The sequence below is a fragment of the Pagrus major genome, chromosome 2 (genome assembly GCF_040436345.1).
Source record: "Pagrus major chromosome 2, Pma_NU_1.0".
NCBI lineage: Eukaryota > Metazoa > Chordata > Actinopteri > Spariformes > Sparidae > Pagrus > Pagrus major.
The window spans coordinates 18,990,576-19,134,754 of record NC_133216.1 but is presented as its reverse complement, the minus strand read 5'-3'; the positions used below and the strand labels follow the sequence as shown (position 1 = coordinate 19,134,754).

The 144,179-nt window shown below is 41.1% G+C and overlaps 1 protein-coding gene across 3 annotated transcripts; it reads left to right on the top strand.

Moving 5' to 3' along the window:
- The first annotated feature begins 32,869 nt into the window (after nt 1-32,869).
- Nucleotides 32,870-143,752, top strand: gria4a (glutamate receptor, ionotropic, AMPA 4a). Of its 3 annotated transcripts, none has more exons than XM_073483684.1 (18): nt 32,870-32,963; nt 35,275-35,433; nt 81,145-81,384; nt 84,381-84,433; nt 84,655-84,786; nt 88,244-88,297; nt 90,107-90,265; nt 95,538-95,705; nt 96,823-96,927; nt 97,843-97,953; nt 106,552-106,758; nt 108,672-108,887; nt 110,076-110,236; nt 124,204-124,402; nt 129,140-129,387; nt 135,533-135,647; nt 137,360-137,497; nt 143,588-143,752. In XM_073483684.1, exons 1-18 carry the CDS (start codon nt 32,870-32,872, stop codon nt 143,750-143,752), a joined length of 2,724 nt encoding a protein of 907 aa, XP_073339785.1. The 3 variants fall into 3 exon arrangements, with proteins under 3 accessions (XP_073339785.1, XP_073339777.1, XP_073339792.1); XM_073483676.1 differs by lacking the exon at nt 135,533-135,647 and adding an exon at nt 132,756-132,870; XM_073483691.1 differs by lacking the exons at nt 106,552-106,758; nt 108,672-108,887; nt 110,076-110,236; ... (3 more) ...; nt 137,360-137,497; nt 143,588-143,752 and adding an exon at nt 99,994-100,029.
- Nucleotides 143,753-144,179: the final 427 nt, after the last annotated feature.

The following is a 144,179-nucleotide window of genomic DNA, read 5'->3' as shown; positions in this document are numbered from 1 at the left end:
TGGACGTATCTGTGGTTTGCATAAACGTTCTTGCAGTATCACAAAGACACCAAATGGTACCTTGCGTGTCTGTATGAGACACTAAGGGCTGTGACAAAACATTGAATTTGACGACCTGAGAACGAGAATGGGTTGGACACACCCAGTTGACATTTGCCTTTTGATTAAACATAGTCTTTTATAACTTTAACCACACTGTAGAGTCCATATGCATATAAAAATGTTGGCACTGGTCGTAAAAAATGATGGTCATTGAACATAATTTGGGGTTTAACAGAATAGTCCAATATCACTTTCTTGTCTGGCAGGTTGCCTTTGTTCATATTGCTTTTTTCCTGCTTCGACTGATGTGCTTCACTTTTCCTTTTTTTCCTCTCACTCTTCTTTCATCTCTCCCTTCCCATTCCTTCCCTCGCCCCTCTCAACTACCATTTCTTACTTTCCATATCCCTGGTCTACTTTCCTCTCCATTATCCTTGCTCCCTCTACTAGCCTGTTTTGTTCTCCTTATTCTGTCATGTTCTCTCCTTTTGTCTTCAACTCTCCTGCTCCCCCTTTTAAGCCATCCTTTCTTTTCATCTTATCTTTCCATATTCCCATTCTCCCATCTTATACTTTCTCTCCTCTGCTCCATTCCAATTTCTCCTCCTCATTTCCACCACTCTTCTCCTCTCTCGCCTATGCATCCTATGCTTCTTGTTTTTCCATTTGCCCCACTCATTGCCCTCCCCATTCTTGGCTTCTTCTTTCATCTTGCCTCCCCTCCTCCCCTGTCATGAACCACTGCTACCACTGCTCCACCCCCAACAAATGTCACCATGGATCAGCTGTACGGTAGCCATACTCTACCCATTCACCCCAATGCCTTTATATTACTGTAAAGCTATGCCACAGTAGCCAACACTGTCTATTTTACACATGGATGACAATGTTTATATAAAACACCTCGGGCCAGGACATTCTTAAACACTAATTCAATGTAGCTGCCAGCTTCTTAAGGCACAGGCCCCGCTGTGTATTAATATGTCGCACCATAACAGCATAAGGGCAGGGTTTCTTCTGCTCATGTTTTTCTTTCACTTGATGTAACAGCTCCAATCTGCAGCCAGATTCTAGTATTCAGATTTATTAACAGCAGGGGGTTACTGAGCTGACCTAAGCAATGCTTATAACATGATAAGATGAAACGACAAGCTGATATAAAAAAAAAACAGGCAGGCGGCAAAACTAAGAAAACAGGCAGAAGGTAAAAACCAAGAACCAAGGAAATACAATACAATACAAGTACAAACTGAATGAAGCCTGGGAAAACACTCAGCCAACACAAATGAACTGACAACTGAAAGGCAGAAAACACAGGAGGCTAATGAGGGACTGGTGAACCTAATCAGGACAATCACAAGGGAGGGAAAGTAAAGGTTCGTGTCCACAGGGGCATCGCCTGACGTGAGGCCATGCAAAGCTTCCCAGCTTTGCACGCTTGACCAAAACATGCTACACCCTCCGACAACCACGCAAACACTCATTGGCTACCCCCAATTGGAAGAACGCCACTCGTGGGCACCTGCTCTGGGATTTCAAACTGGACCAACATGTCGACTCGTTTGTAAACTTTCTCTTATATTTCAAAACCGCTCAGTGACGTGTTTCTGAAGACATTTTTGGCGAGAAATAAGCCATGCAGTTGTAGGATCTGTCTTCATTTCAACTCAGCAATATTTAGTTTTATAGTGTTTCACAAGTTTCCAGAGGCATCGCAGCCAACGTGACATCATATCTTCCCATAACGCAACAATGAATGAGAGGCGTGACAACAACACATCCTGTGGACACACACTTCAAGTCAGCACAGGAAGTAAGACAACAGAACACATGAGCATGAACCTTACAAAATAAAACAGGAAACAATAAAACTGAATCCCAACATCATGACACAGACAGGTGAAAAATTAAAGGAAAAATCAACATAAAGTGTCTCAGTAAGGTGCTGGTCCAACACCTGTCACCAGAACAGCTTCAGTCCACATTGGCATTGACTCTGCCAGTCTGTGGATCTCTACTGGACGGATGGAAACCCATTTTTCCAAAGGATATTCCCTCATTTGGTGTTGTTAGGATGGTGGTTGAGATCTCTGGCAAACATGTAGGTCCAAAATCTCCCATAGAGGTTCAGCTGGGTTGAGATCTGGTAACAGCGTAGGTCACAGCATATGATTCACATCGAACCATTCAGCAAGTCCTCGTTCCCTATGGAAGGGGGCTATTGTCAACCTGGATGAGACCACTCCCATCAGGATAGAAAAGTTTCATCATAGGATACAGGAGATCACTCAGAACAACTTTGTTTCGATTTGAAGTGACCCTCCAGGCCAACAAAACGCCCCCCACCGCATAACACTGGTTTCTTTTAAAGCATGATTCTTAACCATAAGAAGTCATTTCAGCCCAAATCATGATCGTTCCCTAAACTTAACCATGTTATTTTTGTGCCTAAATCTAACCAACCCTTAACCATAGTGTTATCACATCATAAAACACATTTATCTTTTTAATACCAACTCTTAACTGCTTTGGAAGGTACAAAGAAATTATGTCCTCCTGCGGATTAAAGCACCAGATCAGAAAACCCTTCTATCGTTTTATAGCTTCTAGTGTACAGCCAAACTAAGTACCTTGTTGTTTAAATTTGGAGAATTTGTTGAGTGTGGCAGTGCTGTAAACTCAGACATTTTTCTGTCTTTAAGATTTATTATCATTAACAGTTCATGTGTTCCTAAATGTGAAAGGGTAATGATAGACATCGGGACTATATGAGGCAATTCTTGAACCCTCAGTGAACTAAAAGCAGGGAGCCTCCAAGGAACTAAACTCAACACAGCCTGTGGTGTTATGATTGAACACATTCTTTCGATGTAATGACAAAAATATTCAAATTCATTTTCAGTAAAGCCAGTTCAGGTGTAAAACCACTGTATTCCATGCAAGAACATCTTATGCACTCAAATGGCTTCATTTTTCTTTGGCAATATGATGAAATATGACAAAATCCTGCTGTGGTGGTGTTTGCAGGGTGGCACCAGGCAGTGCGAGAAAATAAATGAAAAAGATGAAAAAAAATAAAATGTTGATGCCATAAAAATGATCTGGCGGCAGCTTTGCTTGTTACTGCAAGGTTCATCCTCTGCTCCTCTACTGTATGTGAGCACAATTAATTTACTGTGTCACATGTGAAATCTTAATTCTGTGCTACTGTAGCGAGGCTGCTATATGTGTTAGAGCGGTGTTGACAGCCACACATGCACACACATGCATGTACACCCACACACCACTCCCTGTCACCCGCCATTATCATCATGATCATTTATTAAACGTGGCTTCCGCCAGAACGAGTGAGACTAAGAGTGAGGGAGCTCAGGGGAAGGAGGGATTGCTTTCTTAATTAAACGAGAAGAAAAAAGAGAAGGAGCACGGCGCCACAGGCTGGGCTCCTTTGAATAAAAAACATTTATCTCCTTCACTGCATTCCCCTGCTCCTCGTTTCTCCCTCTCGGAGTTGGCTTAGTTACTCTGTGGCAGACACACACACACACACACGCACAGCTTCTGCAGTGTGCTGTGGCTCATATTCTTTGTAGAGGTGTAACATGAGCATTGTTTCTTTCCAGGTCACAAGAAACCATGCTAAATTATATAATATTAAAGATTTCTGTGCACCTGCCAATTTGGCTACATGCTCTCTCTCTCTCTTTCTCTCGCTCTCTTTCTGTCACACACACACACACACACACACACACACACCTTTGTGATTTTGCCTTGGAGGGCCAGCACATTGTGAACTGAGCACGTACTATTACTGTTGTTTTTTCCTCTATGTGCAGCAGTTACAGTATCAACTGAATGCCAACTTGCATGCACACATGTACTCAAAATCAACCTTTAGATAAACACGTAGTAATGATGTCATGTAAACGTCACCCGTGCACTTCGTCTGTCCCTGGATCCCTTGTTGAAACATGTTGCAAAATGCTAAATAAGACCTTTAGAGGGACAATGGTTGCTGGGATATTTACATTGCACACACGATACCTATGATAATTTATGATAATGATTTAAGTGATTTCTTTGTTCATTGTTCTTTTTACATCTGCTTATTTCCTTGTAGGATGATGAGCTGCCATGATTTAAAGTAATTGCTGATGTTCTCAGGCACAAATGATGAGTTTTGGGTGGACACTGAGCTGTGGTGTGACAAGACATTTGCTATTAGGCAAGTTCCTTCTCAAGACATTGTAGACTCACAGACAGCCTGGGATTTTTTCAAAACAAAGAGGAGTTAAAGGTTTTCAAGTGTGTTCAACCTTATGGAACTTAAAAGTAGGGAAGAATTTCAGGCCAAATACCAACCCAAAGCATTGGTATTTGATGACATGGGAATGACACTCAACAATCAGCTATTTTTCTCCAGAACTGCCTTCCATACATTTAACATGGAGTCAATGTAGTAATGCAGCAACAACCTAACAAAGAAACTGCGATGCAGTCGTGGGCGAGAGTTTTGTGTTTGCCAACTGTGAAAAAATGTCATGGAGGAGATGATCCATATCTGCCGACATTAGGCTGTGAAAAAGAACATTATTTTCTAGGGTTTTGGCAAATATCCTATCCTCAATGCCTCCACCCCCATTATAACCCTACACCACAGATTAACAGAATAAATATGATGACAAAAAAAAAAAACATCCAAAACATCCAAAACGTAATCAAAAGTCAACAGCATTGCCAAGAAGAGGAAGGAATATAAAAGGTATGATAACATGATACAGTCTACAGAGAGGAGGCAAGACAGGCTTGACTGATTGTGTATATGAATATGGGTACAGTGTAACAAGTTGACTATTCTGTCGAGGTCTTGCAGAAAACGGAGTGACATTAGGAAGTTCCTCTTATTGGGACGTGCTTTATCCATTTTCAGAGGCAAACTGACTGGAGGGCTTGAGCGAGCATTGGGAACAAGTGACAAACAACAGGCAGAGTCATTTGCGCACCTTCACGTCTGCCTCTGGGTTGAGTTGCCAGGTAACATTACATATCCCACACTGAAACTAAGAAACACCCATTTGATTTGTGTCACTTAGAAATTGTGAGATCAACAGGAGAAATCACCGGTTAAAAATAGGGAGTGCAGGCAGGTATGATGATCATTTTTTCAGTATCTGTTCACTATCTTTTTTTTGTTGTCCTTTTGCTTCTAGTTGGCTCTATATATTTGGGTGTCATTGTGTGCCAAACGAACAAGCTGGTTTCCACAAACCGACAACTAACTTTGTTGCACTGACGGTGGACTGGTGTGGAAATTACTCACCTTCCTAGCTGAGGTCAAAGCCAGCAGAAAAGCTATCTTGACAGAGAGGACCTTAAATGAAATCTACTCGATTTGCTCAAGGAGGACTCCAGAGAGCTTTGAGCTCCAGCGGAATCTCCCACTGAGGGGATTTAAACACAGTCTGTGTCCTCCACCTCTCTCCCTGCAGGAAGCATATTAAGATAAAGTGACTGAACACAGCCCTCTTGCCCGACTTAAACTGACAAGAGGAAATGAGTGACACATACACCTGATAGTAGGATGAGACAGGCCTTTGTCCATTAGAGGTTGGCTTAAAACAATGTGGAGTTTATTAAGCAGGACAGTAGAGAAATCCTTTATTGACCATAACACTTTTAATAAGTCTACTCATTTATAACTTTAGACAGAAATGATGGACAAAGCAAGTATACTTTACATCATTCAACAAGGAAACAAACCTATATCCACCGTACTCATCCACCACAAATGCCCCCAAGTTTTATTTGGCCTATTGCCAGAGTGACAGCATCATTAGGTGAGTCACCCCTGTCATGCGCTTGGTTATGTGCGGTCACCACACCAACTGTTCCTGCCTGATCCTCACCAACAGGGGGCATATCAGATGTGGCAGGGGCAGCGTATAAAACAGCTTTCTGCAAGCGCAGCCACCTCCAACAATGGACTGTCGTGTTGATTCAAGGAAAACCACAGGGGACAATGGGCTACAGGGCGCCATCCACATGAGCCGAATCTCATGATGCGAGGGTGCTGACAACATAGCATTTATCTTGTGATGGCCTGCATCTAGATATGACGTCAGAACTGAGGATGGGGACGCATCAGGAAAAAGAGGGCAGTCAGGGAGAAAATTTCTCTATGGGCCATTTCCTTACCAACACATGCTTGTAGCAGAGGGGTGGCCTGAAAATGAAGAGGACACAGAGCATCCCATCCATCATATCCATCTGTAGTACGTTGATGTGGCAGGTCCTATCAGCAGGTCCCACACCTCCAACTGATTTTGCCATGTAAGTCTCTGGATGTTTCTAGAAGGACTCTTCTCAAAGAAGTGTCTGGCTGTAGCAGAATCTGCAGGGGGGGTTTCGATGGGGTTGGTGGCAGATTGATTGCAATATTAATAGTCAGGTGTCAGTGTTTGTGCCATTTCCAGCACGTCCTCATACCTAAACAAGTGTAAAAGTCGGTTGCCAATGAGTCATTGAATGGGTCATGAGTCCCAAACAGCATATATGACAGTTGGAGTACAATTGACAGACATACCGTATCTTTGTCTTTGACCCATCCATCCATCCCGACCTCCTGCATGTGCAGACTTTGTACCTCTGCAACTGCCTCCCCCTACCTCCTCCTTTGCTCCTGTCATAATAAAAATGGCCACGAGAGGTTACTGCCTACAAAGAAATGTAAATATGGGTCATAATAAGCTGCTTGCACAGATGACCTCTATGGCTGTTTTTTGAGTGAAGAAGAGCTGGCCATTTCTGGCCCCAGGCCTGGACGTTTACACCAATCACTTAACTATAACCCCAGATCTTATGACGAGAGCTAATGAGACAGACTGTAGGCACATTAAATGTATGCTGACATAGAGGGAGGCACCAAAACAAGGTACATAGGTCGAGTCAAAGTTATTGTTATATCACAGCTGTAATAGGTATTGTACTGTAGGGATGAGCACCATTCTCCTGAAAGATATTCTCTTATAAGATGTTTCAGTTGTTTATGTTGGCAGCCGCAGATCTCCCAAAGATATTTACTGTAATTGGATTAAGATGTAGTGACAGTGAGAGCTATAGTATGTGATTTACATCAAACTACTCACTGACCCCTGATGCCTTGTATGGACACATTTGCTATGCTTCGTCAGTTACTGCAGTATGTGAAAATGGATGCAGCTCGGGGGTCAGAGAATGCCACTTACACTTTACACAATCATACTATGGGAAATGATTATCCCGATTAGGAGACACAGTACATGCCAATTTTGAGTGTTGAAGTGGATAGTGGTAAAGCCTGTGGACCTGACTTTTGTGAAAAATTGTGTGAAATAGAAACTTTCATGCATGAAATGCTAAGGAGGTGAAATGAACAGCAGTCAAGTTATGCACACCATGGTTGGTCTACAGTATATTCTCTAATCTTGCCCTTATTCTTCTTAACTTGTGACATGCTGTGCTTGGATTCTGCACCTCCCAGTTGAATGAGGTTTAAAATGATGGGCTATTTCCTTCTCATACATAATGATTGTTATTATTTATTTATCTATCAGGATAAATACCTGCAGAGAGAGAGAGAGAGAGAAACCTCATTGCACTGCAGATAAAAGGTCAGGAAAGGTTAGCAACTCCTCCCACCGCTCACAGCCAGCACTCAGTCAGAGAGGGGGATGTGGAAGAGGTGAGAGAGGGAGATGGAGAAAGAGGGATGGAGTTACTGTAAGAAAAAAAAATTGCCACGGTGGGAGAGTGAGAGAGAGAAGGTGAATTATACAAACGTGAGGATGGATTAGAGAAAAGGGAGTTCAGAGAGAATAAATGAAGAGCAAGAGAGGAGACCTGAGAGATGAAGCTGAAAGAGAATAAAGATGAGGAGACAGAGATGGGAGGAGGTTGAGAGAGAGGGCGAGAGAAAGAGAGAGAGAGAGAGAGAGAGAGAGAGAGAGAGAGAGAGAGAGGGTTTCACACAGTAGACCACTGACGGATGGTTGGCATTTAGCTCCCCACTACCTCCGGAAATAACTAATTAAGCATGGTCTGGTGTGTGTGTGTGTGTTAGTGGATGTGTTTGTGCGTGGGGACAAAGCTAGGAAGTGTGTTGAGAGGATTTTATTTGAATCATAAATGTGTCGTGTTTCTAATTAAATTCAAACACATTTTATTCATGTGGTAAAAGCACAAGTTCCATTTTTTGCCCTGTGTCAGGTCTTACAGGAGCTTCCGAGATAGATTGGTTCTTTTAAGATGCTATATTGCTTAATTCTGCTATTTAATGTTAATAACCCCCTCAGTTAAATGTCCAAAGTTCACACACAAGATGATCAAAAACTGCACAAATGACAGCAGGCAACTTGTAGAGCCACACCTCTATCAGCGTTCATCCCAAGCCTCAAATGATGATTTAAACTAAACAGGCACAAGAGAGGGTTTAAATTATGCCAAACACCACCATGTCCTGACACACAAGCTTTTGTTTTGATTACCTCTGTCTGTCCAGTCCACCGTCGGACTGTCCTCTCCTGGAATCAATTTCCTTTTTTTTTTTTCGCTCTCTCTGCATGCACACCACATATTTTCTCTAATGCCACTGAGAGCTGTGGGATTGCTTTCGTGGAAGTAGTCCAACACAGTTATATAGCAAGCCAGGAGTATATGACCTCCTGGCAAGTCGCAAGATGATTTTGGAAGGGTATTTTCATATTTTCACCCCTTTCGCTGTCACACCCAAGCCAGAGTGCTACATTTCTGCTCTTCTGACATTAGCTGCAAGGACCAACATATATTGAAAGAACAATGTAAATGAAACTCTTGTAAATCTAATGAATGTATTCTTTTGTTATCATTAATGTGCATCACAATTAAAATCTACTTCTAGATTACCATTTTGTGTTTAAATGTCTGTCAATATATTCCATATTGGCCCTTGTACAACATTTGAATGCTTTGCATGATCTACACTCTGTTACAACACCTCATTGGACAAATGACATTTTAGGTTACGAAATTAGAGAAGGAAAAAAGTGAGTTATTATCAAATTAAAAAATGCAAAATCATTTTTTTTTATCAAGAAGGAGATTGTTCCTCACTAATCTTGGAAGGAAACATGCACAAGCATGTGCTCACATATTGTTTACTGATTTACTATAAGTCAGGATAAATGTCTGTTATTATACTGTACTCATCGTTCTCACTTTTTCCTGCTAGTCAACACACCATGATGCATCCTCTGTCCTCATTCTGTTCAACATCCATGTTTTAGACATTACATATTACATTAGTCAAAAGACTAATGAACACACAGATTGCATATGAAGAAAGCCACTGTTTGCTTAGTGAATACAGCATATTGCTTTTTAAATACACAGCCACATAAATGTGACAGAAATCATTAAGTGTATTTTCACAGACATGAACAGCCCATTGGCTAGATGAACCGCTCATTGTTGCCAATGTTTATGTTGTATATCATGCCTGTCAAGTTCAGAGAGTTTAACCACAGGCTTTCTTCGAAGACTATTTTCTCTCGTCCATCTGGCATCTTCCTCTGTAGCTCATTTATCCTGTTGATTATATGGAGGATGGCCAATGAGCCAACAAAGGGTTGGGTTGACAGATTTTGTTTAAATAAACAGAGGAGGGTCTGTTGCAGGGTTTGGATTCATTAAAAGTACAAAATTCACACAGTGGAGAATTAGCTGCAAGTTCAGCAGTGATGTGTGACTTCAGTTTAACCAACCAGATCATACCACGATCTTCTGCAGCCAATGTTATCGTTGCTCCCAAACTTTAAATCTCTTCTCCTCTCTGCTGCTGTTAGTTGTCATTTCAGTGCGATTGTCGCAACCCTCCTCCAACCCATCCAGATCTCAGCCTCTTCTTCATCCAGTCATGCCCACCAGAGTCTAGACTTCATTTTGGGGGGATCCTACATGCCGGGCCTCAGTACCCCCTAAAAATACGATCACAGTGACCACAGTTCGAGACAGTTTGAGCATTTACACATTTGTAAATGTGACACAGTGTTTGTGGTGACATGAAGTCAAGACATTTCCAGCTGTGTTTAGGCATCCAAAACAGGTATTTTCAGCCAAACCATGATGTCTTCCAGACCCTAACCTTGTGGGTTTTTGGTACCTTAACCTAACCAGACCATAAGAAGAAGGAGAAGGAGAGGATGGTGATGGCATGTCACCAAGCTTGAGACCACCGTTGAAGACTAACTTCAGACAACAAAACTGGTTAATTTTAGCAACCACTGGGACATTTTTAAGCCATCATTGGCGCAACAAAACAGGGCACCCAAACCCTAACTGAGTGGTTTTTGTAAACCAAAGACAAACAAACAAAAGGAAACCTGCAGGTGTCCGGCAATTTGTAAGCCAAGCAACACTTGCACAAATAAGGACGGCTCTGATGCAGGTAGCCAGTTGACTGGTGACTTTTGTGGTCACTCATCTTGACTAAAGAATAAACACAATTTCCCTCAACTAGAATTAAATTGTACAATTGCAGCAAAGAAAGCTCAGTAGGGGCCTAAACAGAACAGTGTTTCTGGCTGGCAATCTACCAGGATGAGGTCTGCAGTGTGAGGTCCATTCCCCACCACTCTTAAGCCTTCACAAAAGGGCGCCGTCGCACCCTGATTGGCTGGGAGGGAAATTGAAATTCAGCCCAAAACAAAAAAAGATCCTCCACAATGGGACCGCTACAAGTGGATGACAACTAATGTTGCAGCTCCTTTTACACCTGGAGCAAAATTGCAAATTTGTGTGCACAGCGGTGTAGAGCTAAGTGGCCAAGTTAATGGACCCCCAGAGTGCAGAGGCTGTGCAGGTGAACCATGAACAAACATGAGCTCAAGTCCTTTTGGACACAGAGCTGCAGTTTTAGTGGTGAAAAGAGAGGCAGAGTAAGAGGGAAGGATGTGGAAACAAGAAGTTAAGGAGAGAGGGAGAGACACCAAGACAATTGACAGAAATGGAGAGATGAAAAGGGACACACAGACAGAAAGCTTTTATACCAAATGGTGAAGTGACAAAGTGATCTTGAGAAAGAGGGAAAAAAGTCCAAGACGCAGAGATGAAAAGAGACAGATACAGCTAAACCCACCCAAGGAGGCAAAGTGCTCTTCAGGTATCTCGAGGAGCTACTGGCAAACACTTACACACACACACACACACACACACATACACACACAAAGAAAAGGAAAGATGTACAGATAGATTTCACACACCTGAAATGCAGTCACACACATACACACCTTAGTTTTCTGAGAGGGGGCTAGACAGACGATGCTCGTGCGTTCACTATATGTGGATCTGCCACACACACACACGCACACACACACACGCACACACACACACACACACCATCAAATGGATTAACTTTAATAAAAACTAATTTAACACTGGTGTGCTCAGTGGAAAAACACTACGATGAGAGCAAAACAATAGAATTTTCAGTGTTAAGGCATCTACACCCCTGGACTATGAGGAATAAACTACATGAATATATGAATATGTGAAATACTCTCCATAGTGTTCTCCAATATGCAATTTCCGGTGTATTATCACATTAAAATGAAACTTACCGCAGACAAGCAGGGTAGGTACTGATAGAAAAACAGCCCCAGCTTGCAGAGCTCCAAGAGGGTCCCGGGGATCTTTGGGGTCGCACTGCAGCACTGACAGGTAGAGAGGTCGGACCTGCCAGGTCATCTCAGCTGACTCTCCCGGGGCTCCAGTCCAGTTCATAATGATGTGTTAATAGGTTAAAACCTCAAAGTTACAAACAAAGTAACCGATCAAGGCAGCAATAGATCAGCTGAGGAGAAGAGTGTCTCGTCTAACTGTGTTGGCTCCTAAATCAAAAGGAGCAGGTGAAACATGCGGACCAACTCCTCCTTGTCCATCTCATATTCCTGTGTTAGCGACTAAATTAAAAGGAGCGGGTGGGTTCCTCTAAATGCCTTTTATTACATATTACAACACCTGAGAGTATATTCAAAATTTAAGTGACATCTATTTTGCTCTCAAAAGACAAGAAGGTCCCCAAAGCATACAGCCTCCAATCGGCTACAAATCAGGTCGAGCCTGTTGAGGAAAGAAAGGAGCACTTCCAGCTGAACTCCATCCCCTCACCTCGACCTCCAGTGGCAGACAAGAAGACCCCTGGGATGGCGCCTTTTGTCCCCACCCCTCCAAAAGTTCCTCAGCCAAACAAAAGAGGATCTCGACGGGGAACAGTCCTGCGGCCCGCAAATGTTGTCAGCGGAGCAGGTTAGTTCACCTATACACATCCTGAATAATAGTCTTGCAAGATGTAAACTTTTACTCATGTAGGTTTTAATAGATTTTGTATCAAGATATAATAGCACACAATAGTCTGAATGAAAAAAAAGATGACTTATGAGTATTTTGTGGTTTAACAGGCAAGAAGACAGCCACTGACTGCAGCGTCCAGAGTCAAAAAGATAACGAGGTGGAGCTGCATCCATGTAACAACCCTGTGGAGAGCCTGTCCCTCAGCTTCAAGCTGCTCTCCACGGACGACTGGTAAGACACTGACGCCAGAGAGCAGTCTGTTGCACCAGCTCAGCGACCACTTGATCTGAAGCCAGGGTTGCCCTGTGACTAGTTAGTTTACTCGACATTAAACCTGTCAGTTTGACATCGGTACACTCTGCCAAGAGCTATTTTACAGACTCTAGTGAGGAACCAGGAATTATTGTGAACTACGTCTAACATGAGTTGGTGCAACATCTTAGTGTGAAATTGCAGTTAATTATACTTTACATCTGAAGTGGCCAACTTTCAAAATAGTAGTTTAAATTACAGAGGTGTTAGAAGTGTGTTGTTCCTGAAGTGATGAACAGTGTGATCAATTAATTATTGTCACCTAAACATACAGGATGAAGAAAATAGAAGGCTTGAAGAACATTCAACGCCTTGCACAGCACCACCCCGAGACTCTGATGACCACACTGCACAAAGTGTGTCTTCCTCTGTACGTTCACCTCCAGAAGGCCATGGACCCTGAGGTAGAAATCACTGGCCGAGCGCTGCTTTTGAAACTGGCGAGTACATCAAATGCCTTCATTCAGCAGAAGGCCAACCTTGCACTTGACAACATGGTGCTAAACTGCAGTCCTGGCTGGATCGTGTGCTCTCTGGGCTGACGTAAGAGGAGAGAAGATCCTGCATTTGTTTTATCAGCAGAAGTGTTGAAATTAATCATTGTCACTTGATTTGTTTTTCTCATATTCCCACCTTCGTCCTTCCTAAGCCACCGTTGTGACGCTGTAAGAGGGAGCACGGCACAACACCTTCATCTGCTGGCTGACAGCCTTGGAGCTTCTTCCATCTTGACAGCAGGAAGGAGGTTCACAGAACACTTCCTGACTGCAGTCTCCAAGATGTGCATGGATAGAGCACCAGAGGCGAGGTGGGTTATAAATTTCTAGGAATTTAATGTACAATTCTGTTATGTTGTCAAAATCTTAACGCTGTTTTTCTGAATGTTAATCTAAATACTAAACATGTTCCTCCACAGGCACCGTGGACAAACGATGCTTCGCAAATTGGCCAAACACAAGGATTTGGAAATGTGGATGTGGAAAAAGATCGTCCCAGATAGAGAGAGACGCGCATTGACCAAGCTTTTGTAAAAAGCCAAAGAATCAAATCAAATCAAATCAAATACATTTTATGTATACAGCCCACAATCACAATCACATTGCCTCAATGGGCTTTACAATCTGTACAGACATCCTCTGTCCTTAGAACCTCGATTCGAGTGAGAAAAAAAACAACCTTTTAACAGGGGGAAAAAAGAAGATGGAAGAAACGAAAGAAAAGAACTGTTTCTGCAGCTATTATTATTATTAGTCAAGTATCTGTTATTATTTATGAATGAATCAATATTTATATGTTGTTTTGCTATATTGTTTTGCTTTTGTTGATTTTGTAAAATAAATATTTTTCTGTATTTGAACTCATGCATCCCCCTTTCCTTCCTCTTTTCCTCCCGGTTTTCAATTGACTATGTTACTCCCCTCATCCCCTGGCTTCACACAATTATATAAGTTTTGTCAGCTGTCCTTCTTACTTTGAGCCTGGTTTATGTGTTTACCTTCTTCTATTTGTCTAATGTTATAGATTGCTCTTGGTTTATGAAATATTCCACTCAGCTACCAAACACACACACACACACACACAACTCATACCAGGAATATCTACAGTGCCATCTTGAAAGCAACCTAACCCCATACTTAATTTTCTTGACATTGTCTCCACTTACACACAGTCATACATCACTTACAAATCTGAAATTAAATAATTAATCACAATTTTATTTGCGCAGTGTCTGCCATGCATAAAGTATTGCCATGCAACACTTAGCACACGTACATACACACACTCTTTTGTGTCTCTGTACATGTCGGAGCGCAGACATGACTTTCTGCAGTTTACAGTGAAAACAAACAAGCGTTCCATTATTCATGTTGATTAAGGAAACAGCTCTGTTTCTGTGTTCAACTAACAAGCTAAACAAGAGGACCGGAAGAGAGGGAAAACGGCACTTGTCTTCCCATCAACACATTCACAAACACACACACACACACACACAGAGAGAGAGAGAGAGCTACATTCAGCTGACTGCTTGCGAATCACTAATGACTCATAGCTCAGATTTTACATGTCGCAGTGAGTGTGTTCGATTGGTCCTTCGTCTCACATTGGGGGTTTCTCCAGAATACTGATGCTCAAAAATGTCGATCTTCCAGACCCAGTGTATTGATACCAGTGTTGTCGACAAAACCCCCTAAACCAAGACCAATCTCAATACTAAGTACTTAAACACTACTTTATACCACGATCAACACACAGATAATATCCATTTAACTCATTATGTGACCTCTAAAATCTGGTTGGACCAGTGATGATTCCACTCCACTGCCAGAATAAATGTTGGCAATGTACATTTATGCAAAAAACAGATGTCTTGTAACATTATTTTTCTTAACGTTGTAAGGAAAACATCATGTTTTGGCTTAAAATACCTGTTTTGGTCACCACAAGCACAGCTAGAGATGTCCCAACTTCCCCTTAAAAATATCTGGTTTTGCTGCCTCAAAAATGGGTTGAAATTGTCCTGAGGTCTCCTCAAGACGATCCAGTGGTGTCACTCTTAATAATTCAGTGGTTTCACACTTCAACAAATGTTGAACAGTCTTAGAACCGCATTCGCAGGCTTGGCAACCTTCCCACCTGTAACTCAACCATCATCCCTTCCTCCTTATGATATGAAAATCAAGTCATAAACATAATGTAAACCTGATATTACACGTTTTGTAGAAATGTCAATATGGTACACAGCCTATGATTGTACACATGTGAACGTATCAGTGATTTGAATTATGTTTGCATTTTTTACTTTAGTTATTAATTTAGATCGCTTTGTAGAGATCTGCTTTCAGTTTGACATAATAGGGTCATTTAGGATTTATCTCATCATTACCATTACAAATCTCTGAATTTCATGCCTGGCCGTCTCGACATAATTCATGTTGTTTCTTGGAGGGAAATAACCTTGTGATATGTGAAAGAGTACAAAGTTGCTGGCACAAAGAAAACTCTAAGATTCCTGCTAAATTGCGTTTCCCACGGTGAACCCGACCGTGCATACTGATGAGGGACAAGCCACTCGCAGAGAAGCGGCTGTTTTGATGCTAAACTGCTGCTGGACCTGCTGTGATATTAATGCAAGAGAAAACATACATATACATTCATATTTTCACATCCCCATATACCCTAAATATCTCCATCACAACCACCCACCCACCTACACACATACATGCCTGCATGCACACGGGTAATGTTGATTGGGTTGAAAAGCAGACATTTGGACCACTTCCCTTCTGCTGAATATTCATGAGCACCTGCTTTCTACCAAAACTCATGAGATCACAAACACAACGCTGCCACAGGCATGTATATGTGCTTCTGTTAGACTTTGTACTGTACTTGTGTGTGAGTCTGTTTGGAGCCTTGTTGAAGTATTGAAGACCATTTGAACCTGGAAAGATGAAACACCTGCATTGTATAAATGACAGTATAATAAATGTGGAGTTTTTTCTTTCATTATATGCATATTCATTAATTTTCTAGATCATTTGATTTGAAGCTCTTTTTGACCTCCAATGGAAGTGGGGGGATGGAAGTAGTGGGCATAACTTTCCATGTACATATTTTTATTCAAGATTAATCACATCAACAGTATAATAATCTTAAAGAAAATGTGCAATTTAGTGTCTTTTTCTTCTGTTATCTACACCTACTCCCCCTTTTTGGTAATGCCAAGCTTAAAGCAGCTTGTGATTGAACAAAATAATTACCTTCTCAGATTTAGAATAACTGTAAATGCTTCATTATTTGCTGGAGGGAAGAACAACCTTGTCACTGTGAAAAGTGGATAGCAAAGCCAGCTGTCCTTGCGCATAATGTCAATATGATGTGGTGTAATAGGCCTCTGCACAATCTACGACAAAAGCCAAGATAATTTAGAAAATTATGGCACAGCTTTATTAGTTTTCTTGGAAATTGCTTAATCTACTTAATGCCAGAAGGCAGAGTTGTCTGAAATCTAAATTGCAACGCTAACAGGCCATTGCCCTTTTTAATCCCTTCCTCCTTTTTTATTGTCGTTAATTTTTATTCTTTTTAAATGTGTTATTGCAAAGGGATGACACTGTTTGTGGTTATATGTAGAAATGAAGATGTGGAGATTCAGGCAATACATATACACTGTCAGGATTAGGTTACAGTAATGGAGGGAGAAGATTAAAGTGTAAAAATGAGGAGTTTATTTTTAATATTATATGATACCTAAGTACCAGGTGCATTTTGTAAGCTATAGGCAGTACAAAACATTCAATACATTAACTTACATCAACAGAATGTGAGGGAACAATAGTGTTGATGTTATGTCAAAGACGTTTATGTTCTGTGTTGCAGATATTTCATCGGAAGTTAGCATGCTAACCAGCTAGCCCTGGCCTGTCCTGTCTCCTGAGACTACTTGAGGTGAGTTCCAGCATGGAGATACAGGCCAGTGTGAGCACACAACGTTTCACAAGCTCTCTTGGCTTTTAGTTCATTCTTTACTTCATTCGAACTCAACATAAACAAAGTAAAACTCACCTTAACAGTTTCGGTTTTGTGTTTCCACAATCACCGCAGCTTCTGTCGAAATAAATCCTCAATTCACTGAGCAAAATGGGAAAATATGTTCACCCACCGCTGTTTAGCCCCACTCTTTCACTCGTGGCTGGCTGCTATGAGCTAATTAGCTAATGGTAGCTACGACCAAGGATAGCTAGCAAAAAGCCGCAGTTGTCTGTCACTCTGGTGATATGCTGCCCCCTGTTTGGAGCTACCTCTGAATTCTGTCCATATTTCCCAATTTATACCTTTAATGCCGATAACACCTACTTTAATCGTCATATAAAACCCAATTATACTGTATAGAAAAGGAAAGAATGAAAAAAGATCATTATTTTAATGCAATATTTACCACTATTTAAACATGGGTAACACACTCAGACATGTGACCAGGCTTCCTCACTACTGACTACTACTTCAAATGCTTTGACTCCTGGTCATATTCACAAAGTTGTGGATGTTTTTGCCCCAGCAGTCAAAAACACTTTTCAAATGTGGTTTATCTGTGTGCAGCAGTATTAGAGGAGGAGGGCGCATGGCTCCGTCTGTGTCGGTTATCAGGACTCAGCTGCCATTTGGCCCCTTTAAAGCAACGGTTTGCTTACAAGGCACGTTTTTTTTTTAAAAATCCTACTACATTATTGGCAACATTGCTTGAAGGGGCCATTACACATTCATTTGTGCAGTGAATTTATTCTCCGAGGGCATCATATAAACATCAAAAAGAAATACTAGACTACATGAGCTCTGTATGAGTGTTTTTGACGACATAATGATTATCATTAAACTGGCTTTGCTTAGGATTTTAGCAATGTTTTCTAATCATTTCGAGGGGCCTGTGTGTTGACCTTTGGGAACAATGAAGATTGATTGTACTGAAAAACAGCTCCAGGAGATGAATTTCAAAGCAGTTCAGGTCAACGATGTCAGTGGTGAGAGTCTGAACGTTACTGCTGATAAGCTTTGTTAAAACATGCAAGCTTGTACAGCGTTCCTTCCCTCACACTCCACACACTGACATTGCTGTTTAAGCAAAAACCATGTGGTGAGGACGTGTCATGTGATGTGCACAAACACGCACACCCACAGACTGCAAGTCATATTCGGGCTGACATTAAAGCCCTGATGTAGACCCCCACCTTCCCCTTCCAATTCAATTCTCTGCAGGCACATTCACATCACAGTAAAATCTTTCCTCTGTCATTCACACACACACACACACACACACACACATAGCTGTATGCCATGATTGGGGTTAAGCCTCTGGTTATTATCGAGGAAGGTTGGGGGGTGAGTGGAACATGGATGGTCAGATATATTGTTTGTGTGTGTGTGTGTGTGTGTGTGTGTGTGTGTGTGTGTGTGTGTGTGTGTGTCTGTGTGTGTGTGTGTGAGTGAGAAAGACAGGAGCTGGAGATTCTGATTTAAAATCTGCTCCTCAAATAAAAAACTGCATATAGATCCATTTAAATGTCTGCTGAGAAGGTCAGAGCCACCATCTCTCACAACAACAAACAGCGGGTAAAGGACACACAAAACTAGATTAAAAAACTTACTTCAGAGAATCTAAATTCAAAACAGAACCTACTTTTAAAAGTGCAAGTTAATGTATTAGCTGGTTAAATATGTTGACAGGAATGCACATGTGTCCCAATGGAAAAAAACATGTTTTTTGAACATGTTTAAATCTTTTCATAAGTGATAGCGGATACCCAGTCATAGCCAGACACATCTCCTGTCATGGTTTTAGTTTTTAGTTTTGTGATGTCCTGATTTATGTTGAAAATAAATCCTAATGTGTCAGTTTCCACATTCCGCTTCCTCTCTTTGTCTGTTTTCCCGCTCTTTCTCTGAGTACACCTGTATCTCATTGGTTAATCACTCCCTGCGTATTCAAGCCTGCATTTCCCCTCACTCTTGGTTGGCTTGTGTGTTATTCTGTGTCTCCCGCATCTGTTCCCTGGTCCCTTTATGTAATAAAGTTGCTTTCTGTTATCTCCACAGCGCTGTTGGTGCTGGAGAATGGTCTGGCTGCACCTATAATCATACTGATATAGGGGAAAGAAATGCTCTGGCTTTTTTGTGTTGTTTTTAACCAATCATAATCTTAAACCCAGGATGCAGGACGTCTACATGCACTGAGCCACAGTAGCTGATACCTAATATTGGTGAATAACATATAGACCTACAGTATATTGGCTTAAAAACATAAGATATCAAATTAATTTAATTATTTTTGTTTGTAATACTCATATATGTATTGGGCTTGTTGCTAGCAAAATTGGACACACATTATTAACCAATGCGGCTTGATGGTTTCAGTCATACTCTCACACATTTAACTCCTGGCATTTTCAAGCCATATCATTAAAGACAACAAGGCGTTGTTACATATCTTCCTCTGAGTTTTGGTTATTAGCTTTTTATAGTAATTGGTGACCATCATTTACCAGTGACTGTTATACATCATAGCCAGTATGCCATTATTAATTTTGCCCTTATATTATTTGACACGATACAAGGAGGTGATAGTAGCTTTCCATATAAATGATAGCTTAAAGTGTGCTTGAGATAGGTTAAGTGTTGCTATAAAGGTGAAACACATACTGAAGGAGCTAATTAGGCACACGGGCAATAATTATAACCTATAAAACATCAAGAGCTACTCAAAGCTTAATTATGTATCTTTCCACACATTGTTGGTGCCAACAGGGAGAGAGGTAAATTAAGTGATGTTCATACAACAAAGAGGCATATTATCCAGAGTGACTGTTCGTCACCTCATTGTTGTTTGCACACATCTGCCTATATGTAAGTGTCCTTGACCAACCAGGGCTTTTATAACACTGTATATGTTCTCCATAACCACTGTAGTGGTTAATACACAATAAGGGTTGGAATTAACGTCATATATCTTATCGTTTCTATGTACGCACTCATAGTTTACAGGCTCATTAGTTGCATTTTTAAACGTCATATACTAGGATATAAGAGTAACACATAACATCGTGAGTCAGAAAGGTAGCCCAAAGGTTGAAAAGTCCCAAACACAGTGAAATACTCGGAAAATAAGAAAAACACAGGCAGAAACAAGGGTCTCTGCGGATACAGACAAGCCACACACTTCTAGTGGGTCATAAGTGATGATGGAGAGGAGTTGCTTTTGCATCAGTTTGTTGTTTGATGTTTTTTGAATCCCACATATCATCCATCAAGTGGCACAAATAGGTACAAAGGAAAGAGGATAGAGTCGGATAAAATTTGGAGAAAGAAGCAAGAGATGGGTAAATCATCAGACTAGTAGGGAGGAAGAGAGATAGGAGGACGGAGGCAGAGGTTTGTGACCGCTACATTAGCCTCTGTGCTTGTCTCCCTCCAGCACCATTAGCATATCATTAGAAAACATCTGAACCCACAGATGTTGGACTCTTAGCCTGGCAGGCTTGCTGAGAAGCCAACACACACTACGCACAAACAGGCTCACTGCAAATCTAGTGCACTCTCACAGTGAACACAAGCACACACACACACACACACACAGTGTGAACTCCCAGATGTTTTATGTTGGCCCGTGGCAGGATCAGAGAAGAGGAGAAAGGAGCTGGCACAGATCTGACTGAGAGATCTGACTGAGAGATACAGAGAGATGTTCCATGTGCATTCATTCAGTAAAAGCATATTAAAGTACAAAATATTCAAAGATGGACCTGCAGACCCAACAACACATGCCAAGTCTGTCCATTTTAATCTTTTTATTTGTGCACAAATGCATCTGTTTAGATCTGTACTTGAATGTATAGGTAAGCATCCATTGGCATCAGTGCACATTTGTGTGTATGTGTGTCTGTGTGTGTGTGTGTGTGTGTGTGTGTGTGTGTGTGTGTGTGTGTGTGTGTGTGTGTGTGTGTGTTCATACGGCCATATTACCAAGGCTGTTTATAGCCATCTGCCAGCCTGTGGGGACAGTGCTGTCTATGATCTGTCAAACAGTCTGCATCTAGTCTGCCTTGCCAGAACCCGGGCAGAGCATTTAGACAAGGTGTGTGAAGATCCAGGACCATCGCGCATGAGGGTAATCATTATCTGACAGGCACCCAGGGAAGGCGTTTAATGGTTTTGGCAACTAGCCCGGCTAAGTCATTTGCCTGCCGGCTCCATACCATCTCCATAAGGATACATCAAAGAAACGAGACGAGGAGGACAACCTGAGACATGTGTAGACTCAAGTACAGCACGTGCAGATTCAAAAAGGCCCATGGTGCATAGGGTGATTTTGTAAAGAAACTATTTCAAAACTTAATTTGAACATTTGTGTATTCTTCATACAGTATGTTGAAAAAACTGGACTGGACAGTGTTAACACATACAGTAAGTATACATTCTCAGCATTAAAATGTATGTGCACAAGGACAGGCAAGCAATGCACCTCTCAATCAGGTGTTTTGGTAGCATCAGCACTTGAGTGCATCTTGTTGAGTCTCCCCTGTGAGCTCCTGTACATATTTAGCATTTGCAAGCCAGAACTCTTTGTGCAAACTTACATTATTACAGACATACACGAGACACACAGCCTTTCATTACAGTGTATAAACAAAATGCTTCACCAGTGAAGGACATTGGGAGAATTCAGTATGCTTATGTGTGTGTTGCAGAGTCCAGTATATGTGTGATTGTGTGTATGTACTCCTCTTTCAGTGTCGAGACTGTCATTTTACTGAAAACTTTGAGGTTACCTCCTAGCAGATTATTTCAGTGCTACAGAATTAACTCACCGTCCTGACAGGTAGACACTTTGGTATTTTTTGTGAAAACCCCAATGCCTTCCATCTGCAGCGATAAGCAATTAAAAAACAACTCTGCTCCTCTACTAGATTGATTACCAGCCGCGACAGCGTCGGCTGGTAATATTTTCACTTCATTAGTCTGTATGTGTGGTCCTCGAGACACCTAGTGTAGTGGGAACTAATGCAGAGGCACAGATTTTGTCAACATAATAGTGTCACAACATCTGTGTAAGATGCGGTCATGAAACTTTTTGGTGATGGGCGTCGCTGCTGGTGTGAACCCATAATCTGATCAGTATTTATAATATCTTCTTCTTTGGCTGCATATAGTTACATTATATACATTTTATAATTTCAAGCAACATTATGTCACTTTTTTATCTTAAAATAACAGCTTCAAAGTCATGTTGATGGTTCAGTGTCTTGTAACAGGATGAATGGTGTCTCTGTCTCAGAGACTCCGCCCCCTATCACTTGTTTCAGCACTATGTAACTTCAGTGAGAGGGTAGGATCACAGCGTTACATACATGTTTACTTCAACATACAAGTTTTCAACACATAGCATTGTTATGATGTAATGAGTTTTGTTTGTAGTTAGCACCTTCATTACATCTGACAAATTGTTACAGAGCTGCGATTTGTATATACGACAGTGGTGTTGCACTCAAAAACTGTGGGGGTGCCAAATCACACAAAATACCAAAATCAACAACAAAGATCGAGTCCACGGAGATGGACTCGAACGTCAAGTCCAGAGAGATCACCTCAAACATCGAGTCCACAAAAATCTACCTGAAGCTCCAGTCTAACCATGCTCATCTGTCTTGTTGCGTTTAAGGCTCCCCATCCTGGCACAGACTTGCTACATGAACTCTGCCCTGCAAGGCCTCCTGATGTGGACCCATTTCACGCAGGAGGTCCACAACAAGCACACGGTGTGTAATGTTCACCCCCAGTCTGAGCTTATCAGGTGAATCACCTCCACACACACTCACACAGATCACTCTTTGGTTTCTCTGCTAACTTTGCAGGTCAACATGAAGGAGCAAAAACTAACATTACACATATCTCTCGTATCTTTCATTCTGTCCTCTTTTGTTGTTCCCAGATTGTTTGAGAACGTGGAATTGTGTCATTCCACCAGCGACAGGATGGAGAAAAAATGTGTACCACCCGTAGTCAAATTTGCACCTTCTGAAGCTCTTTGTTCAGTGCATTTCTCTGTAGGATGCGTATGATTTTCTCATCTGCGTGCTGACTAAGATGACATCTCTGTCTGTGGATCTGCACCAAGCAGCAGTCGACATGGGCATGACCTACACCTGCCCTGTCAATGCTCACATGGCCTTCCAGATGCTGAGTACCAGGACCTGCATGGGGTATGAACTCAAAGCCACAGACTGCTTTATTACCAACAGTGTAGAAATCCCTGATGGTGCTCCCTAGGTGCATGATCTTGTTCCAAGTTGTTCAACCAGGATGTGCTGTCATAATTTCTGTAGCAGTGCTTCTAATTTGAATTGTCCCTTTATTGTGCAGATGTGGCATGCAATCCAAGAGCATTGAGGATTACGTGAACCTGTCTCTGGACCTGACGTATCGAGGCTCAGCGAGCCAGTTTCTGCAGAATTACCTGAAAGTAAGTTGCACATCTGCTCATTTCCGGACATTTTTTTTGTCAGGTTTCATTTTGTACAGCAAAAGCCACTACATATATTATCAACCCCATAATTTCAGTAAGGAGACACAAGTGAATGAAGTCTGAGTTTATTGCAGCAGATGATATTTGATTATTGAGTCTTGTCAGAAGTCTTGGCACTCAGACACAGAACTCCCCCATTGAGTCCAGACACCGGCGGTGGTGGTTGCTGAGACAGATAGGCTGATGGAATGATGAAGCCGCAAGAGAGATAGCAAAGACTGCAGCAAGGTGATCGACTGATAGTGTCGGTTTGTTACTGTGCTATAGACCCTTTCCACAGCAAACATTTTGACTTGTCAAAGCAGGAAAAGCCCAGGTGGAACTTCCACATTAATGATGGCTGCATTCCATTTAGGTGAGCTGGCGAAAGGGCTCTGTCATCGCACATGCTCACTCACTGGCATGGCTTAGTGGGACACTTAATAGAATGGAGCCATTGCTTTGACAAGTCAAAATGAAATGTCCGCTGTTAAAAGGGTCTATTGGATAGATGTGACCGGCTGATAATGATGGCAGGAAATAACAAGTGAGCATGCACGATAGGAGTGAATGACAGGATGGTATGAGGGATAAACGAAAGTAATCCTTTTGCTCGAGCTTCATTTGGTTCAGACATGTTGATCAGAATTAAAACAAACACAATCCTTCAGGAGAATCAGGAGTATTTTCTCTGCTCAAGCACTGTATGTGCATGTTTTAATTAGAGTATACATTCTTCACACATTAGACAATGTCACTTTTTAAAAAACAACACTGTGCCTGCATCTTGTCAAGACAATGACGAGCACTACGGTGCTGGCTTAATCGCTGAATTACTAGCTACCTCGCAGTTCCAGCTGCCTGTAATTTAGCCTGACGTTAATTCTCGCCGGTAGTCATATTGATGCGGCACACTGCCACTCTGTCACTGAATCAAACCATAATACCATTTATATACAAGTCACGGTTTATCGGCACTGAGGGCTCTAATTTTACAGGAGAGACTGAGTGGAGTCTGTAACCGTAATGAGCATGCTAGTTCAGTCAATCACCAGTTTGTTCTGCAAAGGCCTTCAAAGCTCTTCGAAGGTTTGTGAGACTGCAGGATGCGTGGGCTTGTGCGTCAGCCTTGCACTGCTGTAGAACAAGCTGCATTGAGCTGTTTTGACACTTTGCTACCCTTTTACTTCGCTGAATATTTTTAATTGACTTCCAAAAAACATTAGAGCCATCAACACCCACTTCTAATAGAGATGCTTGTTTTCTGGAAATAAATTATTTTACCTTATTCGATGAAAGTTGTGGATTAAAAAAAAAAATCTCCTCAATAATCAGGAGCATGGTTTCGCATAAAAATGAGAATAACAAACTGTCTGTCTTTCCTTAACTGCCTTCAGTTCACTAATCCATCTGTCCTTTCAATGAAGAAATCAGCCGTAAGTCACAGGGGCTGAACAATTGCCGTTGCGTGTTATAAATGCACTGTTCACCAGCAGACATTGACTCGCATTGATCTTCACCTTACTTAGAGTAATGCGACGAGTCCCCAGCTGCAACCTCACAGTGTAACACCATCAATTGATTTGTATCTGCTAATGTTCTTTTTGTCTGTTTCCAATAAGATACAAGATAGCTGAAGGGGTTATGGGGAGAAGGAGAGAAAAATGAGTGAGAAAGAAAGAAATGAGTGGCAAAAAAAAGAGATATTCTTCAGCAGAAACAAGGAGAAAAAAGGCAATTTCCCTTGGCACAGTAGGTTGAGTTGGAGGAAAGAGGCTTCGGGGCAAATGAGAGATGAAAAGATAAAGGTGAGGGAAGGATACAGAGAGGGCTGGTGGATACTGATATTACCCTAATGATGTGCTGGAGGAAATGCAGGAGGGTTAAAGGAAAGTCGGAGGTTGGAGGAATACAGTTGAGGGGGTGAGACATAGGGCACATGGCTAAGGTGGTGGGTTAGGAAGAGGAGGATGAGGAGGGCGGGGAAGGAGGAGGACTTTTAGATTGATGAGTCATCACACGGAGGAACAGGAAGAGAAGGGTGGATTGATGGATGGATGGATGGATGGATGAATGGATGAATAACCAGAGATGAAAGTGAAGGGGAGGAGTGTTATTCTTGTAACCTTTCGAGCTGGGGAGGTGACTGAATGACTGCCGACACAGACATAACACCCGTGATGCAATCTATAATGGCTTGATAGATAGCTAGATAGATAGACAGATAGATAGATAGATAGATAGATAGATAGATAGATAGATAGATAGATAGATAGATAGACAGACAGACAGACAGACAGACAGACAGACAGATGCCTCCATATGTCCTTCTTTCAACAGAGTAATTTTATGGCCACTAGCATGGTGTCCATTAGTGTGTAAAGTACGATCTATGGGAGGTCTTCCATAATGACCACTAGCTCTGCATGATGACAGCAAAAATAGATGGAGTTAGGTCAAAGGAAGATGGGGGAGGAGGTATAAACACACACACACACACACACACACACACACATACTGACACACACATTTTACTGCTTTTACTTTATTCCTCACACGTGATTGATCCATACAAATCTTCCATATCAAAAGAGGTTTATTTGTCTCTTTTTTTAAACATCCAAACACACATGGACTCTTCATCTTGACTCCAAGGTCTCACGCTATTCTCTACCAATGTCAAAAGGTCAACTGCAAGGGTTAGATGGCGATGACAGATACAGATAGGCAGTGTTAGTGATGTTGTGTATTGACTAACAGAGAGCTGAGTGTAAGTGTTAGGGCGTTACATTGTCTACCACAGTGCAGTAGCACATTTATAACTCCTTGGCAAGAAGCGCAGAATGTGTGATCTTTAATTCTTTTGAATTTGATCGTGAAGTCTTCATATTTCCTTTTTTTCAGCAAACAGTGAAATGGGTGGGGAAAAAAAATTTATCCAAAAGCTCACTTTTGGGTATTGCATTTTGTCGACTGAAAAGCTAAAAACTAGAAATAGGAAAACAGGGAAAAGATGAAAGAATCAATTGATTTAATTCAATTCATTTTAATGACCACACAGCGAGGCTGGTGGAATTTGATTCTGTTGCATTTCCTGACAGCAAAGTTGGACATGATTGAATAGACAAGAATCACAGAATGACATCAGTTATCTCATTACACACATAGCACAGCAGTTACATACGGACTGAGGATGGGAGTAATAGATGTTCTAAGGAGCCAAGGGGGTTCGAAGGCCTTATTTGGGACAAGGGACGGGAGGTGAGCTGGGTGAGTGGGGATCAGTAGTGGCTCTTTGAGGGTGTACTTTGTTTGACCTTTTTTCATGGGTTTGTTGGACAGTACAGCTAAAGAATGTAGGGAAATGGGATGAGAAAGATGGGGCCTGACATGCAGCTAAGGGCCACAGGTCGGATGGGGCGCTAGCTCTACAAACGGGGCTACTGGGGCACCCCGAGGCTGTTCTTTTAGCTACAAAATACAAATGCCAGCATGAAAAAAAGTTGATGTTTAATAGGTATGAGGTTTATCATGTTCACTGTCTTAGTTTAGGATGTCAGCATGCTAATGGCAACTAAATATGAGCATCTGTGGCTGTGCAGGCAGGGTGCAGCGTCCACTAATTGCTGGATTAATGATGGTTCATGTCCTTGGGCACAAGACTGAACCCCATATAGTTCGCAATGGTTGGGCCAGCTCCTTGCATGCTAGCTCACTGCCATGAGTGTGAGTGTTTGTGTGTGAATTGATGAATGAGAGGCAATGTGTAAAGTACTTTGGCTAAAAATGTTAAATAAGTAAAATATTCAGCCCTATGGTGGTGCTAGATGGAAAGCTCTTCACCAAAGTTGTTCGACCTGAGGGGACCATAAATGTCTTCAACCTTATGGTGGCACTAAGATCAAAAGTAAGGGGATCACCAAAGTCATTAGGATTCATGTTCTGGTTCTAGATTCATAAATGTTTGTACAAAATGTATTGGTGATCCATCCAACATTTTTTAAGATATTTTATTTTGGACCAAAGTACCGGTATTGTCATGCCAAGAGCCAAGTCGCTAACGGGGTTTAAGATACAGCCAAGCTTGTGATTCAGACTGGATTACCAAGAAAACAATTGTTGGGATTGGGCCTCAGTAACCATTAATCCTTCCATTTTTAATGACTAGACTCAGAATCAGACTAAAACCTGGATCCAGGTGTCAGTCTGAAGGCTGTTGAGTCTTAAGGCTGTCGAAAGGCCATTGAGATGATGGCATTTGGCCAGATAGGCCATGTTACTATGTTTAAACACTGACCAGCAGACACCAGCATTAGACTTGTTAATTTGTTCTCCAAACATGTACTGCTGTTATGCCATTTTGCCATTGATCTTAAACTGATTAAAAACGCTTTGCACCGAAAAATGTGGGAAGTGGTGTAGAAAACAGGATTGTCTCATCTGATTTAACGAGAAATGTCCAGAATGAAAGGTAAAGACTTCTTAAATTCACCATCATCGTGTCAATTTTCACTCAATATGGTCCAAAGCCGACTTTAGAGTGTCGATTACCACATGCCGATGGGACTCTGTGTTGATGGGTTTCACCAAGGTGGTATATTGACTGGGAACTAAGTAATTGACTTTGGTCAGTCCAGCAGTCAGTGACTTTGCCTGGGAGGCAATGAATATATGGATGGATGGATTTAGATGTATTGGATACTGATGTAAAGATTAGACATAGATATGGAAGAACAAGCAACATTTTTTGACTGTTGACATCATCCATATTGACTCGCTATGTGCAGAGCACAAAGATGTGTAACTGTATCTGTGTGCGTAACGTTTTGTGTTGTAACTCTAATTCCACGCTATATTGTGTAATAAGATGATGTAGGTCCTGAATTAGCAGTAACATTATTTGGTTTTGGCAGCACTGTGGAGTACGTTGAATTTATGCCCGCACAGAATCCTTTGATTCAGATTTGTGTTTACTAAAATGTCTGCTGGTTAGATAAAAAAAAACCTTTATTCTTAACATTTTATAATGCAGTGCATAAATAATGTGTCCCAAGGGCATATTTCATTTTCTGCATTTTCGAGGCACTGAAAAATGTCATCTGCTCAAAATGGGAATTACTAGAGATATAAGGTTTCTGGGGCAGACAGACAAAATGCAATAATTTTTTTTCCCCATGTACATCGCCAGTGCTGGAAAAGGTTGTGTATTTGTTTGCATGTAAAACAACTATTGTTTGATTGTTGCTTGTCGACAAACAATTAGACCTATGTTATGTATTTTGTTGAGTTGTGTTCTTGCGTACATTATCCCAAATGGTTCCAACAATGTTCAAACCCATAGAAATCCACACGTTTACTGTTATAAGAGCATTTCATGTGGTCGCCAGTCGCTAATTCCAAGACAGGGAAATAGTGAACGAAATTAAAATGAATAAAACTTTAAAACATTATCTCGCCTGTGAACATTTGTGCCTGAGTCACATGGATTACTCATGAAGAGTCAAAGCTGGATGCTCATAATTATTGTTTTCCAAGAGCCACTGATGTCAGAGGTTGACCATGAATGGTTCCATAAAGAGTTCAGCGAGACACATCCCTTTAAAAGATTCCTGTAAACACCCACCGAGTCACCCCACTGTACAAGGAAAATATTCCCACTGGGAGGCCTCACAAAGGTGCTGTGTTCAAGGGTCTGCATGTTTGTGTTAGTAAGTGCCGCCAAGATGCAAGCAGAACTGAAATTGCACTCAGTCGGAAAAAATCATGTTAAATGTGCAACCGTGCCACAACCCTCAGCACCATTTACATACTGGCAGTAAAACCTGAGGTCCCAAGTTGGACTGAACATGCATGAAAACACACTTCTACAGTCAAAGACAGCAGTGAAAGTCATCATCACGTCCAGTGAGTATTCATAAATAAGTAAGAGATGTGATGCCATTTTGTTCAGAATTTTACATCTGCAGTGACTGTGAGCTGAAAGTAAACTGCAGTGAATCAAACAAACAAACAAATCATTGTACAGATGGCTTAACCCCGGTTTACCAAAAAAAAGTTTAAGAAAATGACTTGAGATGAGTTTCCCTGCACTGCATCCTGCACACTGTAGTAAGCTGGCTGTTGTACAAAGTCTGCACAGAGGGCAGTGGATCTGTTATGGCTGCAAACCTCCTTATATTAAGTTACAGCCAGGAGAAACTACCCAGTCACCATATGCTCATTTATCTAACTGGAACTGTACTGGACCGAGGATAAGTTCACCCAAAAATGACAATTCAGTCATTGAATGCTCCCCATGCTGTTGGAAAGTCGGGTTACATTTAGTAGTCTGCAGAACATTTCTGGAGCTTCACAGCAAAACAGTACTGGAGAAACTGGCTACATACAGCTTGTCCCATACAGTATGGCTCCATACAGCTTGTCTCATACAGTATGGCTCCATACAGCTTATCTCATACAGTATGGCTCCATACAGCTTGTCCCATACAGTATGGCTCCATACAGCTTATCTTATACAGTATGGCTCCATACAGCTTATCTCATACAGTATGGCTCCATACAGCTTGTCCCATACAGTATGGCTCCATACAGTTTATGTCATACAGTATGGCTCCATACAGCTTGTCCCATACTGTATGGCTCCATACAGCTTGTCCCATAGGGTATGGCTCCATACAGCTTGTCTCATACAGTATGAGCTCCATACAGCTTGCTCCATACAGCTTGTCTCATACAGTATGGCTCCATACAGCTTGTCCCATGCAGGACAAGAACCATTTTATGTGTTTTTTTTTTTTTTTGTTTTGTTTTGTCTTTAACGTTTTAAAACAAGTCCCCATCTACTTCAGTTTTTACTTCAGGAAAGCGACTTCACCTGACTTGTATCAGCATGGGGTGAGTATAATCCTTATATTCACCCCATATCATTTAAAGCATAATTTAGGTAGCATAGAAAAATTATTCTGATTTGAGTTTCTATTTATTGTTTCTGTCTGCAACACAATTAGGAAAATAAAGAGAAAAGAATGAAATGATGAGTCAGCCTTGGCTCTCCCTGTATGTGTTTGCAGCATATTGCCAATAATACTGTATTTTTCCATTACATCCATGTAGTAGCTAAAGCTTGGGCTTACTGTCTATATCTTTGGTTTAGTCTGCACTAAGCCAAGCATTATTGAACATTGGTTAAATATGAGTTGGAAGGTGTCGTGCAGAAAATATACTGCATGCCATACAATACATAGTCATGTGGTGTACACATGGAGGCCAGGTGAAGGAGTCACAGTCTGCAGCGCGAGGTGATTTTCCTAATTAGCACACATTTATCCAGAGAGAAGCAACTAATCACTGTCATCTCCTGGTGTGGTGTTTGTTTTCAGCACTGCCTGCAGTCTCTGTGCCCTCAGTGGCACATGGTGTGAAAGCAGCGGAGAAGGAGCCAGCTCTCCCCCTCACCCTGCTGCCCGCACGAAGCGCAGTTTGGCTTCAGCACCATGGACAGAGTCCGTCGGAGAGCAGCTGCATTTTTAAAATCTGTCTCATGCACTTCTCCTCTGCATGTTTTCCTCTTACTGACATATGCAACTCTTCACACTGAGGCAGATCTTTAAGGCTCCTCTCTCCGATTTCGATCATAAAATCAACTCCAAATCAAAGTTGGGGGGCCATCCCTGCGTGTTTTCTAGAGCTGACGGCGCCCAACTCTCATTTTAAGTAAATAAGCATCATGTTTTTGTAGAATGTGCAGTGGGAAAAAAAAATGTTGAATTCGCAGTTTTTCCAGGCTGTTTGACGCTCTGCAGCCGACCGGGAAAACCCCTCAGAGATGGACAGACCGCATCTTTCACTGGGACAAGCCGTGAAGCATCCCTTTCGTTTTGCCGTCTGGAAAAATGAAACTGTGCTCTCTGCACCGTGTAACTACGGTTCCCAGACCGTCTGTCAGTTTTACCGACCAGCTACCGGCAGGCGAGATGAAACGACTCCGTGAATGGGACACGGCTGTAACATAATGCGCTCTCACAGAATCTGCTCCAGGCTGTGATTCCTCTTCAACCTTTTATTCTCTTACTTTGAGCCTCACACAATATAATTCATTGATTTGGTCATGAATGATCCTGCTGTTTTCTCCCCAGATGTTTGCGCTCATGAGGTCGTGACGTTTAACATGTACGAGGATGATGTTGGCGGCTCCCCAGGGCGCCATCAGCGTCCCGCAGCTGTAGGTTCCCTTCAACGCACCAATGCGTCACGATGGATCGGGTTTGTAATGCAATTAGTTAGGCGCAGGAAGAAGCTCTCTCCTCCCAAGTCTCCCAAAACATCCCAAAACACAACAAATAAGCAATTCTCATTTGCCATTTCCTCTTTTCACTTGAAACACTTTCCCCTTTTTTGCTTTACGCGCATTTATGTTGTGTGACAGAAAAATATGAATTCTGTCACAGCTCAAACAGAGGGGGGGGGACCACGACCACGAAGTAGTGTGCGCAAACACGCACGCACACTCGCGCGGATCCCTCTTTTTTTGCGGGGGGCTTTTCCTTACATGAACCCCGACCAAGCCTTATCAATAGGCTACAGCCGCGAGATTCAGCGTTACAGCAAGTTAAAGACGGCAGCCAGGGAAGGGGGAAAGTGTGAGATGGAGAAGAGAGAGGAGGAGAGGGAGAGAGAGAGAGGGGAAGCTGAGTGAGGGTGTGTGGGTGAGAGAGCAAGAAAGAGAGAGACGGGGCGCGCATGTCCAGTGCGTCCATGCAGACTGTTCTTCCAGCTCGCCAATCATTCGAGCGACTTTCCCCACTCTTTCTCCCTCCGTCTTTACATGTGCGCCCGACACACCACCACCACCACCACCACCACAGCTCTCTCCCGAGCGGACACTGCAGGGGAAGAAACCAACGAGCCCACCATGGAATAGGAATATAGCCGGGACCAAAACGGGGGAAAATAAACCTCTCTCATCTTTCTTCCTTTCTCCCTCTTTTTTTTCTTTTTCTTTTCTGACGCCTCTCTCGCATCTCCCCCCCGCACCACCACCACCACCTTCTCTCTCGATGTCTCTCAACAGTTTCTGAAGGGATCGAAGGAAAGGAAAACATGAGGATTATTATTTTTTCTTGGCACTTTCTCGGGGTGTATTCCGCCCTTTGGGGGCTGGCGACGGGGGCTTTCCCCAGCTCGGTGCAGATAGGTGAGTTGGAGGATGGCTTGGTTTTTACGCACGGACACTCACATCTGACACACTACACTGCATATTAGTGGATTTGAGCGGACCAAGGGAAGGTGGAGGCTGGCGTACCGGGACTTTCTTTAACACACAAAATCACTGAAAAACTCAAGAAAAATTCCCTCAGGAAACACACATTTCCTTGTGGTGCATCAGTTCCTTCCAAGATATTTTGCGTTAAGGGGAGACTGGCGCGTCTCCTCTGCTGCTGTGACTCATATGGTTCATAAATGCACTAACTCTTCCACTCCATCCATCCTTTTACTGTATTTGCGTGTATTTTAAAGGCTGTTCTGCGCTCATGAATGTTTCAGCGAGCTTTGTTCCCCTTCTCGTCTTCTTCACTGTTTAGACACTGCAGTATTCTCCCTCTCTCTCTCTCTCTCTCTCTCTCTCTCTCTCTCTGTCTCTGCCCTCTCCCAGTCACCCTCGTGTCAGTGCAGTGTCTTATAGATCAGAGATAAAGTTAACTCAATCTGAATTAACCACTGGTTTGCTCTGTGCATATGGACCACACATGCATTGAATTCCCTCCTCTCTCCCTCTCTCTCTTTCTTCCACACACACACACACACACACACACACACACACACACACACACACACATTCCTACAGGCATGTGTGTTATAATGAATGCACTGCATCACTCCTTGTAGGGGGGCAGCTGGGAGGTCCTATAATGAGATTCGGCTCCTTGACTCTGTCTTGCTGCAGCTGCCAATAAACTTAATACGCTAAATATTTTCTGCTTGGCACACACACACACAAACACACATAGAGGTTTCACATGCATGTGCACACCAAGTCATAAAAATGCATACATGCTGTGCACACATCATGCACGAGCTGCATGTGGGTGCACACTTTTGCACAGGGGAGCATGCATGCACATACATCCCCTGAGCGTATGGAAGCACACACATGCACTCTTTCCCCATCTCCTCCTCAAACACTCGCACAGGATCATCCACCGGTGATCCTCCGGTTCACTTGAGGAGTCATTTGCATATCTCTGCATTGCACACAAGTGTAATGTCAGTGGGTATGGAAGCACACACTGCTTCTTTATGCATGAGTGCGTGTGTGCAGAAGAGACAGGGACTGACACAGATGAGAATGTTTGTGAAATTTCTTCGAGAACCTGGTGCAGTAAGGTGTCAGGTGTATCTCGACTCCTCATCTGGTTGAAGTCGAGTGTGTGAACGTGTGTGCACTCTGCCCCAAAACAGGAGAGTTTAATGAATTATTCCTTTTAATGTACATGCACTCAGGATGCGATGTCTTGGCGTATGCCTGTGTCAGGCTTCATAATGAGAAATTCTGAGATACACACAAAAAAAGAAAAAAAATCAGAAGATAATGCAAACTTTCAGCACGAAAGACACACGGACACACACATAAGTGACATGTTATGTAGTGACGACTGCTCCGTTCAATATGCTCTGCCTCTGGACTCCTCCCCTGTCATCTTTCCTCCCTCCCCTCTCTCTCTCCTGATGCGATGTCAAGGCTTCACAGTCTGCTAGTGTAATCCAATTCAGCTGAGTTGAGTCTGATTCAGTTAAACTTAAGTCACATCAGTTCAGTTCAACCTACCGTGAGAAGCAACGCAGAAATAATCTATAGAATTAGCAGAAGAAACCCGTTCGTATCAGAGATATCCGCAGAAATACAACCAGCCAGTACTACGGAGAAGACCATTATCTCTCTCTCTCTTTCCCACATCTTTTTCCTCTGTTCTTCTATTATTCTCCTGTCTCTAATCCTTCATTTTTGTCATCCTGGACGTATTGAGGGACTCTCATCTTTAAAGGCCAACTGATACTTAGCCTTCACCTCCCTCTCCCCTTTCTTTTTGCATCCTCCTCCTTTATTTCGTTGACACCTTCTGATCTGCTTTTCTTTTGTGTCCCCTCCGACTCATTACCTCTTTGCCTGCACTTCCTGTCCACTTCTCTTTTCTCTGTCCCTCTCTATCTTCCTCTGATTTCATCAATGAAATGTGCAGTGTGGGTATCACTATGTGTGTTTTGTGCTCATGTTAATGTGCGAGGATGTGCCGAAAGACAAATTACCTTTTGTTACAAAGCTAATGAAGATCTTGGCTTTCTCTCTCTGTTTTCTCTGCCCTCCCTCCCTATCTGTCTTCCCTTCCCCACATTACTCTCCTTCTTCCTGTCTCTCTCACCACGCTCCCTTCTAACCCCTCTCCGCCCCACAATAACTCACTTCCTCTCCTCTCCTCTCTGCCCTCTCTCTTTGTCGCTCTCTCCAGGTGGGTTGTTCATTAGGAATACTGATCAGGAGTACACAGCGTTTCGACTAGCTATCTTCCTTCACAACACCAGCCCCAATGCTACGGAAGCTCCCTTTAACCTGGTCCCACATGTGGACAATATAGAGACCGCCAACAGCTTTGCTGTCACCAATGCATGTAAGTATTTAAACGTGTGTGACTGAGAATGAGGCTCTCTCTGACTTCCTTTGTCTCTCGCTCTCTCTCTGTGTGTTTGTTTTTCGGTCACTATCCTGTTGGATGAAGATGGTTTAATTAGGAACCTGAGTTGTTTAAAGAATCAGACTGCAACTACTTCATCTCTGTCATGCACAGAGCAGCAGCTGAGTGGTCTGTGGCGGTGGACGTGGTTTAAAAACTGGCTTTTCTGCAACAGCTGCTGAACAAAGTGTCATTTTGAAATGTTGATTTTAGACTCTGAAGTACATTTTAATGATCCTGCGTAGAACAGCAATTATGGCCAATACACTTATTTTAATCATACTTTTGCTGCTTAGATGTTATTCACATCTATTCCCATGTAGCACCATCCCATCTGCAAAAAAAGCAATAGCACAGATTCCAATTACAGCTTGATACAACTATAAAATTAATCTTGGAACAGTTGCAGACAGTGATGAAAAAGGCTCCTTTGTGTTCAGAACAGAGGGGGAACAGTTGGTACTCGTGTCCTCTCTGATCTGTTGAAGGATGACAGCTAATCTTTCACCGTCCCTGTATGATCGCTGGGAGTTGAGATCTAATCTGTCACACTCCCTCATGACCTGGAAGCCTGAGAGAGAGTTTGTGATGTTTGTTCTGGAGAGTCAGTGTTAACAAGGCTGTGTGGGCAGCCGGCAGTGGCCAGGCTGCCCACTCTTCCCTAGGGATGGGTTAGATGCAGAGTTTCACTATGTTGTACTGAAATGGATTGTATGTGACATCATAAAGATCCTCTGCCAAGTAATATCACAGCATATTCTTAATAATATGACAAGTTACTGAAAGTATTTCTGGATTAGAGTCAACAATAGTTGTTGAGCTCTCCTCACAGGACCTTTGGCTCTTCTCGTACTCAATCTTGGTGCCTCTGCTCGAGGTGGTGAAATAATAGGTTAGTTGTTTTGCCAACTTTTTGTTGTTACAGTCTTTTTGCACTTCTTACATATACTGTTGTTTGTTGTACAAATGATCTTTCCAAACTGAAGCACTTCCACACTACAGAAGTTGCTCCCCTTTCAGCCATCCTTGTTTGTTGCTATGCGTAACGTTATGACGTCATTAGGCCAGCGAGGCAGAACGTTGCCATTATGATATGATTTCTTTGCAGTTATATTAAAAATGATACCATCATATGTCTTGCAAGACAAAACAACATAAATGTATTAATTACCGGTGACTGCGGAGGCATCTCTGTTTGCTGCTGCCTGCCTGCAGTGATGGCAGCATGGGTAGCTGGATTAAAGACATTAGACAGTGGCTGATTGATTAAGGTACCTTACTTAGACAGCGATCTTAACGTTATTCAGATTTTTTATTTTATACATGCAGTATAGCAACAATATCCCGAATAGATATTGGAGAAATAGAGAAAAAAAACTTGACCATCTGACAGATTTCAAGTGATGAAGTATTGTTACTGTGTAATATACTAACAACAATGTACTAGCTAGCTTGTATAATCAATTGAGAGTTGCATTAAAGACCAGTTACTAAGTAAAAATGAAAAAAAAATCACGATTACGTAATTAAATGTTTTGTTTTATAGGTATTGAAGATTATTTCATTAATTGAACAGCAACAAAATGCCAACTACACATCTCCTATAGAAGATCAAAATCACAATAATACTTTGGAGGAAAGCTGTTTTTTAAATCTCATTCACAACTCAAAGCAAATACTACAAAGTATCAGTATTTGACAAATGGGAATGAGACTGAAAAATCAACTTTCTTACAAAGTGGAGCTTTTATTAATCAAATATAATTACAATAATAAGTTCTAATATTTTTGATCCACTTCTGGCAAACATCTTGGTCCTATGAACGCCCAGGGAATCTATGTAAAGTGTACAGTCTCAGACAGGAGGACTCTTCATTAAGTAAAGGCTTGTCTATTTCACGTTGAGTTTTTTCTAAAGTTAAACTTTGCCTCTGCAGCTGGAGCAGCTGAGAACTGCACAGGTTCTTCCCAATGTCCTAGACATTACTGTAAAAAAGTAACGTTATAGAAAGTAAAAGTAGAAAATTATTCACTTCTTAGGACAGTTTGATTCAAACTCCACTGCAGCACAGCAACTTGTCTACTTCTGGTAATTCCCCAGATTTGGGTATACTCAGTGTTAGCCATTGAAATGTTATATGTTGGATATGCTGGATAGGCAGGAATATATTCCTTTAATGTTGCGCAACACTTGTGGAAAGCATTGCAATTTACTGAAAGTGATCTGACCATATATCACCATCAACAAAACAAACATTATTGACATCACCACAGTTACTCCTTTGTTTGCCAGGACTGTGAGATGTTCTTACTTTGCTTACTCTTGGTCTTGCTCACAGTGGTGGAGCTCTGCTGTGGCTCCCTGCATATATTCGCATGACTTAAGAAGTTTGGTTATTTGCTCTCTGGCATCTGCTGAGTGACACTGGTTTATGCCACACTGATCTAAATGCCTTTGATGTTGTTAGGTGTGTTTCTGTGTGTGCCTCGCCTTTGAGATGGGAACAAATCTCCAAAGAATACCCGTTGTGTAATTCTCCTGCTCATCTGCCTCCTGGTGAGATCTTTTCATGTCGGTGCATGAAGAGGGACTGTGGTTCTATTATTACTTTGAACAATGTCATTTAGTTTTTGAATAAGGTAAGATTATTCGCTTGCACTTTGATACAACACAAAATTAAACATTAAAGGAGCGGGGCTGAGCAGTGTGTGGTGGTTTTGTTGATTCAAGAGCACGGCACAATATGAAAATCTGATTACCTTGTTGTAAAATGTGTTCAGGGGTTTTTGCACCAGCCTTACAAGCTGAATTTCTCTAAAAAAGGTTATGTCTCCTCATGAACATGCTCATATGGTGCATCCATCTTATTTTAGGGACATTTCCAAGTAACTGTGCTGTAATCTTTCACCTGCTTATCTCATTAAACTTTAACGAATCGACCATGGGGGCTGTTAACTATAGGCAGGGCAAACAAAATCAATACACTATAATACAACAATAGAGTGATATTATATCACTGTGTTTAACAAGATTATTTAAATATCTCCAGGTTGTGAAATGAAAGCTTACACAAGCTGCTCTAACGTCAAGCAAGGCAACTGAAAATGGCATTGAACTTGCTCTCAGAGGAGTGTTTCAAAGTCCGAATGATCCTGAATATCATCCAACAGTTTATTTGTGTTTGTGTGTGTGTTACGCATGAGTAAAACAAGTTAAGACATTCTATATCCCTGGGAGGTGTTATTTTAGGATTTACCTGCCGCCAAATCGAGTCATAAATCAAAACTGTGTAATGCAATTTTCCTTCCTGCCCTCAGTATTGTAGCCCCACATGAATGAATAGACTAGTTAATACAACCTACAATGATTGGAAAATTAATAGTCCATCTACCACCTCCCACCCACAAATGTAATCACCTGCTACATCTATTTCTGCTCTCTGTTTAGCTTTGTGAGTGGGCAGGTATACACTGAATGCACATCAGGTTTCTTATGATGTAAGGGGAGGAGTATGAATTGTATGAGTGATGAATAAAAGGGTGCGCTGAGGGGGAAAAGATTGGGTACAATCAGTTCTGAATGTACAAAACAATCCAGTAAATGCTTTACAATGTGTGCACGCGCCACCCCCGACTGACTTAGATTTGTTACAGCGGGCGCCAGAAACCCCACTCTCCCTTTGTGCTCTCACTCCTACTTCTACTATATCCACTTAAACCCCAATGACCTGCCAGTGGTTTAGTTATAACAAATTCATGCTGTGCAGCCAAACGTTGTTAAATCCCAGAGAACTTGGTTTAAAAGCCTAGCAGACATCCTGGCGTTCCTACAGTTATCAAAAGTGTCTGGCAAAATTTTGGTGGAAATGTGTTTAATGTCATGCACAGCACATCCAGAATATTGAATGAATGTTGAAAATGATACTTTTAGATAGTGAGCATTAACAGAATTTTCCAATCAACTAAAGGGGAAATTAGTTGTTTTTGGTCAACACATTGAATTAAAGGACCAAACACATCAACAAATTGATCAACAAAATATTTCCATTTGTCTGAAGCCAGAGGAACCAACAAAACAAACTTTGCTAACAGATCAACAAAGTTAAGGCAATTATCCCGAGAATGCAACCGAGTCTCATGCCAAAGAGTGTAACAGACCTGCCAATCCACTAGAGGATGCCATGTGGGTGTGACGGATTGCCTTTCTATGTTGTGTATAAACGTGCGATACCAGCAGGGGGCGATAATGACAAAAGTAAACGACAAACATGAGGCATATAAAGAGGCAGAAAGTCCATAACAGGGGGAGATTGAGGATGGTAGACCAGTTAGTCCATACAACTTTTAGGCGACCAGGGTTTATGTTCAGTGTGAGGCCAAAAATAGATATTCACTGTTGCAGGAAAGCAGTTATTTTAGGCGAAACCGTGATGTTTTCCTAACCCTAACGAAGTAGTGGTGATTGTTTTAATGTAGTAGTCATTTCAAGCCAAACCATGATCTTTACCTAAACCTAACCAAGTAGTTTTGGTGCCCTTATTTTGAAAGTGTAACCAGACGTAGCATTAGTTGGTGACTTGACCATGGAATGAGACCGCGTTGTTTTCATGGTTAGGCGAGGTCAAACACAAGAGTGACACGGTTCAACGGCAGGCCTATTACAAGGTGCTGGAGGAAGTTAGTGGCAATCCATCTTAAAGGTACATTTCCACTGTAAACCAGTCATTTAAACCTCATAGTGGCGCTAGAGAAACAGTCAGGGGATCACTGATCATTCTCCAGTCACCATTTACATCTGCATCCAGTTTCATGCAAATCCATCCTTAAAGACACATCAACAATTATTGTACTGGCTGCCATGTTCCTTCAATACCTTGAACATGATGGTTAAGTTCACCATTTTGAAAGCATATTGATGCTACATCGTCACAGCTAATATCTACACTCCGTAGCCTGTTTAGCTCAGTGTTGCTAAGGTCCAGCCAAGTGCTTGCAGAGGCATTTTGGTCAGTGCCTGTTGATAGTGGCCCTTGGAAATCTAAAATGCACTGAGAGTTTCCAGACGTATTTGCATTTGCTAATTGGTCTGGTGCTGCCAGGCTGTATACACTGTCCTGGTGCTGTGAAAATTTGCTGTGCTCAACTAATCCACCAAGTGTGTATCCATCCACAGCTCAAAATAGTCCCCAACAAATGCACAATTCATTCCTGTTTGAGCAAAGTTTGCTGAAGCTGCAGTGCCCAGCTGTTTGAGGAAATTAAGCAGCCTATTTAAAAATTAAACTCTATATTTATGACCCAATTTTAAAGATTTATGCCTTCAGTTGAAACGAATGGGCTTAGGGCTCATAGCCACGAACAGCCGAGGGAAGTTGGACAGTTTTGAGGGAGATGGACTAACACATTGTTGGTTCTGGTCTTTTCATGGGACTTGCTGACAATGAGGAAAGTATACTGTAGAATAATGCCAGCCTTATCCTTTAAGAGGATATACATTTCTTCTCGCTTCTGTGTTTTACTTTAAGATTTCCTTTATTTGACTTTCTCCTCAACTACCAACTTGCCTCTTAACCATTTTCCTTCCCAGAACTGGTCTCTGTCCACCTAGCATCTCTCTACCTTTCTCTTATAGGTGTACACACACACTCACACACACACACTTGCAGGCAATGGGCCATAAGAGGAGGAGTGTTTGGAAAATGAAGCTCTTCTATGTGAACCGTCTGCTCTCTCTCCGCAGGCTACACATAACAAGCGTAACCACTTCTCTCTCTCGTCCCTCTTTTGCTTTCTCACTTGTTCCATCTCTCGTTCTCCTCTCCGTCACTCACCCCCTTGTCTCCCCATCTCCCCTGATTCTCTCTCTCTTTTCTTCTGCCTGTCTATTCTTCATTATGTTGTGCTGTCTCTCCCCTCCGCACAGGCGTGGTGAATGGATCTCTAAATTAATCCCTGACTCTTGCTCCGGGTGGTGAGCAACGCTCCGCATTAGAATAGGGAATTCTGCCTCTGACCTTGGCCAGTTCCTCTCTATTCTAGTATTCAGGAAGCGTGAACGGATCATAAAAATCCCTGGTCCCCATCGTTTTTCCTATTCTCTGAGGAATACAACCCATTTTCTTGTCCCAGGGTCACACATCCATATATCGTCTGCTGCTGTCAGTCTTTGTTGTTTCCTGCCTGCACATGCATACCCGTGTGTCCATCTCTTATGTGGTATATATATAGACACGTGTACCTCTGTAGGTGTGTATTTCTGTCGGACTTTCTCCTTACTGTGTTTGCATCTGTGTGTTATGTGTGTGTGAGTGAAGCACACTGGGCTCACCACTCTCTATTCACTGGCTTACAGAAAATAATGCACATGGATTAGCATGACCAAAAAGCTGCAGTGAATGTCTGTGTGTGTGTGTGTGTGTGTGTGTGTGTGTGTGTGTGCGCGCGCGTGTGTGTGTGTGTGTGTGTGGTGGCATTTCTGTCCATGACAAACAATGTCAGCAAACCCGTGTGTGACTGAGGTGCACAGGATCATATGACTGTGTGTGTCTGTGCGCTGGTGGAAGAAAAGCCAGCTGAGACAGAGCGTGATGAAGATAGACAGGAAGTGATAAGGTGAATTAGGGACGGAGGAGCAAGAAATGGAGAGGAAAGGATTTGTAACAAAGAGGTGGTTATGGCTGGTTTGTGGCGCCAGAGCTGAGAGGCACAATGATGTGCTGTCATGGCCGTAAATGTGATCCTTGATATGTGGGGTAATAATTCTATTTTAATCCATTTCAGGTCTAAAACAAAAGAAAAACGATTCTACTCTGTCCTTCCTGCACTGTAGAGGAGTCATGATAATGATGATGATGTGTCGTGTGTTTGTGGTGGTTTCGGTGGTTGATTATTGCATTGATGCATATTGTCATTCATCACCTAGAGTTAATATAGATCGCCTATAGTGAATCATTCACAAATCAATACTGCTTATATATCATCGACTGCCGCAGATTGCATTTACATACAGGCTGCGACTGATTATCTTTGCAGTCTGACTGCCGCAGCCACAATCTCCTTGAGGTGTCCGTCGTGTTATGTTGTTAGGAGTTAAGGACAGAATTAATTAATTCAGAGATAGGAAGGGCGATTAGGCTTTCTGAATTAGGAATGGTGGTTAGACCTCAGCTCATAACAAGCGAAAGTTGCCATCTTATCGGTCCTCACATCATTAATCACTATATTTGCATTAATATGATATTCTAATGAAATATTTACACTTCACCTCAGTATAACCTTGGTGACCATGCTGGCTCAGAATAAGTCTGTGGTTGTGACACTTTGGGACCTGAGTCATATTAAAACATTACTGATACGGTGTAATTGGGTGGTAATCAGGGTGTGAGTCAATCAGGGTGGTTTAGATTGAATCTGTGACCACTGCTGTCAAAGAGCGACGTCCATAAAACAGAAACTGATAATTTGCTTATCCTTTTTTGATGTAACCTAAATTAAAAACAGTCCACAGACCAGTCGTACTGCCAGATAAAAATGTTGGCAATCTAGTACTGCAAACCTTGGATATGTTGAAATCTTAGGTCTCATTAATTGAGGTCTCATTAAAAATATCCATTGGTTTCACACCTACAGATGTTGAAACGCAGTCTCGAACTGTGGTCACTGGCTTGGCAACCTTCTGGCCTGTAACTCCACCACCATCCCCTCCACCTCCTGATGTGAAAGTCAAGCCACAAACATGTTATGTCAACGTGATATGACACATTTTATATAAATGTCAGTAAAGTACAAAAAAATGCGACACGTACAAATGTGAACTACCGCCATTTTATCCTGGTAACTGGGCTGCAAAACAAACATTCTGTGTTTTCCCTCATCAGCTTCATTGATTTTTGTCATTATATGCTTATTCTGTATTAGATGCCAGCAACACATTTCAAAAAGTTGGGACAGGAGGAGAGGTTCATTGGCAACAAGTGATAGTATCATGATTGGGTATGAAACAGGCATCCTCACATTTAATACATGCATCTACTGTTCCCGTTAAGCTTCTACATCCAGTGTGAATCAATCTTAAGAAACAGCTCTCTTTTTAGACTCTTGCAAAAATGAGGGTAATTTGTGTAGTCAAACAATTACAGATTTTCAGTGTAATTCTAAAAGCTCCACGAACTGATCAATCACAGTTCGAGGTTGGTTGACATAATTGTTCTCAACCCCTCTTAGTGCCATTTTCTTTCCTCCAGGGGCTCTTTTCCAGCGTGTCTTTGCACCTTTCCGCTCATTTAAGATGCCAAGTGGAAACACACCCTCACAAGTCTTTATTCCCTTGTTGACAAGAAAATGACTGCTCCTGTGGTGAGTTAGTTGTTAATTGAAAGGGTGCCAATACAGTGATGACCATAAAGACTCACACAGAAACACACACCTTCAAAGAGTTTGTCAGTGTTTCACATTCATGTCCAGGCTTGGAGCTTTGATTGAATATTCCTGGAACTCTGCTACATCTCAGCAACACCCACACACACTTACACAAATACAATTTTTTTCCGTCTCTCTGACACATATACACATTGATTTGCCAAGCTGCCCGTATATTTCCAACGTCCTCACTTATGGCATTTCTCAGTGCCTTTTCCTTGCTCACTCCTTTCATTAAATGGCTCAGTCGTCTTGTAGATGACGCTCAATAACAGCACTGTACCGTCGTCTTTATTGGTGACGTTTTGCATGGTTATATGTCTTCCTAATGGCCACACTGGGGGAAGTAGAGTGAAAAGATATCTGAAACCCTGGCGAGGCGAGGAGATTTATTTTATAGCAAGCCTTCGTTTATTCATGTTAGTGGCATACTGAAAGCATCGGATGACTCTGACAGCCTCTAAAGGCTTTTCCTGGCTTCGAGACACATTATCAGGTTCAGTGCTAATAGCATAGCAATAATGGATCAATTTCCACAGGTTTACTGGTGCCTTAATTTGTTGGTTTCATGATAACTGTCTCACATAAATGCTTTATGCGTTCCATCTACTGCTGAGTTAAAGTCAGTTTTTGTTACTCGAATAATGAAATCGTACAAAAGAGCAACGATACACACAGAGATGAATTGCAGTTATTGAGTTATTTTTATGTGCCTTCAATAACATCAGGAGTCCCGAGCCTGCAAGCTTTACAGATGGCAGCTCCACTGATCAAGAGGTTCAAAGCTGCCTCTTGAATTAGATGGCTCTTATTTCATCCAGTGGAGTAGATTTAACAGACATTATCACATACATTTGCATTTGCAAACTGCTTGAAAATAATCAGTTTCACAAACTGATATGTTGTATCGTATCGTATCATATCGCATCGCATCGTGTCTGGTGGTTGTGTTCACAACAGTATTTTATTTAATTACATGAGCTAATCTATTTTGTACTATACATTCATAGTTATTAGTTTAGTAAGAGCTGCAGAATGGGAAAGGAAATAACTGACTTTTTTTTGGCTTCATGAGCCACTGAGCAGCTTTCATAGGAATGAATTCCCAGGATATCAAATACTGACAACCTGGGAATGAGACTCAACAATCAACTATCTTTCTCTAGGTTCACACCCCACCTTTAAAGCAACACAATGTAACTTCTTGGAGAAAGATAGTTGTTTGGATAGTCTCATCCCCAGGTTGTAAAATTCTCACGCTTTATGGTGCTGTTGGACCTGAATGACGAGCTGGGGATGAGACTCAATGATCAACTATTTCTCTCCAGAAGTTACGCTGCGTTGCTTTAAGATGCTTGTTTTTAAAGCTAAACTGCCTCACTAAATTACTCATTGATTAAAAACTATTGTTTTGCTAAGACTGATACAGCCATTGCTTTCCATTATTTTTCTCATAATGAAAATAAAAAGCACAAAGTAATGCAGTTTTTGGAGTAGCAAGGTGAAGCTGTAAAGGGAAATCTGATTGTGTTTCATTCCCTGCTGCTGTATTACAAATTAAGGGAATGAGACTGCGGAGGAACATCTTGTAGATTCACATTCAGACTCAGACGACTTTATTGATTCCAAGAAGAGCAATTCATTTGCAGCTCACCCAGTCCACAGATACAACTCCAACACATACAATTCCAAAACCTCACAGGCAAGATAGTTATATTTCAGAGGCAAAAGATCACCATATAGCAGAAATCAACAACAAGTAGGAATGAATGAAACTATTTTTTATAGCTCTTGTAGTTCATTTAGTGTACCTCTTAACATAATAGTGAAAATCAATGAATACTTAAACATTCACAATCTTGTTGGTGGTCCTTCACTCTATTCTGTTTAGGTCACACATGCGTTTGTGGTCACGTACCTCAGTCACCGCAGTATCCTTTAATCACCAGTGACAACCAAACGCTGAACATTATTCTGTGTGTGTGTGTGTGTGCGTGTGTGTGTGTGTGTGTCTACTTGCTTGGTGGCTCATGTGGCGTGCTTTAAGTGCTCCCTGAAGAATCGCTGTGTTGCATCATTTTATTCTTGCCTCAGCAGTAATGACCAAACAGCAAGCAATATTATTAGAGCATGCAGCATGTCGCAATGCATCGGCACATTTGCTCCAGGTAATCTGACTTCATTTAGTGGTACAATAAAACAGACTGTTTCTCAGTGTGTCTCACTGCTTTCATTAAAAAGTCCACGGCCAGGGAGTAAAACAGACATCCTACTGCACTGACAATAGTCAGTCAGAGGGTTTTTTTAAGGCCAGTGAATATTCTTTCTTTCACAGATAGTGTTGAATGCGGTGATACACCAGCAGTAATATTACAAACTGTATTTTTTCTTTTCGTATTTTGCCAATTGTGCAATGAACACGCAGTCCTTTTGACTATTTCTAAGCTTGGGTCCATGGTGAGTGCAGTGTTTTAATCTTTGCTTGCTATTATACAGTTTCATCATCTTAAAGTTGCAATCCTTTGTTTTGCAGAAACCCATCTTTAATACGGTGACAACTGCAGTTTAATTTGACGCTTTCAAGTGGCTACTTTGTCAGAATCAAAACAGAAGAGCAACTGGTTTTCCTCTTCACAGTGCAGCCAAATAAACTCATGTTGTTTTGATAATAGAAGGGACAGACAGTCAAACATAATTTCAACTATGATCAGATTTCATGCTGCAGGCGGTGTGAGTAGATTTCTGTACAACAACGGTGCTCGGTAAAGTTGGTAACCTTGCTGAGGAAAAGCTCACTGTGAGATTCAGTATAAACAGCACACAGTGAGCTCAAGTCGCTCTGTCTGATAAGACTGACATGAATGTAAATTGAAAATGCAAATGGGCTATATTTACAGAGCGCTTTTCTAGTCTTAATAGCTACTCAACGCACTATACAACACAAGTGAACATTCACACACATATTCATGCAAGTTGCATGTTAGCCTCATCAGGAGCGATAACCATTCATACGCACTCACACACCGATGGAAGAGCCAGGGTGCAAATTGAGGTTCAGTATCTTGCCCGAGGACACTTTGACATTTAGACTGCTAGATTGGTGAACTACCGCTCTACCCCCTGATTCACAGCCGCTCCTTATTATGTGTATATCTAACGCGTCTTAGGACTCGTCACCGAAGGCATTTTCAGTCTTCATGCGCTTAAAATGTATCTCAAGACATTTCATGCAATGGTGGGAGTTGGGTGTGTGTTAGGACTATCTCTTTTAAAAAAATCTTATTTTTGATTTTAAAAAGAAGAAGCTGTGAAACTGAACTTTGACTATGTCCTAAAGCCAACAGAGGCAGCTATGGCACTGAAATATGAATACGTTTTTAAAGATCAATGACGTCAGAAATGTCTTTGGGCTACAGATGTCAGTTGGAACTATTTTTCACTGATGTTCATTAGCTGTACATCTGACAGTTGCCGCACAACAACTTTTAGTTATTAGGGCGGGAAAAAAAGCCAATGAAACATGCATTGAGGGAGTCACACTGATACTAAATCTGCACTGAAACTCATATTAATGATATTCCTTTTTGTGTGCCTGCGGTTCCTTGAGGCAAGATGAGGCAGAGTGAGACAGTCTCATTGCAGGTTTTTACAGACTACCAAGCCTGAAGCTGGCTGAGTGAAATCCTCCCACAACATGCTGCAGTGTTTTGTCTGGTTCAGCCAAGTGATTTTAAAGCAACAATCAGAAGAAAATGTTTTAATTAACTTGAGTGGGGGACGTCAATCAGCAGAATGGAGGGGATTTTTATGAATTTGAGGTCAGCGCTGTATTCTCTGGCCTGTTTGTTCAAGCCCCGGTAGTAATGAACACTGGGTAATATTATTAGACCATGCAGTGTGTCTCAATGAATAGCCATGTTCCCTCCAGGTAATCTGACTTCTCTGGGATAAAAGGCGGACCACGTCTCTTTAACCCACACGCTGACCCACACCTACACACTTGCGTACACACACACACACCGTTAAGAGCCTGGACTGCCTCTGTCTGTCTAATGTGTTTCATTAAAACCTCTATTTTCCCACTGGGCATGATAGCTGCGCTGTAAACAGAAAAAAAAGTGTCTGTTTCCTCTGTTTGTTTTTCACGCTGTGGTGTTTGGAAGATGAAAAGCATGAGAAGAGATGACAGCGGATTTTAAGTGTTACCCATCGCCTTAGCAAAACACAGGGGTGTTTATACTGAATGGAGCCATGTACGCAGTAATTGTCTGTGACGTCTTTTTGTTGTTCTTAGCTCTCTCGGCTTAGCTGCCGTTGTTTTCATGTTCTGATCAAAGGATTCCTATTTCCAGTCTTTCTTCTCTACTCCCTCTCTTTCATTGCCCTCACTTTGGCTTTTTATGCGCTTATAAGCACGAGCGTGCACTTGTGCATAATCGCTCACAAACACAAACGCGGTGTGCTCCTCTGTTGTCTTATTTTTCTGTTTTCTTTATTTCTACCTTCAATTTCCTCGAGTGATGCTCACCATTTGTCTTTTGTTTTCACCACACTTACAGTATTTCCTTCCTCTCGATCTCTCTCTCTCTCTCTGTCTCCCTCGCACTCCCACCTGTCTGTCATTGCTCTGTCTCATTACTCATTAGCTGTTAAGTGGCTCTTGGTGTGGGATAAAAGCTGTGATGTGTGCGTATAGTGGGTTTCTTTAAACTCAAACTGACACCTCAGCTGCCGAAGCATACACTGTACCTACACCTACGTCACCACATCTGTCACCTACAGTGTTTATCAGTCCCTGTGTTTGTTTTGATTTGTCTGTCTCCGCTCACCTCTCCTGTGCACTGTGTTTCTGTTTTGTCCACAAACTGAAACATGTATTTATATATACTTTAACTGTATATATGGCTGCAAGAAATGGTAAGAAACAAATCATATTGTGACTATTTTGACAGATATTGCGACTGCGATATGATCAACCCAATCCCCAGAAAGCATTTAAGCAAATTATGTTTCTGCAAAACACAGATTAGTTAAATCTTGAAGTTTCTTTATGTTGCAACTTTACATTTTCTTAGGTTAGATATTCTATTTCTCTCTTGTCACAACACTTTGCTTATAGTCTGGTTAGGGTTAGGCAGAAAATCACCTGGTTAGGGTCAGGAAAACATTTTTTTTTTGGCCTGAAATACCTTTTCTGGACGCCACAAACACAGCTGATAATTCTCATGAGGTTTCCCTAAAAAATATCCAGTGGTGTCGAGCTTACAAAATGCTGAAACGTTGTGGCCCCTGACAGAAATCTGCCCAGTCGCCAGGATATAATGTTAGCAGTTAACATTTCTGCAAACCACAGATACCTTCAAGGTTGACATGTGGAGCAAACATAGAATATCACATTCACATTAAATAAGCACAGCATCGTGACAAGAGGAAAATAGAAGATTCAACCTAAAGAAACATTTAACTTCTCTGTGGTTTTGCAGAAATGTACTTAGCTGACCTTCAAATCTGGCAATTGGGTTGATAAAAATAACACAGATTGGGGCTGAGGTCACCGGTTTGACGGCCTTATCAGATATAACACCACCAACCGTATGAAAGTCAGGTAACATTCACAATTACTAGAAAGTAGAAATCATGATGATGTGACATTTGTTGGTGTCCATACCAAACAAACATGTTTTCTTACATCTGGAGAACAAGATCGGCAGGCCATGGCATTTCTGTCGTGCTAGTACTTGATTATAATGTTGTTTTGTCAAACACTTTTCAATTTCCTTAATCAAAAACTGCAGCTTCTGCGATTTGTAAATAAATTGTGATTTCTAGACATATATTTACGGTCATACTGTAGCAAGGTAGATTTGGACATTTCTTCTACATCATGAGATTCACCATGCAGTCTATCCCCCTTTCTCTGGTCTCTCTGTCTCTCTCTCACACACACGCACACTCACACAAGACACACGACAACTCGTCCCCAAACCCTCATGTGTGTGTTTGTTTCCATGGATTTATGATGTGGATGAAAGGAAGGGCATTAGTTAATATTGATGAGTGCTGCCACTCAGTCCTCCTCACCGCTGCTCACTTAGAGATGAGAGGCATGACCTTTACACACACGCACACACACACACACCAATGTGTGCACACACACACCAATGTGTGCACCGTCCCTCACTCACACTTACACTCAATAATGCACACAGAAAACCCACAAAAAACCCCACAAAGGCTCAGTACATTCATTGTTGTATTATTTAAGTTGAACTATTCCAACTCTGTGCCTTTAACTAGAGAAACACAGCATCTGTACGTGTGTGTGTGTATGTGTGTGTGCATGCTGGTCTGCACTGGCTACCGCACCGGGAACATTGAGATTCTCCCACACCTCAAAGCCAGTGTCGGCCTTGAACCGTTTCATCCCTAATGGCCCATTGGTATTCTGCAAGAGTAATAGATTCCTAGGTAACCAGCAGGTAATTCATCACACTTACAAATAGGAAGAGACAGAGTAGGAAGCAAAAAAGCCATTAAACCGATCAGAGCAGCAGTGGGGTTCATATGAAGAGAGAGAAAGGCTCTCATGGAAATGGAGGAAATAATTAATTATGCACTCTGTAGTGATTATCATGGGGGCAGATACACAAAAAGAGGCAGCCAGGGCCGGCACATATGAAAACACACACACACACACACACACACACACACACACACACACATACACACACACTTAGCAATGCAGTTGAGGGAAGTCATCTAACCTTTATGCTAGACAGGAAGATGGCTGCTGTGTGTGTTTGGACATCTTCCTGTTTGTGTGTTTGCTGGCCTTAGAGGTCAATTTCTTTCTGACAGCGGTGGTATTTATCGTGTTAAGCTCACTGGTTTACCTGTATGAGTTCATGTGCATGTGTGTGTGCATGTGTATGTGAGCACGCATGTGAGAGAGAGAGAGAGAGAGAGAGAGAGAGAGTGTGTGCGTGTCCGTGTTTCAAAAGTCGCATCACAGTTTGCCCACTCACATTCTGGCTCTTCTCGCAGAGGTAGTGGAGTGCATCAAATAACATGCACACACACACACACGCACGCACACACACACACACACACAATTGATCTGGCCCTTCAGACAGTCACAGTGATGGATGGATACTCCCTTGCTTCTATTTTTACCCCTGAGTGTCTGCCTTCTTGTCTTCACAAGTCTAGAAACATGAAGAAACAATAAAAACCACAAACTGGATCGTATTTGTGCTGAGAGGATGTCGGCAATTGTTTGCATTTCAATGACTCGCTTGTGTGTTTTCTGCCCTGGTAGCAGCCCAGCAGGTTTTTTTTTTTTTTTTTCTGGCTGAGACACATCCTCTACTTTCAGCCTCCTCCCTGACTCGCCTCCTTCTGAGGCAACGGTGAGGTAGCGCCTCGCATGGTACCACTTTCTGTCTCACAAGGAGGTATCTGTGGAGTTTTCACTAATCATACAGAAATAAAGATGTATCCAACCACCTCATTGCATGGTGGAAAGAATATTCAGATCCTTCACTAAAGGGACAGTAAGAATTATATCACATTGTGGAAACACTTTACTAGTAAAAGTCCTGCATTCAACACCTTACTTTGGTAAAAGTATGTTATTATTTTAAGAACAGAACAGAACTTTACCAACAGCAGCAACAGTAAAATGCTCATTGTCGAATAAAATGTTCCCTGTCAGTTTTTTTGCTATATCTGATACTATATATTCTGTTGTATATACTGTAGGGTTATTAAATCTATAGTAATGCATCAGATTCTATCCACCCCATGATACCTTGTGCGAATTATGGGCGCAATTTCAGTTATCTCTCAGCCATTGTCCATGGTAACAAGACGCTAATCCTCTGTTTTAGTCAGACTAGTACAGCATTTCATTCATTGATGAAGACCTAGGTTAGCGGCTTTATTGAATCAATACTACTAACTCCATTATTATTACTTAGCCCACTACACTAACACTTCTAAAGCCTTGAAATTGCCACCGGTGCATCAGTTATTATGATACTTTGTTATTTATGCTATGCCGAACACAGGTGGTATCACCCATAATCATTTGTTATGTCATTGTCATTTGTTGTTTTTTGCGACATGTAACTCACTACATTTACTCAAGTACTATAAGTTCATTTTGAGTAGGTTTCATTTTACTGTATGCTACTTTATAATTGTACTATACTACACTTGAGAGAAGAAAATCGTACTCGCGGCAGAAATTTTGACTAGGCTCTGCAGACCCAAAGAGTCGGTTTCAATTACTTGAGCTGATTAGACCTTGAGTCAGGTGTAAGTTGGATGCTGCTAAGTCGGGAATTGTCTGATGTTGCCTTACTCTAAATACTATTAAGGAAAAGTGCACCGCCCTAACAGGCACAACAAAATCAAAAGAAGGGTGAGAGAGCTGTCAATCAAATGTAGCTTGATGCCCCAACATAAGTGAAAACACCAGTGCTTGTATTTCAGTGAATCAGGTGTAACAAATTATTAAGACACTACAGTTTCTTTTTTTCTGCTGGCCTATCTATAAAATAATGAAAAAGATGTATTTGAGGCAAAAAAAAAAAGACAAGCTGTAGTTAACGATCCCCATATTTCCTCTTTGACCCTCATTAAAATCATGTCCGATATTATTTGAAATTTCTCTCCACAGGCTGTGACATTGGCATCGACACTCAAGGACACTATATCTCTTTATTATCTCACTGACAATCCACTCTGTTTTCTCTCATTTTAAGGCCAATCAGAAGAGCACCCAGACGAAACTTGATTGGCCTCTAATGTCTCTAATCTAATTCAGATGTAATAAACGCGGTATGTTCCCACTTGACCGCTTCATTATAAAAAACATATTTCAGGTTCAGTCAGTGTGACAATCACAGTGACAGTCTTAAGCATCGCTTCTACGGTGACTCCATTTAGAGAGGCACTGAGTTGGTAAATTTAAACTAGCTGAGCATCCACATTACCTCTTGGCAATGCTGAAAAAGTTCAAAACAAGGTCAAATCCTTCCCATCTGGGGCCCTTTTAGTTGGAGGAGTCACCAGAGGGTGCTTATAAATGGGATCACCAACTGCCTAGAGGACCCCACTGCTGTTGTTTTTTTTCCCTCTAATTTTCTCAAGGCAGAGGGCACTGTTCATTGTCCGTTCCAGATTCATCTAGCCATGTCTAGACTGTCTCTAAGTAGATTATCACGTAAAAAGATATGCTGTTTTTCTAGTCTTTCCATCCATCCGTCTACGGCACTTTATTTCAAGTTGCTAAATACTGTTCATTGGCAGCTATTATTGTCTGGGAACTGAGCAGCTGGAGGAGAACACTCCACTCTGTAACCGTTGATTGCAATAGTTGTCAAAGTACATTTAGTAATTACACATATAGAAGTCCCATAGGTAAATGTCACACTGTGCGAGGGAGTGTGTTTTATGTCAAGCTAAAAGCTCTTCAGTTTTTCTTTCTTTCTTTCTTTCTTTTGTGACCCCACTCCCAGACTTTTCCACTAAAACCAGCCTAAGTTTAGATTTCATCCTCCACTAATTTTCCTCATAAATCAATTGTCAATTCAACTCAGTTTCAATACAACATGGGAAACGTCGACAACTTTGAGATGGATCTCCATGAAATTTGTCACATTGTCCCCATGAGGATGAACTGTAATAACTTTGACCATTCAATAACTTTCCATATATCACCATCCAGTCAACATTTGAATTTGCTCAAATCTCCTGGAAACAGTCCTGGAATATGAATGACATTCCCATCAGCCTCAGTTGTACTTACATTATAAACTAAGATGAATAAAGATCAGCATGTTAGCAAGTGAATGTTAGTATTTCTTTCTATTTCTTTCCATTCTTTCTTTGGTTACACCCCGCCTTTCCGAAACCCCGCTGCTCCGAAAATAGACTTCCATTCTTCGTAATGGCGGGGTTTCCCATTTTTTCTAAAGATCCCGCTATTCAGAAAAGGCTATTGGGGAACCCCTGACCCCAACCCTATTGGGAAGTAATTGGAACTTGAAAGTCGGATTCGGAACAGCGGTGTTTCGGAGTGGAGGTGTTTCGGAATGGAAGGCCGTCCCCTCTTTCTTTGTATTGCCTCAGACATATCTTAGATGTTGGTGTTTGTAAGGCAGTAGGTGAGTCTAGAAAGGAGAGATGTGGGTCAGGCATGTGTTTGGTGTCTGCAAAGAGGCTGGAGAGGGTGTGAGAGGCAGAGAGTGGGAAGAAATCAAGATAGAAGGTAACTGTCCAGCTCACCAGGCGATAAAGTTCAAGATATGTTTGTGTACAGATCTCTATTTGTGTATGTGTTTATCTTATCATATCTAGTGTCTCCTCTGTGACAGGCAAGGAGGTAGATGCTGTACCTGATATAACACATACTGTTGTGTGCTTGATGTCTGCTTGCTTAAGAGTAACACAAATGCAGACATGCAGACGACATGGTAGTGTTAAACAGACTGTGAATTGTATTGAACCAATGCACATGCACTTGAACTCTCTCTCCATCTCACTCATTTCTGCGACTATGTGTGCACACACACACACACACACACACACACACACACACACACACACACACACACACACACACACACACACACACAGCCTGCTCTCTCTTCGCTCATTCTCCCACAGGCTCTATTCCTTGCACACAAACACACACACACACACACACACACACACACAAACGGTCACACGCCTGAGGGGATGATAGGATGATAGTACAGATGGCATACTAGAGTAATATTCTCCATATGGGAAGGTAATATCGTCAGAGAAGCCGTCTGGGGAGAGGGAGAGAGGGAGATTAAATCGCAGAGAGAAATTGAAGGAGAGAGAGTTTCTCCTGTACACGGCCACAGGATTGAATAGAGCAGAATTTGGTCATTTAGTATAATTGCTGTTTATATTATAGCAACTAGATAGCTGGAAATGTAGTTATAAAAAGAAAGATAGCACAGCCAGCGTTATGCACCTTCACACTTCACAAGAACTAGTTCAAAGATCAGTTCACACAGATTAAAACGCATAAGTTCACATTCTTTATTTACGTTTTTTAATTTTTCTTTTAAACAAGCTGCTCTGAGCTATTCTTTTTCAATAGACCCTCTTGCCCATCCATCACCAGCCCTCGATTGTGTTGGGCATAGCATGTTATAAAAGTAAGTAAGTAAGTTAAATTGTTACATTTACTATGTCAGGAAATGCATTGCCACCCAACCTCGTTGTCAACAATGTCATATACGAAATACTAAATATCGCTTTCAGCAGCTTTGTAATCCAGCCTTGAACTGCAGTGACTTTTTGGAGTCATTGTAAAATAAATCCATAATCATAAATCAAAATGCACAACACTGAGTTCAGCTGTAGGTGTCCATTAAGCTGTATTTTTTTATTTTTGAGTTTTTGGACTTGCGCATCTTTGGTTATGATAGGGACGCTATAGATGAGGAATAGTCGCTGCAGACATGCAGACACTGATTTTGTCTTGAAGTGTTTAAGAAAGGTAATAGAGCTAAAAGAATGGGGCTTTTACTTTAACTCAAAGGTAGACTTTCTCTTACATTCACTGATGTCGACTTCATTTAATGCACACAGGTCAACAGGATAAGGCCGATGGCTTCAGTTAGTGTGGTGATTGGTTGCGTGTGTGAGCACAAGCGCCTCTGTCTACTCCTTTCCAAACCACTTATTAGGAAGTGAATCACGACAAGTTGAGTTGAGTTTGTTATTGCCCAAATTTCCATGACATTTTATTTTTTCACTGCACAGCAGAATTATTCCTTGGTTCAACTACGGGAAATCATTTTGATTGAGCTTATTGGAATAAATGAATATATTCACACAGTTTTATTTCATGTTTGAAAGATAAATGCATATTCAAGTAAAGCTGCTGCAAAAATGTCACTATGTATTGTGTCCTTGGTAGTCCCCCATATAAATTCCAACACAGACAAATAGAATAAAATGAGGAAGAACTACGTCAAATTGCATGTTGCTAAATTGCTAATTGCTTTAATTACGCCTACATGTTAGGTGAAATCCCCCATATTAATGTACTGGAAATACTAATTTGGTTATTTTACTGTATTACTGTATTTTGTGGATTAATATGATGGATGTTATGATGAGTCCTTGTTTCTACTAATTAATGCAGAGATCATTAACCATACACAGTTGTTTGAATAAAAATAAGGTTACTTTAATTAACTGCTGTTTTACCCCATATAATCATGATTAATCAACTACAACTTCCTCTTGTTTGCATTGTTGATAGTGTTTCTGATGAGCTGCTTGATGTTACTTCAGCACTGATATGAAGCAAAAAAACAACCTGAATGGGGCTTTTAAAACCATTTACTATGGAGACCTCAAACACATTCCTGGTTAGGAGCTGCTCATCTATTTTAAATCACTGTTTATCATTAGACCTTTGGCACTAAGCATCAGCAGTGATGCTATACTACTGTATATAATTTTTTCACAACTTAGTCCAAGTTGTGTCTCCCCCAGCTTGTCTTACTTTTTGCTGAAAAATCATCTTTTTATTCATTATTGCTTCTTGCAACAGATTCTCACTCCTGACTATTCTGTTTTGCATGTGAAGGTCTCCGCAGTCAAATTAGCAACAATACTTAATTGTCTATGTCTGGTTAGACTTTCAAAATAAAGCATGCTGAGAAACAGTTCATATAGTATGACATATTAACACTTGTTAATGTTTTCAAATGGTCTGGTTAGGTTTATATGTTTATATGTTTATATGTATATATATATATATATATATATATATATATATATATATATATATATATATATATATATATATATATATATACATATATATATATAAATATATATATACATATATATATATATATATATATATATATATATATATATATATGTTTAGGTACAAAAAACTTCTTGTTTAGGTAAGCACAATAAGCACAAAAGCTTATTGGTTAGGTTTAGATGCAAAACCGACTTACTTCATTCTGGTGCCTTAGGTTTAGGCATGAAAACTACTTGTGTAGAGTAAGGCAACACAATTTCTTGGTTAGGTTTAGGTACAAAAACTACTTACTTAGTAGTTCTGACGCTTAGGTTTAGGCACCAGAACTACTTGGTTAAGTTTAGGCACAAAAAAAAACACTTGGTTAGGTGTAGGAGCAAAAACTTCTTGGTTAGGTTTAGGCACAAAAGACTAGTCCTTTAAATTACCCACACATGACACAGGCTTTTCTTGCTCTTTATACTATAAGATGGGCGCCTACAGCGTCAAACATAGAGGCGTTGGGCCACTGACCAGGCTGCTGTATTTTACACTTTGGGAGTGAGAACGGGGTCAGTGTGCTCTAACATGCATCTCTTTATGGACTTATCCATTACATACAGTAAATGTACATATAGATAGAAAGAGACAGAGCAAGCAAGAAGATGGCATGGTGTGACACATTGTGTGATGAGCACATTACCTGCACTTTTGCCACTGAACCAACCAGGACACTAATTTTAAAAAAGGGCATGTACAGTTTTGGAGGAACAACTCAAATAGACTGGAGGATATAGATTGTAGCTTCTTTTTATAGAACAAATCTATATTTCATGAGATGACTTCTGGACTTTTTGAGTGTTTTCCTGCTGTGGATGCTACATACAGTGCAGCCAAGAGAAAATGAGCGATGGGAGAAATAGATATGAAAAAAAACACACAACACTTACTGTTCATTAAGCCTGGAAAACATGTCTTTTCTTATTAATTGGAACGAGACGGAATTGATTTCCCTCCAGGCAATTATAGATTCACTGAATCTATCTGTGTATGTGCATTCCAGCATTTGTGCTCATCCGACCATCCATCTAAGCAGTTGTTCATATCCTGCTCATGTCCTTGCACATTCGTATTTCATTTTGTGTGTGCAATTATCTGCCCTGTTTGTTTGTGGTTATCTGTGTGCAAACAGCTTAGCCTCAAGAAAGAGAGAGAATGAGTCATTATCAAACGCAGCTCCTGAGAGCTTGATGTGCAGATAAAGCTCTGAATGTTCTTCTATACATGTGTGATGATTTGTGTATCGTGGATAAGCCCAGGGGTGTGTGTAAATAACAGGCTTTGTCTGCTCCAAGGCAAAATGCGTGACTGACCTAAAGCCAGTCCATGGATGTTGCACAACATAAAACACTCTTTATCTTGCAGAAATTAATGAATCCTGTTATTAAGAAAATTCTATAAGTACTGTGTAGCAAAAATAAAGTTGTTAATGCTGTCTGAGTATGATTTGTCATGTATAGATAAGAGGTATAACCCCTAGCTGTGTAAACCAGGCTAATAATGACATACTTGGTCAATAGTCAGAAGCATTCTGCTGACGTACATCATTCTTCCACTAGTCTTTGCAAATGGTTTGATCCCAAGCCAATTAGCTGTAAATTGATAATGTTTATTGAGCTAACAGGGCTATACTGCACCTATTTGTGTATTTTATGGGTTTGTTTCACATGCATGTGTTCACTGTGACTGTAATACTAATAAAAATTAAAGTTTAAATTAAACGCTGCAGTGTGAACTGCTGCAATGCCTAAACTGAGAAAAAGAAACCTACATAACAATTCTGTTCACACATGTTATTTTTGTCAAGGAGAAATGTGTTTCCAACAGCTTTCTATCAAGGACATTCTGCTACAGGGCATCTCTGATAAACTTTTGTCACTGTATTCAGTGGACAAATCCTCAGCATTAGATTCCCGACCCAAGGAAAAAATACATGACTGAAAAACACAGAGTAAAGAAAATGTCAATAAGTTAGCGCCATGTCCACAGCTGTGTATTGTGACTTGTTCTGTAAACACATAACCTGCACAATAGCTGCAGTGTGTTTATACAGCTTGCTCAGGTATGTGCATGAGTATCTGATCGTTCGACAGCATCCTGGTTGTCATGACTGTGGTCGCTGTGAGAGCTTTAACTTTAACTGGTTTCTCTATCTCTGGCAAAACTGCAGAGATGCAGCACCTACAATGAGACAATTGTTTTTGCACTCTCGCCTCACCTTAAGTTCATGAACACCAAATGAGCTGCTTCTACAGTGCATATTCATTACCGCTGTTCAGTGTTATTTCTTTCCATTTTTCTTCATTTGTCTTTGTTCATATCCACTTTGCTAAGGGCTCAAGTATTCTTTTTTAAAACCGGTTGCAGACTTTGCCTGAAATTATATAATGTGCATGTGTTCATGAAAGATATTTATGTCATTTCACTTCTGTTTCCAAACTTCACGTAACCTCATTGACTAGCAGATCTGCGATACATGAACAAACCAATACCAGCAGTAAAGTTGCTACACTTATACCTCTCCTCTAATATCAGTGCAGACTGGCAGGGTAGGAGAACGGGTTGCTAATGTTAGCCTACAAAGCACCGCTACTAGCCACGTAATGAAACTGTTCTTTTGTATTTGATGACTTGATGAAGTTGTGAACAAATTGTGAGTGTCCATGCTCTTCTATCTTCATCAGATAATGGGCAAATGGCATCATGATAACCAGGATTGCCACAGTAACGCAAATACAGTTGCGTCTGTTTATGTATCAACGACTACTGATGATGTATGAGGGTCTTGAAGGGTTGTTCCCCTTGTACCTCTGTTCTGAGGGGCAGTGGGGCACTCAATACAATTGGTATGGGCAAGAGTGTTTTTTCTTGTTGACAGCCTGGTGTACCGGGCAGCACTGGTTTTGTCAGGAGCTTATTAGTTGGTAGGAAAATTTCAACACTGCAGCAACTCTACTTTACACATTTATTTTTGTCCTGGGGAAGTTAACTAGCAATGCCCTTATTTTCAATTATGTGACCCCACTTGATTCATTGGAGGCTTTTCTCTACAACCATATCTGCTTTTTTTCACAGGCCACTGAACAGCTCCACTGCAGCAATAAATATTGAGTGCCTTGTTCAAGGGCACCTCAACAGTGGTTGATGAAAGATGCTTGGGCACTACTTATTGTTTTGCCAAAACCTGAACCTGCCATTGTCTGATCACAGTCCTGTCATTCCACCTTAAACTCTGCCTCCACCCTAAGTGGGTTTACTTTGACATTTAAAAATGTTTTGCATGGTTAATTCACTAGCGTTACCCCGGCATTGTATAATAACAGCCTTCAGTTTCTGGTCTCTTGTCTCCCTGCTCACTAAATGTAATTCTCCGGATGGAGGCCTCAGCAAAAGGCTAAAATGTAAATTGAAATGTTTTGTAAAGGGGGTTGAAGAGCATGCAGCAACCTTTGGGATCGTAAGACTTTTGAAGACAATTCATTATCCTTTCACTGAGGAAAGGCAACATAAAACTGCACTCATAAACCAAGGACAGCCTGCAAAATAGATTTGGTTCACAGTTATATCTTAAAGGTCAGTGTAAATGCTTATGTGGGCAGCTGATGTAATTTTAACAGCAACATGTTTCAAAAGGTTTCTAGAGGAAAATGAAGAGCTGGTTTTGTGTTTGTATGGTTTTGTCAGGGTCTGACTCTTTCCACAAGGATCACGAGCGGGCAAGTCTTGATTTTCGTGTGTGTGTTTGCACAAATTATCTATCATTGATGCTGTGAAGGTGTTCGTAAGTTCATCTAAGGTTGTGGTGGACTCTCCCAAGGGGAGAGGGAAATTCATGAGCATACAGAAAAGTGTGTGTGTGTCTGTTTGGCTTTCATCAGCAGAGGTTGACTTCTTGCTTAAGGACATGTACTGTTTGCTGAGCTGCTAGCCTGCAGTGTGTCTGTGTGTGCAGACTCCCATGGGGACTGAAAGTGTAGTTACACTCTGGGCACAAATGTGGACACTTGCAGGAACAAGGAGACAAAAAGGTCCTGTTCCCCCGTCCCTGTCTCTTCTTCTCTCCTTCACTCATTTAACTTTTTGTTTTGTTATTCATGTGGGCTTTGCCTCTGAGCTTTGCGAGCCAAATGGTCCAGGAGATAAATGCAGCAACAGACACATCTGGCAGCTCTATCCACTGACAATTTTAATCGGGGATATTGCTGATTACATCATGCTAAGTGTTAATCAATCAGTGTGTTTTTGTAGGTGCATACCAATTAGGAATCAAGGCAATCACAATGTTTGGTAAACAGACAGGAGTATGATAATAAATTTTAAAGTCCAAACAACATTACCACCAATGATCTGCTGTTTTCCTTTTAAAGTAAATTGAAGGCTTTTTTTTTTTTAGGTCCCTCTTATAAAACAGTAATAAACCCTAACTTTCGATCATATTGCAAGCATTGATGAACACCTAGGAAGTAAACAGACATACCATCAGCACTGTCACAGGCCTATCTAGGTAAACACAGGCAGTCTTACAAAACATCACTCAACATCTAATCACATTTGCATGTAATTTTCAAGCACAATGTGACACGCAATACAAAGCTTGCCTACATGCTACAATACCAAAAAGCAATATTTAAGAGAGCACTGACCTGCAGTAATGATAGATGACCTTTGTCTTGCACACTACTTACACTACCAACAATATGCATCTAAATCTTTTCCACTCACAAGAGACAATTAAAAAAAAGAAATTCATAAAAACTGTTACCAGCTGATGCTAATCTCTCTCCTGAGCCACTTAAGCACCAGCCTCCGGATGATTGACGCATCATGGAGCTGATGAGATTTCAAATCCATGCATATATATAATTTAAATGGGTTTTAAAGTCCTGAGCTTGGAAATTCTGCAAGTTCATGTGATTTTATTCAATTTTCTCTTTGTATAGGCTGTTTATCTACATAAGCACTTGTTTTAGACTCTTTATATGCACAAAGTCGGTAAATACAGAAATAAAGAACTATAATGAGGTTAATGCTCTTGTTACTCTCAAGCAGGGGCATTTCGAGGTCACAAAATGGCATTTTTTTCACAGGCGCCTTGATATTTAATTAGAAAAACATGTGTTGAGTGTCAATTTTCAGTGATATTGTTATTAAATTGGAAATTGGATAATGTGAGACTAAATGATGTGGACCCATTGTGTTTTCCAGCTAAACACCCAATGATGACTTCCCCTCCTGTCATTTTTTACAGGAGCTTAAAGTAGTGCCCACTTGAGTTTCCTTTATTTCTCTCCATGCACAAAAGTTCACAAGTAAATGTTCTATAATTTCTGGGGACAAAGACTTTCTAGTTTCTAACGACTGGACTTGGCCGTTCCTTTCACCAAAATTAACTGGTAGAATCAACCTGAAATATTATTACGGACAGGCTATTCACTCTGCATCAACTAGCCAACCCTATTATTCAGCAGATTATGCAAGATTATTCAGTGTTCACTTGCTAATTAGCTTCATCTGTCCTGCTAATTAACGTTTTATAAACCAACTAGCCCAATTTATTCCCCCATGTCTAGGGCCCCATTTCAGTCCCTGACAACTACATTAGCATTGGAAGTAACATGTCATTACCAGACAAGTTTGTTCACAAGTTTTCTTTAATGATTAATGTGTTGGTTTTGGATTCCCAAACCTTCTGTCTGAGACAATCTGTGTTTACCCAGGCTGGGAGCTCAGCAGACACACAGATAGTAACCACAGTCTGGTGGTCGGTTTGAAAGCAGCTTTGCTCCCAATTTGTGACATTTGGTTTTACATTTCACAGTCACATGCATAAAAAAAAGGTTGTACTCAATTCTACAATTAACAAGTCCGGATAATGTCAGCCTATGAAACCTGATTCTGCTATACATTGCTAATAACTGTAAAAGTATGTAATACTAGCTGTTTTATTTAGTTTTTTACTATAAAGAAGTTGATGAGTCCAAATTCTTGTACTGTGTCCAAAGTATTACCCTTCTCTGCTGGTGCTGCAACCCAACTGCCAGGATAAATGTTGGCATGTATGATTCCGCAAAACAACAGATGAGTTAAACTTTGCATTTCTGTATGTTGCAACTTTTCTTTTGGCTCAATTTTCAATTTTTCTCTCGTCATAATGTTGCACTTATGCTCTGGATAGGTTTAGGCACAAAAACCTCTTGGTTAGGATTAGGAAAATGTCATGTTTTGGCTTAAAAGACCTGTTTCGCTACAAACACGGCTGCAGATTGCCACACTTCCTGTCAATAATATAATATTTTTGTTGCCGCGAACAAGGCTGGACATTTGTCCCACAGTTTCCTTAACAATATCTAGTGATGTGCTGTTAGGTTGAAGCACCCTGATCCACAGTCAAAAGCATCCAGTGGTTTCACACTTACAAATGTTGAAACACAGTCTTGAACAGTGGCCACTGCCTTGCCAACCTTGTTGCCTATAACTCCACCATCGTCTATAAAGTGGGTAGTGAGTCAAATTTCTTGGACTTGTGCAAAGTGTTACCCTTCTTAGCTGGTGCTGACACTGTACAGTGTATTTAGCTAATGTCCAACTTCATTAGATAATGTATATAAGTGAATTCACTCATGAAAATAGAAAGTCAGCCAAGACTTTGTGCTGAAACGCTCTTCTATAAAATCGACAGAATTTATCGGGGCCTGTATTGATGTCTTGTAAATTTGGGTAAGAAAACACACAGGAACCTGTTTATTACTAGATCCAAATAAAACAGTATATACAAGCTTTTAACAGGCTACTTTACTGATCCTTGTACTGACATATTATCTTCAGCTTCATCAGCAGGGCAGAGACTGCAGCGAGAGACTGCAACAACGCTCCTTACACTCCGTCTCTGCAAGAGCAGGAGGCATATCAGTGAATTGGAATAAATACAAACAAATACGATTTGGTACTCCTAATTAAATAGCTGTCTTTGCTCATTCTGAGAGAGATATGAGGCACTTAGGGCTTGAGTCCACCAAGCACCTCTTTTTTTAGCTAGAAGCAACACTTAGCAGATGCTCGGGGAAAAGTGCGAGTCATGGTTCCTACTGTTGCTATGAGACGATATGAGACTACTGGAAGCACAAAGCTCTTTGGGTAAAATTGGTTTTTAACTTTAATCACACTGGCACATTGAGTAAAAATATGCTCAGCTCTTAGCACTTTAAGAAGGAAGCATATTTTTCACTGCAAACAAGGAGGTAAAGAGACCGTACACAGCCTGACTCTGTACAGGCAGACATCTGCAGCTGAAATGAAAACAGGACAGTGCAAAAGAGACAACTCCATCTCCTGCTGTTGTTTTTTCAGGAATACTGTTAATTAAAATTAAATTGAGTTGCTGTGATTGCATTGTAAAAGGTACCCAAACAACCTTGTTTGTTTTTTGTTTTTTTAGCTGATAGTTGTTGGATAAATCAATTTAAACATGCACTCATTTGCATGCTGCATGTAATCTGAAAAGTAACTAGTAACTAAAGTTATCAAACTAATGTAGTAAGTAAAAAGTACAATATTTGTCTCTAAAACTTAGTGGAGTAGAAGTATAAAGTAGCAGAAAATGGAAATACTCACCTCAAAATTGTACTTAAGTACAGTACTTGAGTAGATGTACTTCACTGTTTATAATAATAAACATAATAATAGTACTATTAATAATGAATTCAAATAATTAATGATGTCTTGTTACCTGACTACATACGAAAAGGAGGACTTGAAAACTAAGGAAGGGGATTCTCTAAAATACAAACAGATTTATGTCTGATAAAGACTTTTTAATGTAATCAGAGAAAGTAGATTTACACTCAGAGGGTGTTGTAGTGTACTACTATGTTTTCTTTTATCAAATACTGCCAGATCTTACCTTTAAGTCCTGATTGGAGTAGCATCAGAGACTCAGAGACAGTTTCTGTAACATGATCGATCTTTGTTAAAGACTTTGAAGAAATTCTGCCATTGATTTTAATTTCAGACCTTTTGACTCTAGAGGTCTCATTCACACCGATGGCACACCAAGCACCGCCAGGACATCAGAAACAATCTGAGGTTCTTGCTCAAGAGCAAAGCACACGTGGAGCCGGAAATCGAACAAACAATCACACAATCAATGGACAACTGCCTCCGAAAGCCTTCTCAGTGCTCTAACAAGATGAGTCAGCTGAAATTGACCTGACTTGAATTGAATCGACCAAATCATATCAAAACAAGTCAAATTCAATTTGACGGTACAGTAAAGAGGAGCAGAGATCAGAGGCCAGAGGATAAGGAGAGCTGAAGGAAGAGGACAGAGAGGACGAGCAGGACAGTGAGATGGATGGACTGAAGGAAGGATGAGGAATAGTGAGGAGAGGAGTGAGACAGCAGAAAAATGGGTGGGTGGATGTCATTTCCTCTGTTAAATTACTGCTCTGTTTATCTTGTGAGCACGCTCAATCATGGTGGTCCTAGTCAGCTGGAAGGGCATACACAAACATCTGTGTGTGTGTGTGTGTGTGTGTGTGCCAGACACACATATTCACAGAGATGAGGACATATTTTTATTACTTTTTAGGACATTCCATCAAGTAATATTCTGCCATTGCTGGTGGTTATAAGAATGGAAAAGGATAGAGGTACAACACACACACACACACACACACACACACACACAGATATAAATACACACTGTTGTGCCTAGATGCAATTTTTGGCTGGAATATGTTTCTGTCTCATCTGTCTGCTCCCCTGAGAAAACACATTCACACTCAATTCACCCCCGATATCTCTGTTTCCCTCCCTCTCATTTGTGACCATCATATAGCCATACATTTTACTGTCAAAACACGGAGACAAGGTCGATGATAAAATGAAAGCGATGGAGGCAGGGAGACGTTTTGCATTTCTGACAGTAACAGCAGCTAACAGTATTGGGAAGGTTACACTGACAGCTTCTCAATCTGTCGCACTGCCTGCATCATTATGCATCAGTCAGCGGTCAGTGCCTTGTCCTGTCCCACTGCGAGACAAACTTCTGAGATAAACCTTCATTGTTTGAAGCTACTTTGAGCTCTTCGGCATGCTGTGTGTTGAGAGTGTAAAACTGAGCTTTTGTTCCTCTGTGGAGAGCACACCAGATGCAGCGCTACCTTTAGCTTTGGACGCTAATCCAAATCCTCACTGATGCATCCATAGTTAAAATTACCAGGAATCCGGCACAATTTCCAGTTTCAGGACACACAAGTCTTATAGTGACTTAAGGATTTGTAACTCACGTCCGTCGGGAGCAAAGGAGGATGTCAGGTGATGTTATCAATGAGCCAGAGGCCACTAAAGTAGTCTCCTCCCTGTTGATGGATTTTCTTAAATGTCTCTTGTGTTGCTGCCTGCAGACTTTTCTCAAACAAAGGTCCTCTCCTTGTTGTAATACAGTAAAGTAGAAGTAAAAAAGAAAGAACAGAAAACATTTGATATCATTTATTCTGTGGGTAGTGAGTGGGGCTGAGCGAGTGAGGGACAGAGAGCAACAGAAAAGTGACTGAGAATCTGAGCAGAGGAAAAAGTTGTCTGCAATTTTTGCAATTTAAACCAAGAAAAGTCTTATCTGTTGCTGAAAAAGTGAAAAGGTTTAACTAGCCTGAAGCCAACATAACACAACCTCAATACATTAAGAGTGCTGTCAGCATTGAATATATTTTTAAAAGATCTAGGGTTTAGGTACAAGCTTAAAAATATGTTTTGGATGAAGAGGGATTACCCTGGGATGCTTCTGGGGCAGAAGGGATTTTTTATGAATGTATAACTATTGCTTAGCAAATGACCAACCGAATCCAGCGCTGACTACAACCAAGGACGTCTTCTAATGCTGTTACTATAGTTTTAGTCTACTATCACTGGCTGGCCACTTAAGGTGAGACTATGATGTGTTAAAATCTGAAAGGAGGAAGTAAACTTAATATCGATGAGGGAAACATCCTCTTCTTCACTAATAATGCTATTCAGCAAATCCTTGTTGAAATAAGTAGAAGGATTGCTGGTTAGCTGTTAGCAGCCGGTGGGCAGCAGAGTCCTTTGGTGTGTTTGGCTAAGGGGACCAACAGCTAACAGAGCTAGTAACTCACAGCTAATGGAGTTTATGGAGCTAACAGCTAACACACAACAGGACTGAGAGTTTCTATCTTGAAGAACATGAAGTGTTAAAGGTGCAAAGTGTAAGAATTTTGGTTGAAAACATTCAAAACTTAATTAAAATCATATTATATATTATATTATATTATATTATATTATATTATATTAACAGAATGTGAGGGAATAACAGGTTGTAACATGCTATGTGTTGCAAAGCTTGTGTAGCATGCTAATCTGCTAGCCCCGGCCTGACCTGGTCCAAAGCTCCTGTGCCAGCAGTGTAAACACTGTCACCTCCCCGGTGCTCTAAAATCCCAGTCCAGACTGCTAGCTGCGTGGCTAACCAAGCTAACTAGCTAACGATAGATGGTAGCAGTTAGCAGTTACTCTGGTGATATGCTGACACCTCGTTTAGAGCATAAATTAAACAGGTGGCCAGTTCTTACATATTGCACCTTTAAACAGAGAACTGCAAGTTTACAGTGAATACATGTACTAAAGTACTCCAGCTGAGTACAACTATAGATGAAAATGAGAAAGTAAGGAAACAACAATTTAATACTGGGATGGTTCACATTCACTTAGAGGCGGTTAAGACTGTTGACAGTGGTGAACAAAGTTAGTGTGGAGCCCTGTTGTCTGAGATTGAAGAACTGTTGTTTGTGATATAACATACAGAATAGTTGGTGTTAACTAATATTTTGACAGTCCCCAGCAGTCTTTGCTACATGCACACTTCTGTAATAATATATGTTCTTATGCCCTAGTTAGGTCTCTGCGGGAATGCACAGTACAGAGCACCCATCATGTTTCGGCACTCTTAAGGAGCAATCACACAGAGACGTGTCACAACAGAGGCATCTGCTTCTAAAAACACCTATAGGTAAACCGTGTTAGGAATAAATGGCTCCATGCACCTGCGGGGCTGCCTATCCAGTGTGTGAAATTGACAAGATGAGAATATTTGAAGGTTTGTGCACGGCTACAGAACTGCAAGGAAAATCAAAAGAGCACATCACAAGAGAGGAGCGAATGCCGAGTGTGCCCTACCATAGGAAATCAGTGGTGTTTGCAGGTTTTCTCTGTGAGATCGCTCCCACGGAGAGGGATGAAAGCGCAGTGCTTACATACGGTATGAGGCTAGCATAGTGAGTGAGTTTCTCGTCCCTGCCTCACTTTCTTCTCTTCTCCTCCTTCTCCCCCTGTCTGCTGTGATGAATGGTTTTGATATCAGCTGTGTGTGTGTGTGTGTGTGTCTGTGTGTGTGTGTGTGTGTGTGTGTGTGTGTGTGTGTGTGTGTGTGTGTGTGTGTGCGCGCGTGTGTGATGAATGACTGTGTTCGTACCGGACAGGCCCGCAGGGCTTTAGCTACTGTTAGTAGTGCTTAAAGATGACTGGAGTAAAAAGGCTCTCTGTCACATCGCTCTCTCTCTCTATCTCTTTCTCTCTCTCTTTCACACACACACATACGCACACACAGATTAGCCATGTTTAAAGGATTGTGTCCTAAGGGTACACAGCACAGCACCATGACAGGTGACATGTGGGTTCTTTCTTTCTCTCTTATCTTTACCCTGCCTCTCTCCCTCTCTCTATCTTTTATCTCTGTGGCTGCAGCCACAAAGTTTCCGCAGCATATTGTCAACGTGTGTGTGTATATGTGTGTCCATGTGTGCATGCATGTTTTACTGGTGTATCATGCTGTGAGCAATTATGCCCTGAGCCACAGTTTTGCCATGAGCCTCTTTTTTGCCAGGTTCAGTATTACAAGATTTATAACAAGCCTCAATGAACACAGGTCCCGGGGACATTTTTTAATAATGGTGCGGTGATAACAAGCATTGTTTCATTCTTTAAAGGGCATGGAGATATAGACGGTTGTAATGCTTATTGCAAATGCCACTTGGATGTTTGACAAAGATGATCCTTTGCCGTGGTGACACATCGATTTTCTGGATGACACGGACCAAATGTGTATGGCAGTCATCATCAGCTTAGCAGCCAACACAACATTCAAGGATCCTGATTAGGGGAGCTCTTTCTTATCTGTTCTGACTTGAATGTGCTTTAAAGGCAGAAGATAACCCTGCTGTTATTAGGCTGTGGTCAAGTGCTGTCCTGGCCCATCATGGCACATGGAGCACTAGGCAATACTACAGCACCAACTCCAACCAAACTCCTATGTTACATGTTTCCTTGTGCTGAGGGGTTGAAGGTCTATTCAGATTTGTCCAGAGGTGTTGGTTTGTGCCTGTAGAAAATGCCCCTTGGGCATTGAAAAAGAAGTGAGAGCTTCCAGAGTTATTTGCATTTGCAATTTAGTCTGGCAACACCAGGCTACAGTTATGTGAGATCTTCTGAAAATGTTGTTACAGATGCATGTGCTTAATGTGCAGTCAATACTTGCTGTTCAAGGTCCACCACTTATTATACAGTAGCCTCCAATTCCAGAAAATATCAGTTGACTTCAGCAGTTTCGTGGGTCTCTTGGTCGATTTGAAGGGAGAGCAAGAACCGGATCCAACTCTGTCACTGTCTGAGCTTGACGAGCCTGATGTTCCAAGTAATATGCTGAGCTAAGAGCTATCAACTCGAGACACTAATGAGATGTCACCAAAGTCTGTTCATTTCCTCCTGACTTTACAAAATGGGATGCAGAAGAGCTGATTGGTCACATCCATGGCTCATTGGACTGAGATAGTACCAGTTACAACCAACGTCAATATTCAGTCGCTTTTGCATGTATTCCCCTCGCTCCCCATTTTCTGGTAATTCTCCATTTTCACTGTTGACTAATGCAGAGAAATGCCACAAACTTCAAATTAAGATGTTGTTTTTGAGGCCCATCATTTCCCAAACGTGCAGGGTTTTACACCACATCACAACAGGATATTAAAAAGAGTCCTGGATTCTTGAACTTTTATATGTTTTTGAAACAGTCTTGTGATTCCTCTGATGATTATAAATGACCTGCAACAGCAAACGAGACCATCAGTGAAAAGACTGCTATTTTAATATAGTAATTATTATTGCCTCAGGTCCAATCACATACGTCACATATAAAATCTCTCACACACTCACACACACACACATATGCAGCATATGGAGGAAATTGGTTATTGGAATGTCCATTATAAGGGTAGGGAAATAAGAAATGCTATAAACCTGTTCATTTTGTATGATTCTAGTTTTCTTGCATAGAGGAAAACCAATCAGAGACAGAGCTGTCAAAAGTGTACAACACGAAAGACTAAACAAAATTATGTGTAAGCAAGTTTGAAACTACAGTGCGGATCGAAGCCAGCATCATCCCTTTTGTATCCTAAACATTTCCCCTTGTGAACAATATAATAAATTCAAAGCAATTACACTCCCACTACCTTCCTCATTTATTCCACTGTGAGTGTAATTGAAGTTTAAACTTTGCATCATCACAGGCAACTATAAAAGTAAAAGTCAAGTAAAAACTGAATTGCAAAGTTGGGTGGTTGATTGTCAGTGATTTTTAAAAAAAAACAACTTTTTTATGCTTCCACGCTGGAGACCGCCACAGTCGGAGGCATATTGTTTTTGGGCTGTCCGTCCATCCGTCCCATTCTCATGAACTAAGAACTGCTTGAGGGAATTTCTTCAAACCTCCACTTGGACTCAAGCCTGAACTGATGGTGGTCGAAGTGAAAGTCAATGAGACCTCACAAAACACATTTCTTGGCCATAACTCAATAATTCGTACACCAATTGTGACAAGATTTTTAAACAAATGTCTAGAAGGATAAAAGGATGAAGTGATGACATTTTATATCCCAAATGCAAAGGTCAACTTCACTGTGACATCACAATGTTCTGCAAAAACACTTCATAATTCTGGCCATTGTTCAACACCATAATTCAGGGACAGAAGGGGAGATAATGACTACATCTCACACAGATACTGAATTGCTGACTGTAATCTTGGGTGTCTACCTTGAAGCCTTGCTGATTGTAGAGATCTTCTGTGCCGGTGGGTTGAAACAGATTTTATTGGCTGAGCATGAGAACAAACAAGTATTTGACTGTTTTTTCCTCGCTATTAACTCAACCACTAATTCGACATACTGAAGTAGTCCATCACAAGCTGGTTGGTTTCGTTGATTGTTGTTGCACCATGTGACTCTTTCTCCTGCCCGTGAAATCACTTGTTGGCAGCTGCAGGCCACAGGGCAGGCATAGAAGCCCTTTACTGGTCAATTAAGGTGTCAATCAACAGTTCAGCCATCTCAGGTAACTCCATAGTGCAGTTTAATGGCGTTATGCTTTCAAATAGTGGAGTTTTTTGACAGAAAAAAACATGAAAAGGCTCTCAGTCCTCTGTACTCTGTTAAAATAGGCTCTCAGTGAAGACTGTTTCTCACTGGAGATTATTCACCAGACTAATAACAAATGCAATAATTCCAGTTTCTTTATATTCTGATGGCACAAGGGAGGAAGCTATGTGTCAGCAACTATTAGCATATTCACTAACTGCGACAACACCAAAGGCCACAGAGATCGCTGCCTCCCCTCTTGGGTACCTGTCCTCATTTTCCCCAATCAGTGCTCTTATTCTTAGAAGCTTTATTCATGCAGCCTGAGGGGCAGGACCTCAAGGAGCAGTCAAGGGAGGAGGAGGTGGAGGAGGGGGTGAAGGGGCACAAGAACAGGTTCAGAGAAGTGAAAAGCTGTAATCAAAGAGCATAAAGAAGTGACAGAGGAGTGTGGCAGTTTTACCCAAGAGCCTTTTCTCCTGCTGTCCCTCCCCTCTGACCCCAGATTCAGCCCTGTATTCAGACACACGAGGCAGCTGCGCATGAGGTTCAACCTGAGTGTGTGTACGTACTGCGTTCATTTGACTGCGCACAGGAACACACACTCACAGAAAGAGCTGTGAGAGCACTTAAGGACTAATTTCCAGTCTTTTCTTTGCCTTCACTGGCCTGCTGGGCGGCACTTTCTCTTTCTACCTTTTTCTCTATATCCGCCCTTAGTATCCAATTTCTTCTGCTTTCTTTCCCTACCTTCTCTTCAGTGTCTGCTTGGCAGACGTACCTCTCTCGTCACTGTCAGAGCCCCCTTGTGGGTTTTGAAACTACTCTCGTTCTCTCTTGCTCTCTCCGTCTCCCTGTTTCTTCTTTCCTTCCTCGCTGAGAACAACTGAAGCCCCCTTTTGCTCTCTGCTTGAGGCAGTTTTGTGAAAGAGGGACGATAGACAGACAGGAGGCAGACAGAGGGATAAACGGCCTCATTCACAAGCACAGCGAACCGCACACACACTCAGTTACAGCACAGCACACAATACGCTATCACTCTCAATAATCGCCGCCCTGTTTATGAAGCTATTGCAGCTCGGTTATCTTGTAAACTATGTTCCAGTGGAGAGGATCAGATATGAAATCCATAAGGTGGCAGAATTCCCCTGCCAGACTATTGATCGTCAAGCTTTATCTTTTATCCTGTCTCCATGATGCTGCTGATGACCACAACTGAGGCCAGCTTGGGTCTATATTAACGTTTCTGAACATTGCATGTTAACATGTTTTATATGTTGAATGTATTATTAAACAAGATATAAGATCATTAAGAGATATTCACTCGTTATAATTTATAGACAGCATTAGTCTCTGGGTATGGAAAGTACAGAACTACAGATGCACGATTCCGATATCTGATTTTGGATATCTGCCAATTCTGATACTGATACCAGAGCTCTGTTTCTTGAATATCATTATTATTGTCATTGTTTTTTTTTAGCACTTAGTATAAAAAGAGCAAAACATGAAACTGAAATGCTTTAAATTTTAAATGTGGTCCAAACAAATTGAACTCCAGGTTAAGTGGGCTTCACAAACAAAGAGGTGTATGAGAGCCAGTTGCGATGGCAACTCATTTAATGTTTTAAAAAACTTGACAAATGTGCACAGCGATGCATTATCAACTGCTAGTTAGCACATTTCTATACGAGTTCAAACTTAAGAAGAGCATTTCAAAGAATGCAATGGGAAATTGACAATCAAACAATCAATCCGAACATGAAACTTAATCGGCACATGGATCGGTGACATCAGTCCAATATTCAGTGTCATCACCTGAAACCAATATGGGATCTGAACAGTCTCAATTCTACACAGAACTATTTGAGTCTCCAGAAGTCATTTATAACTCCTTGTTTGGTTTGGCATCCTCGGCTGAAAATAGTTGGTCTCTGCTTAAACAGCTGCCTTCTCATTTTTATGTTGCATAAAATCTCTGAGCACGCTCTCTCGAAGAACATTGATTCTTGGGCTTTTAGCCTGTCATCGTGACATTGCTGCTTAGGATGGATGAGAAGTTGTTGTCTGGGTTAAATATAATCCGTGTTTATCTGGGGATGGATCGAATCGAGGGTTTCTCATAGCAGTATTGGAAAAACAATCAAGACTTACTTTAATGTTGTCATTTGTATGGATGTTTTACCTCTACACATATATTAAAACACCATGTCATGTTATTTTACAGACCTCATTCTGATGAAATTCCCTCTGACGTCTGAGTCGCAGTGTTTTTATTTTATTTTTTTTCAGAAGCGTTGCTCCATTGTGCCATAATATATGTTGTAGTGTAGAGGAACAAATATGAAATCCATACAGTGACTGTGCTCTCTGCCAGATACTATTGATCTCCAGCCTTTGTCTCCTGTCTTGTCTTTATAATCCTCCTCTTTAACAGAGCTGTGGTGCCACTGTCACAATAAAAGTACTGTTTCATTCTCACCACGGACGAAACCTTTCCTGTAAAATGGCATGTTTTCTAGACAATACAGTCACAGTTTTACGTAATATTATTGGGTCCCTCACAGCATTCAGTCAATCAATCAATGTTCAACAGCGGCATGAGTTACATGTACAATGTCCTATTCCCTCCCTTGTGTCTGTCTTTACAATGCCCCTGCTTTGGAGAGCTGAGAGCAGCTATCAAATGCTGAGAAAAATAGCCAGTGCTACCCAGCATGCAAGTCCAATCCACCGAGTAAGAGCTATGCCATGAAATCACCTATTCTTCTTCATTGACTGTTCAACACACTAATGCTACCCAGAGAGCCAGGGGCATGCACAGGCATTTGAGAGGCTGAGGCTTAATTCAACAAATGGTCCTCCCCCAAATTTTATGGGAAGGTAGTGACACAAAAGTACTAGTTATGATTATGTAAGAGCTGGCTTTGAGATATTTTAGTATTATAATTCACTTCAAAACCGGCTAAAGCTTCTGTCAACAGTATAGACGCTTTAGCTAAAACACTAATTAGTAACAACAAACACATTTTGGAGAAAACCATGCTTGTGTAAGTTTTTAAAAAAGAGGAAACGCATCTGGCACTTACAGGATAAGTTTATAAGTTTAGTAGTTCACTGCTGTGTTGCAGCATTCTCCGAAACAAGTGAAGTAGATGGGGATTTCCATAAAGGTCGTCCGACGTGATCCAAGTCTCTGGAAGCCCTGAGATTCCACACTGGTTTGAAAAGATGTTATTTACACCCTTGACGTGCTGTCAAGTGTGTGCACCCAATTTGGACAGTATGTGCGCTAACGCTTTCAGCTCAGCAGCGATGGTGAAGATTTCAGCTTTAAAAAAGGGTGTGAGTGACATGTTTTAATAATCAATTTGGGATCTCAGGGCTTCTGGAGACTTGGATTACGCCGGACAAGCTGTGTGGAGCCATTTCATGTTTATTCGATTTTTCTTCGTGGACTACAAAACTTGTCCTTTAACTTATCAGGAAAATGTTCATTAACATATTTTATTGTTTTCAGCCAAACTATCTTGTGAAATGTACTCATGACAACTAAACAAACATTCAAAAAACATATTTCATGATTGTATTTAGGCCCTCGCACCGCTTAGTAAAGGTTAGGGAAACGTCCAGGTCTAAACGAAGATCTTTTGTTGGCTGAAGCCGATGATGAAGTCCTTACTGGTTCCTTTGTGGTACATAAAATGTTCAGTCAGCAGTTATGTTTCTCACCACAAAGTAAGTGGGAAGACAAATTAGAAGTATATTCTTAATATCTGGGTTGGAACGATGTGCAACAGGTCTGTGGTTTCATTCTGATATCTACTACTGTAGGCCTATAACCTCAGCTAACCACAGTCGGCAATTAGCTGATTATATTTGTTCTTCTCTGTGTTTGAGTGCATTTAAAACTGTTGTTCATATTAAATAGAAGTTTGTGTACCTCAGTTCCTCCTCCTGGTCATTCTGCAGAAGTAGGCTAATATTAGTGTTAATTTCCCTCATTGTTAATGGGGCAAAGTAGAGAGCAGAGTGTGACCGCCTCTCCCGCCGTCTTCTTACATTACTGCCTCGGACACCGCATCAGGAGGAGGTTAGTTGGGTCAACTTTTAAATACTTGAAGCAGAATATACTAGCTGTATTATTGTTTTGCTGCAAATTGAGTCTCAAATTGAGCTAACTGCCAGCTAGCATAGCTGGAAGCTGGTAATTAGCAATGCTAGCCGTGTGACTCAGCACTTTCTGTTGGAGCCTCACGTGGTTTTAGTGTGCTTTAAGCTACGTTAGCTTAATCATTGTGAGGACGGTGCAGAGTAGCATCTCGCAGCTTCAAGATATCTAATGTTTTGACATTAGCTGCAAACATTTTCCATATAGGTTTGAATACTTATTCATAATGTAAAATTACTGTACATGAAATGATACATGATGATAGTTTTTCCGACTCCCTGAAGTAGCTAAATTATCATTTGACTGGCATTGGGTAACATTAGTTTATTGATATGATTCTTTTGTTAATGGAGCCTCAATAAAAACTGGGATGAAAATGATTTGTAAAGGTTCATCAATCTACCTACCAAACCTGTAAAACCAAAGCCTAACTTCATTACTGGCTTACCTTATGCTACGTCATTCCTCTCACTCTAGTCTACGGCTGCAAAACAACTTTTCTAAACTTTAGCTTTTTCTTTGCACTTCATAATTACCACTTTTCCAGTATGTTAACTGATCAGGAGTGTTAATTTATTCTACATGATGAACCAGTTGTGTCAGTCTGGATTAAGAGCCTCAGTCATGTTGGAAACTCTGCCGGTTGCCGCAGGATGCTCCACTCTTTGCTTTCCTCTGTATAAAGAAGTCATGCAGCGCTGAAACAGAATAGAAACAGGAGCTCCCCTCCCTCGAGGATACTACTGTAAATGGCCTGGACGTGAAATGTCAGCGTAAAGCATTGGGCGGTTGATTTCTCTCTAATTGTATAGCCCATAAAAGCTTATCATTGGTATTAACTTCCCTTCACACTGTCGGTATCGCTGTGCTGCACTGTAGGTAAGCCTGGGCAATGCCAGGAAAAATACACAATCTGGCTTTTAAACTAGCTTGTATTCCTCATTTACTCAGGTGCGTCCTGTATCTTCGCCTTCACCTAAAGGTAATGAGAGCTCCCGGTATTATTGCAGTGTTTCTGTGGCCGTCTGGAGGCTCTCTCTGCAGCTAGGCGGTTGTTATTCAGACTAATAGGTGGGAAGCAACTGCAGCATCGGGAGAGAAAGTCAGAAAGTTGTACGATATGTGTGTGTTGGAGGACGGCGGTTTATGCTCTGTGTCTTTGTGTGTGTGCGTTGCTTTTTATGTCGTGCTGTAGTGCAGTGACAGTGAAAATCAGTAGCAGGTTTATCTGTGAGCATCTGTTCTTGCTGTCATCTGAAATACAAACAAGTGGCCCGCTCAGCACTGTGCCAAGAGAGGTAAAGAAAGAGGGAGGGAGGGGAGAAATATGGGTAGAGCGCAAACACACAGATAACAACACCAGGAAAGCAAAGAGAGCTAAGACGTTAGTCTGTAAAGTATCGTACTGCTTAGGCAATATATCTCCCCCCCTGTTATGCAAATTGGACACATTTAAATTCGAAAAACAAAAAACAAGAAATAAAGTGATGTGCAGAGTACGCGCATGATTGAGAGGGCTTTCTAAATGCACAGAGACACAAACGTAATGAATCAGAGGGATGGCTGCGGAGGAAGACGCGAGGATGCTGAAGCTTGATATACGGTGCAGAGTAATGCAGATAAAGGAGGAACATTTTGGGGAGATTTATGGAGAGGTCCGCACAGAGAAAAGGGAGAGATTTTTTACGGACAGAGCGAGCAATTAAGAAGCAGAAATAGATGGGAGATTGTACACGCGGAAAAAAAAAAATCGAACATATGGAGATGCTGAGAGAACAAGCGAGGGGGAGGCAATGAGAGGTAGAGGTAGTGAAAGTCCCGGGGGACCTATTGTGTCCGATGCTTTTACTGTGGTGATGATGCACCGTGCCGCTGGTCCCCTCCTCTCATTAAAGCTTTATGAAGCAAGCTTAGCACACATTTTATTACAATGACGCCACTGTCTGGCACATTCCAGCCTTGCGGCGGAGGTGCGGGTGGTGGTGGTGGAGGGAGTTGCAGAGAAACAAGCCCATGGAGACGTACATCAGAAAGGGAAACAAGGGAGAAAGAAAGGATGTGTGAGTCAAAGCCTGGATCAGAAGCAATAGATCGAGAATAAAAGAATAGGGGAGTGAGGTGGTGAAAGACAGGAGAGAAGAAAGAGATTGGATGAATGAAGAATGAGACGTACTTATAGGTTTTTGTTATGATCTCTGGGCCTGTGCGTGTCTTTGTGAAGGGTTGCAGATGTCTTATTGTTTAAAAATAGAGCAGTTTGGGATTACGGCTATCAATATTTCCTTAAGTTTTGATGGAGACCCAGGAGGTGGAGGAAACATAACATTTGCAGACAGTGATGTCATAAAGTTAATCTAGGCCGGTACTTTTTGAGAACTTTTCTACAAAGAATCATCAGTTGGCATGAGAGCAGCACTCCAGTCCAGTGGTGGAGTGATAGTGGATTTTTAAAGGTTGTTATAGTAATGATAGTTTGGAGCAGGAAAAAGGTGATAGCCATTAACCAGCTGATGTAGTACTTAAACAGTTCAAGAGCAGTGTTGGGCAAGTTACTCAGGAAGTGTAATACGTTACTCTTTATTTATCATTAAAAAGCAATAATATTACTTATTACATTTTCGCATTGCTTTGCTGCTGTATTAGATGCCTCAGTAAGATATATGTTGCATTTTTCCCCTTCAACAGACCACAGTGTTCTTTGCATGTTTGGCTGAGACACTGCCTGAGACATACCTCTCTCCCCGCTCCTCCATCCTTCAGCTTTTTGGCAAGTAGCCGACGTGACCTTCCCTGACCGAGGACGCATCAATAAACCTGAATACAGTGTTGGAGATGGTGCCCTGTTCATTCCTATGAAAGCTGCTCAGTGGCGCTTTGAAGCCGAGAAAGCTCGACTTTCCGGAAATGAAGATACCTAGATCTTCCGCGTTGTAGAGCGTGTGCACTAGAAAAATTCTGCCAACTTCTTCTAGACTTTCCAAATGTTATGATACTTGATGTACAGTAGTAACTGTAATATTGTTATTGATTTTGAAATTATCAATCAATTAATAATCCATTACACTACTCGTTAGTGGGGAAAGTAATAATATTACAGTAATATATTACTGAGTAATGCGTTACTGCCCAACACTGTTAACAAGTAACAAGCTATAACCTAGCAAAACAGAGAAAGCATGCATTCAGTCTAATGCATTACTAATGTCATACTATAACATTGTCATGCTTATAATTTACGCATAAAGCTGTTTTATATATTATATAAGTTAACTTTCACTGAAATATATACAGTATTATCCCAGGTATACAATCACCGCGCAGCTACCGGAGCCAAGTTCTGCTCTTAAGAAGTCGTTTATGAATCGTCCTATTGGCCGACCTCTACTCGTCTGTTACCCAGTATGTCAGTTCACATGTGCGCTGCTTTCTGTTTGTTCTGCTGCTTTTCTATTTTTGCTCTGTTCCCAAAAACAGCTGATAACCGAAAACACAGATTTATTTGAAGCAGGGGAATGGGATTTGCCATGACACTGCCGTCAAAGAAATTCAATTGTATGTTGCTTCTCTTTTGTCCTTCGACAGTGTAAGAACATCATTCCTCTCAGCCAAGAGCCATTTTTCATCAGTAAGCTGCAACCATGACTGAACTCTGAGTGCCTGTTTCAATCTGAATATACGCACACATCATACCAATCTGTCTCGTTTGCTTCAATCCTTGTCATTTGGCTGATGTAGTTTAACATTTGCCCTTATCTTCTGAGCACTTATGAAGTCAGCTTCAGTGATTAAACATAAACATCGTTGTACGTGCCAGGTGCTGGTGTCTCACTAAGATATAGCACCCTTCATTTAGTAGTTTATCACACGTGTTCCCATCCCTATAACCATCTTTCATGATGTTATGTGCTCTGAAGTATCAAATAAAAGCTGGAAATGCCATCAAAATCGTCTCGGAAGACACTAAGTCTGTCAACTTTGAGGACGCCATGACTCAGCTCCTGCTGAATGACGCATGCTAAGTAAGTAGTATGCTAGTTCTCTGAATTGAAGACATTTAGCTCCTGTCATAATCAGAGGATAAATCCCTGCCTTATCGCCTCCTGGGTGCAGGGGCCTCGGCTTTGTTTAATTGCCACAAGCCAAGCCGTCAAAGCTGCATCTCCCTCAGTGTTTACCCCCACTGAGGCTTATAGCTGATAATGGAATTACTCTGAGTCCCAGGAGGAGGGAGAGAGGGAGGAACAGAAAGAAGAGGCAGTCAGGGAGGGAGAGAAGAGATGAAGGAAAGTGGATGTTGGAAGCTGAAATAGAGAGGATTGATGCAGCGTCCGCCTTGAAAACGGGAGAGAGTGGAGAAGGTATGAGGTGAAGTGATGCACGAGGAGATCAAAAGAGGGGGAAAGAGAGAAAAGGTTACAGAGTGATGGCCGGTTGTTGCCAAAAGCAAAGTCTGCAGTTCCTGCTGCCTTACAGTTTACTCCAGTGTGACGTATTACAGGGTGGAGAGTGAATTATGACGCAGGATAGAGCTCGAGCTCAAAACACACCAGCCTGAAAGAATCTGGCTGAAAAGGATGAATGGAGCTAAAGAGAGAAAGGATGGGATGAAATAAGAGGATGAAAGAGAGAAAGGGGGCAGACAAAGAGGAGCATCAACAATTGTAAAAAGAAAAAATGAGTCAACACACAATTTCAGTCGATCCCTAGAGAGTGAAGCACATGTCTGTGTGCACATTTTTGGTTGATTTGTCAGAATATGCACCACTCGCCAATTCACACACCCAAGAGCCTTTTTTTTATGTTGTTCAAACACAGTTTTGGTCGAGGTGCACGGATGAACGACAAACTGAAGCGGCGGAGAGATTTTTGTGGAAGCGAGATAGCGGAGGACGTCAGTGCTTTTCACTCTCCTTTCTGTCATGGTTGAAAGCTTCGGGGGGTTTTGAAGACTGAGTTGCAGTGTTGTAGTGGAAAATGAGTTCACATTTGAAGTGAGCTCGCGGCTCGGTCAAGGGTTTTTATATCTGCTGGTGCGCGTGTACGTGTGTGTGTGTGAGTGCGTGCTTGCATGGATGGATCTTAAGGATGTTAAGCTCTAAGCAGGTGGGATTATTTGACTGTAATTTCCTTAACAACTGTATAAGTAGCCATGCCAGTTTTGGCTAGTGGGAATGATTTTGTACCAGTCGGAAAAATTCTAAAATTGCTTGCCAGGGGCTGGTATGGCAGTCAGACTCACTCCACCAATGTGCGAGCAAATGTGCGTGCTTATACTTTATAATTACATTTATATGTAATGATGTGGCAGACGAGGATTTTGCCTTTTAGTGCCATGAATGTGTTGTTCTGGGTAAAATTAAAAGTTTAGAGGAAACTCAACAAGGCTCCTGTCAAAAGATTTATCTCAGTTTCATTAGGTTTTTGGCAAAACCATTCTCATTTATGGATGCTCACACTCTCCACTCAAGAGCACAGTTTGTGGGTCTAATTAGCAGTGAGAATCTATAGCTGACACAAGCTGAAGCTGTCGCTCATTAAAATGCTTGAAATGTGTAACCAGATTCCACAGTGGGAATTTAATTAAGGAGCATGTGTCTTTCTCTGTCCCGGTCCCTTATTTGCTCTTTTCCTCCGTCATTTGTCAGATTATTGCAAAGCTCTTTAAAAACAATCTCACTCATATGTTTTCCTCTTTTTTCCCTTCTTCCATCTGGGACCCTCTATCTCCAACACCCCTCCCTCCTCTTCCCTCCTCATGTCAGTCTGTTCTCAGTATTCGAGAGGGGTCTTCGCCATCTTTGGCCTTTACGACAAGCGCTCGGTGAACACGCTGACGTCGTTCTGTGGGGCCCTGCACATCAGCCTCGTGACGCCCAGTTTCCCTACTGAAGGTGAGGGCCAGTTCACCCTGCAGCTCCGGCCGTCCATCAGAGGGGCTTTGCTGTCACTGCTGGACCACTACGACTGGAGCCGATTTGTCTTCCTTTACGACACAGACAGAGGTAAATGCACAGTGACCGATACGTTAACAGGGTATATGCCTTTAATGTTCTTCTATCAGAAAACATGTGATTTACTTTACAGGGTTTTGAAAGGGTTTCCATTCGAAGAAGTTTAAATGTCCAGGGAAATCAATGATTCACTTTTTCTTTTGTTGGAACTTGGAGTTGATTGTTACTGTTACAAAATAAAAACAAGGCATTAGTCATGATTTGTCACATGGTTCAAGGACTGGGGGAGGGAACTGCATGGCTGGAGGGAGTTAAAGTTTATGTTAATCTTTTAAATTCCTCCATCAAAGTGCTGCAGTACAGTAGCGCTTGTTTTGTTGTAACCAAGACTTCGCCTTACAGCCCCTTGTCTGTTTTCCACTCTCCTTCCGTGCTGGTTTCAAAGAGAAAGGTCAGAAAGGGATTTGGGGAAAAGTAACAGTATTAAAGTCTATTTTCACTGTATAACAGAGCTGTCTAACTGACTGTGACTGGAGCAGCGTCGTGTCCTTACGGCACCGCCAGAAATTCATACGCTCTGCGGCGATAACAAGAGCTAACTGGGTAGATCAGCCGCCGTCTTCTTTATCTGGGCTTGAATTAAAAACTCAGTTATACAAGATTAAAATAGATTGCCAAATTAGTCCACTTCCAAACATACTTTATTGCATGAAGAATTCCCTTTTAATTTGGGTTCAGTTTGGCATGCCACAGTGAGAACAATATCATCAAATCATAATGATATCTTTAAAAGTCTATTTGCCTGAGATTATTTTGGCCTTAATTTGACTCCCAAATTTAGACTTGTTTTCTTGTGCGAAAAGAACAAAGGCTGTGCTACTGGATCGGCACTCTCCTGATGAAAGGATACAGCTGCAGAGACAAGGGTGGAGTTAGAAACTGGGGTTTGGCATCAACTCTTCCAGCGTTCACCTGCTTTTAATTTAAACATCCCATCATGCAGTTCACATAAGTTAGTGGAGCGGGCACAGCTGACGCCCTCGGCCCCGAACCACTGTCATGGGAATGCTTGGCACGTTATCTCTGTCTCGCACACACACACACACACACACAGGCCGGCACACAGACTAATTCCCTGCCACAGGGAGAGAAACACAGGTCAAACATGACGCAGAGTCCCCATACCACGGTATAGTGGCGTGTTAGGGAAGCAGTGAGCTGCACAGTGTGTGTATATCCGTGTGTGTGTGTGTGTGTGCTCTGTCTGTGCCTCTGCCAGCCTCCCTCTGGTCCAGGTTGTCTGAGTTAGTACCCAGAGGGAGGAAGAGGAGGGAAGAGGGGAGGCAGGAGAGTCAGGTGAGGTGAGTGGAGCTGGTAGAGCAGCGGGAAAGGGAGGATGGAGGAAAGAAAGGGAGGAGGAGGCAAACAAGGTGAGAAAGTGGAGGTGGATGGCAGGCAGCAGAGGAGAAGCAAGGGGACAGACAGGATCACAAGCCTCTGGGGATATACAGTAGCATATAACAGGAGGAGGGAAGGGGGGAGAAATGGAGCGGAGGATGGATGCGTAGAGTTTGGGCTGTGCTCACCCTTGACTAGGCCAAGGCAGGGTCCTTCATTATAGGCTCCCATCAGGCCCTGCTGCCGGTAATGTGCTGGAAAATGGGCAGTAACGCTGTGATCTGTTTTACGCTCCCTGCTCTGCTCTGCTCTGCTCCACAGACAGCCTGTGGACACACACTCGCACACATATACACACAAACCTGCATACAAAGCCAAAAGCATGCACACACATACGAGCACAAGCATAAATTCACATACAGTAGATGAATGTACGTGCAACTGTGCATGGCATTACATTAATATAAGTTAAACACATAGACATAAACAGTTCACAGACAAGCGTAACCTATAACACAAATACATTCATTTAGGAGACAGACACACTTATTACACAATATTACTGGTGAGGCTGGAAAGGGGCACGCACATCCTTACACCATCATTTAAGGACAAACCTCACTTCACCGCAGTAACACACACACATTCCCACACATACACACCGTGATTACTGAGGCTTCAGAGGTGCTTTTTGTTTCAACTCAAGCAGGAAATAGCTGCTTCCACAAGAGTGGAAATAAAACAGGGTAACAGTTGGCGCTGTTGCACTGCGGCGTGTGTGTCATTCGGTGTTGTTGTGTACATGTGTGTCTATTTATTTCAGTGTTTCGTGCTGACATATGCTGTGCGTTTTCTTTGTGACACTGTGAGATATTTTTGTTTCATTTCCCACTTTGGCTGAGAGCAGACATATTCCGAGGTTTTGGAGATAACAATGATCATTACGATAAAAATACATTAGCTGTATGCCATTACTACAGGGGCTTATTATTATGATATTGACTTGTTTCTCATTGTTGTTATTCTTCCACTTGTTTTGTCCCATCATGACAGCTGCTTAATGATATATACTGATATCATTACCTCTGATGTTACCACCTGCTGCTCATAAGATCATATTAACTTTCAAAATCATCTAACATCATGCCGAGAGGCGTATTCACCCTATTCAAACATTTCTCCGTCGTTTTGTAGAACAAGGACTCTGTTTTTTGTTCCAGGCTATAAAATTGATAAGTGGCAGTATGTTCTCAGATGAGCTGCATTTGAATCAAAGTTCACTACAGAGCAAGAAGCAATAAGAAGTTTAATTTCAGTGAAATGTCCCTATCAATGAAACTGACGGTCTCTGTTGTTTTGGCACATAACTCTTTGTCCTGATAAGCTGTGTGTGTCGGATGATAAAGTGACATTCAAGGAGGACTGTTGCTTGAGGTACAGAGCGTTTTATCCCCATGTTTGAAGACCAGACATTAGCATTTTGTGCAGAGATCAAATAAAAGATTTTGCACATACTGGTGTGATTTTTATTTTTTTTTGGCTTTAAGTTTTACATGAAAATTTGCAAAATATAATTACTTCACGTCCCAAGTAGGGCTTCTGCCTAGTACAGCATTAATTCTCTCTTTTTCTTTTTTGCTGTTGTCTAGGTTATGCAATACTGCAGGCAATTATGGAGAGAGCAGGGCAGAACGGATGGCAGGTCAGGACACACACACAAACATACACGTTCCTGGAAACAGGCCAAAAACACACCACACACACACAGTGCATACACACACTTACACCTGTTTTTATGTTTATTATTCAAACACAAATGTTAACTTGCTTGTGGTTTGCACGCATGACCTTATTCCTACATGCTCTTTGCGTTTGTGTGCATATAAATATATCATTTGATTGCGTGCATGTACGTTAATCCAGGTGAGCGCTATCTGTGTGGAGAGTTTCAATGAGGCAGCATACCGCCGACTCTTAGAGGACCTGGACCGACGTCAAGAGAGGAAATATGTCATTGACCTGGAGCCTGAGAGACTGCAGAGCATCCTAGAACAGGTAATGATATTATACTGTGTGAAAACAGGAGTGTACATGCACATCCAAACCAAGAAAGGGCAGATGCTGAGTCAAAAACGGGCAAAACATGATGCAAACAAAAAATATATAATGCACCAAAGTAATGATGTTTCCTCACACCCTCAACGTCACTGCTTTAGTGCATTATATAAGGTGATATTGGAGCCCTGCAGTGTGCTTTTACTCCCAAACAAAGTTTATTAGCGCCTTTCTTAGTCACAGTGCTGCGATACACATTATTATAGGACCAAAGTTGTCAGGCATGTAAAACCACCATACTTAACATAATATGCTTAATATTGTTAAGCGTTTTGCGTTTGTTTAGGTTGAATTTTCTATTTCTCTCTTGTCACAATGTTGTGTTTCTGCTCTGCTTAGGTTTAGGCTCCCCTTGTTAAGGTTAGAAATACATCATGGTTTTACCTGTTTTGGTCTCGACAATCACGGATGGATGTGACCTAATTTCCCATAACAAATTGCCAGCTCTAGTTGTCATAATCACGGATGGAAATGGTCCAACTTCCCATTGAAAAAAAGCCAGTTTTGGTCGCCACAGAGGGATGAAAATGTTTGCTAGTCCCCTGAAAAAAACACCTGCTTTTCACGCCACAAAAACAGATGGAAATATACCCAGGCATCCTTAAAAATATCCACTGGTCTGACTCAAACTGCGGTCAGTCATTTGGCAGCCTTGTTATCTTGTTATATCCTGGTGATTGGGCTGCGACAGTACATCACAAAACGTATTTTAAAAAATCACTCTTAGCTTACTACAGGCACCGGATGATATCTGGCACTGATCTAGAACCTGGAGGACCGTGCACCAATTTAGATCATCTGCTTTAATGGAGGTTACTATCAGCGAGATTACTACAGACAGGGCTGACATTACTTCACTGACCTGGACTTAACAGCACTTTAACAACCAAAACACACTGACACATTTTTACCACCTCAAATCACACTCCATAGAGTACAGAGTGAGCTTTTTTTAAGTATTTAAAACAAAAACATTTATAACAATTAAAATAAGTATTACATTACCAGTTATAGAGCCCCATATTATTTGTTTGTTCACTGTATTACTGGTGTCTGTCTGCTGTCGGCTCCACTCAGCTCATTGTACCAGCGCTCCTTATGCTTTCTGACATGTGGACAGAAAACAAGATTTCAGTTTTTCCCTGGAGTTCATAATGTGGAGAAAAAATGTGACTTCCCCAACAGCTACATCAGTGAGGGATCACATTAAATGCACCATACTGTCCACTCAGATACAGATTTCCATCACACACACACACACACACCCACACACACAAACGCATACAGTATATGAAGGCACACACTCTGACACCTTACGCTTGTCTGGGTTCATTACATTATCTGTCTTCCTTGATGGTTGTGCTCTGACAGGTGACGCAGATGCGCGTGTGTGTTTGTGTGTGTGCATGTTTGTGCCCTTTGACTCGAGGTTTCAGTGTAACATCCCATTGGTTCTGCCACCTGTCATCACATCTGATCCTCTGTCTGCACATCTGACAAATTCAGTGACACACACAGTGAAACAATCGCGCACACGCTCACATACACTCCACACACATAGACATGTATGCTTATCTGTGAAATACATACCAGTGCATAATACAAGCAACAGGCAAACGTACACACACACATACTCGCACAGTGACACACACAAACATACAGCAGAAGCAACATCCCAGACAGATAGACAGACAGACACTTTCTTAATTGGCTTCTGTGGTGTGTGAACAGACAGACGGAGACACTCACAAACACACACACACACACAAGCGTATACTGAGACAGGCATACAGGCACAAACACACACTCCCGTCACAGTGGGCTATGCAGTGCTGGCATTGGCGAGCATCCCTGCTCTGAGACAGAGACTGCTCTGTTTGTCTGCCCCTGCCAGCTGCGATCTGTGTGTGTGTGTGCGCGCGTGTGTGTGTGTGTGCATCTGTCTGCGTCAGTATATAGCTGTTGATATCTGTGGGTGAGAGAGACAGAAAGAAAAATAGTGAGCAATTTATTCATTAGGTCTATGCATCATAATATTAATATGAAGATGCGTATTCCTCTTTTGTCAAAATAATCACACCATGTGCCATATTTCTATTATTGTCTCTATCACACTGTGGAGATATAATGATGGCAAAAAACATCACAGATTTCAGTTTTGACTTGCAGTCTCACACAATTTCTGCTCATTAGCAGCACGTACTGACAGTGCCTGAAGTGGAGATGAAAAGGTGATGAGGTCATTCTAGACATGGTTTCATGGTTTTAGTTGCCTGAACTTAACTATATCTTTGTCAGGCTTTAGTTTTACTGATGTTGTGGGGAAAGCTGGAAATGATTACATTTCAGTTTTTGTACCAATGTTCACACTTAAAGGAGACCAATTATGCTTTCAGTGTTTTTCACATTCCTACAGTGTGTTCTTGTGCATGTAAAAGATGTTGAAAGTTAAAAAGGTCAAAGTCCGCACCAACAGAAGCTCCTCTCTCCCACAGAAAACACTGCTCCTGAAAGGCCACGTCATGTCGTCTGGCTGACTTTGTGACATCACACTACGGCACAGTCACACATTCTTATAATATATGCCTAGCGGCTAGCTTGAAACACAAGAATTGATTCAGCATCTGTTGTTGTTAACTGTTCGGGGTCAGGCGTGTGTAAGCCAACCAATCAAATGGGACTGGGTATTCTAATGTTTTTAAACATTAAAGCATGTAAACCTATTTTAGTAGTAACCCAAAATAACCTGAAAGCCTGAAAGTGAGCATAGCATGTCTCGTTTAAGTTCTGCAAAAAAAAAAGTTGTCGGTGAAAATGTATTTATTTAGTTTATTTTGTGAAAGTAAACCAGTTAACATTACATTTCCCACAGCTGTGTTTAGCTAATAGAAAATGCAAATGCACATCTTGTAAGAAAAGGTTGGCAAACCTGTCACTGTTGTATCTTGGCACCTCATTAACGTTACTTCCAAAACAAGTTAAATCACCCTTCCTTACACGATGCAGAGTTTTTTGTTGGGCCAGACAAGTTAACAGAGCCCTGACCCAGACATTACAGAGGCTCTTGTCAATGTATTAAGAGGCTTCGGAGTCTGAGCCAGCGTGGTGCAGAGGACAAGTGAAGTCCTCGCAGGCTCATCACTCCCTTTTAATCAGCATAAGAAAGTAGCTGCAGCAGCTGTTGGGTAAGACGAGAGAGCTACAGATGGGAGGGCCCGGGTCCTTCAAACTAAATTTAATTACTTTAGGTTCTTGTCAATTATTTTAGTGGCTTGTGGCTTGTTCATTTTCAATCCTTCATATTCTCTGGTTTGCCACAATACATGCATTATCATCAGATAGCAAAGAAATTATGTTTTCTCTCTCTCTCCCTCACTCTCTCTTTTTTTCTTTCCAGGCTGTCAGTGTGGGGAAGCATGTGAAAGGTTACCATTACATCATAGCAAACCTGGTAAGATCTCTTAATGGCATTGACTGTTTTTTTCTGGGAAATGTATTGTAAGAGTGTTGGTGTTTTGATAAGCCACATATGGATTATTCCTTTTCGATACATCAAACAGACAAGAGAGAAAGTTATTTGGCAAACAGACACACAGCAATTATCAAGACGAGGTCTTCAAACAAAGAGGGTGTCCTTAGCTCTTGAGCCAACATTATGGGATATGTATTTACTTACCCCTACTTTAACATTCAGCTTGTCTCAAGGTTGTTGTTAGCATAAAAAAGCTAACCATGCTTGCCAGTTCGATTTTCATGATACTTTAAGACAACATAATTATAAAGGAAAACAACATTCATATGAAAAACAACATCAATCAGAGACCTCAAAAGGTTGTGTTTGTTCCAGAGGGAGGGGGGAGCTACAGAAAAGGCCCACGCCCCCCTTGGTTCTGAGATTCCAGTCACCACTTTTAACTAGAATGCCCCCTGAAGTCGTATTTCCGACTCAGAAAGTCGAACGCACCTCACCAAACCCGACTTCAAAATCCAAGACGGCTGCTAAGCAAATCAACAGCTGTGAAAGCTGTTGAATGAACGGTTTATTAGCCCTTCTGTCTTATTTGTGAGTCATTAAATCCATCTTACAAACAGTTCTGTCCAACTTCTATCAGTGGATGGTGTCTGTATGTGCACAGTATCATGAAATGCCTTGTTAATCAACTGGTATTGTAAACAATAGCCAACAATCTCTAACCTTGCTAGAACTGGTATTTCAACTTGTTGTACTGGAATGCAGTTGACTCTGGAATGACGTCATTCCCAGCTCCGACTTCAAACTTCTGGGGTAATTGGAACGCACCATTGGTCCTGAGTGGTGGAGACAGGAGGTTGGCATCAGAGGAGCAGAGGCTGTCGAGAGGAACGTAGTAGTGGAGCATGTCGGGCGGTAGGAAAGGGGCCTTATGGAGGACTTTGTGAGTGAGGTGAAGGACTTTGATAGGATCCGCAGCAGCAGCAGCAGAGTTCTAGATGTACTAGATGGAGTTTATTTAGGACTTTGGATGATAGCATGCTGTTGCAGTAGTCAGGTATGGATGTGATGAAGACATGGATCAGAGTTATGGGCCGAGATAAGCCATGTTTTTTCGGTGGAAGAAGGCAGATCTGGTGATTTGTTTGAGGTGTTGTTTTGAAGGAGAGGCTGCTGTTGAAAATGACTCCAAGGTTGCGGATGTGTGAAGAGAGAGGCAGTAGAGTTATCAATGGTGAGGACGTCAGACGTTGTTTCCCTCTTTATTTTAGAATGAGTATTTTATGACTTGTCTCTCCTCGACAAAGTCATAGCTGCAGGATCTCACCCTAGTAAATGAAGTATTGCTTCAGCCTTAATCACTAAAATCTGTTCCACCGCATTTCTCTCCAGGACGATGAAAAAAGGGCCAGTGAGCTAAGGTCATGCTAGATCGGTTCTTAGAGCTTTTAGCAATTAGCATCCATCAACCCAAGATAACCCTCACATGTCTTCACTCTCTACCTCTGTCTATGGCCTGTTCCCAAATGGATGCCTCTCCACGACCACTTCACTGCAAAGTGTCACTCTGCACAGAGTCACTCTCGCAGCTGTAGAGAGTCGCACTCCACATTAATCAGGGCTATAAATAATCAGGTAAACTGTTGAAGTATGTGGAGTATGATGTTTCAGCAAAGGTGCGCACATTCTGTCGACTGGTTCTGTAGTCCACTTCCTCCCAACTGTAACTGGTTTGGGATAATTCGAATCATCTCTCCTCTCTCTATTTTTCTCTCTCTTCTTCATCAGGGCTTTAAGGACATATCTCTGGAGAGATTCATGCATGGCGGTGCCAATGTGACTGGTTTCCAGCTGGTGGACTTCAGCAGGCCGATCGTTATTAAACTGATGCAGCGCTGGAACAAACTGGATCAGAGAGAGTACCCTGGATCTGAAAGTCCACCCAAGGTGATTAAAATATTCTGTCCCATCCTCATCAAATATACAGATTGGAAACTTGTGCCTGAAAGAGCTGCCATTACCTTGTTTGAGGTAATTGCAGTGGCGGGGCTTGTTTTTGAAATGCTGTTCTCTCCAGCAGCCCACACATACTACGTCAGCTAGCTTATTCAGGAAACAAATTTTCCACCATAACACACCGTCAGTACACCTTCGTACACACCAGACACACACACACACATTTAGGGGTGGTGGAATCGGTGTGCAAATAGTTCTCCGGACATGAAATTCAACACAGAAGTCAAATTCAGCCTCAAACAGGTAACCAGTCACGGGCTGATGTGCTGCATTTGAACCATTCAGACAGTGACATGCTGCATTCGGTTCAGATTCTCAGCCAGTCAGAGTGTGACCTCAGGATGTCGGAGAGGTGAATTGGCTGATCCTACTATGATTGAATACATAAATTCCTCCATGACTCAGTGAGTTAGTGTCAAGGTTGACGTGATGCATGCAGATTATTCAGACTGAAGAGGGTTTTTTCTTTTTCATATCTGTCTGTTACATGATATTCCTCCAGGATACTTTCCCTCACTTTCCATCCAGTTCTGTATCCAAAATGCATCACTTTATCTCTCTGACTGTATACCCCTTCTCTTCTCTCCATTCACCATCCTCAGTGTCTGTTTTCTCTCACTACCCATGTCCCTTTCTCTGTCACATTAATGTGCCTGTATTTACTCTCTACCACTCCCCTTTACCTATCTGTCCTGTCTATCTCTCCTCCTTCAGCACACCTCTATTGACCGGGTAATGACCTGCTGCCAATTGCGTTGGATTTGTGCATATATTATCTGGAAATATGTCCACCTACCTATTAAAAATACATCATACTGCAGCACTCTGTCCCTGGCTCTTAGAAGACACAGACACACCCATGCACATACACATACACACTGTGGTAACTTTAAAAAGGTGATGCTGTGTGTGATTTTCAATGCTGTAAATACGTATTGATGGTCATATTCATTCGTTATTGGGATGTCATTTTTCACCCAGGACCATATTAATTGGCTAATCATCATTCTCTGATTGGCCTGATAAATTTCTCATTAGTGGATGTGGGACACATCAGTCAACCCCCTACCGTTCACACAACAACACAAGTTCGTGTGTTAACAGAGGCACACTTATTATGCATGTCAGTAAGCATGCTCAGATATACAAAACGAAGTTAAAAACTGCAGCTGATCAACTCTACATAACTTATAACGTGAAAATCTTTGATTGAATTCCCTAAATGATGTTTTACCTCGGCCTTTTGCAAACAAGACAACATGATTTGAATGATTTAACACAATAACACAAAACCAGATATCTCTAGTGACAACAGATGCCTCCAAATTGCTTTGGGCTAATTGGTTGCTGTGTAAAAACTGAGCTCAGTTAGCCTTGGGCCAACTCGTAGCCTCAGGCCAAGTAGGACTCTGGTATAATAATGTGCAGTGTGAAAATCACTATCAGGAACTTCTTGCACTGGAGACTGGGTTTTTGAGTTAACTGCTTTTGGCCATCAGTCAAAATGTCTTCACCCAGTGATTCTCAGCTGGTGTGCCTGGAGATTCATGTTGAAATGTAATGAAAACGATCAGTAACCTGGATCATTTAATATCCTCATCAAAATGCAGCCACATATCCTCTTCATGTCACAGTCTTTGGGCTTTTTCCTTCACATTTTTCTCATGCACGTTCTCTAATTGTTTGATCAGAATATGAATGGGTTTGCAACATCTGCATTAGCATATTTAACAGATAATGGGGCTGCCTTTATCAATATTTGTCCGTGTGAAAAGCATGAAATGTTTGCCAGACACCGGTGCAGAGCTCATTTTATAAATTAAATATGCATGTCCAAATGGTTTTAAAGCTACTGTCTTAATTTTTCATTTCAGTTCCTCATCTCATTTGACAAGAAAAATTAATAACAGAGCTTTGTGTGGTTATTAACCCGCATCCACTATGTTACGTTCCCTTTGCTACAGTCTATAGTGACATTATTTAATATCATTAAAAAGCAGCACAAACGCAGTGTTTGTAATGGATTTATAGATGCACACATGCATTAGTTGAATGGCAATTTGCATAGTTATCCCTTAAACAATGCTGGTATGTCTATGTCTAAGTTTTGGACACAAACTAGACAGCTTTTATGTCCTTATGCTGACATAGTGGGTCATAATAGACTAATGACTGATTGCACATCTGTTACCTAATTTGCATTATCTATACTCCAATATCACATGCTGATGACAACATCACAACCCAGTACTCAATTTTGGTGTTATATAGAACACTCTTGAGGCTCTGTTGTATGATTTGTAATTGAACAAGACTCATTGTCTGCAGCCATGAACATCCAAGTCAGAATTTCAAGTTGGAAACACGATCCACCAAGCCCGACTTCACCGACATAAACAAACATGACATTACACAGTATTGTGGCGCACCCAGTGAACAAATACCTTATCACTTCTAATTGTACATATTGTTTGAATTGTGAATCATCCTGTAGCAACTTCGAAGTTGCCATTTCTTTGTTTATGTTTACAGTTTATGTGTGCTTGATAGAAGTCTTTGCGAGCATGCAGTACCAGGCTACTCCTCTTGTCTCTTTTTAAGTGTGCTAATCTGAGAAATCAGCTGCTGTAGATGCTTCTGAATTTTAGAGACTTGCCATGCAAACATCTGTTTGCTACAGTTTTCCTGAGCAGATTCACTGGGGCCCAATCCAAATGTCCAGACTCACAAACTCACTGACTTTGACGTAAAATAAAAAGTCCAAAACCTACAAGGTTAAGTGAAACTTCACAGTGCTGTCCCATTCCTATTATACCATTTTGGCCTCTTGCAGCCTCTCTCACTCAAACACTTGACGTAAGCTAAGTTCCCTGGAACTATTGACTTGGATTGCAGGGTTAGGCTCAGGAGTGCTTTGAGCTAAGTGCTATCACCTATAATGTTACCCAAGTTTATCTTTTTATTCTAACATGGTGGCACGCTAACATTTGCTAATTAGCAACAAACACAGATTACAGCTGTTGGCAGTGTTGTTAGTTCTGCAAATATTTGATCATAAACCAAAGTATTAAACCTGATAATGGCACTCTATTCAAAGCTGCGTGATCACTAAAGTTGTTGCAATGCGTTCTGAGGGGACAGGAATGGCAGTGCCAAATATGACGAGCCGTTCAATAGTTGTTGTTGTAAATATTTCAGTCTGGACCCAAGTGGTGGTCCGACCTACCGACAAAGATTGACTACTGTACAACATCTTATGCTTGCAATGTTGCTTTATTTCACTCAAGTCAGTTCACTCAGTCTTTGGTGTAAAGCATGAATGCAGATATGTACATTCGAAATGTACGTCATACATTTTTTATAACACTTAGTTTCTATGTGAAAAGTGGCACATGCTTTCTTTTATTGCATACATCATTTATAAATGTGCTCCTTGGTCTGATACAGAGCTGTAGAGTAAACCTATATTAGGCTGTATGTTTTATCCTATTCAACGATACACATTTACATAGAAAATCTGTTTTAATTGGTGGATTTTAGCTGAGCTCAGAGATTGAACTGATCCTAGAATCGGTGTTGTTTGAAAGCCTACACTGTTTCATATGTGTCCCCGAGGTGTTTCTGTCCTACACCTGACATACACAGAAAACACTTTGCTAGTTGGCTCAGTTTTGCTGTTGTTTACTCCTTGATTTGGATTCTATACTCGTCATCTGTCAGTCGCACGCCTAAAGGCTTCTCTCATTTCAAAGGGGAGTGATGAAAGGTGGATGACATGGTTGTGCAGCTTTCCAAAACACGCCTTTTGGGATACAAATCAAGGGATGTCAGTGAGAGAGAAAACCACCTGGAGAGGCGTGGAGAGCGTCGGCGGAGTCTCTCAGCCGACTTCCCTCTTTCCTCCCATTTTCATCTCACCGCTTGTCTCCGCCGTGATGTGAAGGCAGCCCGCTGAGTGTTTGACTGCCTCTGTCTGTGTGGGGCTGTGTGTGTGTGTGTGTGTGTGTGTGTGGGCAGGGTGGGTTTGTTGCTCCTGAGTGTGTGTGGTGCTGTTCCCTGCTGCGCTGTGTCTTCTTACCTGTAATGAATTTGTCAAACAATCTGTCAAGATCACCACAACTTTTAAGAGTTTCATTAGAGAACAGCTGCTGATATTCTCGTTGTCTTACTAAGTTCCCTTACACATCAACAACTCACTCCTTAAGTGCTGCATCCTTGAATAAAACCCAATGAAACCCCATGTATTAATCCAGGGACCCTAAATTCAACATCTAAGGGAATTCCCTCTAACAAAGTGGATTTCATGAACAGATTTACAGTATAGTTTTAATGTCATTTTAATGGCCTAGTGACTGTATATTTTAAAACTATAAGCCTGTCTAAAAGTGGCACATTTACAGTGATGTTACATTTACAGTGGTGGTGATTGATGTTCACCGGTGTTAACTGTGGAAGTCAAATAAAAGTCAGAGTAGTAAGACAAATTGAGGCACAGGTCAGCATGTTTGCCTACTGATGAGGTTAGTCCACATGGATGTATGTTAAGATGGTCTGGGCTCTAGTGCAGGATAACAGTTGTCATTGGAATTAGATTGGTTCCCATTTTAGTAATATGTCACAAAGAACTACGGTATATCCCTGCAGCATTAACTTTAGCTTTGTAAATCACAGAAAGCATCTTTTCAAACACTGTTTGCTGTTTATCTAAACCATGTAGTCCTACAGAGATGGTTACTATCATTTTTTTTAAACTGAGAACCAAAAACGTCAGAATATATATGTACTGATGTGGTAAAAAGTGTGTTTAAAGGCACAGAAAAGCACCCACCACCAAAATTATGATCACATGACTGGAAAAAGCTGTGATTCTTGAGTTGATTTTCTGTTGATTCACAGACTAAAAGCTAATCCTACGTTAATGTTTTCTGATGTTACAGGTTTCTTTATATCAGTATAGAAGGAGCACATTTAATACTTAAATATTATAACGCTTACATGGTTCAAATATTTTGCATTACCTGATGGTTGATCTCTGCGAAACTTGACAAAAGTACGCACATTATTTACTCTAGTAGAAGTGCAGATACTTCTATAAAAAAGACTTTGAAATCTACTGAAAGTTCCCAGCTCTGGCCACACTCTCTGATAATGATTTAATGAGAACATTTCTTTTCTTTCTCCCTGTTTGTCCTCCATTCTTCAGTATACCTCATCTCTAACATATGATGGCGTCCTTGTGATGGCCGAGGCCTTCCGCACCCTCCGCCGTCAGAAAATTGACATCAGTCGTCGCGGCAATGCTGGTGACTGCCTGGCAAATCCTGCTGCTCCCTGGAACCAAGGAATAGACATGGAGCGTGCTCTCAAACAGGTTGGCGCAAGTTTAATGTTGTGTATGTCAGTATGAACAGATTGGCAAATGCTTCATAAACACACAAACACATGCCCAAAGCAGTCTGTTAGACAGCTGGCATGAAGAACAAGGAAATGTTCCACAAATTCATGGCGACATTTATAGTTGTAGATTGTTGTTGGGACCTTGATGGAGCACCCACCACAGTCCAGACACACTTACTGTAACAAACAAACTTGTAACACTTTACTTGTGGAGACATTGTAATGACTTCCCGTCACTTCTCAAGTACTTACTCTAACATTAACAATAATCACTAAATGTGTTACAAACATTATCATAACCTTAACCTAGTCATAATTAAACTAACTATTCATGTTCTTTTGGGGGGGGGGGGGGATCTATGATGCTGTTATTGATTAAAGTTATAATCCAGAAGATTTTCAGATTTTGAAGTAGTTTAAAACTGCAGCAGGGAGCGACTCAGCTGGTTTCAAAAAGACGTCTGATTATATGTAAGCTTATGAGAAAATGACCCCACTTCTCACTTGATTTATTACCTCATCAAACAGTTTCCTCATGAGTCTAGAGTCTCATTTGCTAGTTTCAAGTCCTCTTCAATGCAGTTTTGTAAATCGTAGTCCCATTTAGAGAAAAATAGACGAAAATGCAGGGTATGCTTTAGGGCGTGGCTACCTTATGACCAACAAGTCGCTACCACTCGACTCGAGTGCTCAGTCAGATCCAATCAGGATCCTCCCCAGCTCGAACCTCGTCAAAATCTGGTAACATCTGACATCTAAAAACCCAAGATGGTGGCTCCCATAATGCCAAACACAAGCCTGTAAAACAGTAGCCCACAAAACAATGGGTGGCCATAATTTATTATTTAGTCTATGGATGGAACATTACTGTTTGTAATATAACCTCACTGACATGACCCTCACTGCTAATTGTTCACTGATTTACTGTAACGCAAACCAAATATCTCCTCTGCTGCTGTTTCATGTTAAACCGTTTAACTATTTGTAAAACAATGATTGTACAGCTGCAACATACGCAAAAAAAAAAAAAAAAATAGCTGCCATATCAACCTTTTCTCCCAATCTTACTGTAATTTTTGATATAAATCCAGGTACGCATTCAAGGCCTGACTGGGAACATTCAGTTTGATCACTACGGTCGGAGGGTCAACTATACCATGGACGTGTTTGAACTGAAGAGCAACGGACCTCGCAAGGTAGGCTCTCCTCATGGCTTAGAAAGCAAAAATAAACAACACTTACATCCCATGGTCAACTTATTCCATTCAGTTTTTGTGATGTATGTGTGGTGATGTTTTTAATCGCTTCAGCAGAAAAGTGAAAGTTACTTTTTTATCACCATGGAAAGAACAGACGCGTCGCTTACTGATACTGTGCAAGGAGAACTTCTCTAGTTTTCAATGTGTGCTGAATTTTTCTCGTTTAATCCCTCATGATGGCTGATTGTTGAAAAATTTATTCATTTTCTGCATAATCCTCTTCATGCTTCTTAATTAATAAATGTCTTACTGTAAGGACAAATATCTTCAGATACGGAAGTGCAACTGAACCATCACAGCTTGTGTTTAAAAAGCTCTTTGGAGTGCCCGTTGGAGAGCAGCTCTCAGACAACCCGGGGGTACATAAAACTCCACAGTGACGAAAATAAGGAAAGTTTGAACATAATCCTTCTTCATAACAGGAAAAAGTAGGAGGATGAGGCCCAGGTTGAAAGTACTCATAATTTCTCTTTACTGGAAAAAAGGATACGAGTAGCACCTATGATAAAGAAGTAACACGATGTTCCCGCTTCTCAAGTGTTCCTTCGACAGCAATGTGTGTTTATTGAAAGTTCTTGGCTCTCACTCAAGATCTCTCAATATCTTCTACAGTTCCGATGGGAAATCTGCTGGAATGAGCTCATTCTGTTGACTCGGTTTTTTTTTAAACTTTCTATTCCTTACCTTCATCTCACATAAGTTCTGTTTCTTATTTATATCTCTTAATCTGTTTTTGTCTATCTTAATTTAATTGTGAACATTTTAAATTTCATATTTGAAGCATGAATTGCGCCATAAAGCCGTTTGATTGAATGTTGGTCGCTCTCTCTTTTTTATTCCCGTTTCTCTTAGATTGGCTACTGGAACGACATAGACAAACTCGTGTTGGTCCAGAATGAAAATGCTCTGTCCAATGACAGCACAGCAATGGAGAACCGGACGGTAGTCGTGACAACAATCATGGTAATGTACCCTCACACTGCTTTCAATTCTGCATAGTTTGGTTACTGTTTGAAGCTGTCCTTCAACACTGACATTCAGTCTTTTCAATTCCAAAACCCAATTTCACCAAAACCTTGCTCACACCTGCTTTTCCAGCTCACATCTATCACAAGTAGAGGCTTGGAGTGACGGAGATGCAAAAAGGTGTAAATCTGTTGTAGAAAAGATGATCAACCTGGGGTTTGGAACTTCTGCAAGGGTTTACAAAACACTTCTAAGCGATCGCAAAATGGTATAGGAGCGAGAAAATGCCTGTGACAAAATGGTGGAATCGATAACAGCGAGAACAAAAGTCTATGCACCGATCCGATACAACAGCATTTATTTATTAGAAAGGGGACACTGCTAGAAATGTAATATATCACATATATGTCCCTATATGTTACCTTAAGGTAGTATATGTTTATTACTTACATACATTCTTCAATATACTGTATGGAGATATAGGTTTATAACATATATGAAATGCCCATAGTAAAATTTGTACATAAATGAAATGAAAAATTAGTATCTGTATAAGTCACTTCACTTTTTAGTCACTGTACAAGTCATAGATAGAGTTTACGGTTGAACCATGGGCTGGGGGCAGATATGTACTTTCCTTAGTGGCCATAAAGGATACATTCAGTGTCAGAAAGCCAGGGGGTGAAGTACAACAGGAGTGTCACGTGGCAGAGTTTTCGTGAATGTCAAAGAAAAATCAGGTTGGAGCTGTACGAGCTGTAGCGAGCACTCCGAGCACAGCCAGGAGGGAGTGGCACTTGTCCAGCTGGAAGATTACACTAATGTCTCATTAGTAGGCAAATCTAAAACTGACCTCGGATCACCATTTAGAAATGACCTCAGTCCAGTCTCTTCTAATGGCTTTCGCATAGACACCGGTCTGCAGCCCTGTGTAATTATTCCGCTTTCTTCTACAAACACGGATAAAGGAGGGCTATTCGGTGGACTTGTGCACATCCTCTGCTTACATTTGATTTCACTCGACCCATCTGCAGCCTTTTTATGGTGGCCATCCCCTTCCTGTAAAGGCAATCAGTCTAATTCAATTGGGCATGCAAAGTGATGCAAGTGAAAGCAACTCAAAGGACTAATTTCAGCCCGCAGATAAAACAAGCCACAGATGTTTGAGCTTTGGCAATTCAGCATTTTGTTTCAAGCCACATTGATTCATCCAGCAAACTCTAAAGTATCGCCAAAATATCTGTAGTTGCACTTACAGTAAAGCATTGCTCACACAAACACCTATAAATGGACAACTTTTCAATGATGAGTTGATGATACAAGCGGAAGTCTACAGTGCCTCCGGTGGCCAGAATTGGGAGCAACCAGCCAGGTCTGCACAGAGGGAAAGGACCACACATGCTGCAGGAAAGAGTGGAGAAAAATGAATTCAGCTGGACTAAATGTCCCCAGTGACAGCCCCGCCTCCAGACATGCACACTTCAACTGGCAATGTATTACACCTCAGCGCAGTGTGTGGTGTGGTGCCCACACCCAGACCCAAAACAAGCAAAACACATCAACACACTCAGATAAATCAAAGGGCAGGTTGTTATTCTTTGATAAAAATCCTATTTTGAAAATGTATATATCATGTTATACTGTTATGAACTGTTATGTTAATGAATACATCACAGTTTTTTGCTGCCTGTATGACTGTTTGGCTTGTGTTTATAATTGCATTCAGTTTGTGTGGCTGTAAAAGAGATGAGTGTGGATTTGGCATCACTGCATTCGTCTTCTCGATGTTTGTTCCTTCCTCGTTTCTTCCCTCCCATGTCTGTCTATCATCTGATTTTTCCCAATGCCAACATCCTCTCTCTCTCTCGCTCTCTCTCTCTGTCTTGCTGTCTATCTTTAACTCCACTCATCTCTTCAACCCCCACGTCCCATCCTCATATTAACCTCCATGCCTTCCCCACCTGCATATTTCTCTGTGGATGGTGACCTCAGCAGGCCTTGGCTAACGTTAGCTCAGCCACCTCCTCCTCTTTGCAGCCTCTGATGATGAGGAAGCCTCTGCTGCGACACTGATGCCGGGTCTGCAGACAGAGCAACAGACTGAAACGCAGACTCGCCTGAGTCGCAAACCCTCGGGAAAGAGAGAGGACAGACAGACTGATAGACTGAGCGTCTTTAAAGCTCTGTACAAAGACTCATTGTGCTCTGTTTTTGTTTTGTCCTGAGGGCTTTTCTCTTTATGCATAATTTGTTTCAAAAGGTGCTTTTTTTTTTGTTTTGGAATTGTTTATTTGTATAGAAGTGGTTTGTCTTGCATTAACACAGACACAAAGAAAGACGAGACACAGCTGCCATGTTTTGGGATGCCTTGCTCACCGTGCGCCTGTCTTCCTCTTATGACAAAAGCCACAGTTGGACGAGAGCTCTGCGAGGGATTCTGTCAAGATTTGACATTTGGCTACAGAAAATCACCGGACCATTGGACAGCGATGTTAATTCACATTCTTTTCAGTCTTTTTGAGGACACCAGAGTCACCACCACCTTCTGTATTACACTACAAAGCACCTACAGTATAAAAAATGTAATATTTTTCTATATTTTCACATTCTTTCTGTTTGTCTTTTGAGCGAAGGTGTAGGAGGGGAATTATACATGGACAGGTCCTTTTGTCAGTCCTCCTGCATTTTGCAGCGCTCGCCTTTGGATACCGCTCTCCCTCTGTCCTGCTCTTTCTGCTCCGTCACTCTGTAAATCTACTCAGTCATGCTCACTCGGCCAACTTTCCTCTCCTGTATTTCAGCTCCTCTGAGAGCTCTACACCTGGATGGAAAGGTTTTCAACGCTAGGGGCGCTTGTCTGAAGCACAAGAGATGCACAGACTTCACATTGAAATGTCACCATTTAAATGTTTTAATAGGTTTACAATGTCATACTAGTATTGTACATGTTTGTTAACATTAAAGGTGGTAGAGTAAAGGATGTCCAAAAGCATGATTCTAATGAAAAACAATTTTAAATTAAGTCACCATCCAACTGACAAATGAGGAGGGATATATATATAAGTCTCACACTATTAGAAATAAATGCATACACACAGATATTTGCACAAACACAACCCGTGTGAGCAAAGTGCATTGGTTGAGCCTGTTGTCATTTGCCTTTAAGTACTTGCTGTACTTAACATAACCCGTCAGTATATGACAATCTCTTTTTAATGCTTTTGCTTTTGTCTTAGTTAACCACAGCATTCAAAATGCACTTTTAAAGATGTGCATGTCTAATTGACTTTAATATGATATTTAATTATAAAAAAATCAATTGAATTTGCCTTTAAATGTATTTTTTATGATGGATGGATAATCAGAAAGTACAGCATGCTTAGGTGCAGCACACAGAGCCATAAAAATGGTCAACTCACTGTCAAACTTGCTCCTACAGTGTGTTTATAAATACACAGAGCTGAAGTTGGGACATTGATATTAGGAAGGTACATTATTTATGTGATCGTATAAAGTAGGTCAAATTACAGAAGACTTAATATGCAAGCGTCTGAAAGTGTTGGCTTTGGAGAAATACAGAAGTAGTTCAGCCAAAATATTGTCTCACGAAACTTAGTGTGGCTGCTGGTCGACAGTGACTCTTTTAAAAGGTTGAATCATTGGTGAGACTCGGCCTCGGGCTGGGTAGTTACCTTGTGGACGACGTGTAACTGACTTGTGACTGTCTCTGTGACTGGCTGACTTACTTACCATGAAAAGCTGTTGAACTGACAGGTTCCCACATGCAGAAAAAAGCAAATCCCAAATGTGTTTTAATCACATGTGAAATTGTAAATTTCTAATGAGTAATGAGAATTTCCATTACTGTTTTATTTTCAAATATTAGGATTTTGGTTCACATGTAAATAGCCAATCGCTATGTGAAAATGTATGAAAATGTTAAAATTTACATTTTATGTGCCGTGTTTTGTTTCCTCATGTGGAAGTTCAAAAAAGCCAATCATGTATGAGTCTATGTAATTTACATGCGAAAATTAAATGTGAATTTCACATGTTGAAATGTTCATAGTTTATATCCGTCACATGTGGAAAGTTAAATTTCAAACATAAACTGGATACTGGCTGATTGGCTGCTCTCTTTATGGCTGAATATCTGTGACATAATCATGCTGACTCACGCTCTAATATGTGACTAGATAGATGATTATGTAGTGTAATTGCAGTAATTAATGAATGAATGGACTGATTGACCAACTGACTGACTGAAGCGGGCTGTGACTAACCGACTGCCTGGCTTACCCCTCTGGTCATCTGAATGGACGGCTCGCGGGCTGATTAAATGTCTCTGTGGTCGGCTAACTCGTTATGTGACAGTCCAGCTTTTTAAATGCTGAACTGATTGCGTGTCTGTTTGGCAGCCTGGATGGATGACGGGACAGTTAAGTGACTGTCCAGTCGGGTGCCTGTTTTCACTGGCTGGCTAACTGGCTTACATAGCAAGTCCTGTCTGCCTCTTTGGCTCCAGTGTGAAGTGTTTCATGTCTTATCAGCACCAACCATTTGCTTCTACAAAGCTGCTCCCTCTCTCCATGTCGGTCTGTTCATCCTATACCCGCTCTTGCTCTCTGCCTCTTTCCCTCCTCATTTTTCACTTTGTCATATTCCCTCTTTATCTCTCCTTCATGCTTCCCCCTTTTTCCAGTCCTATCTGTCCTCTATTCTCCCTGTAGCTATCTGTTTGTATTCTGATCTGGCCCTTCATCTTTCTTCTATACTTTCACGCAGCCAACACGCCCCACATCCCTCTCTCCATCTGCATATCCTCCAATTTATTTACCATGCCGTCCCTTTCTTTTCCTTTCAACCTCTAGATCTCGACTCGCTTTTCCTCCCATTTTCACCTTCCATTTCTTGCCATGCCTTCTGTTGGCACATGCAACACCCACCCATGATGCGTTCTTCCCTGTATGCGCCATCATGCAGGACAACACAAACACACAGTGCCTTGGCACCTTCACACCAAGACAAAGGCGTCTGGGGCAAACTGATAACAGACCTGAAGGAGGCTTTAAAGTAGAAACAGCAGAGCTCTTACTGGCTTGTGTGTGTCTGTTTATGTGCAGTTGTTACATAATAATAAATCACCTCTTCAGTCAAATTAAGCGGCCTGCTCTGATTTCAAACACTTGAACTTCTAACATAATAAAGCTGAGGCTAATTTGATAGAGGTAACTGAGATGGTTGTATTCTCCTCGTTAACACAAATTAAGTGAATGATTCCCTTGAGATTCACTAATGTAAGAAGAGTAGGAAAAAAGCCTTTTTACATTTTTCAAGTGGTCAAAAAAGGAGAGGGGTGATACCACTCTTGTGTTTGCGTATTGTAGTGTAGGTGGAGCCAACAGCCAGTTAGCTTAGCATAAAGACTGACGTACAGTGACTTCCTGAAGTCTCAACTGATTGCCTCACAGTGATGTTAAGAGTCCAGTCACCGTGCTAAGCTAAGCTAACTGTCTCCTGGCTGTAGCTTCATATTAAACGGACAGAAATATTCTATTTAAGCGGTTCAAGATTTTAGAATTTGTGTTTCACTGCATCCAAAATGAGTCGGCCCACTACAACAGAATTTTAATGATATTTGATTAACATAACGATATCATCTGGTCACAGCATTCACCATTTGTTCTTTTGCTTACTTGCTCACAAATAACCAAATAGTCCCTCGTTGTCCAATTTGTAAGAAAGTTGATTTGATTTTCAACTCGTCAATTACTGACGCTTTGGGATTGTCAGTATTTGATGAGTTGGGAATAAGGCTAAAATGTTATTCACCCGCAGAAATAAGTCCTATGTGATTTTGGTTCGTAAAAATAAAATTTGACTTGAGTGAATCTCTGCCCCAAAATAATCCTCCAAACAAGTTTCCTCACAAACTGTAATCTCCCACTATTGTCAGTACTATTTGGTGCATTTCTGGGAGGTAAATATCACACCAGTTTGGAAGCCATCGAGTTGATGATTGTAAAGAAATATGGCATTCACTGCAAGATCATTGTGAAAGATGTAAATTAGACATAAACAGTAATGGGATTGTCCTTTAAGACATGTCTTTCAGCTCACATCGTTATTATTGTCTTTATTCCTGCTACAGAGCACTCCTCATGGCGGTGTTGATCTATCAGAGGGAATTTACTTGAAACTGTTTTGCCGTTCATTAACATTATGATTCATGATGAGTCGATGGAATGAGAGCCCCGGGACCTGCTAAAGTCCCTGATAACGACATTTTCAGAGAAATGTTTTTGTATCATCTGACATTGAACGTAACAGGGACAATTTTTGTATTTGATGATGATGACGTTGGTGATAAAAGTACAAAGTGTTTGAGATGTTCAGCATAAATTAAGAACTCAGTTCCCCATTGTGGGGTTGTTTTTGGAAGGAATGTATTTTGTTTTCACTAATTTCATACTGGCAGAATAATGTTTTGTAAGAAATGTGATCATGCAGTGCTTTGGGTGTTTTTTGTTTGTTTTAAAATGTGTGTCTGTTTCTCAACCTTAATATGTGTATTTAAGATTATTCTCATTATTTTATATTTGTTATTTGCCTACACACGAAAGATCACATGAACATCCCCAAAATATGTTTTGACAAATTCCTTTTAAAAACCTGGTGCCTACATTATCCACAATGCAATGAGTGACAGTGGCAATTTATCAGATTACATGCACCTTCATCTGGAGCCAAAGAAAGGCTTCATACTACCTTTTTTTCATATATGCAGTAGTATTTTCCAAGATCTGTAAACACACTTTAATGTGTAAAATTGGTGGAGTTACCCTTTAATGATAAACTCAATTTAAATTGATGTAGAAACAGAGTCTTCAGCTATGCTAGCAGCTCTGTGAGGCAGTGCTTCGGTACAGCAAAGCTTTGAGCTTAATGCTAACATCAGTATCCTAACAGGCTCACAATGACAATGATGTTCAGCAGGTGTATTTATTACCATGTTCACTACATTAGTTAAGCTGTAGCTGATGGGAATGTCTTTTGAAGGTAATTAGTCATAAACAAAGAATTGGACAAATAAAAGTAAGAATATTTCTTCAATAAATTAATCAATTTGAAATCTAAATACATTGAATAACATTTTACCTTTCAACATGCACAAGTACACAAGTAAAAGGTTTAATTTTTAGCTCTTTGTTTACTGAAGAGAAAGCGGATCAATTTGTAAATCCAGCTTCGCTTCGTAAGATTTGTTTGCAGTGTTCAGTCTCCATTGCAGGATCTTTTTTAAAGCCCTCTTCCTGCTTGCTTGCTTTCAATGTAATTCCATTTCCTGGATTGAAGATTGTTCTGTCGATTCCTTATAAATCTGTGTGTCAGTGACTTTGCTGCTCGTTTGACCCCTTTCAAAACATGTCGGCTTACAATCCTCTTTGATTAAACTGTACTTGTTTTCAATGTGAATCAATTTCCTGAATGAAGAATTCAATAAGAAATATGCTATCATATTGTATTGTGTTTTATGATCTTCATAAACCGTCTCACAGCTCGGGAGTGTTGGATATTATGAAAGCCTGTTTGATTAATTAGATGAGATTAATCTTTGATTAAAAAGGGTTTGATGGCATTTTAATAGGCTTGGTTTCAGTTGGATTACAGGGCGAGCAGCCTCCGGCATAATACCATAACTCACATGCTTGTGATGGATGCGCTGTCGCTCAAAAGTCTGTGTGTGCGTTTCTTTTCCTCTGTGTAGGTGTAACAATGTGTTTCCGGGGCTTGTGTTCGTGTCTCATTCTTGACGCACCCACCAGCATTAAAATCTCTGTTTGCTTTCATTGTTTTTAACTGCATGCACAGAAATCCTTCTACCTCTTATGACTGATTACCAAAACAGAAGTCACCCTCTGCTTTTTTATGCCTGTGTTTTTCTGCTCATTTCTCTCCTCTCAGCCTTAGTGTTGTACTGAGTCAGGTGCAGGTCCCAGTGGAGGCATGCAGAGTCAGATGAAGGCATAAAACAAGGCACTAGAAGTCAGAAACACAAGATTTAAAACATCTTCCTCAGACATGGGCTTTTAAAAACAGCTCTAATATTTTTCCCATTTTCACAAACTGTGCAGACGTTTCTATCAAGTTCTGGGTGGCTGTTGTGTTTTCCTGGTAGGATGGTTTGTCTGTGAGATTTTTTTACTGGACCTTTACTGACCTAAGTGTATGGTTTAATCAATCCCTCATAATGATGTGCATACATTTCATAATCTTAATGTTTTGATCAAATGTTTGCTTTCATAGATGCTGGTGTCCATTTGTGTATTTCATAAAATTGTGCTTTTTTTGTGTGTGATAAAAAAGCAATACGAGTCTCTTTTGAAATATATATACCTACAGTATATTTTCCCCAGGAATAATATGCACTGGTATCATTTAACTTTGTACAGTATGTGTTTTACCCTGCTACACTGTTTGCAACCGCACTGCTGTCTCCTCTCGATAAGTTTTCACTTTCCGTCTTTTAATAATCCCTGCTGTCATGTTCCTCCAAACAGTTGTGTCTTTCTCCCCCTTATGCTGGTTTTGTAGGAGGGTCCCTATGTGATGCTGAAGAAGAACTGGGAACTTTATGAAGGCAACGACCAGTACGAGGGATACTGTGTGGACTTGGCCTCGGAGATCGCCAAACACATCGGAATCAAATACAAGATCTCCATCGTACCAGACGGGAAATATGGCGCCAGGGACCCAGAGACAAAGATATGGAACGGCATGGTCGGAGAGCTTGTGTATGGGGTGAGTGCTGATAGAAAATATCTGGACTGATTATTTTCTAAGTTATTTTTGCAATACATTTTTCCATTGTTTAGCCTATCTAATGCCAGAAAAACAGGAGAGAAGAACTGAACAATTATTGATTATCAAAATGTTCTCAATTGATTGTTTGGTCATTTGGTAAATTAGGAAAATTCAAGTAATTCAAATATTTTTCTTCCAAAGTGTTTAGTTACAGCTACAGTTGAAAACAGATTAAAGGTCCAGTGTGCAGGATTTATGGCAGACTCCGCCATGGGAGAAGACCCACTTCTTCTGTAGATATAAAAGGCTCATTTTAACGTAACAAAAACACAACGATTCTTAGTTTCAGGTGATTATACACTGATGAAAACATAGTTATAGATATGATATTCCATTTCTGCGAATAGACCCCCTAAATTGACTAAAACTGACAGAAACACAGATTAAAGTCCAGTATGTAATTTATACACAATAACCCATAATGTCAAATTTACAATGTACTACTGTACATTAAAAAGGGTACAAATAAAACATGTACAACGCAAGAATTGTGTTGAATCGACACTTCTGTGTTACAGGATCAACATTACTTGAACATTGTAATCTTCATAGAGATCATATACACGTACAGTATATAATGCGGAACTATTACAGGGCTCCTACTATTGTGTACCCCACTATGGGCCATCAAACAAATAGCTGAGAAATGCTCCAAACAACTCTCATGGAGTCCATAAACTTGTCTCCAGCTCCGCGTCTCCTCATGTCAGTTCCCTGCAGAGGCGCAGTGTGTCGAAGGGTTCACTTACTTCCTGAGAATTTGGCGAGCTGCCTAATTATGCCACTGACAGCCATGCACGGGCTGCAATTTCACACTGCTGTCTCAACGCAAACTTTATCAACATGCAGAAGACAATGTCAGTCGTCACTGTGCGGAAGAGTGAAAGTGGAGACGTTGCTGCAGAACAGCGACAGAATTAATTAGCCTCTGGGATCCGGATAGTGGAAGGTGACACAGCAGAACCGCTGGAATGACAAATCAGGTTTGATTTGTTCCTAACACTCGCAGTCCTCTCTGATGACTCTTCTGCCAAACAAAGAAAACACATTGTAAGATTTCAGCACTTTGTCCTGCCCTGTTTTATGTCTGTTTGTCCTCTACTTTCTGTTTATCTTCACAACTTTTCTTCTCCTTTTCTTTCATGTCATGTACTTTTGTCTGCAGCTCTCCATTTATTTTGTGTCTCTTTCTGGAGCGTGTTTGGGCTTTTTGATATTCCTCTCTCTTCTCGTCCGATGTTTTCTTTCCATATCGCATCTGACTTTCTTGTCTTTGCTTTTGCTGTTCAGTCTCCTCGCATTGTAACATCCTAACGCCTCACACTTGCTATTTGATATGCTGTTATTGTAGCCTCTTTTTCAGTTAAGACTGCAGACGTCGTTTAGACACACGCTGCTACTCAGAAACAGATACTCAGTGTGCTGAATGAATGATGTTTTTGACTCTTCTACAGATTGTGCATGTGTGTGTGCGTGTCTGTGTGCTTGCAAGTGTGTGTGAGACCTTGCAGGCTGCTTTATATTCAGGCTGTGTCACTTTCATGCCCACATATGAATTACTTCTCTGTCATTCTGCTGCTTTTCCATCTACCTCCTCTGTCTCTCTCCCCCGCTGTACCAGTCACCCTTTTTCCTTTTTCCTTAAGTTACTCCTTGCTCCTTTACTGTGCTTGTCTACTTTACCAGCCTCTTGTGTTTCAAATTGTATTCCCCCCCTCCTTTATCTTTGTCGTCAGACTCCCCCTTCTGCAGACAAGGGAGTTCACAGACAGTTCCTGCTCATCATCACTCACCTGTTTTACATAAAGTTGGCTCCAAATTGACTAAACAAAACATACTTTTCTCCCCAGAAAGCAGAAATTGCCGTGGCCCCGCTGACCATCACGCTGGTGAGAGAAGAGGTGATCGACTTCTCGAAGCCCTTCATGTCTCTGGGAATCTCCATCATGATCAAGAAGCCGCAGAAGTCGAAGCCAGGTGTCTTCTCTTTCCTGGACCCGCTGGCCTACGAGATCTGGATGTGCATAGTGTTCGCTTACATTGGAGTCAGTGTTGTGCTCTTTTTGGTGAGTGACTAGAAATTTGATTGCAACGTTGTGACAGTTTGATGGTTTTTCAAAGGCTTGGGGTTTAGAGATGAAAGTGCAGAATCTCTAATTTGGCTCACAGGCTAAGGATATTTTCAATTTTTCATAATATAGATAAAAGAGAGGAGACTCATGGCAGCTTTTACTGCTGGATGCCGTTTTCTGATGATACTGGTAACATTTGAATATACTGTATGTACAGACTACTTTAACTACTACTCTTTTTATAAAAGAGACTTTTTTAAGACAATATCTTTACTTTTACTCAAGTAAGACTTTTGGGTACCATTTACAACACTTCAAAACTTCACTGAAGTTAAAGTATGATATATTATATAATGAATAATCAGCAAACGCAGCTAGTAGAAGTATCCATAGTGCAGTGAAGTGGTCCCTGTCAGTGTTTTACTGTTGTGTCTGATGATTTTAGATTAATATTACTGCTGCATTAAAGTGTATGTTCTTTTTTCCTGCTGGAGATGTATGGTTGAAATGATTTTACCTGCTTTATATAGTGATTGGTAGTTTAATGTACAGCAATGCATCATATTCTATAAGATCATCATGTGTGATGACACATTTTCCAGCTATACAAGAGGGTTTTTAAAATAGTTTTATTTAAATAATTAGTTTTATTAATTATTTAGTATGATAGAAGGAGAATCCTCTCAACTCATAAAGGAGCACCGAATGATTTACTTTATCACAGGTGTGCTAAATCATAGATAAGTACTGTATAAATGTGTGCAAAATGGAAATACTCAAGTGAATTTCAAGTACCACAAATTTGTCTTGAAGTACAGTCCGTGCATTCGCTTTGTTACATTCAAGAAATGTAAGATTCTTCAAGGACTACTACTAGACAGGAATAATATCACAGACAGGTCTGCATGCAGGATATTATACAGACACTCAATGTGAGATATTTCAGAAAATCATGTCAGGGTAACTCCTCTGACACCAACGTGTCTGCATATTCAAGAAAACATTTTTCTCTTCCAAACAGGATCAAGAAGTGTATCCTCTGTGGTTTAATTTAGCTGTTATGATCATTCCTTCTCCCTCTGTTAATTTGCTTCATTCTGTATTAACATAAGACCTTAAATGAGTTTTTTTTTTTTTTTTCTTGTTTTGATCTATAACATTTATTTTCCTTTACTGTCTCAGGTGAGTCGCTTCAGCCCATATGAGTGGCACGCAGAGGAACCAGAAGAAGGCACGACAGAGCTGGGCCCCACGGACCAACCTCCCAATGAGTTTGGCATCTTCAACTCCCTCTGGTTCTCACTGGGAGCCTTCATGCAACAGGGCTGCGACATCTCACCACGGTGAGGAAGGGAAATGGTGTGTGTGTGTGTGTGTGTGCATAGGAGTGTGTGTTTGGGTTGGGGCGAGCATGTGTGTGTGTGCCTGTGTGTGTCTAACTGCCTGTAATGTTAAAGTGCTTTACTATATGGCTGTGATGATTCACTGTGTTGACAATGTGAATCAGCTCTCGTAGCACTTTTCCAAGCTTTTACCGACCTGGACTGCTTCTCGGAGACGGTGTGTTACAGATGCTTTAAGATGTGCCAGAAATACACACAAGCATGCACAAAAAAAACACAAAAGTGAGAGAAAAACACCTGCACACAGTCCAACAGCCATGTTCATATGGGTGTGCTGTGGTGGGAGATTTAACAGTTTGCTGGATGTGTATGAATTTTTAACGCACCACTGAAGAGGCAGAGTCCGGCTGTATTTTTAGAATATTTATAAGAATATGGCATTTTATTATTGATAACCTGAGAATGCAGTTTAGTGAAATATTCATGGCCATCATCCTCCAGACCTTAAGGGAGCAAATCTGAAGACAGAAGGAGCAGCAGATAGAAGAGAGTGATAGACGATAAGCTGAAAGAAGGAAAAGGTGTGAGCAAAATGTGAGTGTGCTTGAGAGAATAATAAGAAGAGGGAGCAAGTGTGTGAACAGACAGTTCTCACTGTACTGTAGATGCAGAGATGAAGTGCTCAGTGGTTTATATTGTGCTGCAGGACAAAGACGAATAGATACAAAATTAGTCTCACTTCTGTGCAGTTATAGATTTTTTGGTTCTGCATCCTTCACATGATAATGTGCAATATTTATCTTTGTCCTGACTTCTGTAACACTCTCAGCGAGAAGTCATAGCTGTGCAGTTGTAGAGGAAGTACTCAGATCTTTTACTTAAGTAAAAGCAGCAATACCACAGTGTAGAATTACTCTGTTACAAGTGAAAGTCCTGCATTTGAAATCTTCAAAGTACGAAAGAATTAGCGTCAGATAAAGAACCAAAAGTAAAAGCACAGAATCGCCTATCTCAGAACAATGTATATTATATCACTTGATTATAACTAGTGATTCATTAATGTGTGAACATCACTTCCCATATTATGCTCATTTTTATGTTCATACTTTTAGTTGCATGTTGAATAGAAAACGTTTATTTGCTTTAATGGTAAAAGAAAACAAAACATTTTTCTCACACCTCTATTCAACACGCTCCCACAGGTGTTTCCACCACAACTCTGCCTCTGTTTTTGCACCTACGGCTGGGTTGGGGGCGTGGCTGAGGGTGCTAACTGTATATTTATGACATAACATTACAGAAGTCCTGACGGTGCATTTATAGGCACATTCAGAGTATTTATATAGTACCTACACCTGCTTTATAATCAAGGAGACATGAAAATATCACTTTACATAATATGGGACCTTTAATGTTGCAGGTGGTAAAAGGTGGAGCTGAGTAAAACTACTTATATATGCTGCCGGTTAATGTCGTCCAACAATAACAATACAACATAACTTATTAGTTGATTTATAGTTTTTATTAATTATCTTATTCTGCAAAGTAACTAATGGTGTCAAATAAATGCAAAAAGCTAAATATTGGCTTCCAAAATGTTTTAACTCAGGTTTGTACTTAAGGTCAAAATTGTTATCTGTTATCTTCAGACTAGAAATTATTACATATTGCACTCTTATGTCACAGACGTTTGTCTTTTTTTTTCATAAAACCACCTTGTATCTGAAGAGGTGATATTCCGAGCACAGCTTAGACATCCCGAGGTTGGTGCTGATTGATGCCAACCTCTCATGCTTTATTCCTCTCCTGTCCACACCTGTATCTGCATTGTTCTTGTTGTCTCCAGAGTCAGAGTCCCGGTTGAAGCCACTGCAGACTGCTAGCTGCATGGCTAACTGAACTAACTAGCTGATTGCATTTACAGTTGACGGTTACACGTGCTATATGCCCTACATATTGCACCTTTAAGTACAGTAGTTGAGTAAGTGTATCTAGTTACATTCCACCATTTCTGTCCGTCAATAAGCATTCTTCTAACATGCATTATAAACGCACTAGGTCTAGACTGGAGCTTCATACATTTTGATAACTTTCTATTTCTTCCACACAAACTGTTGTTATTGCTCCCATATGTATTAAAAGGTTTAAAGCTGAAACACATCGACGCTGTGAAGCAGAAAAATGATTCCAGGAAATCGCTGCTTTGTCTTGTCGGCGTTCAGAATACTTAATGTTCAGCATTATGAATATATATAAAAGGTTTATAAATTCTTTAACCCCAGAGGTGCTTTTTCAATATTAACATTAATTCAAGCTCAAAACAAGATATCACTGACATATATATGATCTTGAACAATGTGTTCCTCATCTTAAGGACTTTTCTACTTCTACTTTTAAACCTGATATCTCTCGGTAGTTTCTGCTGCATTCCCATTAGCATTAAACTTTTGGGAAAAGAACAAAAGTTCTACATCGGCTGCCCAAACTTCACTTTCTTCCTCCTCCTCTTTCGCTCCCCTGCCCTTCTCTGTGGCTCTTTCATCCATCTCTTTCACTCCCTCTCTTTCCCTCTCTCCCCCCTCCCCGACACCTGTCGTCTCCCACTCCTCCACCCTTTACTGTGACTGACAGGCCAATTCTAGCTCCAACGCACAAAATGAGGGGGGAAAAAAGAAAACACTCACCAACTGCACGTCCACACACACATGCAGGATGTGCACACAAACACACAGACACTTCACATGCCGACATTGCTTACGCAGAAAAAACACCCTTTGTGCAGTTTCACAACAATCCAGCACACACATGCAGACCTCTCCATCACTTGCAGGACTTGTTATAGATCTGTGTGCATAAGCTACAGCTGTCACAGCGATAATGTGATACTTAACATGAAGCCAGTGTTCGTCACACAAATCACCCGGCCCTGTCACACCCAATACAGCACAACTCGTCTACAGGCCAAGATTACAACAGGCCTAAACGCCAGATTATATTTGGAGAATCAGAAATCTGTCACTTAAACACGTTTTCTTCTTCTGCTTCATTTCATTTGCCAGACTTTTGACACGAGAGGTTTTAATGCAAACTTAAGTCTAAGATGTTCACATAATGGCAGCTTATACAGTATTCATTTATAATTTAAATTCAGCATGTATCACAATCTCAGTCTCATGATATAAACCATTTTGCAATGACTGGTGCGACACCTGCATTTAGTAGTGTGGCTCCCGTCCCATGATGATCAGGAAGCAAATTGGTAGAAATCTGCTGCACATTTGGATCGAGGTGTAAAATCCCATGGTGTGTTCAGAACAGAGCTTTGGAGATGCACATCTCTTAATTGGAATATTGACAATATGGAGTCATAAGAGGACTTTGTTCAGCACCGAACAGCACAGAGACACAGTTAGCGACTAGCAGGTGAACATAGTGGAGCATTTAGCAACTAGAGAGCCACATATTTCCGTCAGGAGTTGGTAGAGACCCAAAGCAAGTTGCCACAAACATGACAGCAAATGAATGATCATGTGATTGCTGATAAAAAAGTTGGTACTCGGTTTGCTTAAAATGTGATGATATGTCCAAGTGTGCAATGCTTGTTTGCAGTGCTCCCAAATGGACAAGGAGCAGTTTTGTAATCACGCTCCATTTGAGTGGTAGAGGAGCATCAATATACAGTTGATGGTTCTGTACGCTTGAATAGAACCAGCTCCAAATTTCAAGGCGATTGTCGAGTCAAACTCTAACTCTAAACTTTAGAAAATAAGCTCAACAAACCCTTTTGTTATGATCATTTATTTTTTTCTTCTCTAGAAAAACTTGAATGTTCGAGTTTTAGAAACAGAAACAGGTAATAATTACTAAATTACTTACTGTGAACACATTTTGAAACTTAGACTCGTAGATTATAGTGAGACTGTCAGAAATAGCCTGCCCAATGCCAATGTTGGACAGGTGTTGTGAGAGAGGTCTTCAGAAACTGTTAGACACTTTGTTTGAAGCATATATAGACCTGACCCTGCAGGAAATGTTATTGCTACAGCGTTTATGTGTCTAATTATTGTTTTAGCTCTTGCTTCTTGCCTGAGAAGAACACCTCAAAGGTTCTGACGTAAACAAAAACAAAACACAAATACAGTCGAGTCGTGCCGCTAAACTCGCATAACACACACTCCACTCTTTGCAACACAAACCCACACACTCGCCTGTTTAATCCGTCATGCTCTGCTCACTCTTTTGTTACACCTAAGCTGCCATGGCTACACCGCTCACTGTGATAATACTGCATCATTATCATCATCAACATAGTCATGCTGCTTACGTATAGCATTACATCAGCCTCACCTCCACCTCAACTTCACCTGTAGCTGCTGATTTTCGTGAGTCACTCATTAATCTCTCTCTCTCTCTGTGTGTGGGTTTAAGTCTGTATTGAGTGATGACTCACATGTTTGGACGTCAAACATTTTCGGTACTTTTTATTCACATTAGTGATGATTCAATTCATGATTATGCATGAAGAGCTAGAACAATATAAAGACACAATGATCGAAGAGTTACATTAACTTGTTCTGTAGAAATGAAATAATCCTGCAGAGCTGGCCTGCAGCCATAAATCCGTGTGATAGATGAGCCTTTACTGTGACAATGTTCTCTGCAAAGGAGACGTGTCATGCATATCACCATTTGATATCACTTTCCTATCCCCTCAGCACGTTTCCTTCAATGTCGTCTCTTTGTTCGCCTTTGCAGGCAGGCAAAGTCATGATGCCAGCTTCAGTCACAAGTGACAGCAGAAAGGTGCTTCAACCTGGGTGTAAACTGCTGGGGAGGCGGGGGAGGAATTTCCCCTTATCTGCACTTGATATTCCCCCCTGTGGTCATTCATTTGTTTTATCGCTGCTGTTGATAAGCCATGCTAACTATTTTAAAAACACATTATGGATCCTCTTGAGTGGACGGAGGGGCTATAGAGGACTACTATTAACAAAAATAACCAGGTTAGTTTTGACTTTTGCTAGTTGTTGAACATGGATAGGCTACTGGTATTAAATGTCAACAAAGCATTTCATAATTTGTTATGCGCATAACTGCACAACAAAAGTTGCAATATGCCTATTCCAATATTAAATCAATTAACCCCCCGTCCCCTCTTTGTCACAAAATACAAAGATATTATCATATCACAAGCTGTGTTCCTGCTGCCTACGCAACTCCCTCCTTTTAGTTGAAATATCCAAGGTTTAACATTTACTTTAGTCACGTAATAAAGGATATAGCATGAACATTAAATTAATCGTTTCCTCAGTTTGTCTGCCCTCTATGAGCTGCATAGTAATGTCTACAAATAGAAGACGCTGAGCTACTTACTCATAAAGGAGAATACAAAGTAGAATCAGAGAATATTTCTTGCTGGTGTCTCTACTCAGCTAGAGTTTCACTCGCAGATCAACTCCACAGGGTCTCAATTACAGAGCATAACACTCTTTTGTGTGGTGTGTTGACTTAAGCCAATAAGACAAGTTTAATTTTACACTGAAATCTGGGTTAGTGGAGCTTTTCTGTGTGGTTCAATGATCAAGTAAGTTCCTCAAAAGTACTACAAGGTGGTGAGGATGTTTATGCAAACCATGAATATGTTGAAACATTACATTTCTGCATGTTTCTTCAGGTTACATTTTTAATAGTATCTTCTGTCAATGTTGTGCTCATACTCTGGTTAGATATAGGCACAAAAACCACTTGCTCAGGGTTAGTCAGAAAAGATCATGTCTCGAATTGCGGTCACTGGCTTACCAGCCTTCTCATTTGTAACTCCATCGCCATACCGTCCATGTCTCGCTAACTATTAATGGCATCGTTACCTCCTTATCTGCAAATATCTGAAAAATCTTAAGAAATCTCTACACACTGTATCTATTCCATTACGTCACCCAACTACTTTCTTTGCCCTGAGGTCCATGAGAAAACATCAGCATTTTCCATCTCATAATCATAGCTTTTTTCCATCTTCCATATGTCTGCCACGTCCAAGTGATGCTTGTCCAGGTTTTATCCATTTTATCCATCCTGCCACTTGTAGGGATCAGCATATCACAGCTGACATTTACTGCGGACTGTAATGACGGAGGCAGCTTCTACAGGAGGAGACTGGTTGAAGGCCTTTCCTCCAATATAAATACCTGCTACTTCATCTATTATATATCATCTACCAGTTTAATTGCTATTCCCTTGACTACACAATTAATAAACATTATAGGGAAATTTGCACATTTAAAGATATCATTCATATGCTTTGCAGCCTGCCTGCTTGGCCTACTGCAGTTTATTTGTGTTCTTCTTTCTAAAGTCAACTCTTCTATCTTGTTTTATGTGTCGTCTTGCAACCTTTATGAGCACCTTTTTCCGACTGGTCCGTGTGTTACAAACTGATTTTTTGACTTTATACACTGTGTGCGCGTGTGAGTGTGTCTGTGAGGCTCTGCGAGTGGTGTATTGTGTATTGAGCTGCCATAGTAGGCCCATTGGTATTCAGTGTGGGTCCCTCTCTTCCTGCTGCAGTCATCTCTGCAGTCTGGGAGACACAGTATAACACACACTCCTTCAACTCCTCTCCCACTTTCTCTCTCCTCTTTCTTCATCTATCTATCTATCTATCTATCTATCTATCTATCTATCTATCTATCTATCTATCTATCTATCTTCATTTTTTCACAACTTTCACTTATCGCCTGTTCCTGCTGTTTTACAGTCCAATCATCACCTTAGTTAATGGACTTTTTCACGGCTATAAATAACAAGGACATGTGTGTGTTGGCATGCCTGCGTGCTTCACTTTTTTCTCTGTCTTTTGCAAAACTCGCCGACTTTGGGTTTCCTTCACCTTTCCGATCAAGCAGAAGGTAATGGCTGGCAGCAAACACGTTCACACACACTCACACGCCTTGTCAGAGTGACCTTGAGATGGCATTTTGCACTGCGTACCTGTCATCTTTCAGCACCGGGTTTTTTTGGGGGGCGGTTTGTAATGTCGGTGATTGGGCCGGTCACAGCGCAAAAGGCTGATGGACGGTTCGGTGATGGGTCCGGAATTGTTAAAATGTAGAAATGAATAAATTGCAGGAAAGTGACGGGATGTGTACACTGAGAAGGGGGGGAGAGAGGGACGTAAACTGATCACCATCGAACATCTCAGAGGGATTGGATCTGTCTCTGTCAATAAACATCTGAAATTACAGCTCTCTTCTATGTGTGTGTGTTTGTGTGTGTGTGCTGCTTGGTGAAGGCACTCCTGGCTCTGAGTGTGTGTGTGTCATGTGTAAGTATTGAGTAAATGGCCATGGGCGTGTTGAATAGTTAATGGCAGCAACAGATCCTGCTAATGGTTCGACTAACTAACTACAGCGGAGCACTGAAGACTCAAGGTCACTGATTATAAAAACTATTGCTGAATTTCACAAACACATCAGTTTAAGTGTGACTGGCTTCTAAATTATCTTCTCTCTCTCTCTCTCTCTGGGTGTCTCCTATCGCTCCTGCTCCACTTTTATTATCCCTGTTATTATTTTATTTCATTATGCCTTTCATTATCTGCTGCATCTAATCTTCAATCTATTAATCTGGTTTTCTTTCTGTCGGCCTTCACACGCTCATCGACTGTAGAGCCTTTCTGCCCCTTTCAATCAGCCAGTCGATTCACTTTGTTTCACACCCTTAGTCCACGAGACAAGAGATAAAAGACAAGAAGAAGAAAAGGATGTTTGCCTGTCTTTCTTTCTTCTCGTCTACACAAAATCAAACATTCATCACTCCCCCAAAACATCAGACACACTAATAACTGTCAGAACATTTCTGTCACCGTCACTTCATGAAACACGTCCTGTTTACTCAACTGGGATGTAATGTCAGCAGCAAAAAGTCTTGGATTTCCCATGTCGGCCTGTATCAACAAACAAGGAAATTAGTTTTTAACAAGCTCTCAATTTGCATAATCAAATGACACGCACGTCACCCGTGATGTCTGGTGTGCAAAGCGGTCTGAAAATGTGATCTCATAACGATTCTTGGAACAAGAGAAAGAAAAAAAATACCACTTAACGTCTGTCATGAACTATTTTTTTGGTTTTTTTTGTAAATTCACCAAAACATGTAGAACTACTTCATAATATGAGGATTTACTGTATTAGAGAGAAAAGATGTTAATGGATATATTTATAATGTAATTTTATCCGTCTTAAATAAAGCTGCAACGATCAGTCGATTGATTGATTAGTCGATTGAACGGAAATGAATTGCTATTACTTCTTTGATAATCGATTAATCGTTTAAGTCATTTTCTTGCAAAAATCAAAGAAAATTCTGGTTCCAGCCTCTGACAGTAAATGTGATGATCTGATGCTTTTCTTTGTCATTGACGATTTTAAATGAAGAGTCTTTTTTTGGACCGTTCGTTGGACAAAAGAAGCAATTTGAAAATATCACTTAGGACTCTGGCTGTCTGTCCTAAGACTAAACAATTAATCAACTAGTGTGGCACTCAGTAGATTGCATACCTCTGCCAAAGCCTGACAGTCCCATTTAATGCAGTCCAGCCTAATCCAATAAAACTTGTTAGCCCTCTATCAGGTCTGACTTTTAAATTACCTCTAACTACTTAACCATAATTTAAGATCACCCGATCTAGGATCAGCATCAAGTTGTACCACAAAATATTGCAATACCATGCTGTATCCATCTTTTCCAACATCATCCAAGTATAACTATGAAATAAATGTGGCTTTTCTGCACTGTATACAACTAGAATGGCACCCAGTAGAGCGCATACCCCCGCCTATGCGCTCTACTGCGTTCCTGTTGCCAAACACCAAACTCCAATCCAAAATTTGACTCCACTCTGCCAACTCAAATTTAGGGGCACTAGATAAGTTAATTTTCACAGCTGAACAGTTGGCAGTTTGCAAAAAGTCAGCTTTTGTCCTTACTCACAGATACCAGCCACCGAAGTACGCCAGATTTTTTTCATCAAGATCCATAAATTATTCCCTGAGAAATTAAGAAGAAGTAAGAAAAAATCCCTGTAGTGGGATTAGCACCAAAAGATATAGAGGTCTATTCTGGACCGAGACCCATCCACCATCCAAGTTTTGTGGAAATCTGTTAAGTTGTTTTTGTGTAATCCTGCTGACAATCCAACAAATGCATAAGGTGTAAAACAACCTCCTTTTCATTAGATTAAAAGATTATCATTCCCTTCTTAACATGCAACATTTTTAACATCCAACGTTAGTAATTAGGGACAAATCCACAGTCTTTGTTCTGTGTAAAATAAGATATATTACAAAGCTTCAACAGATTGTGAAAAATCAAGTGGGCACCTTTCAAATGTAGTCTTTTTTTAGTACTTAATTTCCTTCTTTGTGTTTCTGTCGCTCCACTGCAGCTCTGCAGACACTAACATTGTCTGTGGAAACATAAAGAGCGAATTTTGGACTAAAAAGACATCAACTTTGGAGGATACCCACATGATTAGACTCTTGAAGCCAGAAACAACAGGAGGAGGAAAACAGTTTCATGGTCCATGTTGGCAACTGACGATTAAGATCGTCTATATCGAACTATAAAACATTTGAAGGCGTACTTTAACTGTTACTTCATTGCTGTGTGTGTTTCTTATCCTTATATTCTGTTCATACTCTTAAATTCTCATTTGCTTTTTCTTTTTCATACTCTTTTATTAAATATTTGCATTTGTGTTGTGTATGTGTTGTATCTATCAATCTATCCTGAAGAGTCGGCTCAGTGCTAAATTATATAGATAGACACATCCAAAGTGAAAAACATACTTATGGACAACAGCAACTCAGCTCTGGCTCAGTTTGTTTGTGTGTCTGGCATCAATGGTATGTGTCAGCATCAATCTACTTTAGTGCTTCTGTGTGTGTTTCTGTGTGTGTTTCTGTGCCGTTGTTATGGTAATTGCATTAACGCGTTTTTCTGCCAAGATGGTTGTGATCGCTGTCATACTTGTAGGCTGCCAAAGAGAAAATAAGTCGATGATTGAGCCACGGGAAACATCTTTGTCTTCCATTAGTCCTTAGACAGTAAAGCACATGCAAGATCATGTGCACACACAGCCGAAAATTACAGTTTCCTCTGAGAAAATTCAGATGAAAAGAAACTGTATAGCTCAGAACTGTGTGTGTGTGTGTTTGTGTGTGTGTTTGTGTGTATGAGAGAGAGAAAGAGGAACAGCATGCCATTAATCTTTCACACAGAGGATTGGGGAGGCAATCTGTTGGCTATCATAGATGATACATGACCCGCTATAGAACGATTCGCCTGTTGCATACCAACACACACACACACAGGTGATACACACATTCACACCGCCACAAACACACTCGCCACACTCCCGCTGACGCGTCGTTTGAAGGATCAAGGACGTCACTCCCAAAGCTCGCCCTCGTACGTACACTGAAAATGCACTAATACGGCAACGAAATATGTGTGCACAAACGCATGCATGCATGCACACTCTCACACTGATCTCATTTGATTGGAGCATGCTCCATCGACCTCGCTCCGGTGGGTAAACATGTTCTCCAACTTCGCTCCAAGGCCAAACACCGGTGAATACGTCCCTCTCTCTTCATTCAATCACACACACACACACACACACATGCACATACACACACATAAATCAAGGACAACACATTTAGAAATAGACATGTTGTTAATCATGTTGTCCTCAACCAATCTATTTTTTTTGCCTCTACAGGATGGTTGTTTTTGTGCCCCCTGAGATAGAGGGACATTTCAGATGTGGCGTCTACTGCTGGCTTCGTTCACACTGTTATTTATTCAATCTGGATAATTTTTTCTCTGAAACCCTCACATGAAATTAAGTTGACAGGATAGAAGAAGTGACATTTTTGTTGTTGTTGTTTGGTTGGTTGGCTTTGGCTGCATGTGGCAGTTGATTCATTTCAGGCAACTCAGTCTAATGTGATCTTGTCACTATCCTGAACAGATTAGATATATAGATATAAAAATGCACTGTATACATTCACCTGCTGCATTTAAATTTATGGTCCAAAGAAATTCATCAGTCAAGTAAATAACTTTCAACAAATACAGCTAGAAAAGCAGTTTGGTTTTGACGAATGCAGCATTCATTCAGAAGAGAACTCCAATCAGCTGATGGAACAACTGAACCGATTGTTGACGTGCACTAAAGAGTTCATATAAATCTCAAGTTTCATCAGAAGTCCAATTCATGAAAACTTTTCAAACACAAGAAACCTGATTTCATAAGAGATGCGTCTGTTCAGCAGGTCTGAATAATGTGGTTTGTGTCTTGTAAACACATTTTATGCGCCAGAGGGTTTAATTTGACTGTTTGAATATTTACACACAAAAAAGAAACCCACTTGTTGCTTTTTGTACCCGTTGCCAAACTCCAGTCCAAAATCTGACTCCACTCTGCCAACTCAAAATTAGGGGCACTAGATAAGTTAATTTTCACAGCTGAACAGTTGGCAGTTTGTAAAACTCTACGTGCGTTGCCACTAGAGTCTGTTCTGTGTTTCCTTCTGGTGAATCCCTTCCCTCTCTCATCGTAAGACATGCATTTTAGGTATTAGATACACTAGCAACACTTTACTACCAAAGCTCCTGGTATTTAAAATGGGTCCAATGAAATTTTGCTCAGGCAATGAATAAAGTGTAACTCAAAGTGGACACAGACAACTTTTCAAACTCCCTCTCCTAACGTTTCCCTGTTGGATTACAACCATAAGAATCCCAATTTCATCAAGAAATTTTGTTGGCTATTTCATACTTTTATGGTTTAATGATGACGCCCCCTAGTTTTGCATTTATATATCCATTCCAGTCTATGTAACTTATCTCCTTATCTAACAAACATGAACGCACATCTTTTCCTTCATCCAACAAGCTACCAAACGAACAACTTCCTGTCTTCACTCGTGTCGTCCTCTTTTCCTTTTTCCTAGCTTCTATCTTCCTCCTCTTTCTGTTCGGATGTCCACTTAAATCACATAGTCACTCCATCAGGTCAGATTAAATGCTGTCACAGCTCATTTACCAGCTAACCAATCAGATCCCACGCCCTTGGTGGCCTCTTTTAGAGACCCCATAGAAAATATGATAATGAGTTTCTATACATATCCATGCTTGTCTTCTTCCTTCTCCTCCACGTGATTATTATCAACATTATGTTCGTTGTTCTGAGCATCGATATCATTATCACATTGTTATAGTCATTGCCTGTGTTTACATTAAAAGCAGTAACAATGTTTGTAGTTTACATATTAGTACCTGACCCCCCCGCTGTCCACTGCTTTTGCAAGTCTGACTGAAAATATGTTTCCACTGTCTGCTAATGAGTTTAAAACAAACCCTAACAACTCTCTCTCAGGAATAGTGTATGGCAGGTTCATTAATTCAGACTAACAGATCAATGCGTCAAGGACACATGCCATCAATTGTGTGTGTGTGTGTGTGTGTGTGTGTGTGTGTGTGTGTGTGTGTGTGTGTGTGTGAGTGTGAGAGAGAGAGAGAGAGAGAGAGAGAGAGAGAGAGAGAGAGAGAGAGGATTAAGAGGTGTGCTCGCTTTTGAACAGCAGCAGAATGCGGAGTTGCTCCGAAAGGTGACAATTTATGCCGAGTCAGGCATCACTGCACCTCTCGGCTCTCTCACTCCTCTTTCCCCTCTCCAGCAGGCACTCCTTAAAACCCATCCCACCCTAAAAATAAATCACATAACACTGCTTTCACGTCAGAGTGGCCGCATGGACAGACAGCTACCTGTCCAAGAAATGTAAGGCCTTATTTTCTGGAGGCTTGTAAGAGTGTACCAACTCCAATTTTGTTCAAGCAGCTATAATCAATATTTTTATAATAACAAAGGATAAGATGTTTAATGTTTGATGTGATGGGGCTGTGAAGATACAGTAATCCCCCAGATCTAGTGTCAGGGCATTCTTAAGCTCATTGGTTTTGTTTTACAACTCACAACTTTACTGTTTTTGTTCTCTCTGGTTCTTGTTTCCAGCAGCAGCTGGCAGCTGTTACTACAGTAGCTTCCCGGTACCAAATGGCAAACAAAATTTAGGAACTTGCCGGTGAACAAAGAGGAGCTTTTAGCTGCTAAGAGGGAAGATATTCCCCCGAGGAGATGGTAGAGACCAAAAACAGAGCTAAAAGGAGAATGAATATTGAATGAAGATTGGCTTGTTGGAAGTGTGATATTTAATGTTTACTACAGTTTTCTGCTGTTCTCTGCTACCAGCACACGAAAGACAAGTCGCATCTTGTTGTCATGTTAAAGCCATGGAACGTGGAGTTTCAAGGTGGTAAAAACAAAACTTCACATTCGGCTACCTTCTCCCATCTCTCTCCTCTTTCTTTAACGCGCTCACTCTTGCTTGCTGTCTTCCCCTTTAGACAGTGGAAACAAGTTTGCACAAACAAACTGAAGTGCCACTTACTTAAGTGCTCACAATTGGTAGATAAAGAGCGTAAACATGGAGAAAGAGAAAAGAGAGGGATGAGGGTGAGAGAGACGGAGGAGCTCCCAGATTACAATCAGCTTCATGTTGCCTTTGTTATTGTTAGTGCTGAATTGGTTCGAGGGTTGAGAGACAATTACTTTGGCGGTCTTGTCATTTTCACAGTCATGCACACAGTGGCATCGAAAAAAAACTACAATGTGTTGTTTTGCATATCTCCGAGGAGTTAACCTTAATTATGTTTCCTTCTCTGTTTTTCCCTCTGTCGCACTTTTATATTCCTTTTATCCCTTTAACCTTCATCCTTGTCTTTGCCTGCTTGTCCTTCTGCTAATTTCTCATCTACAATTCTTTCCCTTTATCTCCTTAATCTTAATCTCTCTTCTTCCTTGTTTTCTCCCTTTCTCATGCCTCCATCTGTCTTCTCTCCAGGTCTCTGTCTGGACGTATTGTCGGAGGGGTGTGGTGGTTCTTCACCCTTATCATCATCTCCTCTTACACGGCCAACCTGGCTGCTTTCCTCACCGTGGAGAGGATGGTGTCACCCATAGAGAGTGCAGAGGACTTGGCCAAGCAGACAGAGATAGCCTACGGGACACTGGACTCAGGCTCTACAAAGGAGTTCTTCAGGGTATGGACTCATATGCTCATTTACTTAATTCCTTCTGAGGTTTCAGGCTTTTACTATGTTAGTCATTTTAATTTGCTACTGAGCTCAAGATGGGAAAAAGCCTTCAAGTCTCAGACGACCTGCAGGAGGACTATTTTCATCCAGCTGGTCTTGCTGTTATTGCTACATACTTTATTTGAAATTCTAGTCACAATCTCAAAATTTCAAGGACGTCCATATACGCGATAATGATTTAGAGAAAAAACGTACATACAATGATCTTATTTACATCTAGATTGTTTTCCACAACAGCCAGAAAAAGTTTAAAGTTCCCCTGCAGAGTTTCAATAGTGCAGTGGAACAGTATTCATGCAGGGCTCCCTGTTTAGTTTGTATCTAGCGCACATAGATGCAAGACACTTTCACTCCAATGGTTTCTCACTGTTCAAATCATCAACAGCTGCTCGCAGCAATACATCAGGAAACATGGCAATAAGCCTGCAAAATGTGAGAGAGAGAAAGAAAAAACAAGACTGCGAGCTATTAAGCTTGGATGTTAACTTTATTTATATATCAATTCTCAAAAACAAGTTACAAAGTGCTTTATGAAGACAAAAACAGATATGGTAAACATTACAATTCATAATAATAAACAAGCGAGGTAAGAATCACTCAAACACATTAAAAACAAATAAAAAAAGGAAGAATGAGCAATTCAGGAGAAGGCCATTCTGGAAAAAAAGTGTGTTTTTAAGAGATTTTAAAGAAGAAACAGAGCTAACCTGCCTGATATCCTCTGTCAGCTCGTTCCAAAGTTGAGGGGCTCCTGACTCCCTGGTTTTTAGCTTTGACCTCGGCCATGGTCCCCTCTGGCCCCCCTCTGGGACTGCCACCATTTGAAGGCCTCAATGACACACACAATCTCAAAAAAGTGAATGTAGACATAACTTTGTGTGTTTGTGAGAAAACTCCTTGGGGCAGTTTTTAGAAATGGATGACAATGTTCACATTCCTTGTCTCTGTCTTTTCTGTCTAAATGGCCTTCATATAAATGTGATGATTCTACCATGCTTTGCAGCAATCATCCCCTCGATATGGTCTACAGATCATATTGCGATTATTTTTGAGACATATTGCAATTGCAGGAATGATCATTTTGGATCACAGTTTTCATTTTCACTGAAAAAATTAAGGTCATGATGATGGTGTGACATTTGTTGGGGTCTGTACCAAACAAACATGAGATGCCAAGACGCTCTGCAGCACTACAGTACTACAGTACAGTAGCCATATTGCAGCTTAGATTATATTTAAATTAGCTGTGGCACAGAGGTTAGATAACATAAGAAGACTTTTCAACACAAAGTTGAAGTAACCTCTGATATAAACTGACAGCCAGTATGAGGAAACAAACATGAGGGAGGTGTTGTCAGCTTTATTGAAGCCAAACAAAAGCCAAGAAGCAGAAATGTGCTCAGGCTGTAGGTGGGACAAGGACGAGTGACTAATGACAGTGTAAACCGATTTACAATAGTCCAGGTAGGAGGAGAGGATTGAATGGATGACTTTCTCCTGATCTTGAATTGAGAGAGGCTTATATTTTGGAAGTGACACTAAGCTGAAATATTTGGCTTTCACTTTTTGGCAAATTTGTGAAAAACACTTGGTTTCATCAAAGTTCATGTCAAGGTTTTGGAGCAAGATTCTGAGTACAAGAAGAAAAAGGTATTGCATGGGTTTTTATACCTTTTTATTAAAAGTCACTCCTCTACACTGTCAAATAAATAACAGCAATAATGATAACAGTAATAATAAAGAGCAAAAAAGCAGAGACGGACAGAGGTGGAGCAGTATATACTACAGGGAGCTGTTACTGTAGATTGTGAGCTGGAAATGATATGCAAGTGGCCCAGAGGAGACCTATAGTGGCTTCACCCATTGACCTGTTCAACCATGTGGATTGCAATTACATAAGCATATACAAGCATAGACACAAAAATGCTCACAATGCTGATGAAGACAGAATTTTTCTGCGGACCCGGGCGAAACACCAGTGTCATCACATGCACAGAAACAAATCTGCCCTGTCACATCGTCACGCTCCGTAGGGAATATTCAGAATTGTTTGTGAGCTCATGCATTGTGTGTTTGTGTGTGTGTATACCAATTTACAGTTATGCTTTGTAAAGATGTGTGCACTAGTGTGTGTATTCGGGGGTGGGAGGAGGGGGAGGTGGAGGTTGTAGCAGACAGTTTGTGCTTCTGTGAGCGGCTCTGGCATCATCAACATAACGAGCGGGCTGAAATCTGTGGAGGGTGAAAAAGCAATTTACTCTCCCACAGCTGAGGGGGATTCGCCACCACCATTAATTATCCGTGTGTGTATGTGTGTTCGCATGAGTATGTAAGCATCCATGTATGCATATATGCGAGTGTGTGCGACGCAGATTTGTATGTGTATTTAAAGGTGTTTTCCATAGCGTGGGTGCCTGAAGGTGACTCGCAGCATCCATTTCCTCCTTCGCAGCCTCGCTCATTGTTAAAGAATCTGGAAAGAATCGCACCGTATTGTCACACATCCGTCCCTGGATGAGGCCAGACGCCACTTTACACATGCACAGTCATCATCATCACTGTCCCTCTCTCTCTCTCTCTCTTCCTCTCATACTCTCAATTTCTCTAATATATGCACGGACACCCCGGCAGATAGAAATGCATGCGAGTAATGCTGCAGCCATACAAAAATGTGGAAAATAGGTGAAAGATGGATGGATGGATTAAGCTTGAGGAATGAGGCTAAAGGTGTAGAGAAGTGGATGATGAGAAAGGTTTTCTTTTTTCTTTTTTTGTCTCTGATGGACTTTGGTAGACAGAGAAATGAGAGAGAGAAAAGATAGGAGGACAGGAGAGAGGCGAGGGGCTTGCTGGCCCTCTTGGTATGAGTGACATTATTATGGGATAGGTGTCCGTCACGCACTAGTAACACACTCACACACACACGCGCGCACACCATCTCCCCGGGCGCTGGTTTCGGTGGCTGAGGCCATGGCTAGTCGCTTGCAGAGCGACAGAATAACACTTTATCACCGGGAGAGAAAGAGAAGAAAGAAACAGGACGCTTGTGGAGGATGACAGTTTGACTCCTCTGCTTGTTATTTTCACCCTTGAGTACACACAGTCAACACACATACACACAGGAAAACACAAAACTTTACACACACACACACACATACAGACTGGTGCACCAACACACACATATGCATGGTATACACACCATATAATGCAATCTATTGCATCATGTCCGACAGCTGTCCTCTGAAAAGCTCTTCTGTTGCAGCAGGTGACTAAATTCATAGCGGCTGCACAATCGGATCAGTATGCCACTATGCCCGTCATAAACTCATTTAAAGTAAGATTGATGCCTGACTTGTCGAGGGAGATGTAGTGTTACATTTTAAATGTGGTTATAAATGTCGTTATGTGCCAGAGGATCAAAATGGAAGATGGAAGACACAGCCCTCCATCAGCGGTGTAATTTCACTCAAGGACTGTAAGAGTGAAAATCAGCCTCAGCGGTTTGTTCGACTCCGTGAGAAACTGGAGTAATAAACCAAATGAAGTAAAAACTCATTGCGCAAGTCTAATATCAGAACTGTACTGCTGTTTCTATTTTAGAGGCATGGGAAAAAACACTTGTGCCTAATCAATAACAGCATTGAGTGTCATTGTGTGGTCTTAATGAATAGCACTCATTGTTCTCAGCTCTCATGGTTACATCTCAGATTCATCCTGCTTGTCTCAGTGAGAATAGCATTTTGATTTGAATAATCAAATCTGTGGTTAGAGAAGCTGCTAACGCTTTGGGCATCAGTGAAGTGCGCGGGGCCGTCCAGGAGTGCAAACAGAGCATGGATGTGTCAACAATAACATGCCGTTCTGAAATGATGAAGCTGGTGTTCTGTATTTTTGTTAGATTTCAACAAATCCTCTGAAAAGCCAACAATGTCTGTGGTTCTCAGCCCCGAGTAGAGTCATTCCTATTGAGGACTCAAACTTTTAAAACAGGTCACATATATGTTTTTTTAAGGGCTCAGTAATGTACAGAAACAGCTGGGCTCTGTATTTTTTCTCAAACTTTTGGCACATTTGGCGACGTGTGTCATGTTTTGTTTAACTTTCTGTCATTGTGTGTTTTCCCATCTGTTTCCTGTGTCTCGTCAGCTAATTAGCTTCTTGTGTATTTAGTCCGTGTGTTTTCCCTCTTTCAGATTTGTGTTCATTGTTTGTTTTGACCGTAATTCCCAGGATTGGATGACTGTATGAATATAGAATATCACCAGCTTTACAATACCTTCAGCTCCTACTGTTACAGTTCTGTCAAATTGCCTGAATCCTGTTTCACAGGGTCACTTCAGTGCAAACTGTTCGCCACTGAGTTTCACTTAATCTGCACAAATAGCCGAAAATGTCACTTTTTGTTCTTTGCCTGTGAGAACTTTCATCCGCACTGTTCTTCCTTATCAACACCTGTCAAAGATTGAGGTAGTTTAGGAGTGACATGGCTGTCTTTTCTCTATTTGTTCTCTCTTTGCCTGAAGTGTAATCATTTGTAAGCGGCCTGGCCAACATGGTCTGTCTTCCCTTGGCAGTCTTCTCCTCATGAAAACCATCATCTGTGAGAAAATCTGTCCTCATATGTTCGCAAAATGTTGCCCATTCATCTCCAACTAACCTCCGCTCTCTCCCCCTCCACTGCAGAGGTCCAAAATAGCCGTATACGAGAAGATGTGGTCATATATGAAGTCCGCCGAACCGACCGTCTTCACCAAAACCACAGCGGAGGGTGTGGCGAGGGTCCGCAAGTCCAAGGGGAAGTACGCCTTCCTCCTGGAGTCCACCATGAACGAGTACACGGAGCAGCGCAAGCCGTGCGACACCATGAAAGTCGGAGGGAACCTGGACTCCAAAGGATATGGGATTGCCACACCGAAAGGCTCACAGTTAAGGTGGGTGGAATAGTGTAACAATAGTAGACAGTAGCAGAGCTGATACTGTACTATTGCTGCGATATTCCACCTACCCTGCTGTGCCTTTTAATGCTACATTTAGATTAACCTGTCACTGCTGTCAGGTGAAAACGTCTCACCCACAAAAATTTAACTGTAAAAAATCATTGTAAAGATTACGGCACAAGAACAATTAATGCCTTTATTATTATAAACTCCAAAAGCAAAAAAGAACAGTTGGCGGTTTTCACCCAGCAGCAGCGATTTAGATGTTGAACATGCAGATTATGTGTTTCATCATCCTTTTCTTTATCTTTCCCATTCTGGACTCTTTATTCTCTCTCTCTCTCTCTCTCTCTCTCTCTCTGTAAACGCTGTACTTTTCCTCGCACTTTTCCACCATCTCTTTGTTAATTTAGGGCCCGTTAGCTCCATTTCTGAGTCCTACGTCGCTCTCATTCGTTCGTCCCTTAATGCCCACGTCCCCCCCTTTTTCTCCTCTTTCAATCACTCCTCTCTTCCTCCACAGGGCCACCTCACAGGTACCTCTGTCCATTTGTCTGTTGTCTCGTCTCTTTGTTCCTTTTCATCCTAGGAGATGGTAGTCATGATGGTGATAATGGTGATGATGATGATTATGATTATTATAGGAGAGATTTATGAACTGAATATGACCGCGAGGAGTGGCAGAACCTCAGACTGCCTGCCGCTACATCCAGAGCCACGAGGGGGAATTTATAGACGAACGGGAGACAAAAAATGAGAAACAGGAAGTAGAGGGGCCTGGCCAATGGGGGGACTAGAAACTGATACATATAATACAGGATCCCACACCAAAAGTTGATTGGAAAACACCAAATTGAACCCAGATCAAGGAGAACAGTGTGCTTAAACTTTAATAACGAGAGCACAAGCTGGAGGAATTGAATGAGAAAGTCCTAGTCAGTCCTTTTGTTTTGATTTTTCCCTCAGCAGACGCTTGTTTATCCGTCTTGTTAACTTGAGCCTACAGTAACAGTCCCAATAGGTTTCACTCCGGTGTGCTAGCAATGCAAATAATTCATTTTCCAGGAGACTGTGACGGCAGTATAGAGACTTTGTCTTCTGGGGGAAAAATAATTGACTAAATTCAGCAAAGCCGGACCACTTGCTCTCTCTTCTCTCCCTCCATCTCTCTCTCCGTCAGCATTTCTTGTGAAAGGCAAAAACACAAACAGCACATCAGCCTCACATCCCGTCCTATAACTTTCCTCTGTGTGCGGCGCAAACAAGTCCCTCAAAAAAAAAAACCCCAGTCACTTTCCCGTCGTTATTAACGCAAAGGTTTTTCCGTTTATGAGGGAAAAGTGACAGACAGTGGGTGGATAGCTCCCTTCTTAAGCCCCCTCTCACCCCCCCAGAACACATTGCTGGGACTATCCACGGTTGTCTCTGGCTTCTCCCAATCAGCGGAAAACCTGATCTACCAGGTGCACACATGTGGCTGGGAGCGTGCACGTCAGGTGAGCCTGTCTCTCCTCTCGGTGAACTGATCACAGCTCTAATTTGACTTGATGATGTTGATGAGGAGAATGAATACCCTGATGATTAGAGTGGATGATAGGAATGTGTGCTTTCTGAAGTGTTGCTATGATTATTAATGTGACTGTTTCCATCATGATTGACAACGATATGTTTGAACTGTTTTCATCCATACCTCTTACGTTAATGAGATTTACTCATGGCTTGTAGATTAGACCACCCAAGAGAACACTGTCTCTCTCGAAATCTCTCGACTGTATTTACTCACCCTTTGCTCTCACTTTCCTCCTTGATCCCAAAATGACAGCCTTTCAGTCACAAGAGATAGGACTTCCAGATAGGCAGGTGTACGGACTAACAAACAAGCAGGCGGTGACTGCAGTGCCCTTTTCGGGGAGATTAGTCGGGCTGATTACAGCATCTGGCAAACAAAAGAGTGGTCAGCAGAGGGAGGTGGCAGGAGAAAAGAACGGCAGGAAAGTCTTTTTAAGGGTCGCTATACAAAGCAGAGATGTACCACAAGAGCAGACACAGGATGGAAGGATTTTTTAAAGGGCATGGAGGGAGTAAATTGACAAAATCAGTCAGCTCCTGCAGACACATTTTGTCAACACTCCTCTGGACATCACAGTAAGGGAACAGGCCACCTACTGAGGCAATCAAGAGACATTTGCAGGAATAATCAAGTTGAAAGTGGTTTGTCTGCCACATTTCCTTCTGTTTCGATTGTCTGTTCTACAGAGGGGACTGTTTTTATATGCTTCAGCTCAATATAATCTAATGTTGCATATACTTGAATATGCGTACATGTTACAAAAGTATAACTTGACTTTCGTCTTTCAAATTGCACTTGCATACAACAAGTCCAATGTTGTGTGCAGGTGATACGTCAGTCCAGCCCCATTACCTTCTGTGGAGAGCAAAACCCTGCTACAGTAGTTGGCTGCTACATGGCAAACCATTCACATGGTGTGCTTTGTTGTTCAAAAAGCTCATTTAAAGATAACCAAGCCAACGCTGGCATCATGAAAAGAATGGCTTCCTATCGTCATAAAGCTGATCCGAAATGTTGAAGCTTTTCCCAAAGCAGCAACCTTTAAAACTTTCAAACAAACCCACGCTTTTAACTGAACTGCAGGGCAATAATCAAAAACTGTTTTAACAGACAACTGTTTTACATATTTTGTGTCAAATTACAGCAAGCTGACTTTGAATATATACCGAAATAATGAGTCGCAGCTCTTCTCTTGCCAGATATAAAAAGCTTAGCTGAATACATGTGCACACGCAGCATGATTGCCTGGTATTTAGCCCCGTGTCCCTGAATTTTGTTTGGAGGTCAATCCCTTCAGGGGTGTGAGCAGGAGGGCTGTAGGAAACTGGAGCCACACACACACAAACACACACACACACACACAGAGAGAGAGGGGGAGTAGTAGAAAGGTAGGGGAGCAGTAAGAGGGGAGAAGAGCACCATCAGCAGGCTGCAGAGACCTGGTTAACACACTTTATACCAGGACTCTGACACTCACTGTCGAGCATCCTCTCTTCGCAGCCTGATACCGAAGAGCGACAGAGGAGAGCTACAGTAGAACAAACTAAATAACTAAAAGGGAAACATATTTTTAAAAAGGGCCTCGAGTAGATAAAGAGTAAGTGAGAGTGTTGTCTGGGGTGCATCCTCCCTCACTAACCCACCGTTTTCCCTTCAACCCCTCTGATTTCTCCCCCCTCTCCTCCTCGTTTCCCTCCCAGCTGTGGTCCACGTCCATCTTGTCTGTCTGTCCCCCCCCCCATCCTCTGCTCTGACCAAACTATCTTATCTGTCCCTCCTTTTTTACTTAAAGAAACGCGGTCAACCTGGCCGTTCTAAAGCTCAACGAGCAGGGCCTGTTGGACAAATTGAAAAACAAGTGGTGGTATGACAAAGGAGAATGTGGCAGCGGGGGAGGGGATTCCAAGGTTAGCCCTCTCTGTCTGCCCACCCCACCACTAGGGGGACGGGGGCCGCTCACCGGCTAGCAGCCCGCGACAGCCCCCGTCCTGGGAGCGTAACGCATGCATCTGCCCTGGCGAAGAGTCGAGAAGCAAACAGGGAGGGCAAAAGTGACACTGTAAAATCTCCTGAGACACCCTGCTGCTACAAAAATAGGCACAATGTTGCATCCGTTGTCAGTGGTGTCTGCCTTTTTATGAAAAAGGTTCAGACCCAGTGACGAAGGTGAAACACTTGAGCTTGTTGAGACACAAAGAAAGAGAATATTACTTTCCTGATGAAGAAAAACCCTCAAATGAGGCAGTTTTGAAAGAAATCAATTGGCCCTAACCCAAACGAGAACACATGCTTTTAAAAAGATCGATGTGTTTTATAATTTATGTGGAGTCATCAGAAAGTCGTTCATTGTCAGTATCATTCAGGTAAATATGTCCCCTTTGCAGATGAGTGCCTGCCAAGATAAATCAAGCAAACCTCATGATAATAACTTTAAGCACTGATCAGATAATGCCCCCCTGAACGGACCGAGTGTGAGGTAATGCGAAGAGTGTTCAGGTGGAAAAATAAAGAGAGCAATTACTGTCAAGGCAGGAATAATCGCCCCCTAGTGGCAGCTCTGGGGAGAGGAGCGAGAACAAGGGGAGACTCAAGTGAGAGTCGGATTGCAAGAAAGACAGAGAGACACCAAACTGACCCTTATCACTCCTACAATGGAGAATCTGTTGCTCCAGCGCATGGCAGACGAACCGGGTTTTAATGGAAAAACGAGACCCCAGTGTAATTGTAGCTCTCAGATTCTTTTAGGCTCAGGTTGACTTGAGGCAGAGAGGAGGATGAATAATTGAAAGCAGCAGAATGCAATTACTGGATAATGTTTCCTACATCTCTGGTTCGTTTGTCAGATTTCAACAAGTCTATTTATAGGTCCAGTTTTCTCTGTTGCGTTAAGGATTTAAGCATTTATACTACTCATGTGTCACTTTTAGGTCCTGAAATTATACGTATTATCTTCTGTTGTTTGCGAGGAGTTGTAAATTGATTCCTACAAAAATAGAGAGCAATTTATACCACAACAGCACTGATGAACACTTCGATTAATGTCCCTGCCGGCCATCACTCCTTTTGTGCACAAATTTAAAGACTTTGTTACCCAATTAAGGCGTCACTTCTCCCATTGATATAAACTAAAATGTGTTATGTGACACCATTCTGGGGGTTTTGGACATTTGGACTTAAATGTCAGTTGCTTAGTCCGTCTTTTCTGGGCCTGTGAAACAGTGGAAACTCGCTGACTAGCATTAAACACAAAGTACAGGTGAGGCTGATGGAAATGTACTTTGATTTAAATAATTTGACTAAATACCAAAGTATTGGACTGATTATCAAAAAGTCAGGATCTCCTAAAACATTACAATTAATCTTGAGGGGAACATGAATGTTAGTACAGATTTCATCCAAATCTCATGGCAATCCATCCAATAGATGAGACATTTCAGTCTGACAGACCAGCAGACTTGCCATCCTTTAAAATCATGCCAACAGCGTAGCTATGATAACAATCTCAGAACCCATCGACTGTCATCTGATGACAATTTAGTCTTTGGGTGCAATGTTTCAAGACATCCAGATAATGGATGGATCAGGATCAAGACTTTTTTTCTGTGCACCCCTCATCGTTTACAGCAACTTGAGATGCAGTAATGGAGTTACGGCGTCGGCGTCTTGACTCATGTCTTGTAACAGATATCTGGATATGATGGCAAATATAGACATTGCATTTTGTAGATTTGTTGATAGAGATTACTCTACCAATTCAACCCAATTGCCAAATAAATGTTAGCAATGTACATTTGTACTACGGATATGTTGAAACTTTACTTTAGGTTCAATTTGATCTTCTTGTGACAATGCTGTGCTTATGCTCTGGTTAGTTTCAGGCAAAACCTTCTGGATCAGAGTTAGGAAAACACCATGTTTTGGCTTAAAATACTTGTCTCGGTCGGCACAAACGAGGATGGAGATGTCCTGAGGTCTCGTTAAAAACAATGGGATATACAGTATATGGGCTGAAAAGTTAAAGCAGAGGATTATTAAAGTCATGGACCACGAATGTCTTCAAAATAATTCATGCCAGTTCATCCATACATTTTCAGAATATTTCCCAAAATAGTGGATGGAACAACTGCCCGACTTGAAAGTTGTTTTACAAGCAAAGTGAGATCTGAGTACAACAGGAACAAGATAGAAATCCTCCCTACAGTCGGTCTCACTGTAGCTCACTCTCCCAGTCGTAGCACAGTGCTAGCCTGACGCCAATAGTCCTGGCTTTACAGTACTTGCCTCTCCAGTGTTCAGCGTAGGACCAGCTGGGGCAGTATGGGTGTGTTACCTGAAGTGACAAAGGTGGGTCCCACTCATATGTCTGTAGCTCGCCTTAGCTGCTCGCTCCCCCCAGCCCCTCCTCAACGAGCATACACACATGTACTCAGTGGGATCCATGCTAGGTCACTTGATCTGAACAAAAGTACTTTTCTATGTGACTGAGCTGTGCAATGCAAATGTGAAATACTCTAATAACATAAAATAACATGACCTATGATGTTATTTATGTTATTTTTACACGCGAAGAACCCCGGTAAACCTTGCAGTTTTGAAACTGAGCGAAGCAGGCGTCTTAGACAAACTGAAAAACAAATGGTGGTATGACAAGGGAGAGTGTGGACCCAAGGACTCTGGAAGTAAGGTCAGTCTCACGCTGCTGCGGCCCACAAAACGCTAGCCTGAAACTCTCATCCTGAATACGCTCCAGATTACTGCAACTACTGTTTTATCAATAGCAATGCTCTCATTTAGCCTGAAACATATCTTGAATGTCCACAGTAGACTATTTCGTAACTTTTTCCTACATTTTTCCTTCTTCTATTCTGATGGTGGACATTTACTTAATTCTGCATCAGATTGACTCAAATTCTTGTTCAGTTTCTGTAGCAATCTGTGGCAATCCCATTTTCATTACAGTGAGCATTAGAAATACAGATGTAAATGTTGATTGTCATCAGCCAATATTCACTTTCATGTTTTTGTTTTGATGTCATACACTAGCCCATGTTTGGTAACCTGAAACCAGATGAGAATACCACTGTTTCATTAGCTTTAGCAACTTGTGAGCAACAGTTGGCTTTAGCCTTCATGTTTAGGATGCTATCTGTATAAATCTATAACTTGGAGTAACATGCGGTGGTAACACTTTGTTTTACAGGTGCATATATTTAAAATTTGATACTCAGTATTTTTCTGGAAGAACTCTGTTGTTTGGTATTATTTACAGTTCATATAAAGTGCAAATTGTTGCACTTGCAATTAAATATTTAGGCTAATACAAGTTAATTACTGATTCATGTTTTGAAATGAATTAATTATTCAAAAATGGAGATTAAAGTTCTCAACAACAAATAAACACTGAATTAATAATTACTTGGTTTAAATGGAGCAGTTCTTTCCTCTGGAATAAACAACTGCATATATTGTAAGCTCACTTCTTATTCAATCGCCCTATATTTAGCACCAAGTTACATAGTTCATTTTAAGGAAATGTCTTATGAGATTAGTAGAAAATGATGAACCTGTAATATAAAGCGATACCATACGTTTTATTAGCATTTTGCTATTAAAGAGCTACAGCCTTCCATATGTCTTCCCACAGTTGAAACATTCATTCCAGAGTAGGAAATAAGTTCTCAAACACTCACATGTTTGCAATTTTTACAATTTAGAAGATAGGAGCTGCTCTACTATAGATGTTTACCCTACTGGAGCCTTTAAATTCCAATTAAACTGCAATGAAATGTCATCACGGCTCAGATTACAACCTGCTATTTTCTCTTTTTGACTTAAACTAGATGTTGATTCAAGCTGCTTTGATTTAATTATGTTAAATATGTTGACATGTAGAGTAGTTGTATTGACTGTCACAGATGTGTAGTACTGTATGTAGTCGCTATTGTGGTGGTAGTAGTATTATTTGTAGTTGTAGAGTGTAATTGTATGATAATTTTAATTTCAGTATCATAGAATAGTACATTACAACGCCAGACTTGTTTTACTAAATATTTTTTTCTCTGACAATCTCCATTTCTGTGACTAACCCACTGTATCCTATTTTCTCTCTCTGCTTTTTCCCACCTCTCTCCACACTCTCACCTCCTGCTTCCTTGCTTTTCTCCTCCATCGCTTCCTTCTTCTGCCTCTTTCCTCCTGTTATTCCCTCCACCTCTCGTTCCACTGTTCCTCTCTCCTAAACACGTCTTCGCTTTAATCCTCCATCATTATCCTACTGCACTCCTTCCCTCCCTTTTCTTTTCCATTTTTCACCATTCTTCGCCTCCTTATCCATTTGACCCCTTGACACTCGTTCCTCACTATTCCCCAAACCCCATCCCCCCTCCCTCTCTCCAGGACAAGTCGTCCCAGGCTCTGAGCCTGTCCAACGTGGCCGGGGTCTTCTACATCCTTGTGGGCGGTCTGGGCCTGGCCATGCTGGTGGCCCTGGTCGAGTTCTGCTACAAGTCACGAGCCGAAGCCAAGCGCATGAAGGTGGACCTTAGCCCCCCCCACTGCCCCAGCCCCTCCCCCAGCACCCAGAATCTAGCCACTTATAGGGAGGGGTACAACGTGTACGGCTCCGAGGGGGTCAAGATATAGGGGTAGGATTTAGAGGCTCCCATATAGGTGGGGTAATGGTGGTGTTGATCATGGTGGTGGTGCTGTAGATTATTGTATTGTCGATGTAGCGGCTGACGCAGCAGCCCCACGCAACCGTGTTGTTCTTCATGTGGTGATGATGAGGATGCGGTCAAGCATTGTGGAACCAATGTAGCTATTTTTTTGTTTGTTTCTTTAAAGCTTATTTTGGCTCTTTTGTTTGTTTATTGGCCAAATATTTTCCTGGATGTTTGGGTTTAAATTTGTTTTGAGTTTTTTATATAGTCGTTATTTTTCATTCTTCAGCACTTCACCCCTGGCTAGATTGGGGTTTGATGTGTGTGACTACAAATTTGGTTCCATCGTCTTTGGCTGCAGATGATGATGGTGATGATGATGATGACATTGATGGTGATGCTCTTGGCTCAGGACTTGACTAGGCACCTGCATTGTAATTTTAGCTTACAGTTAACAAAAACATGATGAACCAGGGATGCACAACTCCATCCTCAGGGGTTAAATTACATGCTTATATGCTGCACAGGGCTGCAACTAAAAATTATTTTCATTATCGATAATTATATTCTCAATTATTGCTTGTTTTGTCCAACCAACAGTCATAAAACCCAAAAATATTCAGCATGCTATCACATAAGTGAAAAAAATGCAGCCAATCCTCATGATTGAGAAGCTGAAACTAGAGTAAGTAATGGTTAGCATGTTTGCTTAAAAGGTGCAATATGTAAGAATTCTAGTTGAAAACAAAAAAAAACTAGTGAAGAAAAAGCAGTTTGGACATTATGACGTCTATGTATTATGTTTCAGATATATCTACTAAAGTTAGCATGCTAACCAGCTAGCCCCGGCCCATAGCTCCTGTGCTAACGGTGTAAACACCAACATGTCCCCAGTGATCCGAGCTCCTAATCTGGACTGCTAGCTCAGCTAACAAGCGAACTGAAGCTACAGTTAGCAGCAGTTAGCTGTTATTCTAATGATATGCTGCCCCCTATTTCTTTTCAGTATGAATTTGACAGGACTCCAATATTTACATATTGCACCTCTAAACAGATTCCACACTAGATCCCAGTCACTGGGCCAAACAATTAATTGACTAATCATTTTGGTTCTGATGCTTCAGGCACAAATCTTTGTATATCTTTGTATGAACGCCAACAAAACATGAGTATTTGTAAAGGGACTTACATATAAGTTCTAATAACAACCAGCATACATTATACAAGTTTCAAGTTTAATTGATTTTTTCTATTATGTTCTCTTGTCCTAAACTATCCCAAACTATTTTAAGCAGATGAAGCATTAGTCTACCGTCTTTACTTTACTTTCATACCCTGAAAGCAAAAACTGTTGTGTTCCTCATTAAAAATCTGCTTCTAGCTACAAATTAATTAGCCAACGTGTGACAGCAATTATCACTGATTTGTGTCCGACTAGAACTTTTCCAGCCATAATGTGATGGATATCTCAGGAATAAAAATACTTTTAATTTGTTTTTCATGTCAGTGGACGCCCACCATAATTTTCATAACTAGACAAGTAATTCCTCGAGCACCACGGCAATGTTAGGAGGACGTGTGGGTGAAGCTTTGTGCGAGCTGGGGCATGAGTGTACATGAAACGCCCCGTTTGTTAAGAGCCGATTCACGCCGAGCCAATTCAAACCAATTTTGGGTGAGACTGAAGGTTTTGACAGCATGAGCAAAGTTTCAAATGTTCTCTTGAAATACAGATTTAATCTCATCTATTCAGGTAAAATGAATCATATAATCAGTTTGAGTTATTAAGTGAACAAATGGAATAATAGAATAAATTTTTACCCTACAGCACTTTTTAAATTGCTTTTCACTTTTGCCCATTGATATTAGTCAACCTGCAAAAATCAGACTTTTGTTATTCCAAATCCCTTCATGTATAAACAGTTTTTTATATATTAATTATCAGCCAATAATTAGGGAAAATATTTACAAATCTTGATTTCTAGTCATTCATATTCATTGTATTACCTACAGTAGATGGAGGTCGGCGTGTCCCGAGTTTGGAGAAGCAGAGTGTAGTACCAGCTCCAACTTGCTGCTGTGGACAAGGGCAGCAGAAAAACCTTTTTTGTAACCACCTAAAACAATTGATATTAGTTGAAGTGTATGCTATATTTAGAATATTTTCACCACTTTTTCTTGCCGTTAGACAGCCCTTTCCGGTGAGAAACTGAAGCCGGTACATCGATTTCTGCTCTCTTTGAAGCAACCAGACTCCTTTGGCAAAAGCAGCCAATTTTACCCTGCAGAACAAGTGAGCTGCTAGTCTACCGCTGCCTCGATCAGTAAGTTTATTGTGTGACTATGGTGTTTTAACACGTTAGTTTGTATCCAAACTAACCTTTTAGAGCACCAAAGTCACACAATAAAAAAAATAATAATAATAACCGATCGACGCCGCAGTATACCAGCAACTCTGTTCTGCAAGGTAAAAAGTAATGTTTTTGTCAAAGGAGACTTTGAAGAGAGTGATATCATGACTTCAGTTCCCTATTGGAAAGGGCTGATTGATGGCAAGGTAAAGAGGTGAAAATATTTTAAATATAGATTACGATTAAATTAGTATGGTTTAAATTTATTTTGCTGCTGCCACCCTCCACAGCAGAACATTGCTTAGCTTCCACCCAAGTACTCCTGCTACTTCTCCAAATGGGAAAGTGCAGACCACCATCTACTGTAGGTGATACATCGACTGTGGATAAAAACTCCTGATGGCTAGTAGTCAGCGCTCTTTCCTCTCCATATACTGTACCGTTAAAGTGTCATCCATAAACTGGAGTTGTGCACCCCTGTTATAGACGGACCAAACAGGCAGTCTGATATATTCCAGCCCTGACACCTGCAAAACAGCCCACTTACTTAGCATTAATGCCGAGGAATAATTGATGAAGCAAACACTTCATATAGAAGGGCTACTTAGTGATGTTGTTGTTAAAACATGGCACACACTTAATGATGTAAAGGAGCAATTAACGAGAGAGTGAGAGAAAATATTGGACTTGATGATCATCTTGAAACATTTAGCAGGATCAATACCCCGGATGCAAACATAACGACAGCTAAATGCAGGACAAGAATTATTGGCTATTATCTGTGTAAAGGTGCTGGTGCCAACTTTAAATGACATGGAAAGTTTACCACAGCTCACAGCATTCCCTCCATGGTTGTAGTCTGGACGTAGGCCATGTTTTCTAATTTAAATCATCCAAAAGAGTTCCAAGTTGCAATAGTCTCATCCAAAACATCTGAAAAAATGAAAGGTTCCTTGAAGATTGTCTTAAATCTTCCTGTAGAGCATCTATGTTGTGTTTTCCCCTTAGTTTTTAATTGAGCTGTACATCAGCATGACAGCACTCATTAAGAGAGGAAGGGGGTAAACTTCTGGCAGTGTATTACCAAACACTGTTTTGCTCGTTTGTAATTGTAAAGTAAATTATTGTAAATGCCAGTTTTCAGATATTGTCCTCCAATTCATGCATCCCAAACTAGCTTTTCCAACAAGATACTACACAGTATTAAAGGCCATTAGTTTATACACAGAACATCAAATAGCCATGGTTCAAAAACTGAAGACAAAACTGAACCATTTTCTTCTTTCCGAGCATTATTTACAGAGGTTTTTCTCTCTAGATTGTCAATGATTTCCGTGGAAAGCCTCAGTGATAGCAGAGCCATTTTAAGAAGTGCCCCAATCACAGCACCACAAACACCCAATCATATACAAAATATGCACAATTAATCAGGAAATAAAGCTCTTTGGCTGTCAGAGATGTGAGGTTATCATTGAGCAGCACACACTTGAGTAAAACATCACAGCGTAGCCCGTCCGTGTGAAGTGTCACCCTACTCTGAGCAGTATAGTCAGTCACTCCCTCTCTATAAATCTGAAACCTTGAAAGAAAAATCACTCCTTCATGTTTTTCCTTTTGTCTTTTCAAAGTCCTCACCTTCCAAATCCTATCCTTTTAAATCCTCACCTGAACTTTTCTCAGATTACTGAAACCCAGAAATGCATGGTCACCTATGAAATGCAGTTGTCTACAACCCAAATCCTCTCGTCTACTATGTACACGTTTGTTGGTTGTTGCCTGCTTTTACATTTGCCTTTGGTAGAACCATGTTACTGTTGTGAAGTTTGGATGTGTAGCTTCGGGTGCAGTCACACAGTGTCCGTTTGAAGTCATTCAGATGAAGTCTTCTACCTGCTGTTCAATTTGTTTGAGCAGGGAGAAAAATGTTCTGATACTCACTGAATATGTTTGTGCTTTAAACCGTTGGATGGACAAAACAAGTCATTTGAAGGTGTCATTCAAATGACTAGTTTTGTCCATCCAACAGTTTAAAGCACAAACATATTCAATTCACAATATAATATACATCAATCAGACACAACATGAAAACCACTGATGGGTGAAATTAATAACTTTGACCATCTTGCGGCAATACCATGTTCTGCAGCGAAGCATTGAGTTCCTGTTGGATACCACTTGACACGTATCATCCACCATTCCGATCCGTGGAGGCGCAACCATCCCACAGATGTTCATCAGGGTGCGTTGACCTGCTGCAGGGGTCACTGCCATCAGGGCGTGCCATCGCCAATCAAGGGGTGTACTTGGTCTGCAACGATGGTTGGCTGGGTGGTACGTGTCAAGTGGTATCCACATGAATGCCACGACCCAAGGTTTTCCCAGGAGAACATTGCATTGTAGATGACCAATGTTGTTGACTTGAACTGTCAGTGTGTTGTGTATGTTGTGGCTGATCGGATAGAAGCAACAAATCCATACATTTGTGAAACAGGAACAACCAAATGTAGGAAAATGACTTTAATGATTATTTTGATTTGATGTATTGTTTCAGTATTAGTTTGTACCGTGGCCATGAGAGCTCAACACACTGAAATTTAAGAAAACTAGTGCAAATAGTCAAAGAAAACAGCTAACCCCTATAGAGAGGTGATAGCCCACCCCTTCCGGGGGATTACAATGAGATTTTATTTCATAAAAAAATATGTATAGAAGTGAATGTTAAGAGGCTAATTATTTTTTGATCCTGTTTGAATTGTGCCATGAATTACAGATGTGATGTTTGTCAGTTAGAGAATCTTTCAACGTGAGAAAGTCAGTTTCATAAAACTATTGAAATATAACCAAAGCCTAGAAGAGCCGATCCTGTGTATTAGCTAGCTCACAAAACTGACCAACTACCCTTTGACATGATTAGATGGCCACATTTATTATGATTTTCACTTTTTATAATACTTTGTGCCGAGCTGGTGGCCATGTTGGCGTTGTTTTCTTGACTTGCAAAATTTTCTTTAATTGACAAACATCATGTGTAATTCACGGCACAATTCAAACAGGATCGAAATTTGTATTTGTCGTCTAATTTTGGTGAAGATTCGTGCCAAGAGTGGCAAAAAAACCTACCGAGAAATCCAAAATGGCTACGTTTTAGGTCAGAAATGTGTGTGGCCTGTAATCAGCTTCATCTAAGGAATCACTGTACTAATAGTCAGGATTAGTTGGCTTTTGTTTGTTTTTTGTCTTTTTGCATTTGTTTTCTCAAGTTGTAGTGTGTTAAGATCTCTGCTACCGCACGTTTGTTTTAAATGAAAGTCTTAAAACATCAAAAAACGAATGCAAAAAGCTGAATTTCTGCGGTATTGTTTCAACCGTATGTGTGATTGCACCCTCAGACCTCTCTAAGTGTTAGCGGACTCGTGTGTACAGTGTGTGTACATGCACATGCATGTATGAGTGTTTATGGTGCATGTGTTCGTATGGAAATATCTGTCTTTACGCAATTGGTTGCATTTTTTGAACAGTTTCTACACTTATGAGGTGATTTTTTTCAAACAAAATCTCCACTCTGCCATCTCCACCCTCTTCTCCGACCTCCCCTCCATCTCTCCTCTCATTAGCTGTCTTTTTCTGAAGCCATGCGGAACAAGGCCCGTTTGTCCATCACAGGAAGTGTGGGGGAGAATGGCCGCGTCTTGACGCCAGACTGCCCCAAAGCCGTGCATGCTGGCCACGCCTCCCTCCGACACCCCGGCCTTGCAGTGGTCTCCTCCGGACTGCCCTGAAAACCAAAAACACCTGCCGTGCCTTAACGACACACAGACATACAGACTTCGACAAGGACACACGCACACATACGCTTACATACAATCACACACATATCATTGTCATGCATAACACACACACACACACACACACACACACACAAAAACATGCATATATATACACTCAGATACAGACACAATGAACACACATTTTTACACACTTGAAGACACAAACACACGCTGCGCATCATCATCTCACGTTCCTGCTGCCATTGACTTATTTTACAAGGGACAAGTGAAATACGACTGTGGAGTGAACAGTGGAGAAAAAAAAAGACAACTCTGACTATCACACTTGCCTGCAGCATTCATTTTGTTGTTTTCCTGGGAGGATACCATCCTGATATCGACAAACCGACGAGAAAGCCAGCACAGACTGACAAGAAAT

What these genes read in the sequence shown, in the direction of transcription:
- gria4a (XM_073483684.1), top strand. Translation starts at nt 32,870, where the DNA reads ATGAGGATTATTATTTTTTCTTGGCACTTTCTCGGGGTGTATTCCGCC. An exon ending in CTACAAAGGAGTTCTTCAGG is followed by an intron (nt 124,403 to 129,139) that starts GTATGGACTCAT and finishes CCTCCACTGCAG; the next exon opens with AGGTCCAAAATAGCCGTATA. An exon ending in CCGAAGCCAAGCGCATGAAG is followed by an intron (nt 137,498 to 143,587) that starts GTGGACCTTAGC and finishes TCCTCTCATTAG; the next exon opens with CTGTCTTTTTCTGAAGCCAT.